We start from the raw sequence: 110,023 nt of genomic DNA on the forward strand, positions 1-110,023 counted from the left end.
ATTAGTAATATAGTATAAGTTATATTATATTAGTAATATTAGTTATGTTGAATCAATCAGTTAGTATAATTATTTTCTACATTATTAGTATTAATAATATTAGTATTAGTTAAACCTATATTGTCTATATTAGAGTTGATAGTCTTAGACTATATAATAGACTAATAGTATTAATAGTACAACTATATATTAGTATTAGTCATACTGTTAATAGTGATTTAGTATATTATATTTTCTATATTATAATTTATACTATAACTATTATAATATGTTAATATATTAATATATACTAGTACTATATATTATAGTTATACATTAAAAAATATCATAATACATTCATACTAAATATATAATTATAGTGATTTAGTTATAACTATATCAGTATAAGTATTAGTATTACTTATAGTATTTAATATAACTATATAGTCTATATTGGTATAACTATAGTATATTATAATATTAGACTATTAGTATTATTTTTTTAATACCATATTGGACTATTAATATTAGTATAAATATTAGTACCAGTATATAATTATAAATATTAGTATTAGCTAAAAATTATATAATTAATTTATAAAATTATTTATATAAATAATATATATAAATTATATTTTATTTTTATTTTTCATTCGATCCGGTCTGGGGTGGAAAACCCCTACACTGGGATTGGACCGAATGAGCTCGGTCATTCCAAAATTGGACCGAACCAAATCCAATTCGATCCAGTCCAAATATGGCCGGTCCGATTGGTTTGGTTGGTTCGAACTGGCTGAATCTCACCCCTAATTAATTTTGCTCCTTAGATGTCATCTTCACCTTAAAAAAATTATAAACATAAATATAAAAAAATAGAGATGATTTAGGATTTTTATTTTTTTCTTTTTGGAAGTCATTTTTTAATATATATTTTAGTTTTTTTTTTAATTTCTAATAAGTCACGTGACATCGTATTAATAATGCCATGTCAAGAAATAAAATGAGTAATATAAATTAAGAGACATAGTAACACTATTTTATTATGACCCCGAGGGTTAAAGGCTTAATTAAATTAGTATTCAACAGTTTTAAGGTTTTTGGATCAATAGTTACGTCTTTAACAATTGGTATCAAATAAGGGATCACATCATAAGTTCAAGTCATGTATGGGGCGATCTATATGGACTTGATTAAAATGTCTTGATACTATGTATGAATATGGTGTTAAGTTATTGAATATTAATAAATGAGTGAAGCAGACAAAAGGGAAAGGGCTACCCCCAAGTCAATGTCGATAGAGTAGGCCATTGTAGACATCGTATTCGGAAGCGTGGTAGAATATTATGATCATAAAGGTTAAAAGTTTAACCAAATTAGTATCCAACAATCCTAAAACTTTTGAATCAATAATTGAGTCTTTGACATACTCCATGCATCGCAGCGTTCCCTCAAGGCTCACCCTGTGCCATTCCTTTTAAAACAAAAGTTGGGATCGACTAGGAACCTCTTTCTACATTATAATTATATATTAATGTCAGTTACAAGTTCTAAATAATTAATCTTAGCACATATTTTTTGTAAAAGAAAGTAGATCTTATTAATATATATATATATATATATATTTCTGTTCACTTTTACATAATGAGCTCTATTTTTTTTAAGAAAAAAGACTGCATTAAACTTATCTATTTAAAATTTATACAAACATTACTCTTAAAATAAGTTCATTCATAAACCTTTTCGTCTATACGAAGTAACGAGAAACACATGATCCAATCAGGAAGTATACAACATAATCTTTTAAGAAAAAAAAGAAGACTTTTTTAAATTAATTTTTATAATAAGGAATCAATTTTTTCTAATAAAAATCAATAATTATTATTAACAAAACAAAAGTTTAAAGAAATAGCGAATGATAGCCATTAGCCACACCAACCACGTGCAGTGGCCATGTTCTGGCTACAACCAGGGTGGCCAGGAGCAGTCAACCTTGGTGGTCGATTTCCTGCTAGTTATCCTTATTTTTTTTAATTTTTAAATTTTTAATAATAAAATTATTTTTAATTAAAGAAACTGATTTTTCAAAAAAAAATCAAAATTGTTTTTTTTTTAATAAAGAGATTATGAAGGACATGTAGCAGTTTGTAATTGAGACATGTTTCTCGTTAATGTTGGTACGATGGACGGAAAAGTTAACAAGATGACCTATTCCTAAATAACTTACGATCACAAGGTGATATTTCTAAATAAAAAAAATAGGGAGTTGATCCAAAATTGAATATATCACAAGAGGTCTCACCAAATTTACCGAAATTAATGTTGCTTTTTTTTAGAAATTAACTGTTAACTATGCTAATGTTGCATCCCACATGAAGTTTTACAAGTCATAAAAATATAAAAACCTCTAAAAATAATAATAATAATAATAATAATAATAATAATAATAATAATAATCGAAAGAAAGAAAGGAGATTTGGAAGTTTTCCTACATAATTTATATGTCGGCACCTATCATTGTCAGTTTCTCGTGTTCTCTTCCCATGAAAATGAGTTGATGATAATGCTGGTTCCCTTTCTCCCCTTTCATCCTTTCATTTTTCGTTGTTTTGACGTATAGTTTATTTTTGTTTGAGCAGTGTATTTTCTTGCATAAACAATCTCAATTATTTTCTGAGTTAATTTCTCTGTAATGTATATTTTAATTTAAAATTCTAACATTTTGAACAAATCCACCTCTATTTTGTAATAATGTGTTCGATCCAGCTTACAATGTGATCGATAATAATGTAAGTTGGATCGATATAAAAAAAGAAAAAAAAGAAAAAAAAAAAGGGTGTAATAATGTGCTGTTTTCTCAATAATTTGTTTGTTGTTCTTATTAGCTGTGTGACTATGAGTAATACAATGATATTGTTGAATGATGAATACTTTGTCTTTTAATACAATGGTATTGTTTAATGTGCTGTTTTAGTTAGCAATGTGACTATGAGAAATATAATGGTACTGTTTAATACAATGTTTTGAATACCATACCGGATGTTATACCAGTCAAAGTACTGGAACAAAATATTTCGATACCGGTACCGTTTCATATACCATTTCGGGATAGTCGATATATGAATAAATTATATATAAATATATATATATATTAATTATATTTCAAAATAATAATCTATATATGAATAAATTATACATAAATACATATATATATAAATTATAAATAATCTAGTCTGAATTGTGGGTCAAAAAATGAGCTCGTAGTTTGAAGAAATGAAAAAAAATAAATAAATAAAGGCTGAAATATCGATCGGTACATGCCGAAATATCAGCCGATACGAAACAAGTACAATTTCTGTACCGGACTAGTGGCCAGTATGGTACGAAATTTAAAATACTGGTTTAATGTCTTGTTTTAGCAACATTTTATCATTCAATATTTTGTTGAATGATAAACATTTTAATTGATGAGGATCTCTTCTTCACCACACTATTAGAAAGTGGTGAGAGTGATATTAACAATCTCCCTATAGATAGTGCAAACGTTGATGTCCGAACGATACAACTCCAACGGAAAACAATGGCACTTAAACAAAAATCTCAGCAGGATGTGTCATTTGCAGCAAAGGATGATACTCTCCTCATTTTAACTTGGCTTAACATTAGCATAGACTCCATACAAGGGGCTATCCAAACCTCTACAAAATTATGGAGTAAAATTTATAATTACTTCACACCTATAAAAAAACCTAACAGTCAAGGACAGTTTGTACCCTCTTTAATAAATCGGTGGTCAAGTATTCAAAAATGTTTCAATAAATTTTGTGATTCCATAGCCCAAATTGAAGGAATGCATCCAAGCAGTACAACCAAGCTAGACAAGGAATAATGGTTTTTTCAATGTTTTATTGTTGTAATTATTAAGTATTTGCAATGACGGAGGGTACTGATTGTTCCACTATTTTGTAGATTGATAAGAAAAAACTTTTGTACTAAAAGATCCAAAAAACCAATTTCAACATGGAACATTATTGGAATCTTTTGAGCCACCAACTGAAATGGCAAACGCACATGAAATTCATAAGAAGAAAATACAATGTGTCACATTCAGGTATTACTCTAAACTCAATACGATTAGGAGAAGATATGGAAAATGTGTTTGTGAATAGTGAGAGACCTCTGGGCAAGAATGCTGAAAACGAAAAAAAAAAACAAAGAAAAGGTAAGGAAAGACAAGTTAACGACTTTAACGAGGCATTAAGGCACATGAAAGATGATAAGAAGACTTATATGATGGAGCGAAAAGAAACAATAATGAAGTTTGACAATACTAGATCTGAGTCACTACTTTTTAAGAAGAGAAAACTTGAGATGAAAATTAAGGCTGAGAAAGATATATCTGAATTAATAGCTCTTAAGAATAGGAAAATTGATATGGAAATTATGAAATTGGATATTGATTCCTTGAATTTTGTACATCAAGAGTATTTCTATAATCTTCAAACGGGAATCATTGAGAAACAAAAGAATACGGCCATATCTCATACATAGTTGAATGCTTGGTTTCGGGTGATTTTGTAATTGTTTTTAACTGTGCAGTGACATGTTTTGGGTATTATTTTTTGTACTATTGGTTGCGATCAATTTTGTTGGTAGTTGGTTGCTGGTGGTTTTGATTGGGTGAATTGCTGGTGGAGTTGCTGCTTGCTGCTAGTGATTATGTTGTTGGTTCCATTTTCATTGTTGGTTGTTGTTTGCTCTTTGGAAATTTATAGAATTGACTTGTATCAGTTATAGTAACATGTAATGTAATAGAATGACTATGATTTTAGTGCTGAAAAGTCGTATTCTAGACAACTTGGAGGAATTTGTATTAAGTGTAAGAATTTGTATCAAAATCAACTTTGTAGAATTTACATTAAGTTAATTTTGATATCTGAAATTTATATTAAGTTGATGATACAAAGTATTTTTTAGCACATGTTAATATTTGTTGATGAAATTGGTGTATATATAAAATTGGTGAGTTTGATATATGAAATTGGTAATATTTCCATATATGAAATTGGTGTTTTTGAGCACGGGTTAAAATATAGAATTTGTAGTGGGTGCTAATTCCAAAATATATATATTAAAAAATTAATAATATTATTTATTTTGACTCAAAGATATATAATCCAATGTGGGAGTTTTTCTTGAATGACAAAGTCAATTTCTAAAATATTTGATTTTGCAAAGCATTGGCATTAGTTTATCTATATGCAAATGCAAACACATATTTGTGTAACTATACCAGTAAATTGACTAAATTGCATAGGTAAATATTTCTATAGTTATGAACAGTGCTAATACATCTTTGCAGATGTACTGTTCACTTTACAAATATTATTTGATTAATTTTTTCTCTCTCCTCTCTCCTCTCACTCTCTCTCTAATATGTGTATTTTATTAATATTTTCTCTCTCCTCCCTCTCACTCTACTTTCAACGTCTTTGTAGTGGATGCTAAACAATGTTTTGAATACCGTACCGGATGGCGTACCGGTCAAGGCACTGGAACGAAATATTTCGGTACCGGTACCGTTTCGTGTACCGTTTCGGAATAGTCGATATATAAATAAATTATATATATAAATATATATATAAATTATATTTCAAAATAATAATCTATATATGAATAAATTATACATGAATACATATGTATATATAAATTATAAATAGTCTAATATGAATTGGGGTAAAAAAATAAGATTATAACTTAAAAAAATGAAAAAAAAAAAATATGAAGGCCGAAATACCGAAATACCGGCCAGTACAGGCCGAAATACAAGCAGGTACGGCCGGTATTTCAGTCGGTACGAAACAGGTACCTTACCTGTACCGGCCTGGTGATCGGTACGGAATATACCGGCCGGTACGGTACGGTACCAAAAACTATGGTGCTAAATGCAAAATATATAAAAAATAATTAATAATAATAGTAATAAAGTAATATTTTATAATTATTTTAGTTTAAAGATGCATAATTCAACATGAAAGTTTTTCTTGAATGATAAAAATAATTTCTAAAATATATGATTTTGTAATTACAATAATTACATACAGATAAACCAATGCAAATGGACGAGGGTCCATCCCAACTTATCTAAGCCCACAATTACCCTTTTTTTTTCCAACCCACAGAACTGCTGTGGGTTGCGCGCCAGGGGTATTGGAGTAAGAAAATGTTGACAGAAACACAGGAAATCTTGGCAGAACAAGAAAGAGAAATTGCAGGGACACACAATTGTTTTTTTGTACATTATTTTTCCAATTTTAGCACAAGGACTCAAACCGTAAGCTAGACTGAGTCCTATGCTGTCAATAATAGTATTTTCCAAAAGGGGTATTGGCTGAGTAGTTGTGCACTTTCCTAAAAGTGATGTTGTTTTTTTGCCAGAATCTTAATTCTCAACAAAGCAAGGGCATTCGTAGCAGTCGTTAACTTGTTAAGAAAGAATGTGGTATACATCTTTACCCATTATAACAAACAGGTTATGTGGCAAAGCCAACGGCTTCAACGGCTTTTGAGGTAGCTTTTTTTTGTCTTAACTGGCAGTTTAGTGTCAGCCAGAAAATCTTTAGCTTCGTTTTACTTCTGTTAGCGCTCTCTCTCCCTCCCTCCCACCTCCCATCTCTTTCTCAAAGTCTTCTCACTTATTGTCTCAATTTATTGCTTGCCAATCGTTCTTTCTCTTTAGCTTCATTTCCATGTGAACGCCACAAGAATTTCTGACTAGTGGCAAAGCTACATAATCAACACAGGTTTTGAGGGCAAAGTTTGAGCATGGCTGCATAATCAACCGAGCGCCTTTGAGGTAACTGTTTGAAACTTTGTTCGTCTACTCTTTCCTTCATTTTAGATAAACTTGAATGGTTTTATATGGAGAGATTATTTACAGTTGCATTGGAAAAAACTAACAAGATAAACGCCAAATGAATCTAACATTTCCACTATTTCTCTGCTTCTTTGTACATTTAGTTCCAGTTATATATGCGTATGATTAAAGATATGCGTACTTTTCTAGAGGTAAGTTTGTTCTTTCTTTTCAAACAAAACTTGAATAACCTTACATTTTAATTTATTATCTTTATTAATATTGACAACTTATAAACGCACAAGATGCATCTTGAACTCAAGATCCGCTCTCTTATGATCTTTTTCGTACTTGAAAAGAAAATCTTTAATTGAACTAGAGCCCATCATTATCAGTTACTTAATGTTTTCATTGTTCGTCTCAATTAGGACGTACAGCGAGTCGCTAGCACATTAGCGGCCTATCATGCAAAACTTGAAGCCATCGAGTGTGATGATTTCTAAGTTAGATGTAAATCAACAGGGTAGTTGAATTGTTAAGATTAATTCCCACCTTTCGTATCATAGTTGCCATTGAACAGAGGCGCATTACAGATTCTTTTTCCCTTTCTTTATTGTTGTTTCATATATCTTCACTATTATTTATCTTTCCATTCGCACTTGATCATGACAACAAGGCGTCAGAGTTTGTAGGATTTTGCACATACAAATGTGGTGAAGCTGGGTAGATATGGCTCAAGTACTTTTTCTTTTTTTCTAATAGGTAAATGGGCCAATTAGGATAAGAGAAAGTTATCGGTGAGTATAAAGTTTGTAAAAGTAATTATATAAATAGATAGAGAAAAAAAAAACAGGCAGAAGTGTAAAGTTTGCCTCGGCCAAGATTCAGAATGTGCCACGGTCCCCATTAATCCATCTACCGATTCTTAATGCTGAAAGAGAGAGACTGCTCGGAGCGTCCAAAAAATCAGAAGGAAATATATTTTTAAAGAGGGGAGTTCTACTCCCTTCGTAGGATTCCCGGTTTGAAAGGTGTTAGGATTTTACCTATAACAGGTTTATAAAAGAAATACATCAACAGGTTTGCTTCCTTTTTCAAGGGACTATCATCTATCCTCGTATCTGTTAGAAGTAAATATTAGTTCTTGCTTTTCTTTCCTAAGATATGAAAGATGAGACGGTGAAAAACTCTACTGGATGGTTCAAAATAGTTAAGTCCGGTGCATCATTACCCTTTGATGGGATACATAAAAAACCTCCTTTTACAGCAGTCCATTTCTAGACTCGTTAGAGAAAACATGACCAAACTAGATCTTTTTACTTCACTCATGTCTGCTTTTTATTCAAGTTTCTGTGCTGCATTTTTTGTAATAGGTTTTGTCGAGCTCACATTAATCCCCTCATTTTGTATTTCTCTATTTAGATTAGTGAAATACTTTTATCATTAAAAAAAAAAACACAGGTTAGGTAAAAAAAAAAGATGGCTACCGTCATCGATCTGCACCCACCAGTGGAGTTTTCCCCGCAGTGCCTGTAAAATAGACGCGACGCTATGGGAAACATTAGAATTATAAGGTCCGCTAGCATCGGAACAACAATGCCAAGTGACGCTGAACATGTTGAATGAATTCTAGTCACCTCCTCTGTTATTTAGTGTTAAAGAGCTTAAATATTTAAGCCTTTTTATAACTGCTCTTGGCCGGACTGGGTTAGGCAAGTCAAAGACTCAAAAGTCATTAGCAAACAGAAGAAATATTTCTTCCAAAAAAAAAAAGACAGAAGAAATATTAGATTTAGTATTATTATAATTAATAATATAGTAAATATTTGCACCATGTTGTCGTAGCAATCACCTTAAGACGTCAGACTCCTATATATCTAGAAGGATGCTCTCTGAACGAGAAAACCAACCAGTTAACAAATGGATCTCTCTTGCAGATAAGACCCTGAATGAGTGGTGGAAAGCCTGTCAAATGAAATAAGCAGCCATGGAGAAGCCAGGGAACCAGGGCTGTAAACCCTTAACCACATTTGTACAAACAGACTCAAATACTTTCCGAGAGGTCGTACAACGCTTAACAGGCCCATCAGAAAGTAATGCAACACCAGAAGGAGCAACAATGAAGGTTGTGGGTGCAAAGAGGCCAACTGCCAAACTCCATGAGAGAAGGCAATACTCTAGGCCCAAGCTTGAGATAGTTAAACCCCCTTTCCAATTTAAACCCGGTTCATCATCCGACCAGAACCCAAGCGCCTCCCCCACCAAAACAGGTAACTCTAGTTTACTCCCAAGCCCTGTGACCCCTTCTACAATCTTCTCAAAGCTCTCCATTGAGGAAGAGGAAAAGAGGGTAGATTCAAGCATTGCTGATTTGAATAGCCAAGAAGAAGAGAAAGCCATCAAAGAGAGGCGATTTTATTTGCATCCATCACCCCGGTCCAGGCCAGGGTACACTGAGCCAGAGTTGCTAACCTTGTTCCCTCTAACATCTCCGAAAACAAGTGAAAAATCATCATGATTCTGAGAATGCAAGTGCTCCTGTTATAACTTGTTCTTGCCTATTCCAAACTACAGTACACCACGTCACCATATAGAGAGAACTTCTTGGGGAAAGCTTAATAAATTTCTATTCTCCTGTTATGTTTAATTTATATATTGTCCTGTCGAAACTAATTATATTGAACTCTTGCTTGAGTTTTTGTTTGCTCCAAATAAATTCAGTTTCTCACTAAGAAAGAGGACCTAAATGTAATTTTGAGAAAGAAAAACAGATCAGCTTTGGGATATTTGTTGTTGGAACTAACAAATGAGTTAATTACCAAACATACAAACATATATATATATATATATATATATTGTGCAAGGAGTATTGAGATCTCTCCAATGCGGATAAGAATGGACCTTCTTTGTTAGGCTTTAGATTTAATGCAATTAATGTTGAATTGCTTTAGATAGAAGCATAATCTGTTATCCACGACTTTTTATAACGCTTTTCATCGAGCATCCTCGAAACTAGCTCTAACGGCATATCCAATCCATCTCACTGGTAAGCGACTCAGCAGGTGGACTGAGGCCATTAAGCACATACAGGAAGGAAGCTCATAATTAATCAACTAAATAGCACTGCATCGGGCTTCATTACTCGAGCTTCACCATGACAGTCTTTCCCTGCATGAACACGAACCATTAGATTCCATTAGTGAGATCTTTTCGGACATCCCATTAAAACTGTACACTTGAGTACACAAGTAGATAAGTACTGAGAGTATTCAAACTGTAAAGAGAGAAAATTCAGATACGAGATTGAATTTTAAATATAAAAACATGTGGGATATATAAGACTAGTTGAGTGCTATGATTCAGGATATGAACTTTGAACTTCAACAGAGAGGTTTGACTGTGAACTGGAATGATCTTCAATATCAGTGGGGATTGTTGGTAATTAGAGCATGGGAACTGTCTGTGTCTGTGTGGACTCCAGAGGATTTACTTTCGTTCTTCAGCAAAACTTCAAAGCTGCGTCGCCCAGCTTGAAGATCAGCAAAGGAGATGTTCGAACTTGGAATCATACGAGGCCAGTGTAAATCAAGCAAAAAATGAGTTGTACGCAAGTGCTAGACCACTGGGTATGACGGAAACATTATCTTCCTCATCAACGGGCTTCCCAACAGCTGCAAGTTGTAAATAGTTTTTTTTTTTTTTAAGCCTGGTCCTGCTCCAATAGTTAAAGATTCAACCTTTAATCTAAAAGCCAGACTATTGAATACAAATCCTATAACCTCACTACCTCAGGATCATCTTCTTGTAGCATTCAGCCAACTGTATAAATGTTGATCCCTTCATTGCCAAGCAACAAATCCAGGATTCAGTAGTTCTTTAAAAGCGGTGCAATAATTGCACCTTTTTTTTTTTAACGCTATTTTATTTTTATGATTATTATTATTTGATTTGGCTTAGGCAAACGGTGATTTTTTTTTTTCTTTTATGATGTTGCATTTCGGAATGAAAATATCCCTATTTGCAAACTGAAAGAAAGTCACATTTTCCATATTATTAATATGGAACTGCTACGCGCATTCCGCCATATCAGTGGTTGTTTTATATATACAAAAAAAAAAAAATGGAAGAAGAAGAAGAAAACCATAGAAGAGTCCTGTACCAAGATCCCATTTTTCCCGTTCATCTCCCCAAATTCCATTTTCGCCGTTGGTGGTAGCATTTTTGCTTATTAATATACATTTTAAAAACTTAATATTTTTTTTCTAGTAACAGCATTGGTAATGATCTAATTATTGCTAAGTCTAAAATTTAACTAAAATATCACATTTTGACCGTAACATCAATTTTTAGTTAAATAAATCCATAATGAACTAGACATTTTTAATGTAAAATAATAATAGCAACTTGATTTACTTGATTTGAAAAGTACATTTTTGTCCTTTAGTGCATTACGAGATTAATAACTTTTGCTATGTTTAGATGCTCAAATGATTTCAAACGACAAAAATTAAAAAAAATGATTTCAAATTAATAAATAGTCATAAAAAAATAATAAGTAACTTGTAAATACTATTAAAATAATATGAGACTCCTTCACTTAAATACTTTTACCAAAGGAGCACCTCTACGATGACATTTTAGCCGTCAATTCTTGCTATTTGCAGGACCATAAATCTTTTTTCACCTCTGCCTGCCTTCATTCTGAGGACCAATACGATTTGGCCACGGCATACATATAAATGCTGTCCGTCCGAAACAAGTTTTATTTCTTAATTTTTTACTAAAAAGATAATATAAGTTAAGAAAAAATCTAGTTGTAAGCACACTTGTATACTAATATGTGCACCAATTTATTGTGATTAATCAAAAAATAAATTTTATCGAAAATAATACTAATTTAACTTTTAAGTATGAAAAAATATTAGTATACATATTAGTACGCGACTTTGTTTGTATATAACAAAACTCATAAGCTAAGGATGAAAATTTGATCCAAAAAATCGGATAACCAGCCCAAATTGTGTGATTGGTTCGGTTTTGAATTGGTTCGGTTTTGAACCGGTCAGACTGCTTTTTACATTTTAAAAATCGATTAAATTCGGTCCGAGTTGGATTTTTAACTTTCTGACACCTAACCAAACCAATTTATAAAATATATATAAAAAAATTAATTTTTAATATCATATAAAATATTATATATATAATTTTTATATATAATATACAATTATATATGAAATTTTTATATATAATATATATAATTATCTATGAAATAATTTCATATTATAATTTATAACATAAAATTTTAATATTACATATGAACGTTTGTTTGAAAATATGTTATTAATATAAAATATATATATTAATTACATTTTATGACCTAATAAATTCTTAACATATTCTTTTTGATAAATACATAATACATTAATAATACTAATACACATTATTAAATATACATTACAAAAGTATATTTTTTTTATGACATTGGTACTTGATTAAAACTGAAAAATCAGACCGGAACCGATAAAACCGGAAGTACTCATTGAAAAAAAGCTGCAATCTCATCGTAAGAAATTTCAAATACTCTCCTAATGAGGTGTGGAACATCACCTTATTCATGTCATGCCCTAAGCATATTCTTCGACACCCAGGTGTACTCATTTGCATGCAGAAGTTAAAATAAATAGATAACCAGCATTTTTATGATTCGGAACTTGCATCATTACAAAGCAACAGATTTGTTCAATACATCGGATCAGGATCAAATAGTTCTACATACATAGTGAAGGTACCTTTAAAAGACTTGACTAACTGGTGGCTAGAAAATGCACCCTAGCAAGTGTGTATTCTTTTCCAGAAATCCATACTCCTGTTTGTGACCACTGCACGTCTTCCCAATCAAGATTTTCCTCCAATACCTAATTGACAGAACAGGATTCCATTATATAGATGTTCAAGCACACAGAGAAATTGAACTCAAACAAATTTGACGACTATATCCATTTGTATAGCGATTCAATGAAGGTAGTCCTAAACAAAGATGCGAATGACGCAATTGATTTCTCTTGCTCTTACGAAAATTGGAATAAAAAGTCAAACAAATTGAGCTATATGTTGGGCAGTGACAAATAACAGCTCTAGTCTATAAGCAATTTACCGTGAGGACCAGCTTCACAAAAGCACCAGATATATGTGGAAAAGAAACATGCAAAAGCAAATAGTAGAGGCAGATAAAAACACCCAGTACATACTTATAATTTTTACTTTTATTTTTTTGGCACGGGATGTCCGAAAACAAAGTCCCAACTAATCCTAGCGGTGCACAGGCCCTTATATAGTCATAATTTTGGGGAATGATGGGAAGATTTTATCTGAAAGCAACCGTTTCTAGAGATTTTGATGAAAAATGCAGGTAAGTCAAAATAGACAAAATGGGGACAAGAAGTACCTCCACATGTTCAAGGGGAAGAGGGATCCCAACTGATTGCATGACTTTCTGGGGTAGAGGCTTCTTGCATCGAGACCACCGAAATGCATCAATCACCATGTTATCACAATCATTTCTTTCACCATTTGTGGAATGTGAGTGATGATTCTGAGACTTCTCCGTCTCCAAGTCATGTACCTGAGTTGCTGGTATAGCTTTGACCATTTTCTCTCCAGTGAAACAAAGCTCATACCTGTAGGTAATAACTCATGAGATGAGAAAAGACAAGACGGTCACATACGTGGACTTCAGCCTCCACTACCTCAGAATTTTAGAAATATGTGATCCCGTGATTATAAAGAGTATGTTGTAAAACAACAAAAGCAAGGGAATTGAGCAGGTAAAGATAGACCCAACCAATTATAGTAAACAATAAAAAGAAGAGAGGATGGACTGGAGGTGTTTAATCCCATCCCATTGACATGCTAAGTTTTCCTAGTAAACTGTTGCATTTTAAGTCTGAAGAGATTCAGATGAGGGAAATCAAGCTAAAAATGGGCAAAAATTGCAAATTTAGGTTCCATATTCATTCACTGCTTCCAGAGGTACGTACCGACTGAATAAAAATAAACTTTGAGACGGTGTTAAAACATGAAATTCGGTACATAGATAATCGAGCTGAATTAGCACTTACTATAAAGAATACCTGCGTGAATGGGTTTCTAAATACAAAACTTCTCCCTTCTTCAATCGTGCAGATGTATAAAGGGGTTTCTTCAGACCCTTGTCAGCAACAATGCTTATGCTGTATTTAATCCTGAAGAAATTCATAAGAACACGCGCGAGGAGAGCAACAATCATTTAAGTGTTAAAGGCTTAAGAAACAAAGCAGCAGCAACAACAACAGAAGCTGCTTAAAAAAAAATGTGGCATCTACACATAGGTGAATGTGGAAAACCAGATACTCAAAATATAAATATGTTCACAATTCTTAAGCCATGTATTTACCATTGTCCCTAGGACTGACAATTATGTGTGACTGGTCAAAGATGGATTGCATTAACAGCAATGTCAAGCAAATAAATCATAGCCACAACAATGTAAATAATGTAACCTATACCAGAAGGGGTGGCGATGGAGGAGCAAAAGAGAATTCACTCACATGATATGTTGAGAAAAGGCATCCTTTAAGGCAAATGCATCCACTGAAGTATAACCTAGACGGAATAGGGGCTGTTTGGTTTTGTTTAAGAGAGAAGGCAAGGAGTTTTTCTTAGGGAGAGATGGGTGTAATGCCATAGTGCTGGATATGTTTAGTCTATTACTCAGTAAATACCTCTTCAAAGACGTAACTGGCAGAATGGTTTGAAGCATAGACTACAGTGGATATTCAAGCTTGTGGACATCCAAACCACACATTTATTTATTTTTGATAAGTAAACCACACATTTATCAGTAAGCCAAACTTCTAAACCTATTTTTTAAAAGGATACAAACAATAATTGCATGTGATGTCAGATTTTATTTAAAATTTCCTGAAACCAGAGTAATTTTATATTTTTCAAGTTGGAGAAGCTAGAAGGACAACAAAAAATGGGCAAGGCTTTAAGTACATGATCTAATAATTTTTGTGAAACTAAATCTTGGTCCATGCTTTCGTTTAATCATGTGGCCACCATCTCATAGATCAATACCATCCAAACCCCCTCCCCCCCCTTCCCCCCTCTCCCCTTTTTTGCTTCTTTCGTTTATGTTTATCAGGCTGCCATACTAAAATTATTAGATTTGAGTAAAAACACCAATACCTTTTTTCTAATATATATATAGAGGTAAAGAATTAAAGAAGGAACAGTAAAAACACCAAAAGTTGCGAGAGAAACTCACAACAGAGATAACAGAGCTTGTGAACACTAACAATACATAAGTTCTAAGAACTTAAATATTTGCAATCCCCCCACGGTGCATCTCCAATTATTAACACAGGCTCATGATCAAAAAAGGATGAGAGAGAAAGAGAGAGAGAGAGAGAGAGAGAGAGAGAGAGAGAGAGAGAGAGAGATTTGAAGTGTACCAAGGCTCATTGCAGAGGTTGTACTGTATTGTAACTTCTCGTACATATCGCTGTTGCCGCAATGCATTCTAGAGAATGAAAGTCATCATGAGACTAATTACAATCCACAATTCATACATGTTTTTACAATTATATAATAACTTTGCAATCTCAAAACTCACGTCTCATAAATTTTAAAATTGCGATTATAAAAGGTCAGATATCTACTGTTTGATGATGCTACAATGCTTTACTACCTTCTTTTTACCAAGCACAAGGCATAGTTAGCACAATACAATCCTAGAAAGTTTAGGCAGTAGATCATCTTCTACCCCTTCTCTCCCTAAAAAGTTGTTTTCTGGATCTAAGAGCTGCTTGATTCTTTCTTAGTTAGCCTCTCTAGGTTTCATTTTCCTTTATCGATGAATATATGGATCTCTCTGTGCAGTGCTCAGCATTCTATAAACTTCGCCAGAAGTGAGGAGTTGCTTCCCAAGTTTGCCTAATGCTTTCCCGACATGGTAACAAAGCCAGGTAGACTGGGAGGTCTAAAGCCCAAGATGAATCACCTTAAAGAAGGTTATGAAATGCAAATTTTCTTCTTCAACAGTATGATGCTTATATGCCAAATGACAATCATAACTTCCATTTTATCATTTGAAAACATTATGAATTGCAAATAATTGTCATATTTCATTTCTTTATCTACTTTATATTTAAATTTTGGCAAGTAAATTGATCAAAATTCATTAAAGAGCGCTTGGGGTTCAACCCAAATATAATGGGAACCACAGATATTTGGCTCAAACTACTAAACAATAAAGTAGTAGATGTAAGATGTCCACCACTGGATCACACAATTAGGCCTGCCACCCGCCCTATGCGGGCAGGCTGCCGGCCACCCCGCCCCCGCACCTGCCTGGACGGGGGGGTCCCTCTGTTGAACCAGCACCTGGCCCCATCCCACATACGTGGGTGGCCCCACCTGGCTGCCCGGAGGGCAGATTGCCCTACGGGCCGTTTGGCCACCCGTTGGCCTGAATGGGTCATAGGCCCATTGAGCCAGAAACCTGTTTTTAGAGCCCATAATGACTTTAACAGCCCGGAAATGGCTTTCAGCCCATATCTAGCAAAATAAATACATAATTTTTTTTGTAAGTAAAAATAAATACAATACAATAACCTATCAAAAAAAAAAAGTAAAAATAAATACAATAATTTTTCAATCTAAACTTTATATAAATAAACTTTATATCTACACTTCATATGACGATTAAATTGGAAAATGCATTTAGTATACAATAATAATAGAATAATGCAAGATACAGTCCTATGGTCTACAAGTCTTGTGCAGTCCCTTTGAAAAAAAGTGGGGCCCACCATAAAAGTGAGTTTTTTCATGTGGGTCCTTGGTGTGCCCCACTTGTTTTTAAAAGGAATCTGCGGGGTTTGCACATCCTAGGACTGTACAAATCATTTTCCATAATAAAAGATCTGTCACTACCCAAAAAATATGCTCATATTTAAGAAAATTTTGTCCAAACTTAGTGTATTTCTCGACAATTCCACAAATACGAATGTGTCTCAAGTCTTAGGAGAATAGTACCACACGGTTTACTTTCATAAGGACAAAATCTGAATTGAATTTAATTTCAGACCACAGACAATTCCTCTCATAGTGTCAAGTACACAAATGTTTTGCCAGTGTATTGGATGCTTGGGGGTATGGCAGTCCCTACCCCACCTAAAAGAATGTTCTTAAAACGATCAAGCACAAGTTAAAATTTTTCTACAGCATCATAAAAAAAATTCATAATAATACAGACAGGGCATGTAAAAGATGCTTGCTACAGAAGCATAATACATATATATATATATATATTTATTTATAGGTAAGATACAATTTTATTAAGAAGAAAGAAGGCATAACCCAGTAAATAGGGATTATACATTAAATCCACCTAAAAAGAATCAAAAATGTTTTCATGAAAAAAGATGTTTTTTTATAAGTAATGACAAAAGAAATTCTAGCATGCAGAAAAGTCTCAAACAGTTGGTTTAAGAGAAGATGTCAGTGGTACCGAAGCGGCAGCCCTGGTAGTCATTGTCCGTTCGACGGCCACAGGAGCAAGGGTAGGCTCCACTGTTGATGTATGTGTAAGACAAGGTTCAAGATCAATGGTTCCACCACCTTTCTGAAATTTAAATATAAAAACACAACAGAAAATTAAGACAACATCAAGATTGGCTTTCAGATTAGAAAATGTATATTTCACAGATACCATTTAGAGCATCAAATGAAACTAATAGCAAATCCAAGCCACAAGTCCATAGACTTATACAAAGCATTTCCAAAATCAAATGAAAGCACAAAAGAGATACCATAACTACTTTTTTTTTTTGATAGGTAGATACCATAACTACTTGGGCGAGGCAACAATGAAAAGATAGACTATAACTAGATGTTTATAACCTTCACGATGCAGCATCGCTCAACACGGTAACTACAACCAATTGCAGCACCCCAAGCTCGAGAACGAACATTATTTCTCAAAGTGGATATGTAACCTATTAAACGTTGGAAGTACAATGTTAGAATTACAAAAGTCATAAGCAGAATTTTTTGAAAAATATTTTTACTTGATAGGTAGAATTAGCACAAAATATAAAAAGCAAACAAGAGAAAAATTAAAGAAATTTCTGGAACATGCTCACAAAGTAATAATTTGTAATGACCCAAGGAAGGCCCAAGTCATATCTGGGCCTATACTCTAAAGGACTTGTCAATGTTACAATTGAAGTCCCTTGGAATCATTATAAAGGGCAAGAACTTCTCCATCCCAAGAAACTCCTTCACCATCTTCCTATACTCAATCCAAGATATTACAATCTCTCCCCTTAAATTCCTGAAGTTCTGGTCAGGCCATCCCAGGACTTGACTATTGACTTAGAAATTGTCCAATCTATTTTGTTTTTATATATAAGTAGAAATTGCTTGTAAATCAAAATGAGGAATGCAATAAAACTTCTTATGGCGGGGAAAAGGACTGGCAATGGAATTGAAAATCACGAGTCAAAAGATTCCCAAGTTTCGACATTCTAAACCTATCACCTTCATAATCCTCTTGTTTTCTCCTTTCTTCTTCATCCCTACTTAAACTTCGGCACTTTCAACAATTACTTCAAACCACAACCCAACCAGGAAAAATAAGCATTCAAAATAGTTACTTTTCTATATTTAATCAGAAGCCCATAAAACTTCTCTTGCCAGGTTAAAAACCCTAATATTTTCCTAACCATGAACAACCAATTAAAATTTAATTTGTGGCATCTTACTTGTACTGTCAAGCATCTATGCAGGACTGCCTTATGTGTTTTCAACCATTAAATTATGCAGAAAAGATAGGTACAGTTGAATATAGGCTTAGCACTTAGTTTGTAACTAGGCTCTCTTTTGTATACATCCTGTGTACTCGGGCTTTGCCTTTTTACGTGGATCAATAAAATCTCTTACTTATCAAAAAAAAATATAGGCTTACAATCTTGTGGAGGTAGCACTCGAATAGTAGCACGCAACTCTAGGATAGCAGGTGGAGGAGGAGAAGCTGTAGGGCGGCAGTAACCGGTATGCATGAGAACTGGAACACAACGAAACTTCAATATTAATCTTCATACACCACTTCAGTGATTTATTTTGATCACTCAGTCAATTTTATTTATAAGAAAAAGGGGTGTAACCTAGGTACACAGGGAGCATATAGGAGAAACACCTAAACAAAGAAAATGAAAAGATCTATATACCTGAAAACTCGAAGTTGAACAACAATTCAGAAGAACAATCCAATCGTAAAGAGTAATGAGAATACCGTTTTCTGGCATAATTAAAACAATCATAATACCACTAACAAAAGTAATGTGTAAGAATGCGGTGAATCTGCTGATCATTTATTACTTCACTGTGAGGTGACAAGGGTGTTATAGGATGAGATCTTTTGCAGGACCGGACTTGCATGGGTGATGCCTAGGAAGGTGGTGGATCTCTTTGCATGTTGAAAAGGCCTTCAGGGCAACCCACATTTTGTTGCTGTATGAAGAATGATTCTTTATGTCTCAAGTGGTGCATTTGGCTTGAAATGAATAGCTGGCACTTTGATGATCAGAAGTGCTTTTTAGATGAGCTTAGAAATTGCTTTGATGATCGGGAGCACTCATGTATTTAGGTGTTTTCTTTTGTGTACTTCCTGTGTACATGGGCTTCACCAATTTCATTTGCTTCTAATAAAATTATTTCTTATAAAAATAAATAAATAAATAAAAATAAAAAATAAGATCGGGAGCGTTCTTTAGATGAGCTTAGAAGTTTCTTTTTCCACGCCTTAATTCTTTGGACTTCTGTTATTGTACTCAATGGATCTAGCTTTCATGATTTTCTTGCATCATTTTCTAGCTCCTAAATTGTAACTAGGTGTTCTTTTCCGTATACTCCGTGTACTTGGACGACGCATAGTTACTTGACTCATAAAATTTTATTTTATTTATAAAAAAGGTCATAATTCCACACACCAGCAACAAGATCCGAGTCATCAGTGTATATCTCTGTCCCCCAGAGCTGGCCACCTCTGACCTGCACATAATGGCCTCAATAAGTTGAAATGAAGATACGGCATGGTTATTAGGAGCATCTATTCAATCTTCAAGCCGGCACTAGCAATAATTGGAATAAAGTGAGAAATCCAGAGTAAATATTTAATCAAATAAAACTAAAAGAGGACAATACCCTTGTTTCGATAGGTAAATACAACTCACCGAACCCAAAAGAAATTGGATGATTCACCACTAATCCTTTCTGATAAATTTTTTTTTTAAAAAAAAAAAAAAAAAAAAAAAAAAAAAAAAAAAAAAAAGAAAAAAGGAAGAAGAAGAAGAAGAAGATGTTGTCTGGTCCAAAGACACCATTGACAAGGAGCAAGATCTTAGTTTCCATAATAAAATCCATAGAGCCAGGTATTGATGTAAGAGTTGGTGAACAGAAAATATTGATCTTCAAAACCATCAAACACATGACAGACCACCACAAATACAGGAAAATTTCCCCATAACACAATGAGAGAAGGAGCTGTGAAGTATACTGCGACATCATTTGGCCACATTTCTAAAAATTAATGCCCTGTTCCATACAGCTAGACTTTGATTAGCAATCCTGCCACCCCCTGGCAGGTGCATGATGGGGTTGACAATATTACCCTTTTCCTAGTATAGTCCCCTTTACATCACTGTGCGGGATTCTTCTGTTTCTAGCCAATTTAACCAGTGTATATTTACATTTCCAAGAAACAATATCCTTGCGAAAATAACAGCCAAAGATGATAACAATCTAACTTCATTATTTTAATACAATTACAACAATCTAACTACTTGTGCAGTTAACCATTTATTCTTTATACATGCCACATTAAACGAGGGGTGGTAAGGATAGCCAAGCAATCATTTAAACAACACAACCTCAAAGATCAAGCTTATAAAATAAAGAAAAGGAAACAAATTTTTTTTTGATAAGTAAATAAATTTTATTGATCCACGTAAATAGGCAAAGCCCTAATACACAGGGAGTATACAAGCAAGAGCCTAATTACAATCTAAGAGCTACGGATAGTAGACTCGTTCCAGTCAAAACTATAGTAGATGCCCAAAGGAGAAGGGTGTGAAAGAAAAAAGCTCGAAAAGCACCCAGTCAAAACTACACCCTTCCATTCAGCAAATGATGTGTGGCACTTCTTTGCCTCCACACAATACTTTTTTTTATGGGTATTGCCTCCACACAATAATATCTAGCTAACCATTTCATCAGATCCATATCTTCAAAATATTTATTAACCCGAACGAACAAAATGTTGAATTGAATCGTACCAGTCTCTATTACATACATATTTTTTGAAGATATGAATCTGACAGAGTGCTTAGCTAGGTACCTCCAAATCCTACAAATATTCTCTCAACAAATTTACCCATTTTGTTTTGTGTGCATGGGGAAGTTGCAAACTTTTCCACAGTTTCATCAGATATGTCTATCTAGTACATGATAGAGGGAATGACATTCTAAAATAAAGCCCATGTAGTGTGGAAGATGATCCCATTGTGTATCATGTGGTGTACGTGGTCGGAAAGAAATGAGCGATGCTTTGAAGATAGGGAGCACACAATGGCGGAGCTTCAGAATTTTTTTATGCACCCTTTAATGCTTTGGTTTTCAGCCATTGTACTTGATGGAAACAATGCTCATGACTTTTTGTCCCTAATGTAGAATGTATCTAGGTGTTCTTCTGTATACTTCCAGTGTACATGGGCTATGCCTTTTTCATTCATATCAATATAATTTACTTCTTATGTATCAGAAAAAAAAAAAGAATAAAGCCCATAATAGGTTGCGCAAGAGCATAAACTGTAAATACCTACCAAGTTTGTGAACACTGGGTAAATTACATTATGCAAAGTATAAAAAGCTCATTGATCAATGTCATATAAACATGAATCAGTTTGAATTTACTTGGCGATTTGTAGCTGTAACATGCTCAGCAGGAATTCGAATTTCAAGAGTTGGACCATGTAATGAGCTTTCCCCATTATTTTCAGCTTCTGATGCTTTGTGTTCCTTCCACAACTTTATCAGTTCTTGCATACATTCACCAACTTTATAAACAACAGAAGAAACTTCAACTTTACCTGAAACACTCCCAGCTTTAGGATATAACAGATATGCACAAGAAACAAGTAATATTAAAGACATGATGAATGGAAACAATCAATTCCCATTGTAATATACAATGGCTAGAAATGTATTATGAAATAAGGGGATTAAAAAGCTTTACACCAATAGTACACTACCCCTACAATATTTTCAGGCCTGAGCTTTAAGGTTTTAATAACAAATATTTGATTTTTTTTCCTTTATCACGCACTAATCACCCCTCCCCCCCCCCCCCCCCCCCCCCCCCTTTCTTTCTCTTCCTTCCCTCCTTTTGGTCCACAAAAAAAAGCAAACGCAACATCATGGTCGAAATCTCAAGACAATATATGAAATTAGTAATCAGAAGTTAAAAAATAGATCATTTTGTAAGTGCACATGCATTATCAAAGATGCACATTAACTAGTGAGGAAATTTAATTGCCATAATAATTGTAGAAAATTGTATAATGAAATCCAAATATATATGCATTTCTATCAAACAATGGATACTCATTCTGATTTCTAGCAGACACAACCAGAGTCAGGTTAAGATAATATGAATTCTGAAATCTAACGAAATGCTAATACTTTTGGATCAGGAAGTACAGATATTAGTGCAAATAAAATAAAATCAGCACAAAATGCAAGGTAAACTGGAGATGCACAAATGAAAGGGATTTTCATTGAAATCGACATTACTTCAACAGGGCATGTCAGTGAAAAGAAGTTACATCTGATAAGATGGAATACAGCAGCTTACCTTGAGATCTGCAAAAAAACAAAAGGCAAAAAAAAATTAAATGTGATTAACCACCAAGGGAAAGAAGAAAAATATTAAGATTACCACCAAACAATAAATATCCATTGGAGAGGATATATATCACAATATTTTCAGCATAGAGATTTGGAAAATGAAAATAAACAAAAACTAGAGTGTTAGCACCATTGAGGTGGTACAAATAATGTCATAATCTGAAGTTAGAGATATGTCATTTTCACTTACCGTTTTGCGGTTTATTTCCTATTAGTCCTGAACTTTCTTGTTTGGCTAATAATAACCCCCAAATCCTTTACCCATAACAACAAGCCCTAACCTAGAAGCCATTGGTAAACAAAAGAAGACAATTCCAACAACACAATTGCAAGGAAAAAAGAAAACTTATTTCTGCTTTAAATTTCCCTACTGGACCACCTGAAAACACTAATGTTGCCTGCCTATAAATGCTTGGTTTAAAAAAATTTAGCATTCTCCAAAAACTTTGTAATTTTGTATCACACAAATTGCAATTAATAATTGCAATTAGTTTATTTGCCCCATGCCACCAATCTCAATCACTGCATTTCTGTATAGCACATGCGTATGTAACTATTATTATTTAAAAGAAAAAGAACGTCACTGGACTTTAACTTTGATGGTTAGCATATAACATAAATCTCATCTACCCTAAACAGAATCAAGAAAAAGGACCAAGTGGCCCCCAAATATATTTTATTCCTTCAAAGATCATAATTTTATAGCATAGCAAAAGATCAAATATATACATCAAAGATGCACCAAGCCATGAAAAAAATGTATATGAGAAAATATGAAAAATAAATGTTTTTTTGTTTTTTGATAATTAGAGTCCTTCTTGCAAGCCGGTGTGAACAACACAACATCCACTCCACGTACATGGCAAGATTTGATTTGCAAGATTCAAACTTTTAAATTTCGCTTGCAAATCAAATTATGCCATATCAATGTGTGGAAGGTGTGTACCACACATAGGCTTGCAAATAGAATTTTTCTATATCAATAAAACTTAAAGATTTCGGTCTCAGTTAATAAACAACATTGTATCAAATAAATTTTTTACGGGTAATATTTATCATAGAAATTAATATCTATACAGAAGGGGATAAAAGATTAAGAAACCTAACAAATTTATATCCAATATTTTTTTTATAAGTAAAACAAATTTTTTTTTTTTTTTGATAAATAAGTAAAACAAAATTTATATCCAATATTAACAGTTTCAGTACACAAAATTTAGTATGCAGATCTTATTTTCACTGACAGTAAGTTTAATATGCAAAAACTGATCCATTAAGGTTAACAATCTTGCAATTAAATTGGTAGCAAAAGAAAATAGTATGACACACCCTTCATTTTCTTGAGCACGAGACCTAAAACGGTGCTCACGGCTAGCCACTTGAGGGCTACCCCTTGACCGCTGCATCCTCTTCCTTTGAACTCCATAATTATAAACTTCCCTTTCCCTTTCAGAAGCCCCTTCACCATCTGCACATCCATCGTCCGATTCTTTGTCATCGCACCTAGTGCGCCTTTCAGTTATATCTCCTTCAATATCATTGCTTTCTTTCCTCCTGTCTCTTGCTTCCCTATCAACATCTTTCCAGCTATCAAAATCTTTCTGTTTCTTCTGCTCTGATGCTAGATTTTCCTGCTCCGGAATTCTTAAAGACCCATCCCCTAATTCCTTCTCATTGTGAGAAATCTCTTTATCTACTCCATTCCATGGCTCCCTCCGGGTATGATCCTTTTCCCTCTCTTTCAGTCTTTCCCTGTCTTTGGAAAAATCTTTTCTCTCTCTCTCCCACCTCTCTACATCTCTTTCTTCTTTCGTTGAATCTTTGCACTCACCACCACTATTAGCTACTGGAGGACCACTCCTACGATCAGTTCTTTCCCTATCCCTTTCTCCCCAATCCCTATGCTTCACATCTTTCCTCTTTCTATCCTTATCTTTCAATTTCTCTTCACCCTTTGAACCAACTTTGTTTTCTCCGACAGCCTCATGAGATTCCCCATAATCCCTCTCCTCAATTGTTGAGCCTTCCTTTCCAACCTCGCTGGGGCTTTGTGAATTAACACGTGGAACATGCCAGATATTTATACCTCCACTTGGGGCATCCAGATATTTTTTTACCCTATGGTGTTCTTTTGATTCTTTCCAATTCAAGTGACTACTTGCTGCGCCATAAACATCCTTTTCCGTCTTCACATCACCTTTTGGATCATTAAAACTTTCCCTATCATATCTCATTTCCTTATTATCATCTCCTCTACTCTCAGGTCTTACATCCTTTTCACTCTTCACATTTTGAGATTCCCTCCTCCCCTCACCATACAACTCCCTTGTCTCCATCTTTGTATCTCGGTTCTCAAACCGAAGATCTCTACAATCCTTGGAATCCTTCAATTCCATCTTGCTTTCAGAATGATCGACATGTGAATCATTCGAAGAAGATGGAATCCTATACATTGAATGAAGAGGAGATCTTCTATCTGCATCGCGAGATTCAGTCCGGGGAAGCTTTGGCACCCGACTTTCTTGAACTATCTCGTAAGGGGGATGGTAGTCGCTTGAAACAGCAGCTGACATCTTGGGGTATGCACCAGAATCCTCATGTGGGTATTTTGACGATGAGGAATGACCACTCTCTTCATGAGATCTTTTAGGAGCACCGCTCATAATGATAATCCTGTACAATTACACAACCCAACCTTATTGAATACAATAACCAACACCAAACAGCATCTCCTATATCTAAAATAATCCAAGTATTTGATAATTTCCACCTAAGAGAAAAAGCAAGTGCGCTATATGGGTGAGAACAACTTCACATATAGTCAGAATCATTCATAACTAGAGCAATCCTCAAAGACAGAAGTAAAAAGAACAAGACAACTGTAAAGCATAACACATTGAAAATATGCTAAAAGTGAGAAAAATTGAAGAATTTTTTTTATTGGCACCGGGGGTGTCCGAGAACTTTGAACAAAGTTCTGACTAATCCCAGGAGGATGCACAGCCCCTCGACAAGGAGTTTCCCACATGTCCACCTTGGATAATTCAATAGGAAGTTCAGTCCGATGGCCCCTAGAAATTATTTGCACCCAAAAGGATTCAAACCTTAGACTTGGAAGGAGCATACTACCAAGACCAAGGTCTTTACCACTTAGCCAACCCCTAGGTTTCAAAAAATAAATGAAACAATAATCCTTTTCACAATTTTTGAGAGAATATACATTACACGAATTAATTCAAAGCCTGAGTTATAATTTCTTAAGTTTAATGTTAAGCTTAGCCAGTGATTTTGGTGAAGATATACGGATAAACGATTGCGCTTTTCATATTTTATCAGCAATCCAACAGGTAACCAAGGGATAATGAAATATAAACAATATTGCTCTTCAACTCATTAAGTTTGCCGACATTGAAGCACCAAAAAAGATGGGAAACCGGAAATAGGAACAGGGAAAAAAACCAGTGAACAATAAACCCTAACGAAATCTCCACGTTAGGGAAGAAGAATCAATCTCAAACCTTTTTATTCCCCTTACGGTTAACGAGAGAACTGTGGGAAAATGAAGGTAAAATCGCTATGAAACCGAAAGATTTAAGACTCAGAACAAAATGAACCCGTTACCCTACAAATAAAAATCTGAACAAAAATGAAGCAAAAAATATAAAGGTAGAGTGTAGACTCGGAGCTTCCTGACCTGTGTCCGTGTTCTTGTATTTGTGCGCCCTTGTCTCACCACGTTATTCTGAAGTTCTTTATCTAACTTTGTAATCCGACGTCGTTTTTATTTATGGAATTATTCCGAGGAGGAACTAGCGTGTGAATCTGCTGATTGCGTGTCACGTCTGTTAGGGTGTGCATCCGGATCCGGATCCGGATCCGGATCCGGATATTCAGCTATAACCTTATCTGGATCCGAATTTTAAAATCTGGGCAAATAATTGAATTATATTTGATTTTTTTTTTTTTCTTTTAATCCCGGATATCCAGATTATACCCAGGTTCAATCCAGATTTTGGAAAAAAAAAAAAAATCTAAAAAATTCTTTATTACTTTAAAAAGAAATTATATCAACTTTTTTTAAAAAAAAAATCTGATCTTATATTTAAATTGCCCAGATTTTTTTAAAAAAATAATCAAAACACTTTAAAAGAATTTTCTAAAAAAATTAATCAAAGAAAAAAATAAATAAAAATACAAACTAGATAATATTGTTGTTACATCACAATACAAAATATAAATTTACAAAGAATAAAATAAATAATAATACATCACAGCAGCTAATTAAACTAATACAATATCATAACTCTTCACATCTTGAATCTTGAATTTGGGGGAAAATTTGATTTCTTTCACCTTGATCTGATAAATGGATGGCCTGTAATCAACAAATTAAAAAGCAAAGGGTTTAAGCACAGAATTAGGTCTGTAATCAACAAATCAACAAATTGGATGGCCTGTAATCTGACCTAATTCTATGTCCCAACTGAGCATTCAGCTAGCCTTCTCAGAAAAGCTAAACTACATTCCCCGCTTGCAGAGGATCAACTCCTATAAACTGCACAGGAAATCATGACTTTTGTGATGGGCAGTATTAATTCTACTACTAAAAATGTTAAGGTGTTTGGCACATATAATTAAAACATAACACTTCAGTTACCAATTGCGTCACCTCTCATTGTAATAAACAAAATTCCAACTAAGCTTCAAATGCAAGGATGTGGCATGCTTCTTTTTTTTTTTGAAAGTGGAATTCAATTAGATTAGCAAATGTTGGATACAAGAGGGGATTCCCTCCAAACTGATGCTCTCCTCAGAGAGTTTAAGTGCATCCTTAGCTAAACAATGGGCAACACTATTACATATCCTAGACACGTGCAAAACAGACCAACTTTTCATAGACTTAAGCAAGGATCTGGTGTCCTGAATAAACATTCCTGCGCAGCTCCAATTCAGCTCTTCACCCCTGATCTGTTGAACCACACCAAGTGAGTCCCCCTCGAGTAGAACATCCTGCAGATTTAGTTGGTTACACAGGATGACAGCTTTCAAAGCAGCAAAAGATTCAGCTAACAACGGGTCAGGGGGCAGGTCCCTTTGTGATCTAAGGGTGGCAACTACAAACCCATTCCAGTCTCTGATCACCACCCCTATCCCAACCTTGCACTGTGCTTTATCTACCGATGCATCCCAATTTGCCTTGAAAATATGCAGAGGAGGAGCTGACCAACTTCGGACAGATGGTGTAGCTGGTTTGTCCCTACTCACTTGGGTGCTGTTTGCTTCCTTGTAGTCGAGTGCCAGCTTGGTGGCAGTACTTACCACTGTCTCAGGGGCCTCATACCTGCCCTCAAATACATATAAATTCCTTCTCCTCCATAATTGGTGAACTATGGATGCGAAGATGGGCATATCATTTTCGTCCAGTACTGAAAACATGTGGTCCACTATGCTGGAGAATGGAGACTCAACCACCCTCTCCTTCTGAAGTTTTCTCGAGCTAAGTCCCCATGCATCTTGAGCTGAGGGACATGACCATAAGGCATGTGTAGTCGACTTTGAATCCCTGGTGCATATGGGACACAAACCTGACTCCCTTATCCTTCTCTTGTATAGGTTCTGGTTTGTGGGCAGTGACTCATGAGAAGCTCTCCAGAGTAGCATTTTGGTAGCATTTGGCACACCCAATTTCCACAGCCTGTGCCAGAAATCAGTACTCTTTGTTCTGCTGGATGCTTGCCCCTTTAAGCACACCTCCATCTCCCCTAGAAGATGATAAGCACTCTTGACTGTGAAGAGTCCATTCTTTGTGAGTCTCCATATAAGTTGGTCAGGGCTCCTTCTCAAGCTTAATGGGATCTTGCTGACAACCTCGGCTTCCTCCACCGATAGGACCTCCCTCAATAATGACCTGTTCCACGACATCTGTTGCTTGTCAATCAATTCACTCACTTGCCATCTAGAGTGCCTCTCACTTAGAGGGGATTGGACCCGATATGAAGAGGGTTGGGGTATCCACCTGTCTCTCCCTATGTAGATTGAGTCCCCATTCCCTATTCTCCAGAAGAGACCTTCTTCCAGTACAGGTTTAGCCTCGATGAAACTCTTCCACAGATATGATGCATTGCTGCCTAGTTTGCTGCCCATGAAGTCACTTCTTGAGAAGTATTTTGCTTTTAGCACTCTGGCTGCAAGGGAGTGAGGTTGCTGGATAATTCTCCAGCCCTGCTTTGCTAGAAGGGCCACATTGAAGTCATTAAAGTCCCTATACCCCAGTCCCCCTGTGCTCTTTGTCTGTCCAAGCTTTTTCCATGGGAGCCACTGGGTTTTAACTTTCTCATCTCTGCTTCCCCACCAGAACTGTTGCACCAGCTTGTTTATATTCTTGAGAATGGCCTTTGGGAGCTTAAACATGCTCATACAATAGGTTGGGATTGCTTGAACTATCGATTTTAGCAGAACTTCTCTCCCTGCCTGAGACATGAACTTAACCTTCCAATTCTGGATCCTGTTTCTAATGGAGTCCAAGATAGGCCTGAAAGCTGCCAATTTATGCCTTCCTACATACGAGGGTAGGCCCAGGTACTTCTCAAAACACCTTGCTTCCTTAACTCCAGCTGCAATGAGGATGGTTTCTTTGTTTTGTGCACTGGTGTTCTTGCTAAAGAAGATTGCTGTTTTGTCCATGTTTAACCTCTGACCAGATGCATGTTCATAGATGGTGAGGATCTTGATTAATCTGGTCCATTCCAGTGTATTGGCCCTGCAAAAGAGCAGGCTATCGTCTGCAAAAAAGAGGTAATTAACCAATAGAGAGCCCCTAGCAAAAGGGAACCCAGTAACTAAACCTTTCTCTTCAGCTTTATCCAGCATTCCACCAAGGACTTCAGAGCACAGAATGAAGAGGTAAGGGGAAAGGGGGTCCCCTTGCCTCAGCCCTCTAGTTGGGAGGAAGCTCTCTTGGGGTTCACCATTGATAAGGAGGGAGTAACTCACTGAGGTCACACATTCCATGATAAGCTTGGACCATGCTTCAGCAAAACCCATCTTTCTCAACACAGCTTCCAAGAAGTCCCACTCTATACGGTCATAGGCCTTGCTCATGTCTAGTTTCAAGGCCATATATCCCTCTTTCTTGCTTCTCATCCTGTACTTCATTGAATGCATGGCCTCATATGCCACTATAATGTTATCTGAAATCAAACGCCCTGGGACAAAAGCACTCTGTGCTGGTGAGATTATGGATGGCAGGAAAGCTTTTAACCTGTTAGCTAAAACCTTGGCAACAATTTTGTAAAGAACATTGCACAGGCTTATGGGCCTGTACTCGGTGACTAATTCTGGGCATTTCTTCTTGGGAATTAAGACTATGTGCGTGTCATTTACCTCACCTATTCCTGTCCTGGTTGAGAAAAAATGCTTCACTGCTGAGAATAACTTGTCTCCCACTACTGCCCAGTTGTCCTGATAGAATCCAGCAGAAAAACCATCTGGCACTGGAGAGCTCAGAGGTTGCATCTCAAAAACTGCATTCTTAACCTCCTCAAAGGTGCACTCCACTAGTAAATTCCTGTTCATCTCAGAGTTCACCATGGGCTCAACAGCTTGAAGAGCCTCATCAATTCCTCTCGGGTGAGAGGAACTAAAAAGGTCCTGATAGTACCTCTGGAAAAAAGAGCATATACTTCTATGATCCCTGGCATACTCTCCTCTCTCATTCTTCACCACTTTAATGGTATTATTTTGCCTTCTTTGGGATGCACATTTGTGGAAATATTTAGAGTTCTTGTCCCCTTCCTTTAGCCAGAGTTGCTTGGACCTTTGTCTCCATTTGATTTCATCTTCTGCCAGCATTGCATCCACTTCCCTTTGCAAATTCCTTATAGAGTCATTAAGGTCTCCTTGGTTTGATTCCTGCAACTGTCGAATTCTGTCACTCTTCTGCCTGATTAATGTGGTTTGGCTGACTGTATCAATTCTCCTCCATCTTCCCAGGTGGAGTTTGCAGTTTGCAAGGCCATAGTTGATGGATCTGAGTGAATGACCCCTGTGGGAAGCTTCCAACCAGGCTCTTTTTATTGTGTCCTTGCAGCCTTCTCTTTTGGACCAGGAAGCTTCATACCTGAAAAGCTTGTGACCCTTCCTCGACATACCTGTTCCATTGTCACATACAAGGAGCAAAGGAGAGTGGTCAGAGTTTAGGACAGGAAGGACATGCACTTCCCAGTTGCTGTAGAGTAATGGCCAAGTTGCATTTCCCACTGCTCTATCTAACCTCTCTTTAGTGAAGTTGCCACCATCTCTTTTATTGCTCCAAGTGTACTTTGAGCCTCTATAACCCAAGTCACTAAGGTCACATGCATCAAGTGCTTCCCTAAACCTCTCCATCTGAGAGAAAGGCCTAGAGGCAGCACCTGACTTCTCAGCCAAACTAAGGATTTCATTGAAATCCCCCATGCAAAGCCATGGGGTGGGGTTCTCGGGCTTCAACATCCTTAATAGTTGCCAACTTCCTTTCCTTTTCTCCACTACTGGGTGCCCATAAAAACCTGAGAGGAGCCACGGCTGCCCTCCATGCTCAGATGTTACAGTTATTGCAATATGACTCCTGGAGTAAGACTGTAGCTGAGCCTTCACCTCATTTTTCCATAACATTGCCAAACCACCACCTTTCCCAATACTGTCAACCACAAAACTCTGATCAAAACCAAGTTTGTTCCTAGTCTGTTCCATCCTCTCCCTCCTGCTTTTAGTTTCTGATAGGAACACTACTAGGGGGCACTTTTGCTTCACCAATGAGTGAAGCTCACGAACTGTCCGAGGGTTCCCAAGCCCTCGGCAGTTCCAGCTTAGAATTTTCATGAGGGTGGGCAGGGCTGCATAGCAGCCACTGCCCCTGCACTAACTACCTCTCCCCCTTCCTCATCAGCTAACCTTAGTTTTTTCCTAACACCAGATCCTGTCTCAATCAGGGCCTTCCTTTTCTGGGCTTTGTCAATTTGCTCAAGGCACATCAGCCCATCCTTAAGATGCTCCATGTTGTTCTTTGGGCCCACTCGGGCTCTCAGTTTCCATCTCCTGTTGGTGGGTGACCTTTTGCACCCCACAGGACTCTTCTTGCTTTTCTGCCCCCTAGGAGAATTTACCTTTCCTTTTGCAGGAGAGGATTGCTTTGGGGATTTGGCCTTAACTTTAAGGCTTTGCTCGACCAACCTGTAAGAGTTTTTCACAGAAAAAGGAAGTTTTTGGCTCTTGTGACCTGACTTGTGACCTGCTGTCCCATGATGGGACAGAAATACACCACTTTGCACCTCTTGGTTCCCCCTGTCCTTGGTAGCCTCTGAACTGTGTAGCAGGCTGCAGGCCTGTGCAGGAGGGGAATTGATATGCTCACTGGACAAAAGATTGGACTGTAGGATATTGTCTGGTGGTTCCTGCCAGGTGATCTCCTCCTCTGGTGGTGGCTGAAGCTTGCCATTGCAACCCTGTGGAGTTCCTCCCTCGTGTCTATGACCTTGTGATGGAGACTCCTGTGAAGGGGAAGAAGGTGACCCCCCATACTTCTTCACCAGGTGATGATGATGGGCAGGAGATGCCCTCAGCCAAGGTCCAAACTGCTCTTGGGGTTGAGATGCCAAGTTGAAGTTAGGACACTTGCCGTTTGGATGCTTCAACAAACCACACTTATAACACATCGTGGGAAGACGTTCATATTTGAAATAAGCCCAGCATTGTTTGCCTTCCAGATTGATCATTCTGCCTCTCTTGAGAGGATTAATAATGCTTATCTCTACCCTTATTCTAAGGAAGCTCCCCCATCCATATCCCTGGTCATCCACTTCTACTAGATGCACCCTGCCTATAGTTTCGCCTACTTTCCTCCCCACCATCTCGTTCATCCCTGCAAACGGGAGGTTATGTATTTGTACCCAAAAAATTTCTGTGTCGAACTGTACCTCATTTGGGGTCAACACACCTTCAAACTCCTTGAGACTAACCAGGTGGCGATCAAAGGACCAGGGTCTTCCCTGGAGAACCTTCTCCTTATCTATAATAAGTTGGAACTCGAGCAGAAACTTGTTGGGTCCTAAGTCCCTGTATGATATCCATCCATCTGTGTTCCATACTTTGGACATAGTGGACTTAAATGCCTCCCTGTTAGCATAACGGTCATTGAGGACCATAGCCAGGAGACAATGGTGTCCTCTGAGCTTGGTAGCTGTGACTGCATCTTCTGGAAGTTGGAGCTCTTGTTGCTCTTCTTCAGTAAGGTTAAGACTACACCACCTCTGTGAGATGTCATCCTCCATTGTTCAGACAGAACTCTACAAGCTTACGCCTAAGAGACACCAGCTTAGTCTCAGGACTAAGCAGAAAACCTCTACCTTCCACAGGAGAGGACCTTATTTCAGCCCCAAGTTTGTATTGTAATTTTTCAGCTTCGGTCACTCCTTGATGTGGCATGCTTCTTAAACACTAGATGAAGCAACAAGATAGATGAAATAATATCACCTTTGAACTGACATAAGTCTTCTTTAGCATTGTGATATTTTGGTTGAGACTGGCCAATAGCATCCATGGTTGTCCTAGCTGAACATAACAAAAAATGGGTGACCACGTAACTTTTCCAAATAGGTAATGAAGTTCTTAAGGCCTACAAGCTTCAAAGGGTTGTAAATTAAGGTAGAATTAAATAGCAGAGAAAAGCGTAAGTGTAAAAAAGGCAAATTAAAAACAGGAAACATTTGTAAGTGGAAAAAAGGCAAATTTGAAGTCTCTGTTTGAAATAGGTAAACATTTGAAATAGGAAAAAAGGCAAATAGGTAATGAAGTATTGGCAAGTTTGAAGTCTCTATTTCCAGCAAATATTTGTAAATGGAAAAAAGGCAAATTAAAAACAGGAAAGAAGCATCAAGTGTACCAAAAAGGAAGGATATCAAATCACGTCGTCTGTTGAATGTGAGCGTGTTTGGAACTAAGGGTATCAAATCATGTTAATGGATTATGTTTATGTCATGTCAAAATATGTATATTATATTATATAGATTAACTATAACACACTCTATTAAATTTATTATGTCAAAATCTTAAACTCTAATACGACCCATTAACATAATGAGTCGTGTCGTGTCAATCCGTTTTGACTTAATAGTGAATATTACAAAATAGATTAACATGACACTATATAACTCGTTTCAAACTGTTTATATAAATAGGTTGAATAAGCTTGAAATTAACCCGTTTGACCTGATTAAATTTAGCATAATTTTATCTAAATGTTAAAATCACAATAATTATAAAAATTATAAAATTAACTATAAGTCCAAATTAATAATTCAAACAATAAAAATATTGAAATAATTTTAATTTCAAGTATAAGGATATAATTGTAATTTTAACTTTCTTAACGTGTCATAACTAGTTAATCCGTTATCAACCTGTTAAATAATCGTGTCTTAACGGGTCAACCTGTATTGACTTGAACCCGTTAAGACTAAACTTTAACCCGTTATTTTCGTGTCGTGTTCGTGTTGGGTTAACAAGTCATATAATATATTGCCACCCCTAAATTTTACTCACTAATTATAGCTAAAAAATGTTTTCTCAATTTTTCTTTATTTGTTTAGTGAAAATTAAACTTCTTAAAGAAACATGAATTTGAAAAAAAATAAATAAAGAATAATATTATAATAACGATATTTAACGATGGTTATCATTATCAAATATTGTTCTCAAATAGGACTATGATATCTTTACTCTTTAAAAAAAAACCACGACTTCCAAATTTATTCACGTGGACTCGGGTTGGTTTGAATGTCTAAATTCAAATTATCACATCGTATTTTATATAATTATTATAATTATTATAAATTTCTATACAAAATATAATAAATAATTTCATTTTTTCAAATCTTAAAGTAAAATTAATATTAAAAAATTATATTATAATAACATTTTATTCAATTTTCAATAAAACATCTCATCTCATATGAACTGTGTAACCAAACGATGTCTCAATTATTTCTCAAGACATTATTTCTTGACATTTTCCAAATAGAAAATAAAATGGTAAGATGAATTACTTTTATACCTCTCTCCTATGCCCCTTTTAGCTCCCTCGTCTTTTAGACTGCTTTTTCTTTAATTTATTTTTTATAAATAAAAAAAATTTAAAAAAAAAAAGGAAGAAGAAGAGAAAGTAGGACTTATTGTGTCTACAGCACCCCGACCTACACACTGATGTAGAGAAACTATAATAGCGAGAAATATTAAATACAGTCACTTTTACATACTCATTGCGCACTCTATTAATACGATTGGTTGAATTAATTTTTTTTTAATTGAAGATTTTAATATGCTAGCTTCTATTTCAATAAGAGACCATTTATTTGTAAAAATCTATGTTTTCCCCTAAGCCAGAAAAATTGTGTTTGGTTAGTATGGTTACCCGATTAAAATTCTAGCCAAACAATAGTTAATCAATCCAACGATTTTTTCATAAGAAAATTTTTATTACGATTTTTGCGCCATCATTTTACTTGTAAATAAAACTTAAATCTTAGACCAATGAGAGCATACCCTCAAGACTATAAACTTTTCATTAATGAGTCGTGATCTTATTTATACTTAACAATTTAAATCTTGAGTTTTGCTACATACAAGTACAGTCACGTATTAATCTGTGTACCAATATTAATTTATTCATACTTAAAATTTAAATTAACACTGTTTTCAATAAAATCTACTTTTTGATCAATCACATTACATTGGTACACAGATTAGTGCATAATTGTACTTCCAACTATATTTTTCCTTAAATCTTAGACCGGGACAACATACTCCAAGACAAATTATTTGTCAATCAAAATTTTTTTATCTAATTATTACCTAATCATTATTTAAATACAAAAATCAATACAACTTTTATAAACTATTGAACAAAAAATAATCTTAAAAAATTATATTGAAACAACAATTTAACTTTACCTATCCACTTTCCCAAACTCCAATATAATACTTGTTTTAAAAAAGATTTTTATTCAAATATTTCCCTCTCATTTCCTAAAACTTAATTCCAAACAAATTCTCCTAATTCCCAAATATTTCCAATCATTTTTGGTAATCAAACATGCTCTTAATTGTCTTACTGTGGCTGTAAGCTTGTAAATGAACCAATTCATACGGTACAGTTGCTTGCCCGATAAATTCGAACCAAGCTCGACTCGTGAAAAAAATCCTAACTCAACTCGTTAGCTCGACTTAATTAATGCTTGTCCGTATTGAATAAAAATATTGACTCGACTTGGATTGATTACAACACTATCCCTACTACGGGTTTCTCAAGGGCTGTCTGTTAGGGTATCAACCAGGGATGCTAGGTGAAAGGAGAATAATATTATTTAAGTAGAAAACATAATGGAAGCAAAACTTTTTAAACATGCGCACAAGGCACATGCCACAAAGCTTCACAAAAGAAACGAGTCGGGGGAGTCAGCAATATTCCTAGTTTGTGATCATTTACAATGCTCTAGTACGACCCCAGCATAAATACCAGAAACCACATCTGAGGAGGTCATAGAGTCAAAGAATATATGTATATATCTATAATCAGCTGAGATCCTGAATATTCTCATTAAGGGTAGCAACCAAAGAGGCAATATGTTTGTCACTTGTCAGTAGAAGTTTACTGGGTTGTCACACTCTTGGCGAGATTCCGAGGCTGATCAACGTTGAAACCCCTCAAAACCGTGAGATGATAAGCCAGCAACTGCATCCAAAAGGCAGAGATCGGAATTAATTACACACACATATATATACACAATGACAAAAAATAAAATCTGGGAAGTCAAAGAACGTTGAAATATCCAGAAATTGTGATTGGAAAAGTAGTTATTGAATTCCGCATTTTCTTGCTTCTGCTGTATCTATTGGAGATAACTTGGTATTTTAAATCCAAATATAAGCTTCCTTTAGATTGAGAAACGTCTATTTCAAAAGATGTAAATGCATTGGGGCTACTAATTCCATGCAATGTGTACCGAGTCATTTTTAGGATATTGCAACCTAATACATTTTTTTATAGGTACTTCAACCTAATACATTTACAAACAGATGCAGGACACCGACTCATCTAGGGAATACGAACAGAGTATGCCATGGCCCCAGCACCCAGAACACACACAGCCACTCCAAACATGGTTTTTGAACTACATCTTTGTATATGCAGGTGAATGTAACTGTTAATGGTAGCACCCGAACATAAAATGGCCAGGACCAAGTCTTTATGACATCAGTTGAAATTAAACACTTGATTCAGGTTGCACCAGTTACAGTTGGTCAAGATAAATCACGCATGTAATGATAAATTGCAGGAAATATACCTGTAACGGAATTATATTAACTACAGGTTGAAGACAATCCTCAACCTGGGGAACCTCTATTATTCGACAAGATCCCCCGAGGCATACAGCATTAGCATCTCCTTTTGAACACATCACTATTAGGCGACCTTTACGGGCATGAAGTTGCTGAATGACAGACTGCTGCTTGCTGTTAGCAAAAGAAAGATGTCAGTAAACTAAGAATTTTAGATGACAAAGATACTCCTAAATAAGATAGAAGTGACCTGAAGCAAGCATCACGGGTGGCAATCACAACAATAGGGAGATTTTCATCAACTAAAGCCAAAGGACCGTGTTTCATTTCACCAGCAAGTATTCCTTCACTATGCATAAGTGCCACTTCCTTCACTTTCAAAGCACCCTCCAGAGCTGTTGCATAATTGTAGCCTCTCCCAAACACAAGGAGTGACTGCTCAGCAACCAATAGTTTTGCAAGATCCTTCATTTCTTGGTCAAGCTTCAACACCTCTCTGACATTGTCTGCAAAAACAGGAGAAAGAAAAAGAATCACCTAAATTTCTTTGAAAACACACTACATGCCAGAGAAATGTTGAGGAGAGAAGCCTAAAAACTTACTTGGCAAGTCAAATAGGCCATCTATTACAGCCTCTCTTCTTGCTTGATTGGAAATTGTATCACCTCCGATCGCTAGTGCTAACATGGCCATCACTACTATTTGACTTGTGTATGCCTATTAAATATAGTAATGGCATATAAAACCAACACCACTAAAGCAAACAAAACAAGGATTGCATAATTGTAATATTTAGTTATTTACCTTGGTACTGGCCACGCCAATCTCACAACCAGCATTTATATGAATGCCACAATGTGTATGCCTGGCTATTGCACTACCAACAGTGTTGGTTATGCCAACACATAATGCACCATTTTCTAAAGCATATTCCAATGCAAGCAAAGTATCTGCAGTTTCGCCAGATTGACTAACAAAAACAGCTGTATCTTCTCTGTAAATTGGTCCTTGTCTATCCAAGAGATCACTAGCAATTTCCATCGTAACAGGGACACCTGTACGGTTCATAAACAAGGGGACAAAATCAGAAAAAATGGTTATCTGGAAAATAATACAGAAAGTACACAGAATACTTGCCAGAAAGTTCTTCCAAGATGGGTCTTGCAGCTAAAGCAGCATTGTAGCTTGTTCCACAACCAATAAAAACAATCCGCCTACTTCGCCTAATTGTTTTAAGGTGATCCTTCAGCCCACCCAAAAGTACAGTCTTGGCTTTGCAGGAGCCTCCACGTATAAGCCTCCCCCTCATCGTGGTTTTTAAAGATTCCGGTTGTTCATGAATTTCTTTCTGCATATAATGCTCATAATTTCCTTTATTTATTTGCTCAACCTCCATCTCAAGAACAGATAATGCACGTTGAACTGAAGCAGGCCTAGAAAGGGAACGGCCATGTTTTCCCTTGTCATTATCGAACTTGAGTATTGATACTCCTCCATCCTGAAGCAGCCACCATCATATGTACAACTTGGTGTTATAGACTTTATGCCATCTTATCATATGTACAACTTGGTGTTATAGACTTTATGCCATCTTATGTTATAACATCGACATCAATGAAATAAGTGACAGAATAAGCATCATAACATCTTTAAGCAACAGAAATGGTATACCCCAGAACTTTGGGGTCTTTTTCCTTCTAAGCTCTAACCAGAATATATCTGAAGTGTTTTCAGAAGTGCAATTCAACTGCCGGAGAGAAAAAGTTTCCATTAAGTATAAAATTCATAGAAAAGTATGGGAAAGCTACCATGAACCTGTTTGTGTGGTAAGGAGCCTCTGTCTGGGGTGTGTACCAGATTCCTTGAAAAGCATAGGGGAATGTTCTGTAATAGAACAACTTCCCACCAGTAGTACATCATGCTTCTATCCTAGTCAAAGCTTCCAGGGCTAACAAAATTCCCCTCCTATATTCATTTCAACAGTGGCCAACTCCAAAAGATAGGTGGAAAAACTTGTACCGTTCATATACCAACGAAAACAAAAAAAAAATAAAAAAGAATTTGAAATCAAATACCTTGAGATGAACAACTTCACCATCCTCAATTACCAAAACTTTCTTTGTGTGTTCAACTAGAGCATTGGCATCACTGGATAAGAAAAGTTCTTTGGGGAAATCATTCTTTGACAGGAATTTTTCATCATGAAATGCTGATCCATTGCTCCCGCCTTCCATTAATTCCTGAGACAATAGAAGTGAGGGACAATCAGAGAAAAATAAATTAAATCAGACAGAAGAAATATCACATTATACACATGCACAAAAGTGGATGTTGTTGGAGGCAGTTTTCCATTCAGTTCTTATGAAACCATTTTAGGACGTTTGGATGCTAAGGTGAGCCTACCGTACAAAAATATTTGAGATAGGCTGAGATCACATCAACACCCAAATGGGCCCTAGTCTTTAATCCCCTCTCCCTTCCCCCCAAAATGAGTGTTCTCTATTTTCAAAACATCTTCCATTTAATTAGCCATTCCTTTTGCACATAAAGCACGAATCCATTATGAAGAAATCACGCCTCCTCAACTTGTCTATGGTTAGAATTTTCCCGTGTGAGTCCAGCCAGCCAAAGAAAGCAACTTTTAGGGGCAAAGACTTTGCTCTTCCAAACGCGCTTCCAAGGGAAAACCATAGAAGAGTGGATACATAGCATTATATAAAGATCTGACTGAGAAATTCTTGTTCCCGGGATGCATCCACAGCAGTTTGTCCTGCACACCACACTCCAAATTCAATGCATACAAAGTGCTGTAGAGATAAGAAATATCTCCCACTTCCCAATCTTGAACTGCTCTGATAAATGACACATTCCACTGCAGCAGGCCATTTGAAGGGTCCATATAACCAGCAATAGAAGTTTCCTTATGCAATGTAATTCTGAAAATACAAGGAAAACCCTCCTTTAAAGCAACATCACTGCACAAAACATCAACCTAGAAGCTGACCCTAGTTCCACGCCCCGCCAAAAATCTGAAATTATGAATGAAATCCTCCTAGCCCTTCTTAATAAATTTCCATACTCTCACACCATGCGATCCACGCACTTCATTAGAGATCCAACCTCCCCAAATACTTTCGAATTTGGGGTCAACCACGGTCCTCCATAAAGACTTGCTTTCTTGATGGGACTGCCACAACCATTTCCCAAGTAAGGCCTTATTGCAAATACTTAGCTTTCAAATCCCCAAACCTCCACAAGATAGTAGAGCACAAATCTTGTTCCATTTAATCAAATGTAACTTTTTCTCATCCCCCAATCCACCCCATAAGAAAGCACGGAAGATTCTTTCCATCCTATTCGCCACACCAGCCGAAATCAGGAATAATGAAAGAAAGTATGTAGGGAGATTAAATAACATACTCTTAATAAGAGTGATTCTTCCCCCTTTAGATGGATATATCATTTTCCAACCAGCCAATCTATTCTCAATTTTTTTTATAACACTATCCCATATTATTTTGGATTTATGAGGGGTCCCCAATGGAAGACCAAGGTACTCCATAGGCAAAGAAGAAACCTTACAGCCTAAAATTTCAACCCAAACCCCAACTACTTCAGACCAGTAATATTAAAAAAAAAAAAAACAAAACCTTTACCCAACAACAGTAATGTCTTACCATGGTTAGAGGTTTTTGCTTAATGCTATTTCCTCTCTCACTCTCTCTCTTTTTCCCTCCCACTTTGGTTAAGAGGTTTTTGCTGGATATGATGCCTAATCTTCCTGTTGTGTATCATCTTCCTTAGATTGGGTGTATTTTTTTGTTTCTTAGTTGTTTTTTAGCGATGATAGAAGTTTACATATAGAATCCGAGGTTTTTGCTTTAAGGAGAAAAGGAGGTAATATGTTCTGTATTACAGAAAAGGGAAGAAAACATACTATGTCTTTATATCTATTTGGTGGAATGGTGGTTTGGTTTGCTAAGGAGATAGAGGTTTGTTGGAAGAATCTTGGTAAGATGGTTGATTATCAGACTAGAAGGGAGGGAGACAAAATTTTTATGTTGCAGGGGGCCCATAATCAGTCTGGTAGGTTTCTAAAGATGCTAGAATATGGCAAAGGTTCAGGTAAAGGAATTTTAGTCATTCCTGAAGGGAGGAGAGGATGCGAATGGAGGGCTGGTTTTTTTTTTTTTTTTTTATAGGTAAACGGTAATAATAATACGAATAGGCAAAGCCCAAGTATACAAGATGTAATACAAGAGATAAGACCTATCTAGTTCGCTAAAGAAGAAAGAAGAAACTCGTGTACATTTTGGCCATTAAAATCTAAAGCAATGGCCCAAATAAAGAAAGTGGTGAAAAAAAGAGAGTGAAGCTCCTCTATTGTCCGCTCCTTATCCTCAAAGGTCCTTTCATTGCGCTCTCGCTAGATGTGCCACATGATGCATATAGGGACCATCTTCCACATAGCTCTAATCTGTGGTAGTCCTCCTGGTATCCCCCAACAAGCCAAAACATCAATTACCCTAGCAGGCATCACCTAGTTTAACCCAATTCTGCTGAACACTTCACACCACAGAGTTCTAGTTGTCTCACAATATAACAAAAGATGATCAACTGATTCACCGGCTCTCTTACACATATAGCACTAGTCCGCAATAATTATCTAATGCTTTCGCAGGTTATCGGTAGTCAAAATCTTACCCAAGGCTGCCGTCCAGGTGAAAAAAAGTGCTTTGGGAGGTGCCTTATTCCTCCATAATTTTTTCCAAGGGAAGTGAGAGTTTGGTGTGGTTGAAAGAATCTTGTAGAAGGAGCTTACCGAGAAAATTCCTTTACTTGCAGGTGTCCACCACAACTTATCTTCCCGCAAGCCATTCAGCTTCAAAGAGTACAGTAGGCTGAAGAAAACCTCAAAACTATCAACTTCCCAATCTTGGGCTGCTCTACTAAAGATAATGTTCCAAAGGATTTGGTCCCCTGAACGAATAAAAAGGTCCGCCACCGAAGCATCTGGCTCACAAGCCATTCGGAACACAGCTGGAAAAGTCTTCTTCAATGCCTCCTCCCCACACCAGATGTCCCTCCAGAAATTTATACAAGTCCCATCCCCCACCAGGAATCTAGTGTGATTAGCAAATACACCCCACCCTTGTCTAATATGTTTCCAAATTCCCACCCCATGAGGCTCAGTCCCCTTTCTAGTACACCAACCCCCCCATGATCTACCATACCTGCAGTCAACTACTAGTTTCCATAGTACTTCTGGTTCCATATTGTATCTCCAAAGCCATTTCCCAAGAAGTGCCCGGTTAAACGTTCTTAAATTCTTTATCCCCATCCCACCTGATTGTAATGGTCTGGGCTGGGTTTTATAATGGGTTTGGCCAAAAGATGGGAGCCCAAGAAAATAAAGAGTCTGGAGGAGAAGAAGGGTGGGTCAAGTGAGGAAGGTTGTGGTAGTGGGCTGGGTAGAGACCCATTAAAGAGATCTGTTTGTTGGAGGCCCAAGGATAGCAGCGTGGCTCTTTTGGGCCTGAGAGGAGAATTGAAGTGTCGGCCCAACCCATCATTGACGTTGTTGGTTCGTTTGACATTACAGAGGGGTGTGACGGAGGGAGACGATCCTAATGGTGGCTGCCGATGACTAAGGGCTCAAAGGAGAGGGTAGTTCCGAGATCTATCGGCCTGATAGAGGAGAAGGATGCTAGATTCAGTTGTTCGACGGCGCCGTTGGTGGTCTTGTCTGCACAGAAAGGAGAGACGATGGGAGGCGAGTAGGGTGGGTGATCCCTGGCGATGATAAACTCAACAGTGACGTCATCTCAGAATTGTTCAAAGGGTGTGGAATCCAACAGTTTGCAAGATAGACTGAGATCGAAGCTTTGTGTGGTTTCTTCATCATAGAGTGGTTCGTTGGTGGAGGAAACTTGTTTAGTTTGACCCTCGAGGGTGGGAAGCCATATGGAGACTAAGTTTGTGCTCTCACCCTTGGTCTCAGATTGGAATAATGAAGGGTCAAGTAAGGAGCAGGGCAGGAATAAAGAAGTTCTGTCTATTAAAAAATTTCAAGTAAGGGAGGGGAAGTAAGGGAGGAAAGGAGTAAAGATGTTGGATGAGGTAGTTGTGAATGAGGAGGGGGTGGAGAATCAGGTTATTGATGTAGTTGGTTTGTTGGAGAATGGAGATACTTTTTCTGAGAATAACTTTGTTGAGTTGCAAAGGGGTCCTATTTTCTGTTCAAAGGATGAGGAGGGTGAATTTGGAGTTTCATGTGATCCAGCAAAGGAATTTTCTCCAGTTCCTCTATGTTCTGTTTTCCCTCATACTGAGTGGAATTCAAAATCTTCAGATTGGGTGTTGAGAAAGGTGGACGAGATTAAGGAGTGTGTGGGTGTGTCTTGTGATGGTTTTGAGGAACAATTTAGAGCTCTATTGATTGCAATTGAGGCTGGTCAGCCTTCATTGGCCAAATCTGTCTTAAAGAAGGAGAGGGGATTTAAAAGGTTTTTGTGCTCGGTAAACTATGATGGGAAGGGAGGAAGCGTAGTTAAGAATAAGGGAAAGGAAAGGGTCATGATAGATTCCAGATGAAGCCAAAGATTATTTCTTAGAATGTTAGAGGTCTTAATGACCTTCGAAAGCATCTTCGGGTGAAAAATTGGTTTCGAAAATGGAGGGTGGATGTGATTTGTCTTCAAGAAACTAAATTGAAATTTGTGAATCAAGCTATTGTTCAGAGTTTGTGGAATTGTAGTAGTGTGGGTTGGGTAGGGTCGGTGTCTAATGGGGCTTTGGGTGAAATTATAAGAATGTGGAATAGGAGGGTGATGGAGTTAAGGGATCATTTTGTGGGGGGGAATTCTTGGTGGCATGTCATTTTAAGAATATTGAGGATGGGTTTGAACGGGCGTTTGTTGAAGTGTATGGCTCTAATGTGGATGGTGGGAGTTTATTATGGGATGAAATGTCGGGTGTTTGTGGTGGAATTTACCTTGGTGTTTTGGTAGGGATTTTAATCTCACTTGTTTCCCTGGTGAGATATCGGGGGAATCATATTTTTCATTTGCAATGTCTACTTTTTCAGATTTAATTTTTGAATTAAATTTGATTGATTCACCTTGGGTGGGAAGTGAGAATACTTGGTCTAATGGTAGGTCATTTTCAAGGCTGGATCAGTTTCTGGTTTCGCCTGCTTGGGAGGCTCATTTTTCTGGTTTGAGTAAAAGATTATTGCCGAATTTGTGTTCTAATCATTATCCTATCATGTTGGATTGGGGTGGAATTAAGGTGAGAGAAGGTATTTTAAATTTGAAAACATGTGGCTGAAGGATGAGGAATTCGTGGACAGGATGAGAAGTTGGTGGACTTCCTATAATTTTTCTGGCACTCCTAGTTTTGTCTTGGCTGGAAAATTGAAATCACTTAAGAAAGATATAAAGAGATGGAATAAAGAGAAGTTTGGGACTTTGGATAGCAAGAGAAAGCTTCTTTCGGAAGAGTTGAGAGGTTTGGATGAGAAGGAGGCGCAAGGGGTGATATCAGGGGAGGACAGAATAAGAAAAATAGGGGTGGTTTCTGAACTGGAAAATATAGTGTTAATGGAGGAAATTTTGTGGAGGCAAATATCTAGGGTGCTGTGGTTGAAGGAAAGAGATAGGTGCACTAAATTATTTCATCAAATGGTGAACTCTCATAGAAGAAATAATGTGATTGAGGTTCTTCGAGATGGGGACATGCTTATCATGGATCAAGAAGACATTAAGGCCTCCTCTATTTTCGTAGATGAGATGAGTTGAGTTGAGATTAAAGTTAAAAGTTAAATAAAATATTGTTAGAATATATATTTTTAATATTATTTTTGTTTTGGGATTTGAAAAAGTTGAATTGTTTATTTTATTTTGTGTGGGAACTTGAGAAAGTTGTAATGATTAGATGAGATGAGTTGATAGGAGTTGTATAAGGCTATGCCATGCCAAACATCTAATGCTTTTCCTTGAAAGTGCATTTGGAGCAAGGTGCCTCTCAAGTTTGCTTTTTTTGATTGGTTCAGGAAATCCTAATGGATAATTTGAGAAAACGCGGTCTCATCATTATGGATTGATGCTTTATGTGTAAAAGAAATGGAAAATCTAACGTGAAGTGATTAAGGTTCTGTGGGATGAGATCTTTAATAGGAGTGAAATTGCCTGGGTGATGCCTATGAGGGTGGTGGATCTTCTAGCTTGTTGGAGAGGTATCCAGGGTAATCACCGAATTGCTGCCTTTTGGACGATGGTTCAACTATGCCTTATGTGGTGTATTTAGCTTGAGAGGAACAACTGTATTTTTTGAAGATAGAAAACGCTCGTTGGGAGAGATTAGATATCTTTTCTTCCATGCATTATCACTTTGGGCATCTGCTGTTGTACTTGATGGGCCTGTTTTAATGATTTCATTGTTATTTTTTCTAGTTCTTAGCTGGTAATTAGGTGTTCTCTCTTGTATACTCCTTGTACTTGGGTTATGCCTAATTACTTGGTTTAATAAATTTCTTTTTACCTATTAAAAAAAAAAGTATAATTATGCATGAATGTTTCCAAGGTACAGCCTAAAGTTAAGTTATGTATAACTTACCTTGACGCCTAGGAGCAATGGGCTGCCGCGTTTGCAAGCAATCAATTCATTTGGATAATGCCGACTTTTGAAAATAAGTGCATAGGCTCCTTCAAGATGCCTCATAACTTCAAGCACCACTTGACTAAATGTAACAGTCTGGTCATCTGCAACATAAATAACAAAATGCTCTAAGCTATTGTCATCTGTAATTTTGCTTCAAATTTTATATGAAATGGCTGAAAAAAGACACCAATAACATCAGTGCACTATGTTTTGAGCAATGACAGTACAAGAAAAACACCATACTTGGTTCATCCACTACAGCCAAAAAAATAAAAATTCTTTGATAAGTAGCATCCAAGAGAAAAAGTTTGGTGCTCTTGTTCAAAACTAGAGCCTTCAATAGGTCTGAGTGGCTACTAAGGGTTAGTCAAGCCAAGCACAGAGTACTTGACTATACGTATTCCATCAGCCAAAGGCACTTTTTCTTTTTACGTATTTAAATCTCCCTTCAAAAAGTTTTTGTTTTTTTACTAGTAAAATAACATTTTATTAAAAGTAGAGGATAGGCATAGCCCAAATACACAGGAGGTATGCAAACAGCATACACCTAATTACAAAATAAGGAACTAAACCCTAAACCCTTCAAAAAGTAATAATAATTTGCAGGTGCTTTGTCTGAAGAATGAGATGCCAAACTTTCATCTCCGATTTCACTATAATTAATTGGTTTGGTACAAGTAAAAACTTATTTCACTATAATTTTACACTTTAGAAGAGCTTGCATCAGCCATAAGGATGAGAGAAAGACCAGAAATTTCTAGAAGGGGCACTTGAAGACTAGCTCTATGCTGTGCATGTGCTTAAATATTATATAATATATATAAATATATTATATAATATGTAACTTATCAAAATATATATATAATATAAATTACAACTATCCATTGCTTAATGATTACATACATGGATATATACGGATGAATTCTATGATTTCCGGACATTTTTTTTACAAGTGATTTCTGGACATTAATGACATAGTAAATAGGACGATCATGCTAAAACACACATATAAATCTCGATTTGTTCCAAAGCTATTTTAATACTTCATCAGTAGCTTTGTGCTCGGGAAAAAAATTATTTTAATACATCAGCAAAGGTACATGTAATGCTAGGGTTTCTTAAAAATCCAGAAAAAATTTACGATTTTTAATTGAGAAAACTGACTCTAGTCACAAATTCAGATTACCTTCTTCATTTGCTTTGTCAAAAACGAATTTGGCAAGCTTTGGAATGACTTCTGTATCTGTTTCAGATTCAAAGGTGAACCCATGTCGGACTAGTGTCTCCTTTAAGACCTGAAGATGTAAACCATAAAAAAATAGCTCAACAAAAGCACATATATAATAAGGATACCGTTAAAATTTACATATGCAACTTGAAACACTAACTAAATATTGAATACACATCAGAAGGTCATTTATATGAACGTTGTAGTTACTATTGCACAAGCACAGATATTATCTCATCCACAACCACCATTACTGCCATTTCAACTCTCAATCATTGCTGCGCATAATTGAGCACCAATATCCTCCATGGACCACACTTGTCTGCCTCACCCACAACCCCCCAACACCTTCGACATTGTGCTCACACAAGATTGGTTAAAATTCATTACAAGGGCAATAGAAGCTATTTACCCACTTATGGGAGTATCCAATGCTAATGGCCAACAAACAAATCTAAAATTGGTGGGCTAAGTTCTAACACAGACTTGAGAAAAGCGTTTCATTTGGACCCTTGAGCAAAGAATTAGAATGTGAAATAAAAATGTGAACCTAATTAAGGATGTGTAAAATGACTTCCTATCCACATGCCATATTACTGTAACTTATATCATGCAGTTATTCTTAGAAAAAAATTCAAACTAAGACCAAGAACAGTAATAAGAAATGTTTGCCACATCTACAAAGATTATCACATTAGAGAATACATCATTGTAGAGGAACTAAAAAAATAATAAAGGAATGAAACATCTAGCTGCAGAAATCTGTAGCATACCTCATAGTTAGTAATAACTCCATTATGAACGACCAAGAACTCGTTTCCATCACCAGAGCTCTGAGGATGACTATTACGTGGAGCAGGCTCTCCATGAGTTGCCCACCGGGTGTGTGCTATGCCAGCATGAATGGAAAAAGATTCCTCCAAATTTAAATCCGTTTCAGAAACCTCTGAAAATAACAAAATTACCATTAGTTCTACCTGCTCCCCCATCATGTTCCAGCAAACATAGCAAAATCCATGATCCAAACTTGTAGAGAAATGGATGTGAAAATATAGCAACACTCACAATAGGCATGGATCAATTACAAAAATGAAGCCAAGCCACATTTTTTCCCAAAAGAAAAATTGAAAATCTAATATTAGGGAAGAACATTTCAGAAGCGAACCTGACCAATAAACATTTTTGTTATAGTTGTAAGTTGAAACGCCCCAAGGGAGGCCCAAGTCACATTTGGAACACACTCCAAAAGGATTATTCAATAGTACAAATGGAACCATATTGGAATCATTATAAATAGGAATTACTTCCTCAAGCAATATGGGATCCATACACCACCTACACGCACTATATGGGGTAGCACAATCCCCCCAAAATCTCGAGTCCTCGTCGAACCATTCTATCATAGGTAGCACGGCTCAAATCCCACATTTCTGGTTGAGATTGACTCTAATACGATTTGTAACACCCCAAGGGAGGCCCAAGTCACATATGGACCATAGCCTAGTCAATGATACGATTGGAGCACCCTTAGAATCATTAAAAAGGACAAAAACTTCTCCTTTGGGATCCCATATACCACCTAGTAACCTACACTCACTACTCATATGGGGTATCACTATATGCTACTGGTTGTTTGTTATGGACGGATCGTTGACTTTCTTATCAGTCATTTATCAAACCTATACCCCCTTTTTCACATATTTGTGCTAAATTTATAAGTATTTCAATTTCAAAATTCACAAGATGCTTGTTTTGGGAATTAAAAAAGACCCAGATAAAAAGAAGAGGGATAAAGTTGCATCGGTTCAAACCAATGTCGAACATTTTGAATAATGAAACTGAATTGGTCAGAACAAATATGGACCATATGTTGCGAAATAGAAGATGATTCCTACGTGTTTGATGTGGTGCTTATGGTTGGAAAGGAATGGGCAATACTTTGAAGATAGAGAGCGCTCGAGGGGAGAACTTAGGGAGCTTTTCTTTAGTACTTTGTGTACTTGGGCTAAGTTTCTTATATTGAATGGAGATAACCTTTCATGATTTGCTCTAGCTTATTCTAGTTCTTAGCTTGTACTCAGGTGTTTTCGCTTGTATACTTCTTGTGTACTTTGCTATGCTTTCAATAAAATCACTTCTTACTTATAAAAGTTAAAATTAAAAAAAAAAAAAAAAAAACAAATACATCACTATCTTTGATCATATATAGGAAAAAAACTTTCCATCAATTGAGATAGTACATAGACCCCTTGGTCGGTGAGAAAATGTCCCAGAAAAGCAATGAAATTGCCCGTGAACGCACATGATACACAATTGGCCCAAGAGTTCAATCCAAAAAAGAATCAAACAAACAAGCAAACATTTCCGGTTCTCTTCCTGCCCCCCGAGTTAAATCGGAAGACAAAAAGAACAAATAAATAAATGAAAACCAAAAACCAATAAAAAGAGAGAGAAATCAGAGAGAGATCAAGGACCTTGGTAGACGGATTTGACGAGCGACTCGATGTTTCCCTCGCGGCGAAAGACGAGGGGAGGAGGAGAGAAGATATAATTTTGGGACGATGATGATGAGGAATTGTCGGAGGAGGACGAGTCGATGGAGACGCCGGCGGAATCGTAGCCTCTGTACTCCAAACGCCTGAGACCGTTGAAGAGTACCTGCAGAATATAGCGCCTCTCCTTGTTCACGTTGTAATTCAAATACGCAAATATCCCACACATTGTTCCCTTCTCGAGCTTCTTCGTTTTCTTCTCTTCTGGGTGGGGTGGGTTTAAGAGAGAAATTTTATTCTGAAGCAGGAGAAATGGGGACAGAGCCGGCGGACAACTCTGACTTTTTCGCGTCTGACCTTTCGCATGTGCCGTGGCGTTACATTGATTGAAGGGGCTTTCTTGTCATTCGAGTGTGCATCAAGGTGCTGACGTGGCTGGACTTCGTTGGATGTATCAATATTAAAAAAGTCTATTTGCACTCGGGGGAGGGGAATCCCCATGTACACGTCCCTCCACGTGTACAAACAAACTCTGCATTTTATATTCACCATCTCACAGAGTCTTTACTCTCCCTCCCTTCCTACATCGCAGATTCGAATCTGCTTCTCACAGACCACAAGCAATCCCCTTCAGACAACCCGCGAAGAGCTTCTCACAGGTTCTGCTTCTCTCTCAGACGTCTTCTCAACTTCGTCTTCTCATCTTGTTCTTCTCAACTTCGTCTTCGCATTCTTCCCAACCCAAACCCCCTAACCCTAACTTTAGGTTTGAATTCTTTGGATTTTCTTGGTCGGTTTGAGAGTTAAAAAAATAGTAACTTTGGGTTTGTATCTGAACGGCTGGGTTTCTTCAGCCTTGTTTACGATGTGTGCTTCTTTCAGCTGTTTTTTCGTTGCATAGCATGAATCGGGAGAAATATTTTACATCATGTTCATGTGTGTTTTGTTGATGTTTTCAGTGAAGAATTTATCTTTGCTGGTAATTAAATTGGGCTGGGTTGGTTGTAATTGTCAGTATCCAAAAACATTTTTGGTGAAAAGTCTTTGTTTTAATTCCACAAGCTTTTTGTTTGTTTTGGTGCTTCAATACTTCATCTTGAATCGAGAAGATGCTCCAGCTCGCCTAGCTCTGTTTTTTTCTCTAAGCTGAAAATGCCGAAAGCCACGAACAGAAATAAAAATCCCTGAAATGCAAACCAAAATAATTTCTCCCATGGTGCAAAAAAAGTTCAAATCTGGGTAAATTTCAGCATTTTAAATAAACATACAATAATTAGTTTAGTATGCAAACTGAATAAAACTCGTAATTTTAGTTTGATTGAATTTGTGAACTGGTCAAACTTAAAGATGACAGGTCTAGAACTCAAAAATAAAATTTTCTTCATACGCTCTAGTATTTTATTTACAATTTCATATTCAGGAACAAAAAACTCATAGAAGTCAGATAAGATATTAGCACTTGATGATAAAAAACAGTCTGGTAAAATGGCAACAATAGTGACACGTGATGGAATTTTCTCAAACCTCTGTTGAATCTTGGAGCCCAGGAACTCTTGATATGTCAACTTAAATGCAAGAAACGCATCAGGAATTCACAAAGAATGCAAAAAATACTTAACAATACATGCTTCTCAAAGCATGAAAAGCCAGTACCTAACAGAAAAACGTGCTTAATCAACTTACCCACGACAACGAGGAGACGACGACCACCGGCGGAGCTTTGGTTTGGTTTTACGACTACCACCAGTGCAGATTCGGTGGCTTTCTTCGGCTGGGTTTGGATCCTGCTTCAGGCGATCTACTTCTCCTCAACCAAAAAAAATCTTTGCTTTCTCAATTCTTCAGTTTCCTGTTTTGGTTTTACACTTTCCCAGTTTTCCTATCATTTTGTGCTTTCACGTGTTTCTGCCTTTTTTTGTTTTAATTGACGTGGCATTAAATAAATCTGTCGATTCCCCCCCGTGTACGCATGCCGTGTGCATGTAGAAGAGCTGATCAATATTACTAGGGACAACCGTCCCATGTCCCCACCTCAGCCCCGCGGTCAGTCGATAATATTTAGGACTTTGCTACATATAGTCGTCACACGCAGTCGGCGTGCAGTCGGCTGTACGGAATGAATAAAAAAAATTATAAAATTTTTTTTTTATATTCAAGGGGACCTACATGAATTATAAAAAGTTATAAAAAGAATTTTTTTTTTCATGTAGGTCCCGTATTAATTTTTTTTTTACAGCCGACTGCACGCCGACTGCATTTCCCGACTGCAAAAAGTATTTCTCTAATATTTATATAAAAAAAATTGAAAAACCAGAAACAAAATGCGGTAATGAGAGAAATTCATCGATACAAGCTCTGCTACCAGCAGAATAATTGATTCAGAGAATAATAGACCTAATGGTGAGAAAACTAAAGCACCATGTAGATCTTTTAAAGTTGAAGAAAATATTGAAAATAGACTAAATCCTATAGAATCGATGATATTAGTGTCGGAACATCTCAGAATGTGCAAGTGGATGATGATAATATGATTAAAGAGCCAAAATAAGGGATATAGTTACTTTTCTTGAAGATTTAATGAGTTTTTATAAATAATATGGTAAAAAATACAAATTTGGAGTAATGACAAAACGGATTGAGAATGGAGAAGATGAGGTTATTACATATGTCACCCTTACTTGTGCCCATGGTGGAAAGGCCCGGATTAGGAGGTTGAATGTTGCCAACCCACGTTCAATAGGAAAGACAGAATGTAAGGCAAAAATTAATGCCTTAACGCAATATGGAAAGCTTCGGTTGATTATAGTACATAATATCCATAACCATGATCTCAGTCCAAAGAAATCCCTCTTCTTCCGATATAATAGAGAAGTCAATGATGCCATAAAAAGGATCAAAGATACGAATGATTTGGCTAGCATCCAAACGAATAAGAGTTACAGATCTCTTACTGTTGGCGCGAGTGGATTCGAGAATCTTCCATTTTTTGAAAATGATTGTTATAATTATATTGATAAGACAAAACATCTACGACTTGGCACATGTGGTACTGGAGCGCTTCGATAGTACTTTTTACGAATGAGAGCTTCTATGTACAACCGGCGGTGTGAAACTGTCGGGTAATCGGCGATTAAAAAAAAAAAGAAAAAGGAAAAGTAAGCGGGCTCAAACACTTGAATTGAGAAGAAAAATAAGATATTGGTGTTCAACTTAACTAAAACAAAATCTTTTTTATTGTTTTTACATCAAATACAATTAGAATTTTGAATCAATATATGCGAAGCATAGGACAGTCATGCATGATGGTTTTGGACATGATATCGGCAATAATCTGTGCAGTTTCCATTATTTTCTTAAAAAGTTGTCCATAATCTATAAAAATCTCTGTCTCTTTGGAGATTAAAAAATGAGTCTGAGCAGACCTCACAAGGCTAGCAATGACGTCTCCACCAATTGGGTTCTTGGCCTCTATATTGCCAGCTTCATATTGGGTGTTCTTGTTGTCAACAGGTGTAGGTGCTTCTTATTCTCTAATGGGATCTCCTGCTTTCTCTTATTAGTAACACAACTGCTTCCTTATAAAGCTAAAGCTTTTTAAGAGATTGAAAAATGGGTCTAAGCAAACCTCACAAGGCTGGCAATGGTGTCTCCACCACATGGGTTTTTGGCCTCTGTATCGCCAGCTTCATCTTGGGTGTTCTTGTTGTCAATAGGTGCTTTCTTTCTCTCTCTCTCTCAACTAAGATGGTTCTCCTCGCCACAGATCTTGAGAAAGCAGAAAGAAGAGGGAAAGGGGATTTCGGGAGAATGAACAAAATATACTTGGAGAAGGGAGAAAGGGGATTTTGGGAGAAGGCTTTTTGATGCCACGTGGGCACCATTTGTTGATATAAACTACTATGAGTAGTCAATTTTGTTCGGAGTAGGCTTGATTTCTAGTGAGGATACCAAGACATTTGTGTGGTTATTCGAGGCCTGGTTGCAGTGCATGGATGGTATTACTCCGAAAGCTATTATCACTGATCATGACAGAATAATGAAAAATACAATCGCTATTATTTTCCCAAAAATCTTGTGTTAATGATGTTGTTGAACCCAAGATTTCAATTTTTGTGTAATTATATATTTACACATGGATTTTAATGATAACAAATGAATTCAAAGAATAAAGAAGTCTCAAGCTCAAGTTGTCTACACAATGGAGTCAAGCACATCAAGGAAACAAGTATGAGCAAGAAGGGAACAAGTTTACATTAAAGTGATAGAGTAATGTTGTAAATCTCTTAAAAATTCGAAATTAGGATTAAGGCTCAAAATTAATATTTTATCATAAAGCATTAAAATACATTTTCCACATGTGTATGAATATTTGAAAATTAAATTTGAAAATTTTGGAAGATGATTGATTGTCATCTTTCACATGTGCATATCTTGATTAAAGGGTTGAACTTTGAAAATATTAAAGATGATTGATTGTCATCTTTCACATGTGCATGTTTTATTTGAATATTTTCAAAAATGATTGATGCTTTTTTTTGACTTATGCAAAAGGTAGATGTTTTTGTTTGAAATATTTGAAAAGTAAAGTGTGCTCCTTTTGTCATATGCAAAAAGTAAAAAGATTAGGTTTGAAAAATTTGAAAAGTAAAGTGTGCTCCTTTTGTCATATGCAAAAAGTAAAAGATTAGGTTTGAAATATTTGAAAAGTAAAGTGTGCTTCTTTTGTCATATGCCAAAAGTAAAAGATTAGGTTTGAAGTTTTTGAAAAATGAATGATGTTGTCTTTGAAAATTGAAAAAGAAGAACCTTTTATTTGAATTTTTTGAAAAAGTGAATGATATTGTCTTTGACATGTGAATCTTTTTAAATTTGAATATGAAGTCTCGTATGCCTATAAATAGATTATTTGAGAGTTTCACATTAAACAACATCCAGAGCATACAACATTCATTCAAATCTTTCATTCTCTCTTCTCTAAACATTGAGCCTTAATTCTTGTTCATTTTGAGAGATATAGTTTGTGCTGTATTATTCTTATTTCACTCATTGATGAGTGTTTTCTGATAACCTACCCACTATCAGCTCTTGTATCAGAAAAATAGTGTGTATAACCCTTGTGCGTGTAGAAAGTATTCTACAAGGGGAATAGTTGAATCACCACGTGTAAGGTGATTGCAAGTATAGAGGGTGTTCTACATGAATCCTTTGTAGCGGTGTTGTTCAAATGTGTAATAGATTTCTATCTCCACCTGAAAGAGGTTGAATAGTGAATTTGGAAATCCTCAAGGGGTAGCTTGAGGCGAGGACGTAGGCAGTGGGGCCGAACCTCGTTAACATACTGAGTTTGCTTTTCTCTTACCCTTACTCTTTATATTTATTGTTATTTCATATTTTGTTTATATTTTATATTATATATTTGATTTATAATTGTTATTTTTTTAATACAACTCAATTCACCCCCCTCTTGTGTTAGTCATTTGGGCAACAATTGGTATCAGAACTAAAACATCTATTATAAGATTAACTATCTTTTGAGTTAAGATTTTATGGCTAACATTGCAGTTTCATTTGGTGAAAGTCAATCTAGCAGTCGGCCTCCACTCTTTTGTGGAGATAATTACTCATTCTGGAAAATTAGAATGAGAATATTCCTTCAGGCTCAAGGTAGAGAAATCTGGAAATGCATTGTAAATGGACCTTATATTCCAACAAAAGTGGTTGATGGAGTAAAGGTCAAAAAGGAAGAAGAAGAGTTTGATCGTGAAGACGATAGATTTTATACTTTGAATTTAACTACTATGAATTTATTATTTAATGCTCTCAATAGAAATGAGTTTAATAGAATAATGACTTGTGCTACGGCAAAAGAAATTTGGGATAACTTGGAAGTTACTTATGAAGGAACTTCGCAAGTCAAGGAATCAAAAATTTATATTCTTACTCATGAATATGAAATGTTTAAGATGAATGATGATGAATCTATTTCTAGTATGCACACTCATTTTACTAACATCATAAACAGCTTGACAGCTCTTGGCAAAGTTTATTCCAAGGTGGAGATAGTAAGAAAAATTATCAACTCTCTACCAAAACGCTGGGAATCAAAAGTGACAGCGATTCTTGAAGTTAGAAACCTCAAGAAACTCGAAGTAAATAAACTTATCGGGTCACTTATCACCCATGAGTACACATTGAAAAGAGAAGAAGAAGAAGGAAAGCCAAAGAAGAGCTTGACACTTAAAGCTGTTTCTCATGAAAGTGAAAGTAATGATGATGAGGAAAATAAAGACAAAGATGAAGAAGTTGCGATGATAACAAGAAGAATTCAGAGGTTCTTAAAGAAAAATAAAACTCCTCTGAGGAAATCCTTCAAAAAGTTTTCCTAGAAAGATTCAGGTAAAAATGACACTTTAATTTGTTATAAATGCAATAAGCCTGGTCATATCAAGCCAGATTGTCTTCTGCTAAAGAAAAATCAAAACTAGGGTAAGAAAGCAATGAAAGCTACATGAGATTATGATTCAAGTAGCTCAGATAGTGAAGCAAGCAATGGAAAATCAGCAAATCTTTGTCTTATGGCTAAAGATGACATTGAGGTAACAAATCTTGATAATATTGAAAATCTTTCATATGAAGAATTGCAAAATGTTTTAGAAGAGGTATTTGGCGAATTTGAAAAATTGGATATCAAGTATACTGCTTTAAAAAAGAAAAATTCTTCTTTAACAAACGAAATTGATATTTTAAGAAAAGAAAGTATCATTTTAAAAGATGAAAATCTTGAGTTAAATAAGAAGAAAACTGATTTAGAAAATATTGTTGAAAACTTTACGAATGGAAAAAGAAATTTTGAAAAACTTCTTGGTAGTCAAATATGTGTTTTTGACAAGGCAGACTTAGGATATATGCCAAAACAAAAATACAAACCTTATAAAAATTTTTTTGATAATCCTTCTACATCAAAAACCAATATTCAAAATTTTTTTCATAAAAATAATTTTGTCAAAAAAAGATATTATTATAATCATTCAAGTTCTTCATATATGTCACATGCTATTTGCAATTTCTATAATAGAAATGGTCATAATTATCATACTTGTCCTATTAGAAGAAATCATACAATGACTATTAGGGCCATATGGGTACCTAAAAATCTTGTTTCTTCTCATACTAATAAATAAAGGACCCAAAGAACTTGGGTACCAAGAAAAATCATTTTAATTGTTATTATAAGTATGCATGAAGTCATCCACAAGTAAAAACAAATGGTTTTTAGATAGTGGATGTTTAAGACACATGACGGGAGACAAGACTAAGTTCTTTGATCTTAGATCTAAAGAAGAAGGACATGTGACATTTCGAGATAACTCGAAAGGGAAGATCGTGGGAATAGGTAAAATTCGTAATGAATCTTCTCTCATAATTGAAGATGTTTTACTTGTTGAAGGTTTAAAACATAATCTTTTGAGTATAAGTCAATTATGTGATAAAGGATTTACAGCTACTTTCAAAATGGATAAATGCATTATTTTGAATGATCATGATTGTAATATTTGTTTTATTGCTTTTAGAAGTAACAATATTTATACAATCGATTTTAAAGAAATTATTTCACAAGATGCGATTTGTTTTTCAGCTCAAAATGAAACTAGTTGGCTATGACATCGAAGATTAGGTCATGCCAACATGGAACTTATTTCCAAACTTTCAAAAAATGATCTTGTGAGAGGTTTACCAAAAACAAATTTTCTTAAAGACAAAATTTGTGACGTATGCCAATTTGGTAAACAAGCAAAAACTTCTTTTAAAACTAAGAAATATATTTCCACTACTAGACCATTGCAATTGATACACATGGATCTTTTTGGACCAAATAGAGTTGCAAGTCTAGAAGGAAAATATTATGTATTTGTTATTGTTAATGATTTCTCTAGATATACTTGGGTCATCTTTCTTACTCATAAAGATGAGGCACATAATGTCTTTACCAAGTTATGCAAGAGAATTCAAAATGAAAAGGGTTATACTATTTCAAGTATCCGAAGTGATAGGGGAAAAGAGTTTGTTAATAAAAATATTGAAACATTTTGTGATGAAAATGGTTTTGTGTATAATTTTTCTACTCTTCGAACTCCTCAACAAAATGGGGTAGTAGAGAGGAAAAATAGATCTCTTCAAGAGATGGCAAGGATAATGCTCAATGAGAACAACTTGCCTAGTTATTTTTGGGCCGAAGCGGTAAGTACTGCATGTTATGTTATAAATAGAGTTATGCTAAGGTCTAAGTTAGATAAAACCCCCTATGAGCTTTGGAATGAGAAAAAGCCCAACATTGGTTACTTTCATGTATTTGGATGCAAATGTTTTATTTTGAATGATAGAGATAATTTAGGCAAGTTTGATGCAAAATCTGATGAATGTATCTTTCTCGGGTATTCTACTAATAGTAAATCTTATAAGGTATTCAATAAAAAAACTTTGACTGTACAAGAATCTATGCATGTAGTATTTGATGAATCTAATTCTCCACTCTCCAAGAAATCTATTGATGAAGAAACAGGAGGTATAAATAATACGGAAAGTCTCAATTTCAACAAAGAGAACACAATAGAAGAAGTTCAACATGGAGCCATCAGGAAAGATCATCAAAATTCAATACAAGATGCAACCAAACAGTGAAAATTTGTGAAAGATCATCCAGTGGAACAAATTTTGGGAGAACCTTCACGAGGTGTAAGTACTCGATCATCTCTTAGAAATATTTGCAATCATACTGCTTTTCTATCTCAGATTGAACCCAAAAATATTGATGACGCACTTCTTGATGAATCTTGGATTCTAGCTATGCAAGAAGAGTTGAATCAATTTAAAAGAAATGATGTTTGGACACTTGTTCCTGGACCCAAAAATCATACTATTATTGGAACAAAATGGATTTTTAGAAACAAGAAAGATGAGTCCGGAGTCATTACTAGAAATAAGGCTCGACTTGTAGCCCAAGGTTTTAATCAAGAAGAAGGAATCGATTATGATGAGACATATGCACCAGTCGCAAGATTAGAAGCTATTCGAATGCTACTTGCATATGCTTGTTATAAAGATTTCAAACTTTTTCAAATGGATGTTAAAAGTGCTTTCTTAAATGGTTTTATAAATAAAGAGGTATATGTTGAGCAACCTCTAGATTTTGAAAATCATATTTCCCCAAATCATGTTTTCAAACTCACAAAAGCATTATATGGACTTAAACAAGCTCCTAGAGTTTGGTACGAGAGACTCAGTGGTTTCTTGATTGAAAAAAGTTTTTCAAGAGGAAAAATCGACACAACTATTTTCATTAAATATGAAAATGATGATATTCTTTTGATTCAGATTTATGTTGATAATATAATATTCGGTGCTACTAATGAAAATATGTGTCAAGTTTTTGCTAAAACTATGCAGGAAGAATTTGAGATGAACATGATGGGAGAATTTACATTCTTTCTCGGATTGCAAATTAAGCAAGCAAAAAGTGGGATATTCATCAATCAATCAAAATATATTAAGGAATTACTGAAGAAATTTGGGATGGAAAGTGCTAAGGAAATTGGGACACCAATGAGCCCATCAACTAAACTTGATAAAAATGAATCCGGTAAGCCAGTTGACTTGAAAATATATCAAGATATGATTGGTAGCTTATTATATTTAACAGCCAGTAGACCAGATATTATGTTTAGTGTGTGCTTATGTGCACGCTTTCAATCATCTCCAAAAGAATCACATTTAATTGCAGTTAAGTGCATTCTTAGATATCTTAGTGGTACAATTAACCTAGGGTTATGGTACCCTAAGCACACATCTTTCGATCTAATCAACTACACAGATGCAGATTATGCTGGTTGTAAAATAGATCGAAAAAGCACTAGTGGAGCATGCCATTTCTTAGGTCATGCACTAGTTTCCTGGTTTAGTAAAAAACAAAATTCTGTTGCACTATCTACTGTTGAGGTAGAATATGTTGCTGCGGGTAGTTGTTGTGCTCAAGTTCTCTACATGAAATAACAACTTGAAGATTTTAAACTCATGTATAATCACATTCCAATCAAATATGATAATACAAGTGCTATAAATCTTTCAAAGAACCTAATACAACATTCTAGAACTAAGCATATTGAAATAAGATATGATTTTCTTCGAGATCATGTGTAGAAAGGCGATATAGTACTAGAGTTCACAAACACACACGATCAGTTAGCAGATGTTTTCACAAAACCTTTACCAGAAGATAGATTATGTATGATCAGAAGAGAAATAGGTATGATGCATGCTATGAATATCTCTTAAAAGATAGACCAGAGTCAATAAAAATAGAGATAGATTTTTTTAAATACTTTTACATAAACTTGAGATTCTTAGTCTCATGTTTGAGACGCTCATTCTCTTCATACAATATCATGTCATTCTTATCCATGGGATCCGGCAAGCGGAATGAAAAATCTAATAAAGATTTCAATTGTTTATTCTTCTTCAGAATGATTCCTTCCCTTGTGTGAGACTCTTGAACAATTTGTTGAAGTACAATAATTTGTTCTTTGAGCTTTTCAACTTCATGATTTCTGGCTTGTAGCCTCTGGGAAAAAGCAACAATAGAGGAAGAATAGCGAGTCCCAAGACTCACCAAGTCATAAATAGCATCAGAATCTGACTTATTAGCCAAATTACTATTTTCTTGCTACAACATGGCACTAATGGCAGTTGCAGAAAGGACAGGAGGTTGAGGCGCAGAATGCCTCATGGATGGATTTAGAGAAATGTTAAAAGAATGAGCCATTGAGAAAAGAATAGAAGGCTTAAAACGAGAATGTTGAAGGAATGTAGATGAGTTATAGAAATTAGAAGAAAACTTGATGTGGATTGGATGAACTTTAAGACTGATTTTATAGAGATAGCATAAAGAACCAGACGAGCTTTCATCCAAGTCAAAGAGTAATATGATTTTTTTTCCCGATCGGTGAAAATGACATTTTTTAGAAACTCAGAGCCTTCAATCTCGTTTGTCAACAACATCAGGCGATTTTTTTCAAATCTCCAGCCACACTTGTCGGGTTACGGATGGATCTAATTTTTTTTCAACTATCTACAGTGTTTACTAACGCACTGTTTTCTTCAGTCAATTTACTTGTTGTGGATCCTTTTTAATGATGCCAAAAGAGGGAGAAGTGTTAGACTAGAACATTAACATTGTTTGAATTGCTAAACTTGTTATATATGCTTGGAATTATATTCATACTTTTGCTTGAAAAACTAACGCACATTCTCAGGGGGAGCTTAAGTATTAATACAGGTTTCAGGTTCTATCAAGTATTTGTCATCATCAAAAAGGGGGAGATTGTTGAACCCAAGGTTTCAAATTTTGTGTAATTATATATTTACACATGGATTTTGATGATAACAAATGAATTCAAAGAATAAAGAAGTCTCAAACTCAAGTTGTCTACACAATGGAGTCAAGCACATCAAGGAAACAAGTATGAGCAAGAAGGGAACAAGTTCACATTAAAGTGATAGAGTAATGTTGTAAATCTCTTAAAAATTCGAAATTAGGATTAAAGCTCAAAATTAATATTTTATCATAAAGCATTAAAATACATTTTCTACATGTGCATGAATATTTTGAAAATTAAATTTGAAAATTTTGGAAGATGATTGATTGTCATCTTTCACATGTGCATATCTTGATTAAAGGGTTGAATTTTGAAAATATTAAAGATGATTGATTGTCATATTTCATATGTGCATGTTTTATTTGAATATTTTCAAAAGTGATTGATACTTTTTTTTGACTTATGCAAAAGGTAGATGTTTTTGTTTGAAATATTTGAAAAGTAAAGTGTGCTCCTTTTGTCATATGCAAAAAGTAAAAAGATTAGGTTTGAAAAATTTGAAAAGTAAAGTATGCTCCTTTTGTCATATGCAAAAAGTAAAAGATTAGGTTTGAAATATTTGAAAAGTAAAGTGTGCTCCTTTTGTCATATGCCAAAAGTAAAAGATTAGGTTTGAAGTTTTTGAAAAATGAATGATGTTGTCTTTGAAAATTGAAAAAGAAAAACCTTTTATTTGAATTTTTTGAAAAAGTGAATGATGTTGTCTTTGACATGTGAATCTTTTTAAATTTGAATATGAAGTCTCATATGCCTATAAATAGGTCATTTGAGAGTTTCACATTAAACAACATCCAGAGCATACAACATTCATTCAAATCTTTCATTCTCTCTTCTCTAAACATTGAGCCTTAATTCTTGTTCATTTTGAGAGATATAGTTTGTGCTGTATTGTTCTTATTTCACTCATTGAGGAGTGTTTTCTGATAACCTACCCACTATCAGCTCTTGTATCAGAAAAAGGGTGTGTATAACCCTTATGCGTGTAGAAAGTGTTCTACACGGGGAATAATTGAATTACCACGTGTAAGGTGATTGCAAGTGTAGAGGGTGTTCTACACGGATCCTTTGTAGCGGTGTTGTTCAAAGGTGTAATAGGTTTCTATCTCCACCTGAAGGAGGTTGAATAGTGAATTTGAGAATTCTCAAGGGGTAGCTTGAGGCGAGGACGTAGGCAGTGGGGCCGAACCTCGTTAACATACTGAGTTTGCTTTTCTCTTATCCTTACTCTTTATATTTATTGTTATTTCATATTTTGTTTATATTTTATATTATATATTTGATTTATAATTGTTATTTTTTTAATACAACTCAATTCATCCTCCCTCTTGTGTTAGTCATCTGGGCAACAGATGTATTTCACACCATCAACCATACGGATGACCTACAACGAACAAAGATGTGGCACTGGTTGCCCTGGGGACACTCTAATGCCAAAGTCAGAATAATCATATGAGGGTAAGTGTATGTAAAAGATAAAGTAAATAAAGTTGAGTATTTGTTACCTCTTGTAGACTATTTATAAAGGCATCAAAATAACAGATAACCATCCTCCATGAGTGAAGACAATCATCCTCCATGAGTAAATATAACCATCCTCCATGAGTGTATCTCCAACAATTTTGCTTATTAGCTATAGTGATCTCTTCCTTACATGGCGGCAATGTTATCTAGTTAACGCCTTGTGCCTGGGCCAACGCAGGCTATTGGGCTTACGGGTGTGATAGGCTTGCATACGTATTGGGCCCACGGATACCAAAGATCCCGTCTAGTTATCCCGCTAATTTTCTTTGTTGGTACACGTGGAAAATTAATTCGATCCACCCCGCTAGCCTCTTCAAATTTCAGCTAGATACACTTCATTGGGGTCAAGACACGTGTTCATAACCGTTCCAGCTTTCATTCTTTTTCATTTTTAAGAACTTTAACCGTCAGTACACAATTAACCCCTCAGCTTCCTGAGGCCCTTTCAGAATCTCATCATTGTTCTTTTAGCTTAGTGCCCTCATCATTATTCTTTTTTTTTGGCTTATTGCCTTTTCTTGCTTCTTGGGTTACTATCATTTGAAAAAGTTCTCGGCGAGTTCTTTCTTTCAAAATTTTGCTCAATATCTTGTTCTTGCATTTGCGATTCTCTACATCTCTTCATCCTATGGTTCTCCGAGACGCTTCCCCAATTCCTTCCTTACCAGAAACTCCTCCCAGGGTTTCTTCCCCTCTAGGAGCTGAATCTTCCAAAGGGCCATCAATCCCCTCATTCAAGGGATTTTCCTGGTGCTCAACTGTTTCAACTAAAGAATTGACCAAATTGCGAGCAACTTGTCATGTTCTTGGGTCTGTGGAACTGGTGATTGCCCTTGTGAATGCTGGTGTCGTTGATGAAGAAGGCTTTTCTAGTGGGCCACACTACTAGTGCCCCCCTTCCATTTTGCTGCCTTGTCCGAGACATTCTCAACTTTCTCCAGATTTCACCTGCCCAAATTTCCCCTTACGGTTGACATGTATTGTTGTGTTCCTGTGTGGTATTTTGCATGACATTGGAGCCCTTAGGGGAAAGGTACCCTGACTTGACGGACCGTGAATTCTTTTCCTTATACTCTGTGGGCTAATTGCCAGGTAATATTTGTAGTTTTTGTGTTCGAACAAATGGCCAACGATTGGCAGCCTTCGAACCCCGCCACTCTAATGCTAAATCCTGGAACAAAAAGTTTTTCTTTCTTGGTGGAACGGGTTGAGAGTACCCCGCTTCTGAGAAAAATATCCTTGATTTTCCTGTTCAAGCCAATTGGAGAAAAATTTCTAAAGATAAACACATTTTAATTGACCTTACTGGCCATGAATTATAGCGCATTGACGTTGTTCTGAATTGGGCCAAGGACCACAATAGTAAAGCCAGAGATGGCAAGACCAAATATAGTGCCCTATGGACCGACAAGTTACCGTCGCCGTCCAATATTGATAGATTTCTTGTCATACCTGACTGTTCTCATGTGAAGGGTCAGAAATTAAATGCGGTGAAGGCTTCATCTGAGAAGAGGCTTGCTTCACCGCCCTAATCTAAAACTCCTGCCAAATGGATAGAGAGGGGCCCATCGTACGCCCAACTGAAGTTGTGAAAGAGGTAACCGCTGATGCGGACCTTGATAAAACTATTTTCTTAGATGTTGAGGTAACTGTTGACATGGGCCTTAATAAAACTGTTTGCTCAGATGTTGTGCCAAACCTTTTGAGGGAAGTATCTAACACACCCTTTCCTCTTACTTCCTCGTCACTCGATTCTCCACGTCTAAAATATCTTGACGGGTTAATGAGTCAAGCCCTCATGGACTTGGCTGCCACTGTAGACAATAGGCCGCCTGTTAGTGATGCCTTCGAGTTTCCATCACTTTTGGATTCCACGCCTTTTGATGGCGAATGTAATTTTGATATTTTCAGCACCTTTTCTATAGGCATGGCAGGAATTACGATTCTCGAGGTGGCCCCAATTGAGACTGAACAGATTGCGAGCCCTAACACTACAAGCCCCTATACCTTACCCTCCACTGCTTCCGAGGGCATGACCCCCTCTTTGGATAACGAGCATGTATCTATCCCTTCCACTCTTTCCTCTTTTGGTGGTGACTTGGAGCCTTCGACTCATAGGGAGGGTGGTAAGTTGTCGGATGGTGACCCCGCGTTGGGGGACAATGGCAGGATGGAAGATGAAAGAGAGGTTAGGATATTGAGGGTGAGCAAGATCCCACTACCCACAATACTTCCCCCTTTAATATAGGAGCTCTCATGGCAGTCACTCCCAGGGTGAGGATCGTGGCCCCTCTCCTTATACCTGAACTTCATCCCCACCAAGAGACTGACACCAGTGGTATCATTGGCAAAGCAAAGGAAGTAGGCTCATCATCTGTAGATACTTCCTCCCCTGATGAGGCTGTACTGGAGATGTCCCGCCTCCTAAAGGATTTCTTCACAATGTTATAACTTTATGCACCTCATTGCTTTTCTTTATGTTCTCGACCTGTCGCTTCTCTAAATTTCGGTAGCCTCTTACAGGGCGTGGATAGTCTAGCAGCTTGGATCGTTAAAGATTGCCACGACCTGGAATTTGAGGTCAAGGTGAGGTGCAAGTTTGGCTTCTACGTCAAGCTGGAGATGACTCGTTTGGTGGCTGAGAACACCAACCTTTCTTGCCATGTTGAAAAACTGTTAGCTGAGCAGGTTGAAATTATTGTGAGGGATTGTAGAGGTCAAGTTCTTGCCTCACGATTGTTACCAAAAATAATCTGTCCTTTGCCTTCCATAGCTGAAGCTTGGAGTGTATATACAGTTGCTTGTTTCACTGTGGAGTTGGGATTCTATGATGTAGAATTGGAAGGTGATGCAAAACAAATAGTAGATGCTCTCATGAATGTATCAGAAAGTCTAAATCACCGGGTAGATTGTGGAAGACACAAGATCTATTTTGTTAAAACTATGTTAGTTTGGACTGTGAGTTTTGTGAAGAGAGAAGGAAATCTGGTTGCTCATTGTCTTGCCAGTGCAACCTAGGTCTCAATGTTGACACTATTTTTACTGAGGAAGTCCCTGATTTTATTTAGCTATATGTAGTTGTTGATTGTAACTATGTTTGATTAATGTAAGTATATGTTTATGTTTTTTTTTTTAATGGTTGTCTTAATTTCTTGGTTGATATCTCCACCACTAAGGAAATGTTTGGAAACATATAAAAATCATCTTTTAAGTTAAAAGACCTTCTTTAAATTAAAGACTATTTTCAAACGTACAAATCTATAGTGTAAGACTTAATACTTTGTCAAGATTTTTACAAACAACAAAAACGCAAACAACATTTCCTAAATAAAGATTTTTTGAAAAGCATATAAACAAAAAAGGGTTAAAACAGTTGACCAACCTAGTAATCACAAGACAACCCTAAGACTAATCACTCGGGTTCCGGACTGGGTACTCAGGTATACTCGAACTGGAACCTGAGTTTCAAACCAAGGCTGGAACCTGGCCGGGATTATGACTTGGATTGGTACCAGATGAAACTAGGTTTTTATAATCCGGAAATCTGGGTACACGAATGGCCCATGCAAGTTTATTTTATTGCTTTAATTTATTTTTAATTATTTTTATTTAATTATTTTCCAATGGACCTTTTAGGGGTTTCTAGTTTGTAATCTCTCTAAATAGGATTCTTAATAATTTCTTTTACATCTCCTGTCAAATTCCTTAGAGGACGACTATATTGCTCTTGAGACTATTTTCGGTGTTTATGCACTTGGGCTACTTGGGTGCAATCCGTGAACCCCAATGAGAGGATCAACATCTTACAATTCGTGAATAGATGTAATTCATTTATCTTATTTCATCACTGTGTAATTCGTGAATCGGTGGTGAATTCTTTATTCAATATATGAGAAGTTTCTTTTTCAACATTGTGCAAACCGTGAATTGGTGTGAACTTGTTATTCTTGATGTTCATTCATAATTTCTTGAGTGTTCATCAATTTATCCTTCAAGTTCATATATTTTCTTGAGTGTTCTTCATATTTTCCATTGTGTTCATATACTTTCTTGCACAATTCCCATCTCCCAAACACCCTACAGGCCCACCATTGTCTTCCAATACTTTCCATACACGGCATCACCATAGATCAAGCCTTCTTCCATTCTTCCCTTGACCTAGCCGAAAATCCACTTTCCCTATAGGTTTTCTAAACTTTAGGAACCCTAAATTTCTTCCCTATCCATATCCCTTAATCTTTGGTGATTGGTCATACTTATCATATTCGACTAAGCCCTAAATTATCCTCCTTCCAACTCCCAAATGCTCATAGCCGAAAACCCTATTTACCATATACCCACTTTGCCAACCGGTCATACCTTCCTTAGTTAATTTCTATGTTTTATGAATTCTCCTATAGATTCTCAATCATTCAATCAGCCCTTATCCCTTGACCCTAGCCAAATTCATCATCTCCTTAATTGCCTCCTACAATTTAGGAAACACTCTTCCATCCAACCCTAGCCTCCATTTGCATCCAAACTCTAAGTTCATCACAAGTGGTACCAACCCCAAGAGCCTCCATTCTAGCCGTGCCTCTTACTCAAGTCCTTGAGTTCATCACTTAGATCACCATCATACACGATTCCATCACTAAACACCCAAACCTCCATTAACCTAGGGACCTAACATTGCCCTGATTTGATCACAAGCAAAAGGGCTAGCATTTTTGGTCATCACAAGGAGAACCAAGGTGAGACGAACATAGTATTTAAAGACTAGACCGAGGTCCCTAACACAGGGTCAGAATGCGAGCTTCACAAAGCCAAATTTAAGCATGCAACGGAATGGGCCTAAGGGTAAGGAGAAGGCCATGGGCTTTGGGCCCATGGGGAAGTCTGGTTTAGTGAAGCTAGGCCCCGTTTGGAGGCAACGCAATTAGACAAAAGTTGGCCCATCGGGGTGTAGCCAGGCCTTAACGAAGACCCATAAGCCATAGGCAATGGCGATGACCCTAGTAGCTTCGATGTCAAGTGTCGGCCTACCGCTGGTGGTGCTGTTGTAGGCGTTAGTCCTCATAGAGATGGAAAATAAAGGCCTATGCCCTAAATCCATTGGCGTCGGGCCAACGGGGTCACGACCTTCACAGACAGAGATGATGGTTGTCGGCAATGCTTATCCAAAGGTGGCGATGGAAGTGCTCGACGAGGGGGCCTCAGGTCTTCAAGAGGTTGCAGCTTTGTCTTAGCATGATGAAGGGGTGGACGCAAGTGGATGCTTGAGGAGGGGGAGATGACTCAAATCGTGCCGTTGGCTGAGCTTAAGGAAGAGGGGAGCGTGGAGTCACAAGCTTTCTACTGAAGCTTGTGTGCAAGAGAAAGGGGAGGAGAACGGGGATTTAGAAGGAGAAGGAGCCCTGATCTCATGCTAGTCCCCCAGAGTTACAGAAGAAGGAGAGGGGCTTCCAGGGGATGATCCTACTCCTATAAGGATTATTCCTCTTTTTACTTCACCTAATTGGATTCTAAAAAAAGTGAAGGAGCTGTAGAGTTGGATAGGGATATCCTGTAAAGGTTATGAAGAACAGCTCAAGGCACTTCTAATAGCCATAGAGGCAGGACATCAACATGGAGGAACAGGAACAAAGAGAAACAGAGAGTTAAAGAGGCTAACTTGGTCTCTTAATTATGATGGAAAGGAGGGGAGTACGAGTCGTGGACACAACAAAGGGAGGGCTGGAATAGTTGATTAATGTTGCCTAAAATTATGATTTAGAATGTTAGGGGGCTGAATGAGATTAAAAAATGCCTTTGTATAAGATCGTTGCTTAGGCAATGGAAGACAGACATCATTTGTTTATAGGAAACTAAATTGAAATTTATCACAAGAAGAACTATTCAGAGTATTTAAGGCTGCCAGTATGTAGTTTGGGCATACTTATCTTCGGATAGGGCGTCGGGCAGAATAAAAGGGTGGTGGAGAACATTGATGAGTTTGTGGGAGAATATTTTGTGAGATGCTCGTTTAAAATTTCTGAAGATGATTTTGTGTGGGCCTTTGCTGGGGTGTATGGTCCCAACTTAGAGTGTGAGTGGCGATTACTTTGGGATGAGCTTGCTGGTTTATGTTCATGGTGGGAGGTTCCATTGTATATTAGGGGTGATTTTAATGTGACAAGATTTCCAAGCAAAAGATTGGGAGAGGGATAGCAAAATCATGCCATGGGGGAATTCTCGGATTTCATTTTTGAGTTGGAACTCATGGACATACCTATCATGGGAGGTGACTATACTTGATCTAACAATCACGCCTGGTCAACACTGGACAGATTTGTTATATCTTCTTCACGGGGGATGCAGTTTCTAGATTTATATCAGAAAATACTTTCTCGGTTGTGCTTAGACTATTTTCCTATTATGTTAGATTGTGGGGGAATTCTGGGGGGTAGAAGACCCCTCAAGTTTGAGAACATGTGATTAAAATCTGAGGGGTTTGTGGATTTGGTTAGGCAATGATGAAGTTCTTATCAAGTACAGGGCACTCCGAGCAAGGGTTTGGTAGGAAAGTTGAAAGCTTTGAAGATGGATTTGAAGACATGAAATGAACATGTATTTGGTAATGTAGCACATCAGAAGAAGTCCATTTTTCAAGAACTACAAAGTTTGGAGGGTGTGAAAGATGAGGATGATCGCAAAGGGCAAGTAGTCTCAAAGTTAGAAAGGTTGATCCTAACGGAGGAGATCTCGTGGAGGCAAAAGTCAAGGGCTTTATGGCTTAGGGAGGGGGATAAATGTACAAAGTTTTTTCACTGTGTGGCAAATTCTCATAGGAGGTTTAATACAATCGAGTCCACGAACATAGATGACGATTTAGTTTTATATCAAGCAGAAATCAAAGATTATGTAGCTGGAAATTTTGAACATTTGTTGGAAGAACCGTATGCATGGAAGCCTACGGTTGATGGTTTAGCTTTTGAGGCCATTGATCAAACTAGTATGGCTTGGTTGGAGAGACCATTTGAAGAAGTAGAGGCACACCAAGTCATCAAAAAAATGAACAAAGATAAAGCTCTGGGGCATATGGTTTTACTATGGCGTTTTTTCAGACTTGTTGGGAGGTGGTGAGAGAGGATATAATACTGGTTTTCCATAAGTTTTTTACTTTTGGTAAATTTGAGAAGAGTTTAAACACTACATTCATTGCATTTGTCCCTAAAAAAGCGGGGCCAAGAGAGGTAAAAAATTTCAGGCCTATTAGTCTTGTGGGCAGTGTGTACAAGATACTCTAAAAAATCTTGGCCAACAGGATGAGCACAGTCTTGGATAAGATTATTTCGAAGTCTTAAAATGCCTTTGTACGAGGTAAGCAAATATTGGATTTGGTTCTTGTTGCTAATGAATGTTTGGACATTTGGCTTAAGTCGAGAGTTCCAACTATTTTATATAAATTGGATATGGAGAAGGTAGATGATCATGTCAATTGGAATTTTTTGCTCTATTTGCTGGATTGTTGTGGTTTTGGAGAACGATGGAGGGAATGGATGAAGCATTGTATATCAACGGCTCTGTTCTCAATCTTGGTAAATGATGAGCCTATGGGTTTCTTTAATAGCTTGGGGGGTTTACGACAAGGTGATCCATTGTCTTTAATAGCTCCATGGCCCCGCTATTATTTCCCATATCTTATTTACAGATGATATGTTGATATTTTGTGATGATAGTGTAGGGCATATTCATGCTTTGAAGGCCATTCTATGTTGTTTTGAAGCGGTTTCCACTTTAACTATAAATCTCATGAAGACGGAGATGGTGGTGGTGGGGGATGTAAGAAACATTCGAGGGTTGGCCAACATTTTGGGGTGTGCGGTTTCTTCGTTACCAATGGAGACGTTGGGGAACCACATAAAGAGAAGAAATAAATGAGTTATCTCTCTGCTTTTGTACCACAACCATAGTTGAGTAGCTTGAAATGATGCAACTTGTTTCTTTTCTATTATTGACCTTTCTTGAGATTTCAAAATTTCGGATATAGTGTTCCAAAATCGTGGTCCCAAAGGGGTTGAGTGAAGGGAAAATCAGAGGTTTCACACATAAGAGGGTGAAGGGAGGCTTCAAGTGTTGGGTGAAGGGTAGAACCCGTTCCTTTGTTAGTGAACCTAGTTTATAGGAGTGAAAAAAAATCGATAAACCAGACAGGATTGCATGAGCTTGGTTCAGTACCCGTTTCATTTTTCTTAAAACTGGTCAAAACTCGATCCTATTCCAGTTTTCATTTTTCTAACACCGGACATAATCGGACCAGACCAGTTCATATATATATTTTAATTTTTTTTATATTGTATAAAATTTTTTATGTGATTTTTTATATTATATATAATTTATATATATAATATATATAATTATATATAAAATAATTTTGTATTATATGATAAATTACTAATGAATATAATATTAAATTTTAAAATCATTAATCACTATAGTCAATTATTTTAATAGTTATACTAATATTATATTACTATATATATTTTGATAAAGGGGGTGGGGGTTTCAAATCCAAATTTTTCATTTGAAAAACCGGATCATATGCCATCAGGCTCTTGGCTATCATTATATATTATAATATACTATAATATTATATGTTATAACATATCACTATAGTCTATAATGTAATTATAATATATATTATAATATATTATCACTATATTATTATAATAATATAGTGATAATATATTATAATATATATACTATATAATATATTAGAAAAACGAAACCAAAATTGATAAAATTGAAAGTATAGATTTAAAGGTGTAATTAGTACAATATCGATTCTTTAAATTTTAAAGCCAGTATATACCAATTTGGTTAAAAAATGTCTAAAACCACACCGCTGCATCTCTACCAGTTTATCAGGTAGGATATGGTCTGTAAAATTAAAAAACCAGCTTATGTATAGATTTACCCTATTTAGATACAGTTTTTGGCTAATATGGGTAAAGACAAAAATGAGTAAGGGATGCTTCAGTGTACCGCCCAATTTTAACTGCATGACCGTGCTCACTTATACAAATTGTACATTCTAATTTTTTCTTATTTTCTTTTTCAAAACTTTTAGACATATTTAAATATTTTTACAAAATAAAAAAATACATCAATATGCTAAAATTCACTTCTTTAACTAGTAGGACAAAAAAATAAAAATAAATACATTAATGATAAAAATGAGCGGACAAATTCATGAATCATTCTTTCATTTTCCTCTGCAGCAACCAGTTACTCGATTCTTTTCTTAGCCATAGCCATAAGAAGGATTCGTTTTTCAAGGACTTGTGTCAGCAGCCAGCAGGTACAGAATATATACAAGATAAAGGGAGGATATACCAAAACAAGTCGACCTCTCTTTGGCAATATTACCAGCCAGTTTCATTATGTACACGTTTGTTTTGGCTCGAGGTAAACTCCTAATAAAACTCGGAAAACCTTTACAAATATTCAGAGCCCTCAGCGAACATCAAAAGGTGTTGTCAAGCAATTTCCAAAGCAGCTGCTACTACCAACATCGGTAACTGTCTCATCCTTGCAGTGTCCACCGGCTTTGGTATTTCTGTTGGAACTCCTGCATCTTTGACAGACAAACATTGCAGGAACCGAGTCAGAGTCATCAATACCGGAACACCTGGTGTGTTGCCACACGCCACAAACATCGCAAGCCAACATTCTCTCCCCATCATCATCCTTGGCCCCACAGCTACAATCTACCGTCCACCGCTCAACCCCCCTCTCCATTCTAAACCTACTCAGTCCATTTTTCCCCGGGCATCTCCCTCGCACCCGAACTGATTTGGCTGACCCTAACAAGACCTTGACCAGGTTTGTATCATCCACATTGGCATAACCAACTAAATCTTCGGCTTGAAATCTTCTGAACATCAGATACACATCTTGAAAAGCTTTCGATGCTTGGAGCTTGAAGTCTGACACAGTGGCATTTGGAGGCAAGATAATCAATTCAGGTGGTGGGTTTACGGCATGCTTATCAGAGTCATCTATGAGCTCCACCTGACATGACAGGCACGTTACCGATGGGTTTGTCATCGGTGACATCTTTTCAACCAAGTAGTCTTTCACAAAATGCTTGCAGTCAAGAAGCTTCTCAGCCGCACCACTAGCAAGGCCCCTTGTTGCCTCGTGTCCATTTCCTACCATATTTTGGAGATGGAGCAAGGATTCATACAGGAATCTGAGATCCTGCAGAAGGTTCTCTTCAGATCGACAATTAGAGATGGAAGGATCATTGCAGCCAGTCATTTCACCCATGGAACCGCATACAGGCTCGAGCCTGTTAAACATGAGATACACTACAACATTAATCCAATTAATCCAAGCATACAGTAAACCAGGAACATATACAGAAGGCAGGGATTAATTCGGGAGATGATACCTGATTTTATCGAATTATTCTTCTTGTATTCTTGGTCTTTTTTTTTTTGTTTTTTTAGGTCTCGAATTTTTTAGAATAAGAGAACTGATTTTATTCTAAACAATCGAAAAATGAAAAAAAAGGTCCAAAATTGCTAAAGGTGGCCGGTGGCCTAGTAGCGTGATACTTTCTGAAATTAAAACTATAAACAATTCTATCGATACTCTTATAAGGACAGTCACATCTTGAAATTTCAACAACTATCAAAACAACATTTATGAAAACATGTATGACAAAAACAATTTCCAAACAGAAGACCGAGAGCAATTCGTTTGTAAGTTCTAGCCTCATCAATATTAATACGAAGGATTACATTACGCACAGAAAGAGAGAATAACTGGATGCGGTACCTATAAACAATCACAAGTTCAAATTGAATTGGGAGTTCACATAACAACTTGAGGAATGTTATTTTCAAGAAATCCCATTAACAGCCAACAGCTCAAGGAATGGCGCACACTTTTTCCCCCCTCAAAAAGAGTAAACACGGTAAAGGCAAAGGCCAGAATAATCCTCACCTGTATTCAAGAGCACCTGATTCAGGATTGCATCGGGCTTTAACAACTATCCCATCTGCTGCAAATTTCCCTCCAAGTTTCCCAAGACAATAATCAAGGAGCTCTGGGGGACCCACCTTGCAAACAGCACCTCTAAGAGCACGACAACTAACCCAATTAGAACCAGAAACTGCGCGAAGGACTCTGAACATGGCTTCTTCCACTCGCTCAATGTCACTCCCAGCAAACGACCACAAGACTGCAGAAGTGCAAGCACGGCTCTTCTTGCAAGCGATATCATCCACCCCGGATGAAGACTTGTGGGCATCATGGATTAAACTCATCAAAAAACAAAAGAGATCTCTTATATTAACAAGTTCACATTTTGCAAAGGACTGGTAATGCGAGATCATGTCCTGCAGGCGAGTGCAAGGTTCCTGTCCTTGGGAGAGAAGGATGGATAATGGCAGGCTGGAGAGGGACTCAACAGCCATTTTATACGCATCAAAAGTGAGAGCAAAGCTACCAGCCCCAAATTCATAACCCCACTCACCATACCAAGGACCGCCTTTGGTGATGGCATGAAGCAGCCGGTACTCTAACCCATACTTCTTCGACACGTCCATCACACTCACTTTTCTGGAAATGTGGAGATAAGCGATCAACAAATAATTAAATATGACCGAGGACATCCAAAAGGAATGCATCAGGAAAAAGGGGGGCAAAAGAGGAGCAGAACATCCAACATGACATTGTAGAGAACACAGACATCAACTGTCAATTTCACAGAAAGAGTTAAAAAAGCTCTTGATTTCAGGAGAAACATTGACACAAAAACTCACCCAGATAAAACATTAATAGCCCTAAATTTTCAATAAAACAAAACTTATATGGGTATCCAAAACTTCCCAACAAGGCAAAAGATTTCACGTTCTTTGCATTTATTTCCCTATTTACGTTGAGGTAGTAGTCAATTTGTTGTTTTGTGGTTCTAATATATCTTCCATTTAAAGACTTACAAAGCAGACTATTTCTCTGAACTTCCTATAAAAATAACTTCTGGAGAAAAAGGAACTAAAATAGAAGCAAATATGTGTGAAAACATAATAAAAACAATGAAAAAATTAATGTGGATCTCAGACTCAGTATTTTGGGATAGGTTAACGTGGATTGCAGACCAATTGACTCATAAACATCATAGTAGTAGTCAGTCAGTTTGTTTCTCAAGTATAAGATCCTAACCTGACCCCAAGCAGTTTGCAAAGGCGATCCCAGAAGTCCATGATATGACATCCAGAAAGAACCCTTGATCCTCCTTCCCTACCATTAACTCTAAGAAGGTGCCCATAACCATTTGAATGGACAACACCATGCAGAAGATGAGTTGTGTTCTCTAACTGGTTAAACACCCAATCCTCCACGTCATCTGTACTCGTCACATGGTTGCATGATTTGCACCTGAAATAAACAATAGTTCAGGCAAGGAAAGATCACCTACCCAAATAATCATTCAATCATTTTCAAAAGAGCTAGAAATAGCTAAAAGGACACATTTCTGTACAAACCCACGCATAAGACCAGTTAACACCAATGAAATCAATCCCCTCTCTCCCTCTCTCTCTCTCTCTCTCTTAATGTTGTCATGGAACCTCATCAAGGCAGAGTCTTCAAACCCACACTTGGCGAGTATACCCTAGATCCACAACTCCACCTGTCAAAACCATGTATCAAATGATCCAAGGAATCTCCAAATTATCCCAAGTTCTTCCTTTCTGACTCGTTACATTCATTATGTCCAAGAAATTCCTTACAGATAGGCATGGCAAAATTATTACTGTGGATTGGTCAACCTCAATAACACATTTAATTCAATCAATTAAACTAATTGATCTAATAGCACAATTAAATCAACCTTATATCAAGATTATTGTAGATAGGTCCCTATAAAAGAAAAAAGTTTCAACAATATCTCTTCCATAATACCCATACATCAAGACGGTCCTTCTGTCCAAATTCCATTAACTCATTGACAAAAATGTTTGTCCCAACAGTCTACACTCACTTGCCAAATATACAACCAACTTGTCTAAAAAATGCACAATCAACATGCAATATTTAGAAAATGTTAAAAACATAAAGACATTAAAAAAGACATTAGAAATACTAATAATATAAAATATATCTCAATAAATAAGAAAAAATCACATCACAATTAATCTTAAAAATTAAAAAAAGAAAAAATTTAGAACCTAAATTTTAAATAAATCAAACTGTGAGAAGTTATAACATACAATTAGATTAATTAAACTTAAAATTCTATATAAAAAAGCGTAACATTAGAATTTGATTAGAAAGAAACAAAACAGATCGAAAAAAACATAATATAGAGAGGAACTTAAAATTATAAGCAAAAAATGAAAATAAAGAAAAAAGATGGGCATGGCGACCATAGGGCTGCCATAGGTTGCTTGATGGATGGCCAATCCATGGGGCTCCCTCAATGGTCACCCCTTGGATGGTCCACAAGGGGTGGCCATTGATGGCCTATGGTGGTAATTTGTGCTCTTCAAATTACCATTACCATATATTCAAATCATTAAGCCCCAGGGACAACTCCGGTACTTTTCTCTTAAATTAATTATGCCTTCACATTACTGAGGTGAAATACAATCAACAGGTTAATTTAGAGAACAATAATGTTAAAAGATATGGTAGCACAAACAAATATAGATGAAATAAACATGTCGGTTCAATTTGAAGGTGCCCGAATTACAGTGGAACCTGTCGTATCAATTGCTCTGAATCTCACCCAAAAAGATATGAGACACATCTCTATCTAGAATAATAACATATGCATCAAAGTAATCACACATTAGATTCCAACACCATTCACCTTAGAAATCACTGTTACAAAAAGAAAATGCGATGAATAGTAATTCCATACGAAATTTACTTTGAATGTGCATGATAACAAAAGGCAAATAAGGGGAAAAAAGGTTTAAGGTCCTCACTTGGATTCAGACAAGTGCAAGACATCTCCACAGCACATGCATGGCTTGTGATACCCACCAATGGAGCTACCATCAGCCTTTATAATGAAATGAAAACGCTTCGCACATACAGGATGGCCACTCCAGCCTGCAGAATCATAGGTAAAAATGATCAAAAGTCTTGTACTAGAAACTTTTGGAACACCAGGCTTAGCAATGTCCTAGGCTAAAAAATTAGAGGACGTTTTCATCTCGACAAGCAGGCTCCACTAATGTTATTGGCTTTAAATGCTAACATATATTCAACTGCAAATTTAATCCCCAATGTCAAACTTCACCTATTTCGTAACAATAATACTTACTCTCGTGCATTTATTAGCATCCACCCGACGTCAAGGGATTTATGCAGACCCGACGTCAAAGGTTGTACTATCATCACAAAAACCGAACAAAATTGTGAAATTGCCAATTCCCACCAAGACTAGTTCTTTATTAATGAATTCGAGAACTTTTAGTCAGCAGAACTTGACTTTTTTAAAACAACAGAATTGAGCATAAAAAATTTCAGATGAATCCCACCAATGCTCGCATAGCAGCATCTTAGGCACTTTTGCTGCGCAGGTGAGTCAAAGCTTTCCCCAGATGACTCCCAAATATAAAAAGTATTTTTCCCTCAAAAGTATCGGATTCATGACGTGACTCAATTCAAAATTCCTGACCTCCAAATAAAACAAGTATTTTTCCATCAAAAGTATCGAATTCAACACGTGTCTCGACCACTCATGAACAAACAAATAAGCATATGACCTAGTGAACTCTCCCTTATTACGGTTTTTGGAAACCATACTTTATGAATATACAAAATTAAAGTGACATTAATCACTTGGTCAGGCATGAAATATGCATTGTACATACTACCCTCACAAAAAAAAAAAAAAAAGGCAAAAAGTATAACAATAATAGCTGTCAAGCAACAAGGACAGTACTCTGTCCCATCCAGCACCACGTGTCAAGCACAATAAACAAAAGGGGTCAGGTTCCTTTCAGCTGTAGGCCCACCCACTATTGTCTCATCATATATCGTTGGACCCAATCTAACCAATATTAAATATATCATATCGTACTCTCGCGACTGAATCAGGGGATAATGCAACAGCCCGATTGGCGATTATCCATTTCCTGCGAGATGAATGTGACTCGTCCTACAGTATTATCACGAAATTTTGCGAAGAGACCAAAGTGAATTCGATATATCTAAACAAAACAGAGAAATAGAATCGCTGAGACGACTCACCAACAACTCGGCACTGGTCGCAGTATAGAGATCTAGATCTGGTCACGTCCTCTTCGACGACGTCGAGGCAAACCACCGACGGTAACGAATCTGGGCCATCAGTCTGATCCCCCACCCGGAACAGCATCTGCCACGTCATCAGGTGGGGAAAGAGCGACGACGGAGGCGGGTGCAGCGCGTTCCTTGCAAGGAACTCCCTCACGCGCGTCCGGAACGGCCCGCCGGATAAACCGTCCTTGCAATCTACGGACGACGAAGATGACGATGAAGAAGAAGGAAACGTCAGGAAATCGTGGAGATCGGCGGTCACGCGCCTCTTCATCCGCTTCAGGGGCCTACCGGTCACGACCATAATGGTTGAAACGAGCGCGTGGATATTAATCCGAAGCGCGTGGGTCAGAAGGATTTTATAGACGTAGGAGGAGCGTTGGAAGGTTCTAGATCAGGATCTAAATTTGATATATCGAACGGTTGGTATAGAAAATAGTAGATCAGGGCCGCTAAGATAGAGAGGATAGAGGTTGGAGAGGGGAAGGGCTGCGGTTTGTTTTGGTTAGGGCCTTCTTTCAGGGAGACGGTGTTTGGATTCTCTGATTACTTCGTCGTCATCCAGTTACTTAGTATCTATATATGTTCATTGCCTTTATTTATTTATATTTATGTTCGTATTTTTTTTAAAAATTATAAAAATTTTAAGTTCTGGGAATTCGGGAGAAAAAGTAGAGTCGGTTTGGCGAGATTTGGCTGAGAGAGAAGAAGAGAGAAGAAGGCAGAGGGAGCGAGGGCGGAGCAAATTTCTAGGGCGTGTTTACCGCTTCGAAATGGTTCTCGAGAATAAAAGGGCAGGTAAATTAATGGAATTACGTTGTTACCCTTGCACGTTGAGGCGTAGGTGTACACTTATTTTTTTTTTTTTTTTTTTTTTAAGTAAAAAATAAAACAAGGTGTACCACTGTACAACTTCCTGCATGCAGTAGTGCTACGTACCCTCGGGGAATAACCCCGCCGCGGCTCCGGGGCTGACGTGGCGATGAAAATATTAATAAAATAATAATAATAATTATTTAAAAAAAAGAAGAAAAAAAAAAGAGGGAAAGTTACGGAAAAAGGTAAACGGGAGGGGGGGGGGGGAAATTGATTTCAGTACAACATATGAAGCTCAAAACTCTCGTTGAACTGAGGGAAACTCGAGCATAGCCTATACGTGGAAGCTGCAATCTCGGCAAGCAGCTTGAACTGACATTTTATCTTGTTCTTCATCTGCATTTATGGGTAAGAAAATATTTTTAACTGGATTTTTATGTTGTTCTTTCATCTGCATTTGTGGGTTCAGTATGTTGGTTTGTAACTGAGTTTTTAGTTGGGTTTTTAGCTCGATTTTTAGCTTGTTCTTCATCTGCATTTGTGGGTAGATCAGCGTCTTTTTAACTGGGTTTTTATGTTGTTCTTTCATCTGCATTTGTGGGTTCAGTACGTTGGTTTGAACTGAGTTTTTAGCTGGTCTTTAGCTGGGTTTTTAGGTTGTTCTTCATCTGCATTTGTGGGTAGAGCAGCGTGTTTTAACTGGATTTGTATGTTGATCTTTCAACTGCCAATGAAAATAAGAGAATGATTTTTGCAGTGATTTTTCTTTGTTCCGGGTTTGATATGGGTTTCTCATTTGTTTGTTTGTTTTCCCCTTTCTTTTTTTTTGGGTATTTTTTATTGCTTTTGCTGTCATTTGATGACCAATTTCTCATGCCAAAACACTTTCTTTGTACATGCAAATGCTGGCTTTAATTTCTGTGCTATGGAAAAGATGTATGAATATTGACAATTTGTTTTGGAGGCACTCCCCTGATATTTTTTAATTTTTAAAAGTGTTTAAAGATGTTTGAAAAGTATTTAAAATAAATTAAAAACTCAAAAAGTGCATTTGTACTTATCGGTAAATGACATCCCTTTTTGGATGCCCATGCCTATTTTCATTTTTGGAATGCCAAGAACTAATGTTTGGCATTACTCCAGGCAAAGATTAATGGAGTTAAGGGACGGTAGATGTTAGCCTTTAAGACCAGTTGTTAGTTACTAAATGGTGACTAATTAAAATGAATCCTCATTTCTATATTAATGATGATATTTAGTTCTTTGGAAAGTACATTCAAAGACAGATTCTTTGTGAAAAAACATCTAGGTTGTGGGGATTTTGATTGTCTCTAGTGTATCTATGTGGTACACTCAAGCACCATATAAAGACGAACTAAGATCAATTGGAGATTTGTACGTTGGATTTACTTATGGAATAACTACAAAATATTTTTTAGGAGATGTAACATTGATATAGGAGCTAGATTTGTTGTTCCTAGTGAGATAAAGCCTCTGTTTTGTTCATGATATAAGCATGACTATTTTTTGTTGATGTGTATATTTATTGAAAGCTAGGCACTACTCATATTTCCGCTTATATTTGATGCCCATGCGTTTCAGCCTCTCTTTGTTGAGGAGAATGATATATCACCACGTCTTTTTTTTACGTGTGAGATTTCTGATCATGCATATTTTTCCTAATCTCAATATTGTGTGTTAAAACTTGAGTACACGGCCTTTTAGATTTAAGGCAATTAATTTTTGGAGTTCCACATGTTCATGGTCATTTTAACATTGTCGCATCTCTTTATGGTCAGTATTTATTTTTTGCTACTTCCATAAACATGTACTATGAAAATATCGGATTATGGACTGAAAATAGTAATTGAGGTTGTTACTTGTAGTTGCAATTAAAAAGTATTTCAGATTTGAAAGTTATGTTGAATTAATTAATTGGTGCCAGTTCTATTATATTTTACGGGCATGGGAAACGAGAATGAACAGCCAACTCCGCAGACATTATCTAGCTCAAATCCCCCATCCGAGGTATGTATGTTATATAATAGAAAAAAGCAATTACGTTGGTACTGTTGATAAATTTTTTCCAAAATATACCTAAAACTTTATCTAATAACCCTGTTAGGCCATACCATCAACTAGTCAAAACATTCCAAATTACATGCCTGGTTACTTTGGACCAGTGCCTACGTGGTCACCAACTTTTCTACCATATCCGGGTGGTAATCAATTTGTGACCAACATACAGGTACTGATAAGAGTTTAATCTGGATTTATTCTTAATACGTTGGCTTTTTTTCAACATATTAAAAAATAATTCGTCGCTTAATTGCAGCATTTTAATTAATGCCTTTTATAATTTTTTGCAGAATGCTGGTTACTCATTTCAACATATCATGGAACATCCAACTCCTATCAGCACAAGCTCTGCCACGAGCTTAGTAGTTGGTTCAAATCCGGATAATAAAACTGATGGGGGGAAATCTGAACAGCCTTCTGGATCTAGTAGTGGTGAGAAATCTCAGAATGTCCAAGTGGGAGATGATGATTCGATTGAGGAGCCAAAAACGGGAATGGAGTTTAATTCCTTTGAAGAGCTATTAAGTTATTATAAGGAATATGGTAAAAAATGCGGCTTTGGTGTGATGACAAAACGGACTGAGAGGGAAGAAGATAACTCTGTTAGATACGTCACTCTTTCGTGTGCCCGTGGTGGGAAGGCTCGGAATAGGACATTGAATATTGCTAAACCACGTCCGACAGGAAAGACGGAATGTAAGGCAAAGATTAATGCCTTAAGGCAAGATGGAGTGCTTCGGTTGACGACAGTACATAATATCCATAACCATGGCCTCAGTCCAAAGAAATCCCGCTTCTTTCGGTGTAATAGAGAAGTAAGTGATGCCGTAAAAAGGGTCCTAGATACAAATGATCAGGCTGGCATCCGAGCGAATAAGAGTTACGGATCTCTCGTTGTTGGCGCGGGTGGATTCGAGAATCTCCCATTTTTGGAAAAGGATTGTCGTAATTATATAGACAAGGCAAGACATCTACGACTTGGCGCCGGTGGTGCTGGAGCGCTCCGACAGTATTTTTTGCTGATGCAATACAAAAATCCTGGGTTCTTTTATATGATGGATATAGATGATGACGGGAGGTTAAAGAACGTCTTTTGGGCAGATCCCCGTAGTATAGCAGCGTACCAATATTTTGGTGATGTGGTCACATTTGACACCACATACCTAACGAATCGATATGGGATGCCTTTTGCACCATTTGTTGGTGTAAACCACCATGGACAATCAATTTTGTTGGGAGCAGGGTTGATTTCTAGCGAGGATATCGAGACTTTTGCGTGGTTATTCGAGACATGGTTGCAATGCATGGATGGTAACGCTCCGAAGGCTATTATCACTGATCAGGATAGAGCGATGAAAAATGCAATCGCAATTGTCTTTCCAAATACCCGGCATCGTTTTTGTCTTTGGCATATACTGAAGAAAGTTCCAGAAAAGCTTGGTTCATATGGTTCGTACAAAACGAGAATGAAAAATGCATTGATGAAATGTGTATATGACAGCCAACAGCCAGATGAGTTTGAGAAATGTTGGGATGAGTTGCTTACCACTTACAACTTGCATGAGAATGCGTGGTTGCATAGCCTATACGTTGAGCGTCAACATTGGGTGCCGGCTTTTTTGAAGGCATGTTTCTGGGCTGGAATGAGTACCACGCAGCGAAGCGAGAGTATGAATGCATTCTTTGACGGTTATGTACATTCTAGGACAAACTTAAAGGAGTTTGTCGACCAATTTGATAACGCATTGAAGAAAAAGATTGAGAATGAAAATCTCGCGGACTTTCAGTCATTTAATGTCACTATCCCCTGCATATCTAGATCTTCGATTGAAAAGAGGTTCCAAGAGTTGTACACGATTGCTAAGTTCAAAGAAGTTCAACAGCAAGTCAACGGTATCATTGACTTGAATCCGAAGTTACATAATTCTGTTGGTGCCGTAAAGACATATATGGTTGACGATGAAGTTTGTTTGGAAGATTTCACTAAGTTGGTTAAATATTTTGTGGACTTTAGTGAGATTGATGCAGTTGCAACGTGCTCTTGTAGATTATTTGAGATGAGGGGAATATTGTGTCGGCACATTTTGGCCGTGTTCAGGTGTAACGATATTAAATATTTGCCGGAAATGTACATTTTAGATCGATGGAGAAAGGATATTAAAAGGCGATACACTTTACTTAAAAGTAGCTATGACGAAGGGGAACAACGGCCAGATTCTAATAGATATTCAAGTCTGTTAAGTACCTGTTATCAGATGATTACCCATGCAGCGGGTTCGAGTAAGCATACTGAGGATGCGAGAGCTAAGTTACTCGCAATGATTGAGCTTTATCGTGCGAATGAAGAACCCCCATCGATGACTCAAGTTGGTTCCAATGTTGATAGTACGGCAAATGCCACTACGGTCGGTGGTGCTGGGGAAGTACACAGTCCACGTGTGGTTAAAGGAAAAGGCAGACCTCCATCTCTAAGAAGAGCATCCAGGATGGAGATAGAAATACGGAAAGCCAAAGCAAAGACAAAGAAATCACCAGCAAAGGGGAAGTGTAAAGATGTGCATATATACACCTATTAACTCCAATTAGAATTTCTTTTACCAACTCCTATCATATTAAAATATTTTTTGATGTCTCGACATTTTTAGCGAGGAGGAGGAGACACCCACGTCACGGAAAGAGAAGATACGCCAGCTGTGGAAGTATGTCGGAATTTGTTTGGCCCATCTCTGATGGATGTGTCTAACAAGCAGGTATGTTGACATTTTTACGTTATTATGGGTTCGATATTAATTATTTGGCTTTAGCATATTGAGTTGATGTGTCAACAGCCAATTGGAGAAAGCGAAAGCGGTGCACCAACCGTCATTATTGGAACTCAGCCTCAAGAAATAATGATGCAGAGTCAGGAAAGCGTAAGTGATCTTAACTCATTTGCAATGTTTAATACTAATCTCTATACCAGATTATATTAAAACATTAATATAATGTTTAAATATATTAATGTTTAATATATTTAATAAGCGTAAGTGATTTGTGGTATTATTTAATAAGCGTAAGTGACCACAAATATATTAATGTTTAATACCCCATTAATATATTTGTTGTTTAATATTTACAGATGCAAATTGGCATGGATGGCTCACAACCTTTGCAATGATAGGTTTATTGGTGTTTTAGAAATCTCAGGAATTTGTGGTATTATCTTAACTGTTGGGTTGTATTGGGAAAGAATTGTCAACTATTGAGCTTTATTGTGTGTATTTCATTTTCGGAATTGTTGGGAAGAACTTGCACAATTTGTAGGATTGTTAAAATATACAGGTATTTGGATGGGTTTTAGGTTGTGAAATTTGATAAAAATCCGGATATTGAGGTGCTGTAATGCATGTTACGTTCTTGAGGTGTTGGAACTAGAAATCTCAGGTGTTGTGCCTTTGTGAGGTGCTGGAATTCATGAGGGGGATACTGTGAAATTACGCTTCTCAGGTGTTGTGCCTTTGTGAGGTGCTGGAAATTGACTTGAAGAGGAGGAGAAAAGTTTTTGTATTTCCCTGTGTAATATTTGTGAAACAGAGTTATAAAATTCGGAATTGTTCTTCATTCACCTCCGAAGGCTATTTTGTACCAATATTATGCATTGTAAAATAATCATTTGATTAGGTAATAGAGGTAAAACTGCTAAACTACCAGTTTGGATCTCCCAGTTGTGTAATTTAGCTCCCATTAGAATGAGTAGTATTATCATATCAATTTTCTAACTACTTGTAGTTGTAATTGTTTATTATATGCTATGGGCAAACCCGGTTACGATATCAAATGAATGGTTGAATGTTGTGACCTTACGCATTTGTAAGTCGGGCAAAAACACAACGGATGGTAATCAATTTTTCACTTGAATAAAAATTGTAAATACATCATTTGCCCTCTGTTAAGTATCAATAAGAGACAACAAGTTGGAATACAGGTGGTTTCATTCCCAATGAATAAATACACCTAAACAGCCTTCAATCCATTTCTCACCAACTTTTAAAAAACACTAAATACAACATTTGATGACAAATACCAAATAAGAGAAGCTGCTCAACTACCAGTTCAATCCCACAAAATAAATACACCAGGTTACAGCCGATTCAACCCATTTCTCACTTGTCAAAAAACACTAAATACAACATTTGCTAATTCTCCAATACCAAAATAAGAGACAAGCTGCTAAATACCAATCCAATTCCATAAAATAAATACACCTAAACAACAAAATAATACCACAAAATAATACACATGTACAACTTTAATGCCTACACATAGAACTAGTAAGATGAAAGCTAAATTACTTATATAACACTAGGTAACATGCATGTACAAAGGCAAAACAACAATAAATCCGAAGTAGGGAAGCTAAACGCCTTATTTTAGCCTCTTCTGCAGCATGCACCAACTCCCTTTGCATAACCTCCTCGCGATTATTGGATAGTACCATCTCCACCCTCTCAAGGCGATCCACTATCTTACGCAGCTCCATCTCTCTCTTTTCGAGAAGCTCAAGTATTTTCTCAACCTCTTTCTCTTTCTTTAACAGCCCGTTGGCCCTTTCTCGAACTTGTAACTCAGTCACTTCATTACCATCCAACCACTTGAAAAACTTACAATATGGTAAGCCCTAATAAGTCAAAAAAAATATGAGGTGCTGATGAACTGTTCATTATAAAGAAAAGTATATATTGTGAAATTATGTTAGGCTTCTGATTAGTGTAGTTACCTGGGTATTGTATTTTGAACACCCTAAAAAAGGTCGTCTGGGATTTTTGGCAGTGGTTGACCATTTCAAAGTGGCTTCAAGCTCGCAGAAGCACAATGTTTTACCCAAAGTACGTTTGGGAAAAGATGAAGAAGATATTGATGAAGATGATGATGACATTTTAAGATGAACCCCCATAAAATAATTGAATAACAATTGAATAATGATGGAATAAAATTAAATAGCATTTTGGTTTGAATTAATTACTTCAATTGCCCTGCCCTACACCTAAAATAGAATGCAACATTCAGTTAACCCCCCTAAAGTTACAATCCCTAAGTTCTGACATTGTATTATTCTCATTTTCCCTATAATATCTGCATCTAATAAAAACTAAAGAAATCTAATGCAGTTGGTCAAGCCCAAAAACAGATTGTAAGCATACTGAGATGCATCCACAACCAAAAGATTCATCAAACAAAATAAATAAATAAACCGAATCCAAATTCCACAAAATCTCCAAATCAAGTAATGAACACTTCAAATATCTCCATTTATTTAGAAAAGAAACCAAAAGTCAGTAAACTGGCATGCTAGCAGAACAATTTATGCAAATAATATAGATAATAATAATTCATACAATGTATGCAAATACTGTATATAAAAAATTTTGGCGTATACATGGGTACTAAGGTATAAATGCCCTATAATTGCCCTGACATATTGTAAAATATGCTTGTTACAACCCAAAGTACAACATGGCAGGCCCATGTTGAATTGCAAATTACTGAAATAAACCAAAACATCAACATTCAAAATCTAATCTAAAAAGACCCAGATCAATTCAACATAGCAATATGATCCAAGCAATCCACCAACCAATCTTACACGCACAACCCTTCATCAGTAAGCCAACCAATCCAGTACTAATAACTTGAAATCTATTTTTTCCTTCAAGTTTCTAATTCAACAAATTCCAAGAAAATATTTGAAACTGAAAAAACATGGAAATTTCCGTATCGCAGATCTAAGAAAAAAAAATTTACACAAAACTAGTGTAATATGTCAGCAACCTAAAATCAGTGTACAGGTCGGTGCAGATCTAAGCATATAACTAGTACAATCGGGGGTTTAGCAGGAAACTTACCGTGACGTGGCCGTAGATCTAGACGTAAGGAGACTCGCACGGTGCAATGGGGAAGACGAAGAGAAAGACAAGATCTGGGTACGGGTTCGTTTCGTGGGTTGATGGAGACAGATCGATGGAGAAGACGAAGAGAAAGACCAGATCTGGGTTAGGCTTCGTTTCGTGGGTTGCTGGAGACAGATCGATGGAGAACGAAGGAGGAGAAGAAGAAGAAGACGAAGAAGGAGTTGAGAATAGTGAGATGAGAGGGAGCTGAGAGGGAGCATTTGTGGGTTAGGGTTAGGGTTCGGGTGAGACGAGAGGGAAGAGAGAGATGAGAGGGGGGACGAGAGAGAAGCGAGGAAGGGATTTGTGTTTGTGGGAGAAAGCCACGGAGCAAAATTCAAACAAAATGTAAACGGTGTCGTTTACATTTTGTTTGGCCACGTAGGACCCGAGGCCGCATCGGGGACACCCCCCGGTTGCATATAGAGTTTTCCTATTCTTTAACATGGGGCGGGTGAGGAGTAGGGGTGGCAATATGTCACACGATCCGTTAACCTAACACGAACACGACACGATAATAGAGGGTTAGGGTTTAGCCTTAATGGGTTCGGGTCAAAACGGGTTGACCCGTTAAGACACGATTGCTTAACGGGTTGATAACAGGTTAACCCGTTTTGACCCTTTATGACACGTTAAGAAAGTTAAAGTTATAATTATACCCTTATATCTAAAAATAAAATTGTTAGAATTTCAATTTCGATATTTTTATTATTTGGATTGTAGTTTTGGACTTATAATTAGTTTTATAATTTTTATAGATATTGTAATTTTAACATTTATATAAAATTATACTAAATTTAATCAAGTTAAAAAGGTTAATTTCGGGCCTATTCAACCCATTTACATAAATAGTTTAAAATGAGTTATATTGTGTCGTATTAACCTATTTCGTAATATTTTGTTAATTTATTTATTTACTTATAAAAAAAAACATATTTCGTAATATTTATTAATGGGTCAAAACGGGTTGACACGACACGACCTGTTATGTTAATGGGTCGTGTTAGGGTTTGAGATTTTGACACGATAAGCTTAACAGGTCAGGTTAGGGTTGACCTATATGACCCGTTAACACGATTTGACACGATACGAACACGATCCGTTAACACGATTTGACATCCCTAGTGAGGAGTTTGCTATTCATAAATTCTAGAAAAATGCTATACGCAATTGGCCTGGGCCCCGGTGCGGTCTCGGCTTATGCCACGTCAATTGACTTAATTTTTTTAATAAAATAAAATAAAATTCAAAACACGTCTTTTTGTTTGGGGGGAAGGGAATATGATGAGATGAAATCAAAAGACTGAAAATAGCTTTTCTTCCTTGGAACCTTTGAAACCCCATCTCGAAACAGAGTCCACCGTCCACCATCTTCACTCTATCTGCCCCATCGGCTTTGAGCCATAAAAATCGTCATCGTTGTGGTCAGCCAACCAAAACCCCTATCCCGGCATCACGATTTACTCCCCATCGAAACCCCCAATCTTTTTCTCCCCTTCGAAAACCCATACCGACATAGAAGTCACCGTTTGATGCTTCGCCCCATCGGCTTTGAGCCATCAAAATCGTCGTGGTGGTGGTCAGCCAACAAAAACCCCCATCTCGGCATCACGATCTACTCCCCATCGAAACCCCCAATCTTTTTCTCCCCTTCGAAAGCCCATACCGATACAGAAGTCACCGTTTGATGCTTCGCCCCATCGGCTTCGAGCCATCAAAATCATCGTCGTTGTGGTCAACCAACAAAAACCCCCATCCCGGCATCACGATCTACTCCCCATCAAAACCCCCAATTTTTTCTCCCCTTTGAAAACCCATACATACTGAGACTCACGAAGCCCATCCAACGAAGGCCCCTTCGTCTTCTCCACAGTCAGCGTTTATGTTCTCCATGAGCCCTAGAACACCCACGAGCCCTAGAACACTCACAAACCCGAGAACACCCACGAACCCTAGAAGAACTCGGAACCTTAGAACACCCACGAACACCCCCACTTCTCAAATTTTTTTTTTTTTTGCCCTTGGCCTGGGGGACCATGGAACCAAAGAACTTGTGGGAGCGGCAGATTTGAAGCTCAAATTCATTGGGTTTCTGAGGTACCCTTTCCTCTTGTGCATATTAAGAAATTAGATTCTATCGGGTATTGTTTTTGAAGGGTACCCTTTTGAGTTCTATATTGTTTATTGCATAGGAAAATAAAACTTACTTTGTCCATAACCCGGCTTTGCAGGGGCCTCAGTATCCTCGGTGAAAATCAAGCCCTGCTATTTTTGTTTGTAATCTGTTTTGCATCTTGAAACTGGTAGCTGATTGCTGATTGTAACAAACTGGTAGCTGATTGAGTTTCGATTTTGTTTTCTTATCCAAGTAAATTAAGTTATTTCAAATGGATGCCCTGTACTAATTGACCCTCCCTGTTTCGAGTTTTCACTGTATTCGAGTTTGTAGAAATTGTTTGGCTTTGTAAACAAAAACCATGGACACCCATTTCCATTTTCTTGACTGGGTTAATTGTTTAGTATGCTTTCTATATATCTGCTCAGGCTTGGATGAAAACAAAAGGAACTAAAATAACCCAGCCAAAGCTTTTATGGTCTTAGTCTTTAGATCAATTGATTAATAATTTGTGAAACATATTTGAATAGCAGTATAACCATCACTTATTGAATGCCTCTATTAATTGGGAAGTAGATATTATTCGAGCGACACATGGTTGGGAGATTGACAATTTTGGCCTCTTTTTCTGTCCAGTTATATTTCGTTGTGGTTTATGAAATGATTTTTTGGGATTCTATAAATCTTCTAATTCTTTTTCTATGTTTTTTGCGTTTCTCTCATCATGTACTCACTGACAAGAACATGCACAGAAAACTCTTTTGAAAACTTTCTCCAAGTTAACTACTTTGTGATTTTGGGGGATCTAACAATATCAGCATCATCAATTTCTTCTGCATCCTCTACTAAATGTTACTGTGAGGTTGAAGCCACGATGAGATATGCAAATACTGCAAGAAATCCAGGATGACCCTTCTTAGGGTGTCCAAAGTACAATACACAGGTAATGACATTTAAATTTCTACACAAGATACCTTTTTTTAACATGATTTTGTATGAACTGAATCATCTAACATTTTTGGGCATTTGCTGCATTTGAGTAGGGATTATCATATTGCAAGTTTTTCAAATGGGTAGATAGAGATCAAATGGGAGAGCTTGAACTTCGAGAAATGACCATCCAAGCACTATTAACGAAGCTGAAAGAACTCGAGAAGAAATTGCTTGATGTCGAGAAGAGGGAGATTGAGCTAGAAGGGAGGGTGGTTGAGATTGAAAATAGAGAAGATGAGATCAGGCTCAGACGCGCACAGCTTCCCCTTAGTTTTTGGGCATTTGCATTTTTTGTTGCATTCTATCTTGTAGTATCCAAGTAATCATCATTCTAGTGTTTGTAAACCATCACTTATGTTGGTCTTTTATTTTTGTACTCGACTTTTGCACTTGTATTGGACGTGCACTTCACGTAATATGAAGTGTTTGTAATCAGTTTGTAGTCAACCGAAGTATTGGACTACAAACTGACTAGATGATGTATAAATCGCCCTTCTATTTGTGTCATTGAACTGATTGTTGACAAACTGGTCCACAAATATGTGTATGTTAAAACCTGGCAGACTCACACACACTCATACTCTTTATTGTCCCTAGCTTGGACGTTATATACTCTTACCTCCCACCATTCAGCAATTAAAGCAGATCCTCCCCTGACCAGAATGTGATACAAACATCTATTTATAAAATTTCAACAAGATAAATTCTGAAACCATATTCATAACATTTCAACAAGAATAACCAAAAAACCATAATCTGGAAACTTCATTGGCCGATACAGTTTGGTATAACTGTAACCAAATTTGTATAAAAAAAAGTGGTCAATCATTTAAGATCACAGTTTTCATCCAAACTGTACCATCCATACTTTCAAGTCTATTAATCATATGTACAGAATAAAATACAATAGCGTATTCTCACATCCAAGCCACAACAAGACTCCTTTTAAATCCACAAAATACTCCTAAAATCCACAAATAATACTCTATCAATATACAAAAATCTTGGAAATTCACAAAAATTTATAAATGTCCTGAATCTCTCATCAAGCCACAAAATACTCTAATAACTCAATAATATCAACTAAAAATACATTAATAAAGGCCCTGAATTTACATTCAACTCAATCTTCCAAAATACTCCTAAAATCCACAAAATACTCCTAAAATCCACAAATAATACTCCATCAATATACAAAAATCTTGAAAATTCACAAAAATTTATAAATGCCTTGAAATATTCATCAAGCCACAAAATACTCTAATAACTCAATAATATTAACTAAAAATACATTAATAAATGCCCTGAATTTACATTCAACTCAATCTACCAAAATCTAATTAAATCCACAAAATAAGCATCTAATTCTCTCATCCAAGCCACAAAATATTTTCCATCCACAAGAATCTTCTAAATTCCCATAAAAATGTCATGAACTATATTCAATCTTCAGAAATCTATTAACTTAATTAAAGTCCACCAAAAATACAATAAAGTCCACAAAAATAAAATAAGTCCACAACTATGTGATTAAAGGCCACAAAAAATACATGAAAATCCCCATAAATCATTCCCTGCCTTGTGATCCATCCATGTCATTTCCATCCATCCCATACTTCAACGGTTGTGATCTATCTAACCCAGACTGTATCTATAAAGAATAAAAACTCAAATATTAACGTCGTGTCGATAAATACATTCAAAAGCAGAGGGAAAAATAACTCAATCCACTTACACTTTCTTGACTCTGAATCACTGTTTCTCGGAGTTGGGATCTAGTAATTTCAACATTGGGCATATCCATCTGAGTATTTCCAAATAAATTTCTGCAAGTGTCCATGGCTTGTGTATCTCCTCCATCTCTCTAATAATCAAGTAACAAGTAAGAACACATTAATTTATGTAAGCAGAGAGTAAAATATAACTTACTTTGTTATGCTAAATATTTATACCTCTTTACGTTTCCCTTTTGATGGTGTTTTCTTCGTCTTCGCCTTAGTTTTTCGTATGTCTATCTCCATCCTTGATGCTCTCCGCAAAGAGAGGGGTCTGCCTTTCCTTCGCACAATATGTGGACTGCATACTTGACCAGAACCACTTCCTGTATTTGTGTCCTTTGCTGTACTACATGCATTGGAACCCGTTTTGGTCATCGATGGGGGTTCTTGGTTGGCATCATACAACTCAATCATTGCATATAACTTACTTTTTGCATCCTCAGTATGCACTTTAGTACCCGCTGCACGAGTAATCATTTGGTAACAAATATTCAATAATTTTGAATATCTATTAGAATCTGCCCGCTGTTCCCTTGCATCATAGCTACTATGGATTAATGTGTATCGTCTTTTAATATCCTTTCTCCATCGATCTAAAATGTATTTATCTGGCAAAAAATTTATCTCGTTAGATCTAAAAATAGCGTAAATGTGTCGACACAATATTCCCCTCATCTCAAATAATCCACAAGAACACTTTGCAGTTGCATCTACCGTACTGAAATCCACAGAATGTGTCACAGGCTTAGTGAAATCTTCCAAACGAATTTCATCTTCAACCCTATAAATGTGTAATGCACCATCACTCTCAAGTAACTTTGGATTCAAATCGATCATGCCAGTAACTTGCTTTTGAACTTCCTTTAACTTTGCATTCATGTACAACTCTTGGAATCTCTTCTCAATTGGTGATTAGAAATGCAGGGAATTGTGACACTAAATGAGTGGAAGTCTGTGGCATTTTCATTCTCAATTTTTTTCTTTAATGCGTTATCAAACTGGTCGACAAACTCTTTTAGGTTTGTCTTAGTATGAACGTAACCATAAAAAAATGCATTCATGGTCTCATTCCGCTGCGTCGTACTCATTCCAGCCCAAAATGACTCTTTCAAAAATGCCGATACCCAATGCTTACGATCAACGTATAGACTTTTCAACCACGCATTCTCTTACAAGTAGTAAGTGGTAATCAATTCATCCCAACACTTCTCAAACTCTTTAATAGATTGAGTGTCATACACACATTTCATCAATTCATTTTTCATCCCATTTTTGTATGAAGCATATGAGCCAAGTTTCTCTGGAATCTTCTTTAGTATATGCCACAGGCAAAATCTATGTTTGGTTTCTGGAAAAATAATAGTAATTGTATTTTTCATCGCTCTATCCTGATCAGTGATAATAGCTTTCGGAGCTATACCATCCATACACTGTAGTCAGGTTTGGAATAACCATACAAAAGTCTCAGTATCCTCCCTGGAAATCAAACCTGCTCTCAACAAAATTGATTGCCCATCAAATAGTGCAAAGGGCATCCCATATCTATTCGTCAGGTAAGTGGTGTTGAATGTGACCACGTCACCGAAATATTGGTAGGCTGCTCTACTACTGGGGTCTGCCCAGAAGACATTCTTTAACTTCTCGTCATCATCTAAATCCATCAAAGCAAAGAACCCAGGATTTCTATACTGCATCCGTAAAAAATACTCATTAAGTGCTCCAGCACCACCAGCTCCAAGTCGTAAATGTCTTGCCTTATCGATATAATTACGACAATATTTTTTCAAAAATGGAAGATTCTCGAATCCACCTGCACCAACAACAAGAGATCCGAAACTCTTATTCATTCGGATGCCAGTCAAATCATTTGTATCTAGGATTCTTTTTACCGACTCACTCACTTCTCTATTACATTGAAAGAAGCGAGATTTTTTTGGATTGAGGCCATGGTTATGGATGTTATGAACTGTAGTCAATCAAAGCTTTCCATCAATTCTTAAGGCATTAATCTTTGCCTTACATTCCGTTTTCCCTGTTGGACATGGGTTGGTGACATTCAATGTCCTATTCCGAGCCTTCCCACCCCGGGCATAAGCAAGTGTGACATATCTAACAGCCTCATCTTCTCCCCTCTCAGTCCTTTTGGTCATTACCCCAAAGCCACATTTCTTACCATATTGTTTATAATAACTCAATAAATCTTCAAAGGAATTAAACTCCATCCCCTTGGTTGGCTCCTCAACCATATCATCATCATCCATTACCACATTCTGAGATGTCCCAACACTACAATTCTCTGTTTCCCGTGTATTTTGCCTATCCTCAGTACTTTCTTCAACTCTTGGAGAATCACATTGCGCTTCATTTTCCCCACCATCAGGTATATTATCCTTTGTACCTTTATAGTTGCTTGTAGCAGAGCTTGTACTTATGTGAGGAGTCGGACTTTCCATGCCATATTGAAATGGGTATTGGTTGCCAACTGAATATGGTAGAAAAACCGATGACCCCGCAGGCACCGGTCTAAAGTACCCATGCATGTAATTTGAGATGTTTGGACTAGTTGATGGTATGTCCTAACATATGAATACAACATCTTGTTATTGATGTAACTTTCTAATAAATAAAAACTCAGTCCAAATATTTTTGTATTGATATATACCACAAATGAGGTGTTTGAGCTGCCAGGTGTAAGGGAGGGTGGTTGTTCTTTCTCGTTTCCCATGCTGAAAAGAAGACAAATGCATTGTCAATTTATATCTTACAATAGAATAAGAGTATCAACACATTCCTATACAATAATTTATACAATTTTTATAAATTGTGATACAAGTTAAAAATTGTAACACACATATATTTGTTACAAAATTTGTTGGTAGGCTGGTAAATATTATATGCATACAAGATATTAGATATGAAATATCAATACATATGAAAAAATTGGCCATTAACATATTGGTAATTTATAAAAGTAATAAATATAAAATAAAATAATCCGTATATTGTATTACTATAATTTTTCTAATTTATATTTATTATCTCATTTACACTTAACTCAGACAAAATAATCCAACCCAGTAAACACTTATCCACAAATAATACTTCATCAATATCTTGATTCCTTTGGGAAATTAAATTTCATTTTTCAAGTTTTCAAACCCCCCAGTTAAAAAGCAACCAATTCATTCTCTTTTCTTCATCATGAGAGGTCCAGCATAAGATGTCAAACACTGCTGAAAAAGTCCACCTTAGGAAATTATAAATGGAAAGACGTTGAGTCAGGCCAATTCAGACTATTATACCTCTTAAAATAGGTTCAACATATTCATTGAAGTTGGAATTCCGTTACTAAATCAACTAGGCGAAGTAAATGCACTTGACTGATTGTCAAATAGGAATTTCCTATAAATGTAGTATTTATGTTTTAACTCAAATTGTTGGGCATAGCATTTTTGTTTTGGAATATTCACACTTAATTAACTCAAACACAAGGAAACAAACCCAGTACAACATACACAATAATCCAACCAGGTCTGATAAATTAGTGTAGATAGAAATCCAACACGTCTATCCAATGCACTGATAAATTAGTGTTATAATAATTGAACACACCAAAACCACAAATAGAGCCACCCACCAGCCACAAACGTTCATCGTATGAACCTATCACTATAACAAAATTGACATGAAATCAGAACAAAATCACAGAACAAACCAACGGCAAGCACAGATGCCGCTGACAACCAAAAACAGAGAAGGCCGACAACCCAAAACAGACAAGCCCGAGAGTAGATGGTTGAACACCTAAGTTACTTACGCGACGGCGTCAGATCTGGAAGCTGGGAGGCGTGTACGGAATGAACGACAGCGACGAAAGCCGGCTGAAGACGGCGATGAAAGACGGCTGGCGACGACCATCGAACCCCGAGGATTCTCAGATCTCCTCTTTCTTTGCTTGATTTCTCTCCTCTCCTCTGGTCCAAAATGCTCAAAATGTCGCTCAAAATCGTTTCTCTCCTCTTTCTGCTTTTTTCGTCTTTTTCCTTTTTAAAAGTCAGCAGACGTGGCATATGCCACGTCAGCTGAGGATGCAACGGGGACGCAACCCCGGTGGTATGTAGAAGAACTGTAAATTCTATATACTACATACCTGGTTTTATATAATTTTAAATTTTTTTAAGTTTTATTTTTCTTAAAGCAATTGATTTATTTTACTCATTATTTATATACCACATATCTGGTAAGAGAAAAAAAATTAAAAAAATAATAAAAATAATAGTGTGTGGTGTGTATGAGGCTTATAAATAGAATTTTTCTGGGACGAGGCCTAATTTTTTAGTAGTTTTTTTTTTTTTTTTAGTTGAGATACATATAGTTATTTTTATATATTTTTTATATATTATATTAATGTGATTGATTAAAACAATTATTTTATATTAAAAAAAGTTACATAGCTAATCAAATTAGTGGAATGAGCAAGAAGTACGTAAAAGTGACTGTACATCAAATTTTTGTTTTTTAATAAGTAGTTTTCAAGTGTATTATAAAGGGATGTTTGTAAAATGAGATTAGATAAGAATCTTGTGAATAATAGTAAGATAATTTATGAATAATAGTAAATTAATTTGTGAATAATAGTGAGATAGTTTAAGTTAAGTATTTTTTGTATTTTTAAAAATGAGAGAGAAAAAGTTGAATAAAAAATATTATAAAGTTAAAATATTATTAGAATATAATTTTTTAATATCATTTTTATTTTGTTATTTGTAAAAGTTGAATTATTTTTTGTGTTTTGTTTGAAAATTTGAACAAGTTATAATGATTGATTTGAAAAAATTATAATGATTAGTTTGAAAATGTTTATATTTGGGAAGGAAATGAGATGAACCGAAAATTATTTCTAAATAACCACTAAGGCTATGCTTGGTTGATAAAGTGAGTTAAATACATCCCAAACTAATTATTGATATAATCTATTACTTTTTTTTTGAACTTTTTATAAAAATGTTAAGCTCATTTTAATCTATTTCATACATTCAAACATATATCTAACTTATTTATATTCAAACAACTTCTCAATGAGATTTATAAAATACCATTATATATAGATGAACTCAGATCGTCTAATATCACCTCAGCATTTAAACACAATCTAAATATAAGTTTAAGGACTTGTTAAACTCAATTCCGCATTGCTTAATCTATTTACCCAAAGACAATTTCAATATATCATTACAAGGAAAATTAGTTTTAACAGCACTAGAAATCACTGGAAAATATTTCCTAAAGTATTGCAATTGTTTTCTTTCGATCAATTTTGCCTCATTGTGGGTTGGATGTGATAAAATGGATACAACACTTATTACCAACGTTTTCGAAAAAATGTCGCAATTATTCCATTTTCCGACATTTAAATAACTGTTGTAAATGCCTTAAACTACGATGGAAAAAAATCCCATGGGGGCATTCCAATTCCGTTGGAAAAACTTATTCCTGGCAGTGTAAATTCCCTGTAAAAATAATCCTAAAACTGTCGGGAATGTTCCTCAAACCAGACACCCATTTGAAACCTCCCACCATTTGATATCAATTGTAAATTTCCATATGCAAGCACTAAACCAAACAATTATATATGAGTAATGAATGGAAAAACACCAGATAAATGTTGGGAATAATACGATTCATACATGAATAACTGTCCATTCGTTCACTTAGTGTTAACCAACTGGATTACTTTGTAACATATACATAGACTAGTCCACCAAGTAACATAGTTCAAATACAGAATATTGGACCAACTATAGGTCAACCTAACTACCATAAACCTTATGGCTAGCAATATGTATATATAAACATGGCAAGGCTGGGTGAATTAATGTTGAAACATCACAGACTCCACTTCAAGTTTTGATCTACCCCCATTTTGTTGTGCCGAATTTGAACTGGAGAATCAAATCTGGCTTTACTGTAACTGTCTCTAACATCCAGGTTCATCTATAGCGACACGAGTTGGGAGACACAAAAACCATCCCTTTTAACATGATTCTTGTAACCAATTATAAATATAGTGTACAAAGAAATGGCAACTTTAGTGCAATGAATGCAATAAATCAGCTTGACAAGATGCATGCCCCATCTATTTATTGTACTTAATCAACTATACACCTTCCCAATCAAAGTACACATGTATGTTGAGTTTTCACTCAATAGAATTAGGGAAAGCTTAAAATAAAAGGATCATCATGCATCAAATATAGACTGACAAATAGTGGTTCCCGTAACAATTTCACCCAATCAAATGTATTTCAAATATTTACTATTAAGTCATACACTAGGCTATCTTCTTTAAAAATATTACCTCAGTATGCTGCGAATCTTACCTTCCCTATCCCCCCACATATGAAATTTGTTATTATTATTTTTGATTAGATGAAGTCTTTGGACAATGGTTTAACTACAGATAACATATTTAATATGGTGTACCACATTCAATATGAACTTTAATGAATATTCTTTTTTCTAAATTGAATAGAAAATATTAACTAGCTTATATAATAGTTTTTATAGAAACCAACCAAAAATTTCCAACCAATCTTAAACTTATGCTTTTCGGTTTATCAAGTTAAACCCAGATTACCTTGTGGGAAGAACATAGTCAAATCTTGTTGTGTCTACCAAGATATATGGATTTCTTTTTTGTACCAATAATTAGATTTGTTGCTGCCAAACTGTACTTGAAAGTGTAAATGATAGTAAAATATTGAAAAGAAAAGAATAAGAGGATCTATTCTGCACCAAGTAACAATAATATACCTGACATGTTCCTTGCCCGACATATTTACAGTACTGTTTCAACCATATTCAAATACTGACAATGTATGGTTGCCATAACAATTTCACCCACTCAAATGTATTTCAAATATTCACTATGATCATAACAAGGCTATCTTCTTTAAAAGTATAACCTCAAATATTTATAATACTATTTCAACCATATAACTTAAATAATAGGACCATCATGCATCAAATAGAAACTGACAATGTTTCAGACCCATAACAATTTCAGCCACTCAAATGTATTTCAAATATTCGCTATTAGGCCATACATTAGGCTATATTTTTTAAAAATATAACCTCAATATGCTGCTAATCTTACCTTCCCTCTCCTCACATATGAAATTTATTACTTTTTTATTGGATGAAGTCTTTGGAGACTGGTTTAACTACACATAGCATATTTAATATGGAGTACCACCTTTAATATGAAGTTTAATGATTAATGATTTCTTTTTTCTCTGGATTGAACAAAAAAATATTAACTTGCTTATATAATATTTGTTATAGAGACCAACCAAAACCAATCAAAAATAACATTCCTACTGTAACAGCCCGCTAGAAATTCAATTGTGAAATTTCTATTAACTTTAGGAACCTCGTGAAAACCCCATAAGTTTTCACGAATCTATTAATCATATAGGTTTTTGTCTAACTACATAGTTAGTGTTATTATTTATTATGGTATCAGAAGTGTGTTTTTGATTATTGGAGATAGTTAGAAGTGTCAAAATGTATTATGGTTTGTGCCATTAGACTCGGAGGATTATTTAAAGTCTTATAGCACAATAACATTTTTTCATATTTTCGGACAAAACGTCTGTTCAAAACTGTAGATATTATAGGATAAAAAGAAATATCTTGAGGTAATTTTCATGAATATTATTGGGTAAAAATATTTGAGTTGATTTTTATAGATATTATTAGATAAAAATATCTTAAGTTGATTTTTTGTAGATACTATTGGATAGAATATTATGAGATAATCTTTTATAGATATTTTGGGTAGGAGAAAACTACACTCAACTCTCAACTCCAGCCTCATCTCTTCCATATCTCATCCATAAGTATCTCCAGCCACCTCTCCCCACGAAATTATCTTCATTTACACTTTCTATTGAAAGAATATCAAACACTCTCTCTCGGACAGCTTTTAGGAGGTCTTTTGCACACCCATTTCGAAACTTTTTTAAGTGTTTTATCATAAAGTCTCCTTCATATAAGTTGTTCCTTTTTGAGTCTAGTTTACGTGGATATCTTATTTGTCCCATTTGAAGATCATTTGGTCAGTCAAATATTATATAAACTATAGAAAGGTCATTCTGGGAGATAAACTAGAGAATATGTTATAGTTTGGAGTTTTTGACCAAGCTAATGGATAGATATTGGTCCGAAATTTTTATGGAGTATTGTTAACATGTGTATATGATTATTGGTTGAGGATTTTTGCATGATTAAAGGTTTTGATGAAAGATTTTCTTAGATTTAGAAACTTAGAAACTGGAAGAGGAAAAACAGTTTCTGTTTTGAGAAAGTTTAACTCTTTGGTGGTCTAAACCTATTCCAATGACTTTGATAATTTTATTGGAGGATCCTAAGCATCTTATATACATGTTATATTATTATTTTGAAGATATTTGATGTTAGTTTCAAATATATGAAATTTTATGCAAAGAGATATTCAGATAAGCCAAAGTGTGGATATTCTTGGCTAAATTTATGTTTTGATTAATTTCTAACCATGTGATCTTGAATTAGAAGCTTATATATATATATTTTAGGACATGTTTTTAAACCATGTGATGGTTTGGTTTGAAGATCATATATTTATAAGTCATAGATCAAGAGATTTATCAAAACTAGTTGAGGAAAAAGTTTCTGTTTTTGGACTAAATGTAAAACCAAAAACTCTAAATGTTATTTTGTGATTTTGGTGACTTTAGTTTGATGATTTAAAGCATGGTTGATGTTAGGATGATATTATGAATATGTTAGAAGTAAGATTTGATTTTTGAAATTTTTGGAGATGTTTTGATTTAAGGTCAAAACTTGTGATTCAAGTGCTTGGATCTTTTTACAAAAAAGTTTGGTGTTAATTATTAGCTTTTTCTAAATGGATGTTTTAAGTATGATTTTGAACTTAGGATTGGAAGATGTTTGTTGCAAAATTTTGGTTTAAGCATGAGTTTTGAAGTTGGAAGGAATTGCAACAAAAATCAAGGAAAATCGCCTATGGATGTTTCGGCCATAGTGTGTTTTTCATAGTTGTGTTTTGTTTTAAATTTTTCTGAGTTGATATTTAAGTTTAGGACAAAATTTGCATGAGAAATGTAAATTTTAGAAACTTTTGGAGTTAGTATGCAAAATCCTTAAGTTATGGGTAAAATGGTCATTTTCCCACATGTAGAGAGTAAAATGAAAATTTTACTCTTTAAGTTAGTATTTTCCATATTTCAAATATTTAGTGATTTAGTTCTAACTTTTAGAATTATTAATTACAGTTCCTCGTGGTCGCACTTGAAGTTTTATAAGAAACGCGGAGATCGAGGTAAGTTAGCTTTTAACTTACTAGCAGTCTACTGTGTATGTGTGCTAAGTAAAGGAATTACAGTGTATGTATGTGTGTTATCATATATGTCATGCCATGCCAAGTTATCACGTAATTGTCTATTATACAGAATTTATTCTGTCGTCAATTTGTATCTGTTACATAATATATTCTGTCATGTATTACTGTACCTTACAAGTACGTCATGCTAAGTATGCCATCTATTACATGTATGTCAAGTCATGTAATATTCACTGTTGCAAGTATGTCATGTTAAATATGTTGTCTATTATATGTTATGCAATGTTACGAAATATTTTTATCTCAAGTTGGTCATGTATTTCAAGTTATATTCAAGTCACGTTATGTTACGTCAGGGCTTCAGTCATTTTGTATTCCAGTCACGTTTCATCTTGATTATTTATGTATGGGGTCACAGCAATTGTGACGCATACACTACGTGAGACACAGCAATTGTGACACGTAGAATACATGGGGCCACAACAACTGTGGAGTATGTATTTAAGCAGTTAAAGAATAAATTTCCGTAGAATACATGGGGCCACAACAACTGTAGAGTATGTATTTACACGTAGAATACATGGGACCACAACAACTGTGGAGTATGTATTTTTCATGTTAAGTCAAGTTTGTGTAGAATACATGAGGTCACGACAACTGTGGAGTATGCATTTTTCATGTTAAGCCAAGTTTCAGATCAAGTTCATGTCAAGTCAAGTTCATTTCATGTTTCAATTTAAGTTATGTCAATTATGCTATGTTGTACGCCAAGTTATGCTTTAATTACTTATGAATTTGATTATGCATTTATACTTTTACTGTCATGCATGCATCATTAGCTTGTGTGGAAGTTTTTTGTTAACTTACTGAGATTTGTAATCAAATCTCACTTGGGTAGTCCCAACTACCATTCCCCCCGAATGGTAGATCTTGTTACAGGACCTGAAGGAGAATCAGGAGCTGATCAACTAGACACAGTTGACTAAGCGACGGTGCGACGTGAATGTTAATATAGTAGTTAACGTAAATTACTACTTGTACAATGGAGTTGCATCTTTAGTATTTTTTGGATCATAACCATTTTGGATTAGTGTTGTGATCTACTCAATGGGTCTTTATGTATGAAGTATGTTTTAAGCATTTGAGATATTTTCAATTTGGTGCATAGTATTGTTAAAGAAAAAAATTATCCGCTGCGAATATTGCATAATGTTAGATGTATGTTAGGAACATTGCATCTTATATGTCATGAATGGGGGCAGGTAACCTTGTGTTGCATGTCTCGACGCTTCAAATGTCCGTCCGATCCCAAACGGAATTTGGGGGCGTCACACCTACTGACACTTATCATTTTAGGTTTTATTAACTTAAAACCAGATTATCTTGTGAGAAGAACATAGCTTCATGTATAGTCCACCAACCATATGGGTTTCTTTTTTGTACCAATAACAAGATTTGATGCCAAGTTGTACCTGAAAGTGTAAATAATAGTCAAATATAGAGTACAAAGAATGATAGGATCTACTATGCAATTAGTACAATAATATACCTGACATTATGCATGCTCCAGATAGAAACCCAAACTTAATCAGCCATATGATGTTCCCAATCAAAATCGACATGTATGTATATTTCCACGGCCAATAGATTTAGGGAAAACTTGAATAATAGGATCATCATGCATCAAATATAAACGTTTACAATGCATGGCTCCCATAACAATTTCACCCACTCAAATGTATTTCAAATATTCACTATTAGGTCATACATTGTTCTTTATTCTTTAAAAATATAATCCAGTATATTGCCAATCTTACCTTAAGTTTTGTATTAATGCCCAGATTTGATGCCAAGCTGTACTTGTAAGTGTAAATAACATTTAAATATGGTGAACTGGCTATAGTCTATAGGATGTTAAACTTTTGAATTATTCCATAAAACAAGATAGCTAAGAATAAGATTTAAGTCCACGTACCATAACACCATCTATATATGTACTGCTTATACCGTTATGCCCTAGACCAGACCTTGAGTCTCCCTCTAAGACTCTCCTTGGGACTGCATTCCTGATATTAATGACATCAAAGTTTTGTCATACTCACGTTACCTTTCCAAAAGTACTCTTACATCTCCTCTCAATCCTCAAACTAACTCTTGTAATACTTAGTCTTTTTTTTTAATATCTTTCCACTGTTTCAGCATATTGTTTGTTCTGTTCAATATCAAGTTGTCATGTAGACTCTAGTATTACCATCTCGCTTACACCTCTAGCATACCCTGGTCTATGTCCTAGTATCTCCTTAAATACAGAAACTGTTGTGTCTTCAGTATGCCTCTTAGGCTCTATATCATCCATCTTGCAAAGCATTTGGGTCTGCACAAATATATTCAGCATGTATAATTAAAATTGATTACATCTTTAGAACATTAAGATAAGTTACTATGGGTTAACATATGCAAACTAGCTAACATTTTAGTAGAAATTTAAAATCTCATGTAAAGCATTTCTGTCGTGGATGTCATGAATTTGTCATTCTTCTTAGACCAACAAACTTCCTTGTAGAACTCTACCAAGTTTGTGTTAGTCGAATGCTGTGCAAGAACATAATAATGTAAGGCAATGTCCCTAAGTTGTGTACAGTTTTAGACATTACATATCAGCATCAACAAAGATACTAGTAAGTATCATATCAAAATATTAATAACACATTTGGAAAATTGTATCATGTTAAAAAAACTTCATACAACTCTTTGTATTCATCATCGTTGATCAAAGGTTATACCCTCTCCTCTACGATAATCACAAATAACTTCCTCTCAGCGATGCGATTGGTTGTCAACCTTTTAAGGTTCTCTGTGTTTTGCTTTGCATTTTCTATATTGATAAAAAAAAAAAAAATGCAATTGTCAAATGTATCAGCATGATTCAATACGTTCCATATATTCAGTAACTTCAAATATGTTGTATATGAATATTGAAAGCCTGAATACTTTGAATGCCAAGCTCCCCATCTCTCACATAACTTAACTCAAACTTAGGGGCCAACCAAACTAGTCCCATCAGCCAATGCTTCTTTATGATTGGCAAACCCCAAGTATTTCTTGTGCAACTTATAGTGGAAAGCGTTAAATTGCTTTCGCAACTGGTTCTAAACCATTTTCCGATTATTGTCCAACTTCCAATTCAATATGAAGTCACTCTAAAAGGTTAAAATTATAATATCATAATTAGATAATCACTGCCATAAAGAAGTAAATGCAAGTGTTGTCATGGCTTACCCTGACACGTTCAATTAACTCATCATTCTCTTCCATGGGTACATTAGTCCATTGTGCATAACTCATGTCCGCATGATGCTTCAATCTCCATGTCATTTGTGTGGTAAACATTGTAGCGTTCGGGCAATATGATGTTGTTTGTCCAACATTAATTTTCAGAAGTATTTTTTCATGCTTCTGTAGCTTGTCAAACTCAATGCATTTTGGCGACCTGCGTCCATGTCTCTTTATTGGCATGTTTAATGGTACGAGAACAAAGTCTCCTATAACGTAAGCTAGCTCAATCAAATGAGAACCATTCATTGGTGAGCATTGATAATATCTATATATATTTTGAAATTTCCAAGTTATATATTCACATAAAATTTATGTTACCATTGTTCTCCCTACTTGTGTTAGCATCCGCAATTAAATTGTTAACTTCTATCTTTAATACTATACTTGGAGGCTGAGTTGAGTTGTCAGAGCTACCCTTGCTATCATGATCTCTAAGTCTCCATGATTGAATTTGTGGATATTGTGGTCGTCCCCTCATTGAGTAAGCCCCAACTCATCTAAACTCTCTTCCTCTATTAGTTTGTACCATTGATCTTAAATGGGACCTTTAATATTAGAAGTATTAGTTTGAATATGATTCAATATATACAACTGCAGTGAATCAAAACTCACTAACAAATTACAGCTATAAGATTTCAAGAACCATCACTGACATCAACTAATTTAGTTGCTGACATGACCTCAATATTTATTCAATTTTTTAATCACAAAGAAACTGAATATATTAAAGATTGTGAACATGTGAAAATTCATACACGAACTAGTAATGGGTATGCACATTACATACCTCTCCTCTATATACTGTTCCAACTATAAATACATATAAACACTAACCTTTAAATGGTCTTGTCTCATTAAATACAATTTTGCTAACTACAGTCAGCAAACACTTAGAAGTGAAAGTACTATCACACACTTCTGATATGGTACTTGCCTTTGTTATATAACCATAGTCTGAATTAGGGTCAATGATTCCTAATGCAGGTCTTTACTCAATGCATTTTAAAACAAAGTTACTCATTTTATTGTATACCATACTGACATGCTTTTCCAAGGCCTTTACTTACTATCCCAACCATTTGAAAGTGGTCTATTTAAGAAGAGTTGTCTGAAATATAAAAGCCAATATAAAAAACTACATAGGACTTAGGCACAAGTCATTGGCAGATTTGGGTTTTATTTCATATGTCACATGATTGTTTTCTTTATGCCATAATATGTCAAACATTAATGTTGGAATCGGAAAATCAGAAAGTCAACATAATATTTATAGCAAATCAGTCCATCTATAGATTTTCACGTTTAACAGAACATGAGCAAAAAAAGGAAACAAAACCACTAGACTAAATTTGAAAAAACATGAACCCCAAGAATTAATATAAACATTTCTTGATTTAGGTATATTGAGGGATTCACATACTTGTATAAAAGATAGAAGAGGTAGTACCAAGATGAAGAAGCATTCACTGACACTAAAATACAAGAAAAATCCCTAATAGCCTATTGCACCAACTCAACCTAGCCAATCAATTGTCTTGAGCTCCTGGGAGAACTGTCTCCAACCTTCAGGGGCGTGATCACTATCTTACACTAAAAGGTTTGGAAGAGTTCAATTTGCGTGTGTTTCAGCACTGGGTGAATAGGGTTAGCTTTAGGCAAATAAAATTAGAACTCATTTAGTTAAATCTTTCCACATGTAAGCCACCATATTTTCACCTTTTTCTATGTATTTTACTGTTACAAGAGCTGGGCATATTTACAGTTTTATCCCTAAAAAAGTAGGCCAAATGTACTTTACTATGATAAGAGCAGTGCATATTTACAGTTCAACCCCTCAAAAAGTGGACTTGGCGCCAAAGTCTCTCACCCAACATTTACTTTGTTTATCACATTTGCAATTTATAATGACACTCTAGCCAATTTAATGCCAAACATTGGTTTAATGCTTTACTTTGCTTGTTGTTTGAAAGGAAAATGTTAAATTAACTCGTGTACGAGCAACTAAGATATTAACATTCTTAATGTTATTTAATAACATTAAATAACCTTTATACCTTAACTTTAAATAACCAAACTAGTTTTCCAATTTTAGGTTACTTAACGTTATTTACCTTTTATTGATCTTTAAAACAAGACATTTAACATATCCAATTCTAGCCATCTAACATCTAACATCTCAATTCTAGCCAACCCTACCTGGTACATAAAAGTAGATAAACTCTCACTGTATAATCATGCCTATGTTGCCTAAGTAGGGGCTGAATTAAAGTACCATATCCATATTTATGGAGCCATGCATTAACTATTTCATACAAACAGACAACATACAATATGTTGAGCTTTACTACACAGTTCATGCCACAACCACCTAGATTCATATATTAACCATACAAATACATTATTCTATATATGAATATACTGCAATTGCCAAGAGTATCTTCAGCCAAGTGCAAATTAGTGGTTTAATCTCTTGCAAATATCTCCACCAATAAAGTGACCAAATTACCATTCAATGTATAGGTTTGAACCTGCCAAATCATGGGATTAGGCAAGAAAATTATATATAGCATTGTGGACATTAGAAGATTCTCAGTAGTGAAATACACAGGAAGATAACCTTACCTTAAGACTTATAAACATAAGATTCTCTAGTCAGACACATTCTGTGGATAGATCCTCCTGCTCAGAGAAACTTTGATCGTCAGACTCATCATTTGAATTGGACTGAAGGGTAGTGTCATCAATGAAATCCTTGGACTATTGGAGCTTATACATCAAGCTCAATTGGTTCTATATCAGGCCTATATAGTGGAATTGCCACACTGCCATCAACACATTCAACATATCTATGTACATTAGATGATTCATTATCTTGATATGCATTACCATCACTTGATTCAGAATCATTGTCTTTGGATAAAGCCACTGCTAGGATGTCATATACATTCCTATTTGTAAACTTTTGTACAACATACCAATTATCTTTAAGCCTTGTATCTTTTACGTAAAAACATTGTTCAGCTTGGATGGCCAATACAAATGGTTCATCCTTGTACTATGTCCGATCGACATTAACACTAGTCATATGCTAATCCACTTAGACTCCTCGTTTTGGATCACCAAGGTCAAATCATTTACATTTGAATAAGTACACGTGATGCCATCTCATGCAATGCAACTCCTTAACATCATTAAGAACACCATAGAAGTTAACGTTGTTTGATTGCTTGTCACACTAGTTACTAACAAACTGAAATTCTGAGTATGTCGACGTTGTTCACATTTCTTTGTGTCGAATCTTTTTCCGTTGACTATGCAAACAGAGTATGAGTCAACAGAAAGGTCAGGACCGCATGCTAATGCATATAGATCGATAGGCACTTCATCAGGGTTAATTTTACATTGAGTTCGCCCCACATTGTAAAACATGTTTTGATATATATCATTTTTATACTTTAAATTATAATACAGTTTCAAGCTGATTGACATGAGCAAAACATTATTTGCAGAGTAACCTACAAGTTTCTTGTACCATGTAGAGAACTCTACTTGGCGAATTTGACTGATCCACAATGTGTTCTTTTCTTTACATATTCTATAAAGCTCATTGTAGAAATCAAACCATAAACGCATCTCCGAATGATTAAAAAAGTGCAAAATGGTGGTAAATAGATTACTATTACCTAGAAATGGAAAAAATGCATACTCTAGGTAGGAAGCTATCTCTCCACAATTGTTAAGCACGTACTAGCGAGCTGAGGTAAACAATATATCATCTAATTGCATAAATGATGACATACCAAAGGGATATGGGTGTAACTGGTTCAGTCCGGTCTGGTTTTGGACAAAATTTAGGAGCGCATTAATATATCCCAGTTTTACATTTTCAAAAACTGATTACGCACCGGTTATGTCTATAAAACACGCACTATACGGAGATTGCAATACTTAGGGTTTAGGGTTTAGGGTTTAGGGTTTAGGGTTTAGGGTTTAGGGTTTAGGGTTTTAGGGTTTAGGGTTTAGGGTTTAGGGTTTAGGGTTTAGGGTTTAGTGTTTAGGGTTTAGGGTTTAGGGTTTAGGATTTTAGGGTTTAGGGTTTAGGGTTTAGGGTTTAGGGTTTAGGGTTTAGGGTTTAGGGTTTAGGGTTTAGGGTTTAGGGTTTAGGGTTTAGGGTTTAGGGTTTAGGGTTTTAGGGTTTAGGGTTTAGGGTTTAGGGTGTAGGCTTTAGGTTTAGGGTTTAGGGTTTAGGGTTTAGGGTTTTAGGGTTTAGGGTTTAGGGTTTTAGGGTTTAGGGTTTAGGGTTTAGGGTTTAGGGTTTAGGGTTTAGGGTTTAGGGTTTAGGGTTTAGGGTTTAGGGTTTAGGGTTTTAGGGTTTAGGGTTTAGGGTTTAGGGTTTAGGGTTTAGGGTTTAGGGTTTAGGGTTTAGGGTTTAGGGTTTAGGGTTTAGGGTTTAGGGTTTAGGGTTTAGGGTTTAGGGTTTAGGGTTTAGGGTTTAGGGTTTAGGGTTTAGGGTTTAGGGTTTAGGGTTTAGGGTTTAGGGTTTAGGGTTTAGGGTTTAGGGTTTAGGGTTTAGGGTTTAGGGTTTAGGGTTTAGGGTTTAGGGTTTAGGGTTTAGGGTTTAGGGTTTAGGGTTTAGGGTTTAGGGTTTAGGGTTTAGGGTTTAGGGTTTAGGGTTTAGGGTTTAGGGTTTAGGGTTTAGGGTTTAGGGTTTAGGGTTTAGGGTTTAGGGTTTAGGGTTTAGGGTTTAGGGTTTAGGGTTTAGGGTTTAGGGTTTAGGGTTTAGGGTTTAGGGTTTAGGGTTTAGGGTTTAGGGTTTAGGGTTTAGGGTTTAGGGTTTAGGGTTTAGGGTTTAGGGTTTAGGGTTTAGGGTTTAGGGTTTAGGGTTTAGGGTTTAGGGTTTAGGGTTTAGGGTTTAGGGTTTAGGGTTTAGGGTTTAGGGTTTAGGGTTTAGGGTTTAGGGTTTAGGGTTTAGGGTTTAGGGTTTAGGGTTTAGGGTTTAGGGTTTAGGGTTTAGGGTTTAGGGTTTAGGGTTTAGGGTTTAGGGTTTAGGGTTTAGGGTTTAGGGTTTAGGGTTTAGGGTTTAGGGTTTAGGGTTTAGGGTTTAGGGTTTAGGGTTTAGGGTTTAGGGTTTAGGGTTTAGGGTTTAGGGTTTAGGGTTTAGGGTTTAGGGTTTAGGGTTTAGGGTTTAGGGTTTAGGGTTTAGGGTTTAGGGTTTAGGGTTTAGGGTTTAGGGTTTAGGGTTTAGGGTTTAGGGTTTAGGGTTTAGGGTTTAGGGTTTAGGGTTTAGGGTTTAGGGTTTAGGGTTTAGGGTTTAGGGTTTAGGGTTTAGGGTTTAGGGTTTAGGGTTTAGGGTTTAGGGTTTAGGGTTTAGGGTTTAGGGTTTAGGGTTTAGGGTTTAGGGTTTAGGGTTTAGGGTTTAGGGTTTAGGGTTTAGGGTTTAGGGTTTAGGGTTTAGGGTTTAGGGTTTAGGGTTTAGGGTTTAGGGTTTAGGGTTTAGGGTTTAGGGTTTAGGGTTTAGGGTTTAGGGTTTAGGGTTTAGGGTTTAGGGTTTAGGGTTTAGGGTTTAGGGTTTAGGGTTTAGGGTTTAGGGTTTAGGGTTTAGGGTTTAGGGTTTAGGGTTTAGGGTTTAGGGTTTAGGGTTTAGGGTTTAGGGTTTAGGGTTTAGGGTTTAGGGTTTAGGGTTTAGGGTTTAGGGTTTAGGGTTTAGGGTTTAGGGTTTAGGGTTTAGGGTTTAGGGTTTAGG

The 110,023-nt window shown here is 36.2% G+C and overlaps 6 protein-coding genes across 9 annotated transcripts; 2 read left to right on the forward strand and 4 right to left on the reverse strand.

Moving 5' to 3' along the window:
- The first annotated feature begins 6,625 nt into the window (after positions 1-6,625).
- On the forward strand, positions 6,626-9,564 carry LOC122299545 (VQ motif-containing protein 31). Its single transcript, XM_043109910.1, has 2 exons — positions 6,626-6,832; positions 8,770-9,564. The coding sequence occupies exon 2, from the start codon at positions 8,820-8,822 to the stop codon at positions 9,348-9,350; it is 531 nt and encodes a 176-aa protein (XP_042965844.1). The 5' UTR covers positions 6,626-6,832; positions 8,770-8,819; the 3' UTR covers positions 9,351-9,564.
- Positions 9,565-12,495: 2,931 nt separating this feature from the next.
- LOC122299046 (zinc finger CCCH domain-containing protein 13-like) lies at positions 12,496-26,631 on the reverse strand. Of its 3 annotated transcripts, none has more exons than XM_043108892.1 (12): positions 26,538-26,631; positions 24,173-25,516; positions 22,791-22,798; positions 21,851-22,026; positions 19,870-19,930; positions 18,846-18,944; positions 17,780-17,874; positions 17,388-17,501; positions 15,328-15,395; positions 13,963-14,073; positions 13,278-13,509; positions 12,496-12,747 (listed from the first exon to the last, which is right to left on the reverse strand). In XM_043108892.1, exons 2-12 carry the CDS (start codon positions 25,504-25,506, stop codon positions 12,637-12,639), a joined length of 2,409 nt encoding a protein of 802 aa, XP_042964826.1. In that variant the 5' UTR covers positions 25,507-25,516; positions 26,538-26,631; the 3' UTR covers positions 12,496-12,636. The 3 variants fall into 3 exon arrangements, with proteins under 3 accessions (XP_042964826.1, XP_042964824.1, XP_042964827.1); XM_043108890.1 differs by lacking the exon at positions 26,538-26,631 and adding an exon at positions 26,362-26,520; XM_043108893.1 differs by lacking the exons at positions 12,496-12,747; positions 26,538-26,631 and adding an exon at positions 26,362-26,520 and having other exon boundaries at positions 13,379-13,509; positions 13,951-14,073.
- A 9,585-nt stretch (positions 26,632-36,216) lies between these two features.
- On the reverse strand, positions 36,217-49,947 carry LOC122299397 (glutamine--fructose-6-phosphate aminotransferase [isomerizing] 2). The gene is made up of 11 exons (XM_043109652.1): positions 49,580-49,947; positions 47,879-48,051; positions 47,064-47,172; positions 45,833-45,978; positions 39,292-39,456; positions 38,354-38,714; positions 38,021-38,271; positions 37,819-37,933; positions 37,467-37,722; positions 37,222-37,390; positions 36,217-36,608 (listed from the first exon to the last, which is right to left on the reverse strand). Exons 1-11 carry the CDS (start codon positions 49,824-49,826, stop codon positions 36,525-36,527), a joined length of 2,076 nt encoding a protein of 691 aa, XP_042965586.1. The 5' UTR covers positions 49,827-49,947; the 3' UTR covers positions 36,217-36,524.
- Positions 49,948-71,757: 21,810 nt separating this feature from the next.
- LOC122299192 (PHD finger protein At1g33420) lies at positions 71,758-78,587 on the reverse strand. 2 transcript variants are annotated; one of them, XM_043109247.1, is made up of 5 exons: positions 77,785-78,587; positions 76,512-76,638; positions 74,743-74,958; positions 73,522-74,139; positions 71,758-72,862 (listed from the first exon to the last, which is right to left on the reverse strand). In XM_043109247.1, the coding sequence occupies exons 1-5, from the start codon at positions 78,134-78,136 to the stop codon at positions 72,025-72,027; spliced, it is 2,151 nt and encodes a 716-aa protein (XP_042965181.1). In that variant the 5' UTR covers positions 78,137-78,587; the 3' UTR covers positions 71,758-72,024. The 2 variants fall into 2 exon arrangements, with proteins under 2 accessions (XP_042965181.1, XP_042965182.1); XM_043109248.1 differs by lacking the exon at positions 77,785-78,587 and adding an exon at positions 76,853-77,338.
- Positions 78,588-81,038: 2,451 nt separating this feature from the next.
- LOC122299828 (protein FAR1-RELATED SEQUENCE 5-like) lies at positions 81,039-84,213 on the forward strand. The gene is made up of 3 exons (XM_043110288.1): positions 81,039-83,477; positions 83,556-83,639; positions 83,846-84,213. The coding sequence occupies exon 1, from the start codon at positions 81,045-81,047 to the stop codon at positions 83,301-83,303; it is 2,259 nt and encodes a 752-aa protein (XP_042966222.1). The 5' UTR covers positions 81,039-81,044; the 3' UTR covers positions 83,304-83,477; positions 83,556-83,639; positions 83,846-84,213.
- A 7,117-nt stretch (positions 84,214-91,330) lies between these two features.
- On the reverse strand, positions 91,331-92,420 carry LOC122299037. The gene is made up of 3 exons (XM_043108873.1): positions 91,716-92,420; positions 91,499-91,627; positions 91,331-91,414 (listed from the first exon to the last, which is right to left on the reverse strand). Exons 1-3 carry the CDS (start codon positions 92,418-92,420, stop codon positions 91,331-91,333), a joined length of 918 nt encoding a protein of 305 aa, XP_042964807.1.
- Between the last annotated feature and the right edge of the window lie 17,603 nt (positions 92,421-110,023).

Source organism: Carya illinoinensis, chromosome 16 (genome assembly GCF_018687715.1).
Source record: "Carya illinoinensis cultivar Pawnee chromosome 16, C.illinoinensisPawnee_v1, whole genome shotgun sequence".
NCBI classification, from domain to species: domain Eukaryota; kingdom Viridiplantae; phylum Streptophyta; class Magnoliopsida; order Fagales; family Juglandaceae; genus Carya; species Carya illinoinensis.

Excerpts from the sequence above, each read along its gene's own strand:
- LOC122299545 (XM_043109910.1), top strand. The coding sequence starts at position 8,820 with ATGGAGAAGCCAGGGAACCAGGGCTGTAAACCCTTAACCACATTTGTA.
- LOC122299397 (XM_043109652.1), bottom strand. The coding sequence starts at position 49,826 with ATGTGTGGGATATTTGCGTATTTGAATTACAACGTGAACAAGGAGAGG. Across the intron at positions 37,934-38,020 it reads TTGGCGTGGCCAGTACCAAG|GCATACACAAGTCAAATAGT; the intron begins GTAAATAACTAA and ends TATATTTAATAG. Across the intron at positions 37,391-37,466 it reads ACCCGTGATGCTTGCTTCAG|CAAGCAGCAGTCTGTCATTC; the intron begins GTCACTTCTATC and ends TTTTGCTAACAG.
- LOC122299192 (XM_043109247.1), bottom strand. The coding sequence starts at position 78,136 with ATGGTCGTGACCGGTAGGCCCCTGAAGCGGATGAAGAGGCGCGTGACC. Across the intron at positions 76,639-77,784 it reads CGACCAGTGCCGAGTTGTTG|GCTGGAGTGGCCATCCTGTA; the intron begins GTGAGTCGTCTC and ends ATGATTCTGCAG. Across the intron at positions 72,863-73,521 it reads TCAGGTGCTCTTGAATACAG|GCTCGAGCCTGTATGCGGTT; the intron begins GTGAGGATTATT and ends CATGTTTAACAG.
- LOC122299037 (XM_043108873.1), bottom strand. The coding sequence starts at position 92,420 with ATGAATGCAAAGTTAAAGGAAGTTCAAAAGCAAGTTACTGGCATGATC. Across the intron at positions 91,628-91,715 it reads CAAAAGGGAAACGTAAAGAG|AGAGATGGAGGAGATACACA; the intron begins GTATAAATATTT and ends CTTGATTATTAG. Across the intron at positions 91,415-91,498 it reads TGATTCAGAGTCAAGAAAGT|ATACAGTCTGGGTTAGATAG; the intron begins GTAAGTGGATTG and ends TATTCTTTATAG.
- LOC122299828 (XM_043110288.1), top strand. The coding sequence starts at position 81,045 with ATGGAACATCCAACTCCTATCAGCACAAGCTCTGCCACGAGCTTAGTA.
- LOC122299046 (XM_043108892.1), bottom strand. The coding sequence starts at position 25,506 with ATGAGCGGTGCTCCTAAAAGATCTCATGAAGAGAGTGGTCATTCCTCA. Across the intron at positions 19,931-21,850 it reads TTACAGCTACAAATCGCCAA|GTCAGAGGTGGCCAGCTCTG; the intron begins GTAAATTCAAAC and ends CATTATGTGCAG. Across the intron at positions 14,074-15,327 it reads AACCTCTGCAATGAGCCTTG|GATTAAATACAGCATAAGCA; the intron begins GTACACTTCAAA and ends GAATTTCTTCAG.